Genomic DNA, 144,179 nt, shown 5'->3' with positions numbered 1-144,179 from the left:
CAGGCAGCCCTTCGGTCGGCCGGATTCCAAAGTCTGGGTCTGGCCTCAGCTGATGTCGCACTTTCCCCGACGTCAGAGCATCTGGGGTATAAAAGAATCAGCCGACGCCATTTTCCTCAGTGTTTCTTGCCCCAGATGCCAGGTGCCCTCTAGGAAGGCCAAATTTGGAGGAATGCAATAAATTTCAAACATTTTCCAAAATATATACATATATATACAAACAAATACACCATAATAGATCCCCCAGCTAGCTAATGGAGGGGTAAGCACCCTAGGAATACCACAGAGGTGAAGGAGGGAGGGTAAACCTGACTGCAGATGCATACCTATCGGACATCTACATTTATGGTAGGTACAAAACTGTACTATGTCCTTCAAGGATGCATCTGCAGTCATAACATATGGGTAGAATACCATAGCCAATCTGGGGGAGGAGGTACTAAGAAAAGGATGGTGTAGTTAAGATCCCCTGCAGGACTGCAGTAGCAAAGCCTGCTCTGGATCTGTAGTATAAAGATAGATTGTAATGCTTGGCAAATGTATGCACGGAGCTCCAAGTAGCAGCTTCTAAAATGTCCTTGGTAGCCACCCCTCGTAGGAAGGCTGTAGTGGTGGCCGTGGCCCTTGTGGAATGAGGCCTGATGTTTTCAGGAACTGTCTTTCCATGAAAGGAGTAACAAAATCGAATGCAATTTCCTATCCATTTTGAAATTGTCTGTTTGGAAATTGCTTTTCCTTGCACCCCAGTAGCATATGCTACAAACAGTTGGTCAGTTTTTCTGCTAGTTTTAGTTCTGTCCAAGTAGTAGCGTAGTTGTCTGTGTATATCCAGGGTGTGCAGCAGTTTTTCCCCTCTATTCTGTGGATTTGGGAAGAATGTAGGCAAGTAAATAGCTTGGTTCAAGGATACCCTAGATACCACCTTTGGCATAAAAGTAGGATTGGTTCTTAGTGAAACTCTGTCCTGATGGAAAATAAGAAATGGCTGTACTGCCATTAATGCTTGTAACTCAGATACTCTTCTTGCTGAAGTTAATGCCAGAAGGAATGCAGTTTTCCAAGACAGAAACTGTAGATCCGCTGATGCTGCTGGTTCAAAAGGAGGAAGTGTCAGTTTCTCCAGCACAAAGTTGAGATCCCAAGCAGGTAGAGGGGTCTTCTTGGAGGTTTAATATTTTTGATCCCTCTCAGAAATTGTCTGAGGAGAGGGTGTGAGAAGATAGGTGGATCCACATTGTATTCTGCTGAAATTGCTGAGGCATGAATCTTAATGGAGGAATAAGACAGGCCATTGTGGAACAATTCTGCTAAGTATTCCAGGATATGTGTCATGCTTGCCACTGTCACATCTGAGCCTTTTGATGTGTTCCAAATGAGAAATCTTTTCCATTTAGCTGAGTATGTCTTCCTTGTGGAAGGGCGGCGAGCTTCCAAGATAATGTCCTTCACTCTCTGTGATAAAGCAGTTTGATTGGGATTTAAGGAATTTTCCAGGCAGTTAGCTGCAATGTTTTCAAGTTGGGATGCATGATCTTGAAATTGTTCTGCGTCAGAAGAAGAGGCCATAGGGGGAGAGGCCATGGTTTTGCCTGAGACATGCTTCTCAATAATAAATACCAGTGTTGCCTTGGCCAGCCTGGAGCTATCAGTATCACTCTTGGCTGTTCCTCCCGGATCTTCAGTAGAACCTTGTACATTAATGGAAGAGGTGGGAAGGCATATACTTTTAGAGCTTTCCAGCTGAAAGAGAGAGTCCACCCTCCAAGCTTGTGGGTGGTATGTCCTTGAGCAGAATGTCCTCAGTTGATGGTTGAGTGGGGAGGCGAACAGATCTATCTCCGGCATTCCCCATGCCTTTGCTAGGAGATGGAAGATGTCTGGGTGCAGCATCCATTCGTGTGCATCCATGGTAGTTCTGCTTAAGCTGTCTGCCAGTGTGTTCTCTTTTCCTGGCACGAACTGGGACTGTAGTTGAATATTGAGTTTCAGGCATAGTTCCCATAGATTCATAGCCAGCCGGCATAGAGGGTAAGAATGTGTGCCTCCCGGCTTGTTTATGTACCACATGACCGTGGTGTTGTCTGTCCTTATTAACAGGTGGCCTTGTCGGAGGAAGGGTTTGAAAGCCTCGGTTGCATGCATCACTGCCAGCATTTCCTTTTGGTTTATGTGCATGCTTAATTGTCCTTGAGGCCATAGGCCCTGGATACATTTGTCCTCCATGTGTGCTCCCCATCCTCGGTCTGAAGCGTCCGTGGTGATGGTCTGCCTTGTTTTTGGTTTGTTGAAAGGCAACCCTCTGTTGGACTGGCAGGCCTGAGCCCACCACAGAAATTCCTTTTGAAGGCATGGAATGATTGGTATCAAGGTTTCTAAACTGTGACTGTGTTGAGACCATACACTCCTTAGGTACCATTGTAATTTTCTCATATGCAGCCTGGCGTGTGGTATCAGAATTATGCAGGATGCCATGTAACCCAGGGCCTGCAGGATTTTCCTTGCAGTAAGCTGAGTTTGTCTTGTCAGAATCATGAAGTAATCTGGAAGCTGTTTTTGTTTTTCTTCTGTGAGAAAAGCCATTTGGGTGGTTGTGTCCAGTTCAGCACCCAAAAAGGTTATCCTTTGGGATGGCACTAGTCTTGACTTTTGAATGTTGACTGTGTATCCCAAGGCCTGTAGCAGGTGGATGGCATAGGCAGAGTCCTTTATCAAATTTCCCTTGTTGTCCGCTTGTATTAGGCAGTCGTCCAGGTATGGGTAGATTTGAATTCCCTGAAGTCTGCAATGTGCAATTACTGATGCCAGGCATTTCGTGAATACTCTGGGCGCAGTAGATAAGCCAAAGGGCAATGCTGAGAATTGATAATGCTCTGATCCTGCAAGAAATCTGGGGTGCCTTCTGCAACTTGGTCGAATAGGGACGTGCAGGTATGCCTCCTTGAGATCTAGAGACACCAGCCAAGACTCCTTGCCCAACATGGGAAGAAGTTGCTGTAGTGTCAGCATCTTGAATTTTGGCACAATGAGGTAAGTATTCAGTGCGGACAGGTCGAGAATAGGCCTCCATTGGTTTTCTTTTCTTGGTACAAGGAATAGTCTGGAATAAAATGCTTGGCCTTGTTCTGAGCGTGGTACCTTTTCTATAGCTTTCATCTGAAGCAAATTGTTGATCTGCCTTAAAACCTCTACCCTCTGATTTGGTGGAAGGTTTGGCATTCCGTTTCTTTTTGGCAAAGTGTGGAAGTGGAATCTGTATCCTTTGTCTATTATTTGCAGTGTCCATGTGTCCCTTGTAATATTATGCCAGTTTTTTGAGAATAAAGCCAGCTTTCCGCCCAAGGGTGCTTGCAGTTGATCCCTGGTAGGTGGAATCAGAGTAAAGTCATTGAGCCTGTCCTGGTGTAGTAGTAGTTGTTGTTGCTGTTGCACTACTCCTCTGGTTGGCAGGCTGCCACTGACGGCCTCTGTAAGAGCCCCTCGATTGGCCTCTGCCTCTAGGGCGCCTGTTCCTGCCCCTCTGGGCTCTGTCCGAGTCTGGAAAGGACCAATTCTTAGTAGGCCAGTTTCTGCTGAATCTCGGTGGTTGTACTTGCAGGAAATCCTTAACTGTTTGCACAGATTTTGCCTTTTCTTCAACCTTTTTTAAGATCTCCTGAGCAGAGGAGCCAAATAAATTTTGTTTCTCCATTGGAGCATCCAGGAGTTTTGCTTTAACATGGTCTGGCAACGATTGTTCCTTCAGCCAGGCATGCCTACAAATAACTGCCCCAGTCATAGCTGACCTAAATGAAGCCTCCAATGCATCATAGCCACATTTTAAGAAATGATTACTAACCTGTTGTGAGTTGTGTACCAAATTCCTGAAGGGATTTACGGTCAAGGGGTTCAGGAGAAGAAAGTTTCTTATTCAGTTCATCTGACAAATACTCTTGGTACTGTATCATATGAAATTGACAATTTAATGCCCTGACAGAAAGAGTTGTAGAAGTATATACCTTCTTTCCCCATCTCTCTAAAGCTCTAGACTCTCTTTCAGAGGACAGAGGATTTTTGGCAGTGGCGGCCACAACCCCTTTAGGGCCCTGAGAAATAGTTTCTGGGTCTGCAGAATGGGCTTTATACAGATGGAAATGAGAATCCGGGACCCTGTAGTATCTATCAGGTTTGGCAGGGGCCGGAGGAAGAGTATCAGGGGCTGTACTGACATCATTGTACACATCATCAATTACATTCAGAACAGGAGGTATAGCCAAGGGCCTATGTTGAGGCAAATGCAAAAATGTCCTTAATCTTTTTCTAGAATCAGAGAAATCCTGACCTTGCCATTGAAAATGCTCTCATGGAGTGCAGAGTCTCACCAAAGGAAAACTCTTCAGGAGGGGAGGCCGAAGGGATAGATTCCTCAACATCTGAATCCTCATAAGGCGAATAAGCCTCCTCCTGGTGGTCTGACAACTCAGATCCATCCGAGGACTCATCTGAAGAGTGTGGGTCAGAGGGGTCAGTCCTGGGCCTTTTATCCGGTGGAGGGTGAGAGGCCCTGTCTGGGTGAGGTTGTGAACCTCTAATTAAGGAAATAAGGTCCTCTGCAAGGCTGAGTATCTGAGAACTGGAGGAAGGCCTCTGGGAGGTAGTCTTGGGAGGCAAAGCTTTAGAAAGTTTAGCAGCTTTAGCCCTAGAAAAGGCCTTAATGGACATGGAAGCAGGGGGCCTAGCTGCCCCACGTGCAGGAGTAGAAATGTCCAAAGGTATGGTGTCGGACATTTCCTGAACACTGGTTTCGGTAGGTAGTTCGGTAGCCGACTCAGCCGGGGCCTCCCAGGCCGTGGTGGTCGGTTGAATGGTTTCGGAAGTAGCAATCTCCGAGGACTCGGTTTCAGCCGAAACAGAGACACTCGCGGTAGGCCTTACCGTGGTTTCAGCCGAAACCGCGGGCCACGAGTGTCGGTCCTTTTCCTTATGTTTTTTCACCAAATGCGAAGTCGGAGTCTCCGACGGCATTTTATAAGCAAAACTGGCCCCAAAAAATTCCTCTGCAAACTCCGACCGACGTCTAAGAGTTCGTCGGTTGAAGGAAGCACAGGCTGAACAGGCCGATACGTCGTGGTCTGGGCCTAAGCAAGGAAGGCAGTAGGAATGGAAATCCTTATGAGGTATTTGTTTCCCACAAGTTAAACAATTATTTACTTTGTCTGACATCGGCTGAGGCAAGAAAGAGTCTACAACGGGGTACTTAGCTTTTTTCGAAGTCTTCGGTAGCTGAATTCACTGGATCTGACCGACCGGCACTTGCGAACAGCTTCTGCTTCGGGCACCGCGCTGCAAGAAAGACGGAGGAAAATGGCGTCGGCTGATGCTTTTATACCCCAGATGCTCTGACGTCGGGGAAAGTGCGACATCAGCCGAGGCCAGACCCAGACTTTGGAATCCAGCCGACCGAAGGGCTGCCTGAGGCAGGACAACCCATATGTTATGACTGCAGATGCATCCTTGAAGGACATCCACTTTTGCCTGGGCCAGAAGGGAGTCACCACAATGATCTCGGGGAATTGCTTCTGAATATTTAGATGTATTCTGGATATTACTATAAAGGGTGAAAAAGCACACAGGAACATTCCTGTCCAAAGAAAAGACATCAGTCTTCCAGGCCTTCCTGCAAAGAGTCTTGGAGCAGAATTTTGCCAGCTGATTGCTGAGAGGAGGCAAAGAGGTCTAATTCAAGGAACTCCCCACAGATAGAGGGGGCAGAGGGTGACACCCATGCCCTGGTCCAGCAATCAAGGAGCCTCAATCCTCACTACTAACACCAGTTAGAGGAATCTCATATAGGAGGAAAGGATAACAAATACACAAAGTAAAGTGTAATTTCCCTTAAGAGCATACAGAGATCACAGTCAGTCAGGGGTTGGTCGCTCCCTTGCTCCCCAGGTCCCCAATAAGACTCCCCACTGGCACAGCTATAGGGTCCAGATATCAGCCAGCTGGACAAGCTAAAATCTCCAGCACCCTCTCTGTCCAACCAGTGCTTCATGTCCCTGCCCAAGTAGCTGACACACACAACTTGAGACAAGAGTTTACACAACCACACAGACGTCTGGGGGAAGGCTGACACAGGTTCCCCAGCTGTGTCCTTTTTACCCAGACTATACGGTAGAAATCAATGCCACCACTCAGCTAATATTTATCAGCTACTCAAAGGCCCTTAAAAGGGTGTCCAATTATTACTGTCCAATATTATTATCTAATTGGTAATACAACTAAACGGTCAAGGCTTATTAAAGTGACTTGGTACAATTTTGCCAAAGGCATGCAAGTACTCTTAAGAGCTTAAATTACCTCTAAACAAAACAGCCACAGTTGAAAAATTTAAAAAATATTTAATAATAAAGAATAAAAACGCAATACAATACTTTTTACTACACAGTGCTAGTCAAGAGTTCAGAGATCACAAAGAAATACTTAAAATAATTCAGTAGTACAGTTCTGACATCACAGAAAAAGACAGTCTAATCTTTCTAGTTTCTAGCTATTTCTTGGAGAAAAGTCTAAGATTACTTACATATAGGACACAGGCATAGTGCTAAGTTGGATGGTAGACACAAAAATGCTTGATGCCCTCTGATTCTCTGTTTTTAAAATCGCATTCCTGGTTCCCATTACATCATTCTTCACACTTCCCTGGGTTCCCAGGCTAACAGAAACTACATTTACATTCTTAACATCAACTTTTGTTATTTTGCAGCTTGTCAGGAAGCACAGCAATAAACATATATTTGCATATTTAAATCTAGCAATTTAACTATTGGTTAAAGCAACAGAAAGAATGTCTTCATCTAGACAGGCTAGAGCCGACTTTAGATCAAAGGGTCACAATATGTTTTGGTTGGTCAGCAGAGAGCACTATTGTGACATTTTTTTGCAGTTCCACATCTAACAGCAGTTTTTCCATTTAAGACAACAAGCCTGTGATTCACATTAATATTTACAGATGACAGAATTATCCCCAAAATTCTATCGGGCTTGGCTGGCAGCCTTCACAGTTCTCCCACCCCCAGGAGAACTTAAGCTAGTTTTTCAAATGACCCTTGAGAAACGCTGATCGAGAGGGTTAGGTCTATCTGAAAATACCTTACTCCATTCCCTGTCTTGACAGCACATCAGCATTGGCATTGCTGATCCCACTGCACTGCTGCACGGACATATTATATGCTTGCAACCCTAGGCTCCAGCTTAGCAACTTGGCATTTTGCTAGCTGGCTCTGTGCAACCATGTTAGGGGGTTGTGATCTGTCATAACAGTGAACTTCCTTCCATACAGATAAGGCTGAACTTTCTGCAGTGCCCACACTAAGGCTAGACATTCCTTTTTTACAGCTGCATAGCATTCCTCCCTGGGTTGGAACCTACGACTGAGATAAACCACTGGGTGCTCTTCTCCCTCTGAAGAAATCTGGCTAAGTACAGCCCCCACCCAATGGTTCAAAGCATCCACCTGCACAACAAATTCTTTGCTGTAATCTGGACTGGCTAATACAGGGGCTCCTCCCAAAGCTTTTTTAAGCTTCTGGAATTCCTGCTCACATGCTGGGGCCCACACTATCTTATCTGGCCTGTTCTTCCTTGTCAGGTCTGTGAGGGGAGCAGCTATGGTACTACAACTGGGGACGAACTTTCGGTAGTACCTTGCAGTCCCTAAAATCCCCTCACCTGCTTTTTAGTAACAGGAGCAGGCCATGCCTGAATGGCTTCCACTTTGGCAGGCTCTGGCCTTATCTTACCACTCCCCACTCTATGTCCTAGGTAGGAGACCTCTGCCATACCCACCTGATATTTGCTCAGCTTAATGGTCATCCCTGCCCTCTGTAATCTGCCCAGCAAATCCCTGACATGCTGAAGGTGCTCTGGCCAGGAATGGCTGTAGATGGCAACATCATCTAGGTAAGCAAGGGCAAACCCTCCTGCTCCTGCTAGGATATGATCTACAAGCCTCTGGAAAGTTGCTGGGGCATTCTTCATCCCAAAGGGTGTCTTGGTGAACTCATACAAGCCAAAAGGAGTCACAAAGGCTGACTTCTCTCTAGCACTGGGAGTCCAGGGCACCTGCCAGTAACCCTTGGTAAGATCAATGGTTGTAAGATACTTAGCCCCACCCAGCTGCTCTAGGGCCTCATCCGTCCTAGGCATGGGGTAAGGATCTGACTCTGTGTGACTAATTTCCTGTAGTCCACACAGAAAGTACAGTTTTGTACCTACCATAAATGTAGATGTCCGAGAGGTATGCATCTGCAGTCCTAACATATGGGTTGTCCTGCCTCAGGCAGCCCTTCGGTCGGCCGGATTCCAAAGTCTGGGTCTGGCCTCGGCTGATGTCGTACTTCACCCGACATCATAGCTGCTGTCAATTGGGTATAAAGGCATCAGCCGACGCCATTTTCCTCAGTGTTTCTTGCCCCAGATGCCAGGTGCCCTCTAGGAAGGCTAAATTTGGATAAATGCAAATGATTCCAAACAGTAGAGAGTAAACAAAATAAACATGTATATACATATATACAAACAAATACACCATAATAGATTCCCCCAGCCAGCTACAAGATGGGCAAATACCCTAGGAGTACCACAGAGGGGAAGGAGGGTGGATAATCCTGACTGCAGATGCATACCTCTCGGACATCTACATTTATGGTAGGTACAAAACTGTACTATGTCCTTCAAGGATGCATCTGCAGTCCTAACATATGGGTAGAATACCATAGCCAAACTGGGGGAGGAGGCACTAAGAAGATTATGGTGTAGTTAAGATCCCTTGCAAAACAGCAGTGGCAAAACCTGCTTGGGATCTGGAGTATAAAGGTAGATTATAATGCTTGGCAAATGTATGCACGGAGCTCCAAATAGCAGCCTCTAAAATGTCTTTGGTAGCCACTCCTCATAAGAAAGCTGTAGTAGTGGCTGTAGCCCTTGTGGAGTGAGGTCTGATGTTCTCTGGAGTTGTCTTTCCATGAAAAGAGTAACAAAATCTAATGCAATTTCCTATCCATTTTGAGATTGTCTGTTTTGAAATTGCTTTTCCTTCCATTCCAGTTGCATATGCTACCAGAAGCTGGTCAGTTTTTCTATTGTTTCTGGTTCTGTCCAGGTAGTAGCGCAATTGCCTGTGCACATCCAAGGTATGCAGTAGTCTTTCCCCCCTGTTCTGTGGGTTGGGGAAGAATGTTGGTAGGTGGATTGCTTGGTTCAATGATATCCTGGAGACCACCTTTGGCATAAAAGTAGGGTTAGTTCTCAAGGACACTCTATCCTGATGGAAGATAAGGAAGGGCTGTACTGCCATTAATGCCTGTAATTCAGATACCCTTCTCGCTGAAGTGATTGCAAGAAGGAAAGCAGTTTTCCAAGATAAGAACTGTAATTCTGCTGTTGCTGCTGGTTCAAAAGGGGGAAGTGTTAACTTTTCTAGCACAAAGTTCAGGTCCCATGTAGGCAAAGGTGGCTTCCTTGGAGGCTTTACATTTTTAATAACTCTTAGAAACTGCCTGAGTAGAGGTTGAGAGAAGACTGGAGGATCCATGTTGTATTCTGCTGAAATTGCTGATGCATGAATCTTAATGGAGGAGTAAGACAGGCCATTGTGGAAGAGTTCTGCTAAATATTCCAGGATGTTAGCTATGTTTGCCAATGATACATTTTCTCCTTTTGCTGCACTCCAAATGAGGTATCTTTTCCATTTTGCTGAATAAGTTTTCCTTGTGGAGGGTCTGCGAGCCTCCAGGATAATGTCTTTAACCCTCTGAGATAAATCTGGGTTATTTTGTTTTATGTAAGATTCCAAGCCGCTAGCTGCAGTGTTTTCAAGTTTGGATGCAGGATCTTGAAGTTGTTCTGTGTTAGCAGTAAAGGAACTAGAGGTAGAGGCCATGCGTGTGCTCGAGACATACTCCTCAGTAGCGGGTACCAATGTTGCCTCGGCCAGTCTGGAGCTATCAGGATGATTTTTGGGTGATCTTCTTTGATCTTCAGTAGCACTTTGTGCATCAAAGGAAGAGGTGGGAATGCATATGCTGTTAGGTTTTCCCAACTGAAGGATAGGGAGTCCACCTTCCAAGCAAGTGGGTGGTATGTCCTTGTGCAGAATTTCCTCAATTGGTGGTTGTGTGGGGATGCGAACAGGTCTATTTCTGGTAGCCCCCATTTCTTTGTAATGGTTTTGAAGATGTCTGGATGCAGCATCCATTCGTGGGCATCCGTGGTAGTTCTGCTTAAGGTGTCTGCTAGTACATTTTCTTTTCCTGGCACAAATATAGCCTGGAGCTGAATGTTGAGGTTCAGTGCCACATTCCACAGGTCCATTGCCATCCGGCATAGAGGATATGAATGTGTGCCTCCCTGCTTGTTGATATACCACATAACTGTGGTGTTGTCCGTCCTTATCAGCAAATGACTTTGTTGAAGAAACGGTCTGAATGTCTGAATTGCCTGTTTCACTGCCAGCATCTCTTTTTGATTTATGTGTAGGTTCAGCTGGTCTTGTGTCCATAGGCCTTGTATACACTTGTCTACCATGTGTGCCCCCAACCGAGGTCTGAGGCGTCCGTGGTGATAGTCTGGCTTGGGTGAGGGCTGTGGAAAGGCAGTCCTTTGTTCAACTGACAGGCCTGAGCCCACCACAGGAATTCTTGTTTCAGGCATGGAATTATTGGAATTTTGGTTTCTAGGCTGTGCTTGTGCTGAGACCATAAATTCCTGAGGTACCATTGCAACTTCCTCATATGTAGTCTGGCATGTGGAATCAATATTATGCAGGATGCCATGTAACCCAGGGCTTGCAGGACTTTCCTTGCTGTAAGCCGATTCTGCGTTGTTAATGCCATGAAATAGAGTGGTAGTTGCTTTTGCTTTTCTGCTGTGAGAAATGCCATTTGATTTGATGCGTCCAGTTCTGCACCCAAGAATGTTATCCTTTGGGATGGTACCAGCCTTGACTTTTGTATGTTGACTGTGTATCCCAGGGCTTGCAATAGGTGAATAACCTTTTCCAAATCTTTTGTTAATTTGACCTTGTTGTCCGCTTGTATCAGGCAGTCGTCCAGGTATGGATAAATTTGTATTCCCTGAAGCCTGCAATGAGCAATTACTGATGCCAGGCATTTCGTGAATACTCTGGGCGCAGTAGATAAGCCAAAGGGCAATGCTGAGAATTGATAATGCTCTGATCCTGCAAGAAATCTGAGGTATCTTCTGCAATCTGGTCGTATAGGGATGTGCATGTATGCCTCCTTGAGATCTAGAGTCACCAGCCAAGACTCCTTGCCCAGCATGGGAAGAAGTTGCTGTAGGGTCAGCATTTTGAATTTTGGAACAATGAGATATGTGTTCAAAGTGGACAGGTCGAGAATAGGTCTCCATTGGTTTTCTTTTCTTGGCACCAGGAAAAGTCTGGAATAAAATCCTTGCCCTTGTTCCATAGACGGTACCTTTTCTATAGCTCTCATCCTTAGTAAGTGGTTGATTTGTTCTAGAGCGTTTGTTTTTTGGTTTGGTGGTAGGTTTGGCATTCCTCTCTTCCTTGGTAGAGTATGGAAGTGAAACCTGTAACCTTTGTCTATTGTCTGTAAAATCCATTTGTCTCCTGTAATGTAATGCCAGTTTACGGAAAATAAGGCTAGCTTTCCGCCCAAGGGTGCTTCCAGTTGTTCCCTGGTAGGCGGTATCAGAGCCAAGTCATTGTGTCTGTCCTGTGGAAGTGGTTGTAGCTGAATCTGTGGCAGTACTTCTCTGGTTGTTAGGCTGCCACTGACGTCCCCTGTAGGCACCTCTGGATTGACCTCTCCCTCTTGGGCCTATTTCTGCCTCTCTGTGCTCTGGAGGTGTCTGGAAAGGACCAATTCTTCGAAGGCCAATTTCTACTAAACCTCGGAGGCTGGACCTGTAAGAAATCCTTGACTGTTTGAACAGATTTTGCTTTTTCTTCCACCTTCTTTAACACTTGCTGTGCAGGTGAGCCAAACAAACTGTGTTTCTCCATGGGAGCATCTAGGAGCTTTGACTTTACATGGTCTGGTAAGGATTGCTCTTTTAACCATGCATGCCTTCTGATCACTGTACCAGTCATAGCTGATCTAAAGGAAGCCTCCAGTGCATCATAGCCGCATTTTAAAGAATGATTACTGACCTGCTGAGTGTTATGTACCAAATCCTGAAGGGACTTACGGTCTATAGGTTCAGGAGAGGATAGTTTTTTTATTTAGCTGGTCTAACAAAAATTCCTGGTATTGAATCATGTGGAATTGACAGTTTAAGGCCCTAGCCGAAAGAGTAGCAGAAGTATAAACTTTTTTACCCCATCTCTCTAATGCTCTAGATTCTCTTTCAGAGGGGAGGGGGTTTTTGGCAGTTGCTACAGCTTTGGGGCCCTGTGATATAGTTTCAGGATCTGAAATAGGAGCCTTATACAAGTGATAATGTGTGTCCGGGACCCTGTAGTATCTGTCGGGCTTAGCAGGGGCCGGGGGAAGAGAGTCAGGGGCAGTACAAGCATCATTAAATGCATCATCCACAACTGTAAGTACTGGAGGAATGGCTAAAGGCCTATGCTGTGGCAAGTGTAGGTCCTTAGCCTCTTCCTAGAATCTGAAAAATCCTGGCCCTGCCATTGAAATTGCTCTCTCATAGCATGCAAGGTTTCCCCAAAAGAAAATTCCTCAGGAGGAGAGGCAGAAGGAATGGAGTTTTCCGCGTCAGAGTCCTCATAAGGAGAATAAGGGCCTTCTGGAGGATTTGAGTTTTCTGAATCATCAGAGGAATAATCTGAAGAAACTGGCTCATGGGGCTCTGCTCTAGGCCTCTTCTCTGGAGGGGGATGAGAGGCCCTGTCAGGGTGTGGATGGGATCCCCTGATCAAAGAAATGAGATCCTCTGCCAGGCTGAGCATTTGGGAACTAGAGCTAGGCCTGTGTGAGGGGTTTTTAGCAGGCAAGGCCTTAGAAGATTTAGCTGCTTTAGCCCTAGAAAAAGCCTTGATAGACATGGATGCAGGGGGCCTAGCAGCTCCACGTGCAGGAGTAGATATGTCTAAAGGAATAGTATCCGATAAATCCTGGGAGCCTGCTACAGCAGGAGAAATTTCAGTAGCAGATTCAGACATGCTGTGTGAGGCCTCGGCTGTCGGAGGTATGCTTTCGGCCGAAGGATGAACCGTGGACTCTGTTTCAGCCGAAACAGAGACACTCGCGGTTGGCTTAACCGTGGTTTCGGCCGAAACCGCGGACCGCGAGTGTCGGTCCTTTTCCTTACGCTTTTTAGCTAATTGTGAAGTCGGAGTCTCCGACGGCATTTTGTAAGCAAAAGCGGGACCAAAACCTCCTCCGCAAACTCCGACCGACGTCTAAGTGACCGTCGGTTGAAGGAAGCACAGGCTAGACAAGCTGCTACATCGTGGTCTGGGCCTAAGCAAGGAAGGCAGTAAGAGTGGAAATCCTTATGAGGTATTTGTTTCCCACAAGTTAAACAATTATTTACTTTTTCTGACATCGGCTGAGGCAAGAAAGAGTCCCCAACGGGTACTTAGCTTTAAGAAGTCTTGGTAGTAGAAATCTCTGGATCTGACCGACCGGCACTTGCGAACAGCTTCTGCCGGGCACCGCGGCAAGAAAGACTGAGGAAAATGGCGTCGGCTGATGCCTTTATACCCAATTGACAGCAGCTATGACGTCGGGTGAAGTGCGACATCAGCCGAGGCCAGACCCAGACTTTGGAATCCGGCCGACCGAAGGGCTGCCTGAGGCAGGACAACCCATATGTTAGGACTGCAGATGCATCCTTGAAGGACATCCTGGTGCTGCCATCCTTCTTCGGCACCAGCACCACTGGGGAGGCCCAGGGACTGTTGGACTCTTGAATCACCCTTAGTTTCAACATCTCCTGTACCTCCTCCCTCAGAGTCGACTCTCTCAGGCACTCTATAACAGGCCTTCCTAATATGCTTTTGAGGTCCTGTATCCACCTGGTGCCGCCACAGGTGGATGCACCCTGGTTTTCCAGTGAAGATGTCCCCAAAATCTTGCAACACTGCTCGGATTTCTCAAACCTGGGTAAGAGATAGCTGCTGGGACATTGCTACCACTTCCACTGAAGTGTCAGCTCGAGCCTCACTGAGTAGATCAGTCCCCAGATCTCCCTCAGACTCCTCCTGCAAACCATTGCAAATCCTCAGCACAAGGGCCTCCCTATCATGGTAAGGTCTCATCATGTTAACATGATACAATTTGTGCCCCTGCCTTCTGCCTAGCAGTTCCACCATGTAGTTAATATCACTTACCTTTCTTACCACCTTGTAGGGTCCCTCCCAAGCTGCTTGCAGCTTGTTGTGTCTGACAGGAATGAGAAACTTTACCTGCTGCCCCACAACATACTCTCTAGTTCGAGCATTCCTGTCATACCACACCTTTTTCTGTTGTTGGTCTTCTGCCAGATTCTCCTGGGCTAAGCCCATGAGGTCTTGAGCCTTGTCCTGAGGTTTAGGACGTATGCCACAACAGACTCCTCGTGTGAGTCGCACTCACCTTCCCACTCATCTCGAATTAAATCTAGATTTCCCCTCACCCTATGCCCGTACAGCAACTCAAAGGGTGAAAAACCACTGGATTCCTGGGGAACTTCTCTGTAAGCAAACAGATGGGGCAAATATTTGTTCCACTCCCTCTTAAACTGATATGCAAATGCCCGTAGCATGGACTTGATTGTAGAGTTTAACCTCTCAACAAGACCATTAGTCTGGGGATGGTAGGGGATGGTCTTCATGTGCTTCACCCCACAGGACTTCCACAGACAAGCCAGCAGGTCTGACATGATACTGGCACCTCTGTCAGTCAGTATTTCTTTTGGGAAACCTACCCTGCTGAAAATCTCTAACAAAGCATTTGCCACATTCTCTGCCTCAGTGGAGGACAAAACCACTGCCTCAGGGTATCGTGTAGCATAATCCACTACCACTATGATGTACTTTTTCCCAGTGGAACTTGGGGTACTCAGAAGACCCACAATATCCATAGCTATCCCCTGAAATGGCTACTCAATCACAGACAAAGGTATCAAAGGAGCTCTCACCTTGTCTCCTGCCTTGCCTACCTTTTGTCCATGCTCACAGGTCCTGCAGTACCCTGTTACATCTCTGGAAATTCCAGGCCAATAGAAGTTCTGCAAAATACGTCTCTTTGTACGTTTTATGCCCATATGACCTGCAAAGGGAATATCATGGCCTATAGCTAGAAGCGCCAGATGGTAGGTTCTAAGCATTACCAAATGCTGTACTCTCTCACCTTCTAGCCCTCCCCTCAGGGGGTCCACTCTCTGTATAGTAACCCTCTGTCCCAGTATACAGATTCCCCCTTTCTTTGAGGATCAGGTGCATCCCTATCTACCTGCCTCAGGCCTTGCAATGTAGGATCAGATAGCTGAACCTGTCTCAACTCTCTCCTGGTAAACCCTTCCCAGCTCCTCTTCCACAGGAAGTCTGGCATCCTCTGACAGTGGTGCCTCACTGTCACACCTGGGTACTACTACTCACCTCTACCTTTGCAGTTGCTCTGTCCAAGGGACCATCAGTACCCCCAAGCAGCTGTGGCTCGCCTTCTGTCTCACTGCTACTGGGTAGCTCCCTCCCCGAAGTAACCACCTCACCAGCCCTGGCTGCAAGCATGCAGTCTCTCTGGATATCCCCCAGGCTACCAGACTTACCTGCTGGTCTCCAAGCCTGACTGCGTGTAACTGCACAAGCACAGGGTACTGCACTATCCAAATCCTTCCCTATCAGGACACCTGCAGGATGGTAGTTCTGTACCCCTGTTGTCTCAAGACAACCTAGTATTGGCATTGTCTTTCCCACTAACTGGCTCCCTCACCTTTTGTTCCCCACCTTGCATCCGTGGACACCTTTATGCAACATGGCCCCACTGGTTGCATTCAAAAATTTCTCCTGGACGTGTACCTGGACTAGTGGCTTCCCCTGCTACTGGCAGATTCTGTTGGGGCAGTCTGTGCTGCCCACCATGGGTTCCTTTACACCCATGAGCAGCACTGGGGGGGTCCTTTCCAGTGCAGGGCTGCCCTGCTTGCCAGGTATTGGTCTCCCTTCTTTCCAAACTCATCTGAAGTAGCACATTGTCTATCAGCTAACCAGATCTTCATGTCCTCAGGCAAAGTGCTAAGGGGCTTGTTCCCTCACCAAAAGGTCTGCCAGCCCTTCAAAAGTGGTGACCTGACATCCACTCACCCACCTACGGAAATAAGTGCTCAGTTCAACAACATATTCACACACACTCATCTGCCTTGCATCGATGCTCACAAAACTTTTTCCTATACGTTTCAGGTTTTAGCTTAAACAATTCTAATAAATGCTTTTTAACAGCAGTATAAATCAAAACATGCAACGTCAGACATTTTTGACAAAACAGTAACAGCTTTACCATGGAGTAAGGGGGTCAGGAACTGTACCCAGAGCCTTTGGTCAACACCATATTGTTTGCATACCCTCTCAGACATTTGAATGTTACTATCAAAATTATCCCCCTTTAAACTGCGGAAGAAATTTACTGACCTGTTGGGCTTCTGGGGTCCAGTTACTCCCTTCCCCAATGCCTCCATGACTCTGGCGAAGAGTCAGCATCTCCTTCTCCTGCTGCCTCTGCCTCTCCTTTTCCTTAGCTTCCAGGCGTAGCAGTTTCTCGTTCTCCTCAGCCTGCAAACGTCGCAGTCTCTCAGTTGCTTCTATTTCCACACGCCTGGCCTCCAACTCAAGTCTCTTTAGCTCCAGATGGATTTTTAAGTCCTCTGCAGAAAGGTTGAGCTGTCCATTCTCCGAGGGTATTATATCTCCACTGCCAGTCTGATTATCCTCCTGGTTGCTGTTTTCTGATGCAGCTGTAACCAGTCTGCCTTAGTCAGGTTTCCATGCACCAGTCCCCTAGCCTAACACATCTCCGCCAGCTGGCTCCTTGTCAGCTTTCCATACTCCTCTGCTGACATGCTGCTTACTCATCCTGACTAACTAAGCTAACAAAAGAAATAAAACAATTGTGATGTGAACTCTGAGTATTCACTGCATGGCTGATTTAGAGTACAAAACACCTTCAAAGCTCACTGTACCCAAGCTACAGGAATTCAATCTACCCACACCACTACAAGCCAATTAGTACTTGCCAACTAATTAATATGTGACGTGGCTATCCCACCACTGCCAAACAATTAATATGGGATGCCTGTGCCCTGGTCCAGCAATCAAGGAGCCTCAATCCTCACTACTAACACCAGTGAGGGGAGTCTCATATAGGAGGAAAGATAACAAATACACACAGTAAAGTGCAATTTCCCTTAAGAGCATACAGAGATCACAGTCAGTCCGGGGCTGGTCGCTCCCTTGCTCTCCAGGTCCCCACTGGAACAGCTATATGGTCCAGATCTCAGCCAGCTGGGCAAGCTAAAATCTCCAGCACCCTCTCTGTCCAACCAGTGCTTCGTGTCCCTGCCCAAGTAGCTCACACACACACACACACACACACACACACACACACACACACACACACACACACACACACTTTGAGATAATAATTTATTCAACTACACAGACACTTCTGGGGAAGGCTGGCACAGGTTCTCCAGCTGTGCCCCTTTTACCCAGACTATATGGTAGAAATCACTGCCACCACCCAGCTAATATTTATCAGCTACTTAAAGGCCTTTAAAAGAGTGCCCAATTATTACTGTCCAATATTATTATCCAATTGGTAGTATAACTAAACAGTCAGGGCTGCTTAGAGTGACTTGGTACAATTTTACCAAAGGCATGCAAGTACTCTGAAGAGCTTAAATCATCTCTACACAAAACAGTCACAGTTGAAACGTCTTAAAAATATTTAATAATAAAGAATAAAAACACAAGAAAATACCTTCTTACTACACAGTGCTAGTCAAGAGTTCAGAGATCACAGAAATACTTAAAATACAGTAGCACATTCTGACATCACAGAAAGTGTCTAAACTTTCTACTTTCTAGCTATTTCTAGGAGAAAACACAAGTCTAAGATACTTACACACAGAACACAGGCAGAGTGTTGATGAATTGCATGGTCAAGACAAAAATGCTTAATGTCCTCTGATTCTCTTTGTTTTTAAAATCACATTCCTGGTTCCCATTACATCATTCTCACACTTCCCTGGGTTCCCAGGCTAACAGAAACTACATTTATATTCTTAACATCTCCTTTTGTTATCTTGCAGCTAGTCAGGAAGCAGAGCAATAAAAATGCATTTGCACATTTAAATACAGCAATTTAATTCTTGGTTAAAACAATAGAAAGAATGTCTTCATCTAGACAGGCTAGAGCTGACTTTAGATCAAAGGGTCACAACATGTTTTACTTGGTCAGCAGAGAGCACTGTTGTGACAGTTTTTTCAGTTTTACATCTAACAGCAGTTTTTCCATTTAAGACAACAAGCCTGTGGTTCATCACATTAATATTTACAGATGACAGAATTATCTCCAAAATTCTATCTGGCTAGGCTGGCAGCCTTTAGAGAGAGGTCTATTCGAGGAACTCCCACCAGATAGATCAATTCTTGGAAGACTTCCTGATCTAGTTTACATTTGTGAGGATTTGCCCTTTTCCTGCTCAGATGGTCTGCCACACAATTATGCTGTGATGGAATGTAGGATACCTGTGCAGTGAGATTTGTGCAGTGAAGCTATATCTCAAACCAACATGGCTTACCTGCAAAGGCAGTACGACCTGGTCCCTCCTTGCTTGTTGATGCACTACAGGACTGTGGTAGTCTGTAACAACTTGAAAAGGTCCTAGTGACCAGAGATGATTCAGAGAGCCAAGTGCCTTGATCAAGGCAAGCATCTCTTTTATATTTATATGTGCTTGTGTGTGTCCCTGGTTTTCCACATATCTTGCACATTTATCCCTCCTGAAACTGCTCCCCAGCAAAGTCCATGGAATATGTAGTGACTGACTGCTATGGAACAAGGAAGGAGAAGTGGAGACCTGGATTTAGGGATACCTGTTTTCTCAATCAAGTGATTTCTCTTCTGGCAAACCCAAGCACTGGCATTTGAAAAAGACAAAGTGTTGGTGCCAAGACCAGACATACTTCAGATACCACTGTACCTTAGTCATGTGAAGCCTTGCCAGGGTTATCATGAGAATCATAGAAACCATGAGACTCAAAATCTTGAAGTATTCCCTCGCAGTGACCAAAGTCTAATTGAACAACCCTGAAAATAGATAGATATAGATCTATTTTTTTCCTGTGGAAGAAAAAGTTCTTTGAATTGTGGTGAAATTCAGTGTTCAATTAGGTGACATTCCAAAAACACAATCCTATGGGAAGCGGTCAAAAAAGACTTTTGAATGTTCTCTTGGAATCCCAGCTTGTGCGAGAGATCTCTTTTCCGAGAGACAAACAGATTCCTAACACTTTGAAAGAGACTCTGCAAAGATAAGCAAGTATAAATATGGAAGAATGTGGATACCCTGTAGCCCGCAATGAGCTATACACTTTCCATTGCAGAGAGTGTTTAGATTGTCCAAAGAGTAAGGCACAGAACTGATAATGAGATCCACACACACAAAACTTTAAGAACCACCTGAAAAATGGATGAAGAGGGAGGTAATAAGCATCTTTTACATCTAATGTTACCAGGAAACTTGAATGAGGAAACAGAGGTAACAGGTTGTGAAGTGCCAACTTTTTGAAACTGGACACTATCACAGACAGGTTTAGGAAAGCAAGATCCAGAAATGGTCTCCAAGCATTTTATTTCTTTGGCAGTAAAAACAACCCTTAATAAAACCCCTTTATTACCTTGGAACTAGTTCTATTACTCCCTGGGAAAGCATGCAATGAAGGAAATGTTTCTGGAGGATGAGGAACTGCATCCTGGAAAGGAGGAATTTCCTCCCATTGCCATCTGTAACCTTGATAAATGATCTTCAGAAACCATTTTTCTGAAGCTATCTGTTGATAAAGAGAAAAGTAGAGATTCAGACGTTTTGGAAGAGAAAAGGGGGTGCCAGGGGGATGGAGTAATTTAAATACTCAGTTCGGACTTTGTGGATTGTCCTTGGTTTTGGGAGTTTCTAGAACGTTTCATGGAATCTCCTTGCCTTTTTTTAAAAGTCTGTTTACCTGCACTGTGTTCAGACTGTTTATTTTGTTTCTTACCAAAATTGGATGAGGACTTGGAAAAACCCTTTGGAAAACTGACAAAAGGATGGCTGAAGAATCATAACAGATTCCTTACATAATCTTGTCTCTTTCATCACACCTTCTGATCACCTCAGAAGCAGAGGGGCCACAACTAAATATCTATCCCAGAAGTCTGTAACCTGCGGCTCTTCCACTCCTCTGCAGTGGCTCCCTGTAGCTTTGAAAAATAATGGCCACTCTGCCACATCTCACACACACACACACACACAGTGATCAAGTGACAGATTTTAAATAATGCTCTTAAAAACTTAGAAACTTGCTAAAGTGTCATGTTACCATGCATTACACACACACACACACACACACACACACACACACACACACACAGTGATTGAGCAATCCCCTGAAAGATTTCTACACCTCTCCACCATACCTCTGAAACTCTTACCACAAGAAATCTGGACAGAGCCACAAATAAAGGGGGAGCAAAGGAACAAAAATAGTGACAGATTTCAAATATTGCTGTTATAAACTTAGAAAATTGGCTCGAATAACAATTTCTGTTAACATGCATTTTCCACACACAATTACCTTGCAACTGTACAGATTTTTGCAGAATGTCCTGATTTTTGCCTAATATGTTGGTCTGTTTCGCATAAAATTTAGGTTTGCTGGAAAATTACTGAGGGCTAAAGTTAGAAAATATAGATAGACATTTGAGTTTCCGACTTCAGAAAATTCATGCTAATGCAAAACCTGTTATTTTATTAACTTTCCAAGTTTGTAAGAGCAATTTTTACAAAACAAGTGTCCCTATTTTTGGGCCTTTGTCCTCTCATTATTTATGGCTTTGTCCAGATTTCTTGCAAGAGGTTGAGAGGTACGAGTCACACACACACACACACACACTAACAGCGACTAAGTGATCAGAATATAAATCCCAAGAAAGGAACAAAAACAGGGATGGATTTTAAATATTGTTGTTATAAACATGGCTCTTTTATATATAGTACAATAACTATATATACAATTTTATATGTTGTGTTATCTTCATTTTAGGGGTGAAATAGGTTTTGTGGCTCCAGATGAATTTTATTTGGTGGGAGAGGGGCCAAAATGGCTCTTTTGATAGTGACGTTTGCAGACCCCTGATCTATCCAAAGGAGAATTTAAAATCTCATTTTAACATTATCCGCGAGTTTCTGAGAATATAGCCGTGCAAACCTCCTCAAAACATTACCAGAGGCCATATAGAACAGTGCAGACTAGAGAAGTTGCGACTGCAGCTGAGCTACAAAATATAAGTATCATCTTGATTTTTTTTTTATTATTTTTACAGATTACTGTTTTTACAATTTAATATATATAAAGCACTTTGTCTATTCAGTATCTTCACAAATCCTTATCTGTTTAAAAACTTTAATTTGTCTCTGTAGTGCTTGCTGTCTTGTAGGCTATTTTGTCCCACCCTCCCTCCTTGTTGGTGTGTTGCTGTTATACTTGGTGGCTTTGCAGTTGCCCGCCCCTACTGTGACACACCTCCCAGTCTAGTGTCATTAGCTCATTCTGCTTAATACAGAGAGAACATTTGATAAGGCCTTCTGTTCCTCCTTTTTCCCTTTCAAAAAGTAAAACAAAACTTTTTTTTTTCTCTTTCGCCTGAACCTTCTTGTGCTCTGACTGTCCTTCTCAAACATTTTGGAAATATACAGTATATTTCAGAGCATTTGTTATAACTGTATTTGCTATAACTGATTTAAGTATTTTTTTCTGTTTTTTTTGATTATTTACTGCTTAGCGACTGCATTTTAGCCTGTTTATACAGCTCTGCATTCTATTTAAACTGTTTTTGTGTTGATTAACTGTTTTGCACTTTTAAAAAGTTAGTTGTTGCTTAATTTTACCTGTAGGCTAACACACTCAAGTGTGCTAGCCGCTTAAAAGCATTTATAGCATTTACTGTCTGTTTTTCCTCTGGAAAAAAAAAAAAAAAAAAAAAAAATCTTGTTTTCCCGCCTTACTGAACTAGAATAGTCCAGTCTTCAGAGTTTGCTGACCTCTGGGCTTTGTCTTGGTTCCTGTGCTATTCCATATCCTTATTTGGATAAAAGGAAGCGTCTTTGTTCACCAGTGGGAGTGGGGATCACTGAGCGGCCTGTTTGTCCCTAGAGGAGTGGTTCCAGCCAGAAACTTGTAGTCTATTGGCCATTTTGCGTCAATTCCTAGCTCTTTTCAGCCCCTGTAATAAAGCCCGCTTTTTATTGTATTCAACTCAGCACAGCTCCTCGTGGTGTCCTGCAGAGTTCTACAAGCAGCAGAGAAAAGAGTGACTTTTTCCGATTTAAGTATTTTTCTGGCTTTTGATTATTTACTGCTTAGCGACTGCATTTTCCTGTTTATACAGCTCTGCATTCTATTTAAACTGTTTTTGTGTTGATTAACTGTTTTGCACTTTTAAAAGTTATTTGTTGCTTAATTTTACCTGTAGGCTAACACACTCAAGTGTGCTAGCCACTTTAAAGCATTTATAGCATTTACTGTCTGTTTTTCCTCTGTTTTCTGTAAAAAAAAAAAAAAAAACTTGTTTTCCCACCTTACTGAACTAGAATAGTCCAGTCTTCAGAGTTTGCTGATCTCTGGGCTTTGGCTTGGTTCCTGTGCTATTCCATATCCTTATTTGGATAAAGGGAAGCTTCTTTGTTCACCAGTGGGAGTGGGGAGCACTGAGCAGCCTATTTGTCCCTAGAGCAGTGGTTCCAGCCAGAAACTTGTAGTCTATTGGCCATTTTGGGTCAATTCCTAGGTCTTTTTAACCCCCTGCTATAAAGCCCGCTTTAGCGCGGAGTTGCCCACATCGGGCAGCGCCGGTTAAACTATTTCTGGCTTCGTAAAGTCTGCTCTTCAATTTTTCCCTTAGAACTTTTCTACTTGCAATCTAAACAGTCTATTCTCTATCTCAATAGCTCAGCACTTGCTCCTAAAGCATTTTTATATAGGTAAAGTACTTGTATACTAAACAAAGTACTACATTAGCCTAGAATCCCCTTGAGTACCCATTTCCCTATAGGTCCCTTCTGACTCAGTTACACAGCAAACTTTTTCACTTTTTCTAGCATGTCGAAGGGTCAGTTGCTAGCGTCCTCTCCTGTTCAGCTGGTGAATCTGGGCATCTTGAGGCAATGTTACAATTGCCTCATGTACACAGACAACCCACTCCTTCTCCCACAAAACACAAATACATGTGAGAGATGCAACTATATAGCCAAACTGGAGGCTGAGCTCTCTCAACTCAGGACTGGCAAGACCAGACAGGAGGAGAAGGAAACCACGCACACCACAAACCCAGTTTCACATAGAACTATCACAACTGCAAAACAAACACAAACACACAAAGACATACTCGGAGGCACTGATCAAAAAACTACCAAAACTACAGAGGCCTCCAAAGCAGACACCCAAGCAACTGCCACCTCAAGACACAAGACATGCAACACATACTTCTCAAAGTCAGTGTGCTAAACAGTCACAGCCCTTAAGGCCAAACACAATGCCAGACACACTTGTTATAGGTGACTCCATAGTCAGACACACTGACGTCCCACTCACCAGACTGAACAAGGAAAAGATCACAGTTAGCTGCCTGTCAGGCGCTAGAATCCGCCACATAGCACAAGCACTCAGGTCACTCCACAGCAAGTACAAGTATGACTCAGTCATTGTCCATGCCGGTGTGAACGACCTGAGACGTACCTACCTGGACTACATGAAGAGAGACAGAGGAGCTCTCAGATTATGTAGCCCAGGCCGGTATGACCCTGCCCTGAGCAGTATCCTACCCTCACCAAGAATTATGCCACAATACAGAGACAAAATGATCAGCTTTAATAATTGGCTTAATTACTGGTGTCATTCTAAGGGGATCCAATGTCTGTCTGCCTGGGATGACATGCTTGACAAGCCACGCTGCAAGGGACGGCTTGCACCTGTCACCCTGGGCTTCCGGATATTGGCAAAGGCTCTTGCCACCCCATAGTGCCTTTTTAGGCAAGGCTCAAATGATAAACCTACCGCCCTAGAAAACAAAAATGGAGAAAAACTAAGGGCAATACTGCTCAATGCCAGAAGTCTAAACCTCAAGATGCACCCTCAAGCCCTCCTCAGTATGGAGAACATCGATGTTTGTGCTGTGACTGAAACCTGGTTCAAGGCTCCTGAGAGCACCCCAGCACTATCAGGTTATACCTCATATCATGCGTTCCGGCCCCAAAATCCGGACCGAACTACAAAAGGAGGGGGAGTATCCATATTCATAAAGGATACCCAACACCTCCAGGTTAGTGGCAACGCACGAAGCATCGGAGACCATCCAGGTGCAATTAACCATAGGTAAAACTGCCCTACAGTTTGTAACATGCTACAGACCACCTTCTCAAACTCAGGAAACCCACACAGCCTTCCTGAAGACACTGGAGAGTATAAATGTCTCTCCAAACACCATCATATTGGGTGACTTCAACTACCCAAACAGACTGGGAACATTACTCAAGCCCAAACACCCTAGTCCAAAGGTTCCTTGAGTTCATAAACTCAAATGCTATGGAACAACTAGTCACCATTCCCACAAGAGGTGAAAATATACTAGACCTGATCATCACAAACATGGGGACAAAATGCTCCACACTGGAAGAATATCCCTCATTGGTGAGATCAGACCATAAATTAATCTCACTGGAGATCCACATCCCGCCCCCACCCCAGCAAAAGACCACAGTGAAGAACTTCTCAAAAGCAAACTTCACACTTCTTAAGACTGGAGTGGTATCCTTCAAGGCCCCGAGCCAGTGGAAACCACAACCCACGCTGCTGAAACCCTTACAAATGCCTTCTACGAGCACCTCCAGGAATGTATGGATCAAGCAATCCCTAATAAAATCAAGACCTTTTCCACCAAAGGCAGGCGCCTGGTCTGGTGGACTCCAGCCATAAACAAACTCTACAACAAGAGGAGAAAGCTACTACACGACAGAGCAAAATCCCTAAATGGGAAGGCATCTCTGATCAATACTAGCAAAAAACTACGATCACTCATAAAATCATCCAAGGCCAACTTTGAGAGAAAAATCGCTAATGACACAAAAGACAATCATAAAGCCTTCTTTAGCTATGTTAGAAACCTGGGTGGAAACTCCCAGATATGCTCAGAATTAGTCCAAAATGATAAAAAAATCACTGAACCCACAGACATTGCCAACATACTGGCAGACAGGTTCAGTGCAAATTTCTCCCCTCCCTCCCCAAAAGGAGAAATATCTATCCCACCAGAGTCTAGCCTCCCAAACATCTCAGATGCCCAGGTGAGAGCTGCTCTCTCTAAAGCAAAAACACAGCATCAATGGGACCGGACGGTGTCCCCGGCTGTGTGCTACAAACTCAATGAGGAACTAAACCCACACATAAGGCTGCTGTTTAATCTTAGCCTTACTACAGGATATGTACCCAAAGAATGGCGTGCGGCAACTGTGGTCCCACTCCACAAAGGCGGTGCTTCTCGGACCCTGGAAATTACCGCCCATAAGCTTGACGAGCCTTGTCTGCAAACCTATGGAGAGGATCATAATGGAACTCATAAATAAAGACATTGGGGACCTACAGACACTGGATCCTACCCAATTTGGCTTTGTCAAGGGCAGATCCTGCCTCTTGAACTTGGTCGACTTTTCAAACAGTCACTAAGGCCATTGATGAGGGTAAGGCAGTTCATACAGCCTACCTTGACCTAGCAAAGCATTCGACACAATACCCCACTCGGGCATCATAGAAAAGCTCACCAGCTTAGATGTAAACCCATATGTCACAAGATGGGTTGCAAACTGGCTCAAGGACAGAACACACAGGGTTAGAGTTGCTGGTGCCATGTCAGACTCTAAGCCGGTCACGAGCGGTGTCCCACAGGGCTCAGTCCTGGGCCCCTCTTGTTCGGCATTTATTTTTCTGAAGTGCAGGCAAACATAGGGGATTGTGGCTGACAAAATTTGCAGATGACTGCAAACTGGGCACCATAATTGACACTCCATCAGACACAGACATCCTCCAGAAAGGTCTCATAGAAATGGATAACTGGTGCCAGAGCCATGGCCTTAAGCTAAATGCCAAAAATGTATAGTCATACCCTTTGGGAAAAACAAGGTAACCCCTAATTACCACATAGGTGGTAATCCATTAAACACGGAAGAAGTTATCAGGGACCTGGGGACCCAAGTTGACAGTAACCTCTCTTTGACACTCACATTGCCAAAGTGGTTAGGAAGACCTTCTACATTGCCCACCGGATCATGAAGGGATTCACATCCAGATCAGGAGAGGTCATTGTACCCCTGTACTCTTCACTTATCAGACCAATGATTGAGTACAACGCCCCATTCGGAATGTACCTTACCAGACACCTGCAGCAGTTGGAAAGACCCCAAAAGTTCCTCACCAAAAGGATAAAGGGGCTCAAACATATGTCATACGATGCCCGACTGAAGAAACTCCAGCTCTATTCAGTGCATACCGTCTGCTCAGAGGTGATCTGTGCCTGACATACAAGGCCATGTCCAACCCGGAATTAATGGAAATGCTCCACCTCAAAAGCTCCAAATCCACCAGAGCCACGAGAGCAAGAGACTTAAACCTCAACACGGATATAAATAGGACGTGCTGGAGGGACAGATTCATCACCCAGAGACTCCCTACACTATGGAACAGAATCCCAGTCCATGTGAGGCAGAGCCCCTCACTGACTCTGTTCAAGAGAAATCTTGACGAGTGGATGGGAGATCGTAGGTTTACCCCGGGAATCATCTCTGTATCACTGCTGGACAGAGGCACAGCAAACTAATGCGTATAGTATTCTCATCCTAAGGGGTGGTGAAAGCCACACACACTCTGGCTAGGCTTATAAATGCCCTAGGGCAGATAGCCTAGTATGAACCTATGAACCTAATGATACACCCACTGCACACGAGTAGACTTGAACATTAGAAAAAATAAAATTATGTAAATCAGTTTTCCTCACAAGAAGAGACTGCAAACAAAACATTTCTCACACTTTCACACAGTTAGGACAAACCTCAACATACGAGCTTGACAATTCAAAATTCTGAAAATCAAATCTGTATTTTTCCCTATACTTATCAGTAATCTTCCCATCCCTATCAGAAATAGTAGGATTGGAATAAACCAAGTGTTTAGTAGCAGAAGGATTAGGTTTGGGAGGAGTACTTAAAGACTGAGGAACTTTCATGCCTTTTTAGGAGCAGCTGGCTGACTGTCAGGAAAATTTCAGGCAGAAACACACAAATCCAAGGCAGACAAAAATGGAGGAAATGGATGTAGGTGCTGGAGATTCCTTCTGTAACAGCTTGCAGTATATTCTGAGGGACTGACAAACCCGAGTATTCTCCTACTCAAAACAATGGCAGATTCTAGAAATAGTCTCAGAGAAAGAGACCCCACCCAAAGGGAGAATCAGAAACCTCAGATTTCCTCACAGGTCTAAATCATAAATCTGTGGAGGCCTCCTATCCAGACTTAGAATCTTGAATCGCTTCAGGAAAATAAGAATTCAGCTTTCTTTTTACCAGAAACTACCTTATGAGGAGGATCTGTAGCCTGAATTAGCCAGTAAACTACTCTTGTCAAAGGAAATTTGACATGGAGTAGATATAGGTGTAGTTTTTTGCTTCTTTTTGGCAGGAAAAATGGGGCCCAGAAGTGTTATCAGAGGCATTAGCAGCCTCCCTAGGGATGGGCACAACATTCTGACAAAACAGCCTTCCCTGCTCTCTCTCCCAGGATCAAACGACAGTAGCTCTCCCTTGCCCACTGAGAAGAACCCAACATCCAAGGAGTACATGGCTAACCCACTGGTTCATAGGGGCTATAAGACAGATTTGGGGTAAACAATGAGTGGTCTGATATACAAAAAAATTACCAAAGTAGAGTCAACCATCTGTAGCGGAGGCGAATTTCTAGCCTGCCATGCTAGCACAGGCTGTTTGCTTTGTGGCTGGAAGAAGGAACTGCAGTTTGCTCCATGGTCAAGCTGAAAATGGTGCCTCTTTCCCCAGAGAAAATAAGTAGCAAATACTGTTAAAAATAAAATTTCTACACTCCCCCCAGACAAACACAGTAAATAACACTTTAAAACACTATGCCAGCCCCACAAAGTAAAACAACTTCCTTTTTTGTGCAGAAATTGTTTATGTCTTACCATAACGTTCCATCTGTGTTGTTGATCTTCTTTCATTCATCACTGATGGGTTCAGTTCTGAGCCCTCGGAACAGAGTCGGCCTATTACCAAGCTCGCGCCAGCCAAAAACTCTCTAGCTAAGCTTCTACCCACCATGCCCTTCTTCCTGTTACCTCAGATCGAGTTTGCCCATGATAAACCAGAAAAGCAGAGGCATATTCTGCGCAAATGCCCTACGACTCCACTTGGACCCAAAGTATTCCACAGGAGACGCTGGAGGGGGAAGGAGGGTGGGAAATGATGAATGAAAGAAGATGAACAACACAGATGGAAATTATGGTAAGACATCACTTCTTTATCTGATGTTGTTAATCTTCTTTCCATTCATCACTGATGGGACAGAATCCCAAGCTACATTGAGACATATGGGCAGCCCCCTTATGGAAGACCGTTCTTGTCTCCTTCTGGAGGTCACATCCAATTTGTAATGATTGATGAAAGAATCCCATGCTACCTTGAGACACATGGGCAGTCCTTATGGAACAACGTTCCCGGAGTACCACTGAGCCAAAGGCAGCTCTCTTTCTCTGAAGACGACATCCAATTTGTAATGACTGATGAAAGTGTGGGGTTTAGCCTAAGTGGCTGCTGCGCAAATCTCATCCATAGAAGCCATGGAGCAGAAAGCTACAGATGCTGCCATAGATCTAGTGGAATGGGCCTTTAACCTGTGGCATAGACTTTTCTGTGGAAGAGTAAGAGAAGTGTATGCAGTCCCTCTGACATTCCTATAAAGTAACCTTGGATACAGAATTTCCCATTCTAGGCCCAGAAAATGAAATGAAAAGTTGGTCAGACTTGCGCATAATTTTGGTTCTGTCTAATTAGAATCTCAGTTGTCTGTGTACATCCAAGGAACGCAGGCAGTACTCTCTTTTATTAGAAAAATTCGGAAAGAACACTGGTAGGTCAATGGACTGACTGATGGAGAAGTCAGAAACAACCTTGGGGAGAAAAGATGGATTCGTCCGTAGTGATTCTCTGTCCTTGTGAAGGTCTTCTGATGCACAATGCCTGAAGCTCTGAAACCCACTTGGCTGACGTAATAGCTACCAAGAAAGAGTTGTGTACTCTTACCATAAATGTAGATGTTCGAGTGTGTTCACTGTTGCAGTCATGACTGTAGGGTTCTTCCTGTCAGCAGCAGCCCTCGATCGGCCAGAATCCCAAAGTCTGAATTGGGCAACAGCTGAGGTCGCTTTTATCCTGACGTCAATGCACCAGGAAGTATAAAGATCTCAGCCGACGCCATTACCCCAGTTTTTCTTGCCCCAAATGTCAGGTGCCCAAAACCTCAGCAGCCAAAATACCTCATAACAGACAATACTCAAACAAAAAACAAAAGGGGGTAGGAGGGAGGGCAACTCAGACTGCAACAGTGAACACACTCGAACATCTACATTTATGGTAAGAGTACACAACTGTACTACGTCCTTCGTGGTTCACTGTTGCAGTCATGACTGTAGGGTTGAGTCCCAAAGCTAAGAAACGGTGGCTGGAGGAGAAACAGAAGGAGCGGCCACAAAACTTTGCAAAACCGCAGAAGCAAAACCGGCCCTAGATTTAGAATAGAGAGGGAGGTTGTAATGCTTAGAAAAAGTATGCACAAAACCCACAATTAGCAACATCGTGGTCAGGCCCCAGGCAGGGAATACAATAAGAGTGAAAATCCCTATGAGGTATTTGTTTCTCACAAGAAATACAATTAACTTTTTCTGACATCTGACTGGAGCAAGAAAAAGACCTCCCCAACGGGGTACTTATCTTAAAAAATGAAAAATCCTGGAAGTAAATCCAAAAACAGACAGGAGTAGGCCGACTGGCATCAGCGAACTGCTCAGGGCACCGCTCGGCAAGAAAGACTGGGGTAATGACGTCGGCTGAGGTCTTTATACTTCCTGGCGCATTGACGTCAGGATAAAAGTGACCTCAGCTGACGCCCAATCCAGACTCTGGGATTCTGGCTGATCAAGGGCTGCTGCTGGCAGGAAGAACCCTACAGTCATGACTGCAACAGTGAACCACGAAGGACATCAAGGATTTCCAAGACAAGGATTTAAGGTCACATTTCGCTGGGGGTTCAAAGGGGGGTTGAGTCAAAGACTGTAGAACTAATGTGAGGTTCCACGGCTCTGTGGGCTGTCTGACTGGGGGCCTGATGTGTGAGACTCCTTTGAGAAAGGTTTTACATAAATGTAGTGAGATGAAAGGTGTACCACCCAGCCCATTATGGTAAATTGAAATTGCAGCCAGATGTACTCGTATGGTGGAGGCTGCGGCACCCTCTTCAAAAAAAATTAGATGACAAGTACTGCAAAACCGCTGTGACCAGAGCCGAATAGGGATCTAGCATGTTATCCTTTGACCAGAGACAGAACCTTTTCCATTTGTCCTGATACAGTCTTCTGTTGGATGGTTTATGAGAGGCCAGGATAACAACCTGAATGGGAGAGGTGAAATCAGCCTGCCTGGCAATTAACGGAAGTGGAGAAACCAAGCTGTCAGCTTGAGACTGAACAGATTTGGATGGCTCAACCCTTGGGGGTGAGCAATCAGGTCTGGAAGAGGGTCCAGAATCCACAGTGGGTATACCAGAGGAGGCCGAAGGAAAGGGAACCAAACTTGTCGAGGCCAAAAAGGGGCTATGAGGATCACTTTGCATTTCAACAGATGAGCTTTAAGAACTGTGGAAATCAGAGGAATGGAGGGATAAGTATAAAGAGGTCCCGTGAATCAGAGCGTCCCTCGGGGACTCCCCCTTTGGGGGGGAATAGGATAAAATAGCTGCTGCACTTGTTGTTCGATGGAGAGGTGAACAACTGAGCATGGCTGGACCCAGTGGCTGAAAATTTCTCCCACCACCTCGGGATTGAGGGACCACTCGTGGGGCAAGAGAATACATCTGCTCAACTTGTCTGCAGTCACGTTGGAGCTCCCCGGAATATGCGCTGCTATCAGAAAGCAGTTGGAAGCTATCGCCCACTGTCAAATCCTCATGGTCTCTCGACACAAGGGATAGGACTTATTTCCTCCTTGCTTGTTGATATGCCAGATTACTGACATATTGCCTGAATGAATTGCAATTGTCCAGGAAGGAAAAAAACAGATGGAATGCCTACAACGCTAACAGCACTGCTCTCAGTTCTAGAATGTCGATATGTAGGTTGGCTTCCAATGTGGACCATGTGCCTTGGACCGTCTTTCCCTGGAAATGCCACCCCCCCACCCGCTCAGGGAAGCATCTGTGGTCACAGTGGCCTTGGGCTAAGGGGACTGCAGTGGGCTGCTCCAAAGTTCTGTGTCTGGTCTCATCCACCAAAGAAGGTCCGGCTTGCAGGAGTTGGTTATCTGGATCTGGAAATATAGAGGGTGATGATTCGAGTACCACTGAGACAGAAGAAGCCACTGGAGAATTCGCATGTGCAGCTTGGCAAGAGGCACCATCGGGACTGAAGCTGCCATGGATCCTAGGGCCTGAAGAACCTCTCTCTCTCTCTCAGAGACTTTGTTTTGACACATTATCACCCCAGAGCTGAAACCTCAATCTCTGAAGTCTGTGAGCTGGGACACCAAACAAGATCGGGTGTTGAAGACCGCTCCGATTAATTCTATTTGCTGGGTAGGTGACCATGTTTGACTTCACCGAGTGCACAGGTATCCCCACAATTTCTGCCAGAGAAATTGTGTACAGTATGGCTGTTACCAGAAGATGCTTGCTGGGGGCGGTGAGGAACCAGTCGTCCAAATATGAAAACACCCAGAATCCTTGCAGTCTCAAGTGAGCTGCAAACCCTGCCATGCACTTTGTGAACACTCTAGGGGCTGTACAGAGACCAAGCGGCAGGACACGAAACTGGCAATGATTGGCTGCTAGTCAGAAGCGAAGCAGACTCCAGGAGCGGTTGTCCATTTTGATGTGGTAATATGCATCCCAGAGATCTATCGAGCACATCCAATCACTCTCCCTCAGAAAGGGGAGAATAGACTGAACCCTGACCATCCAGAATTTGGTCTGGGTGACAGACTTCTTCAAGCTGCTGAGATCCAGAATGGTATACAATTTCTTGTCTTTTTTAGCACCAAAAAGAATCTTGAGTAAAATCCGGATCTGCATTGGTCTGGTGGGACTGGGTGAATGACACTTTTTGGCATAGCTTTTTTATTTCTGAAGCTGCCTCTTCCCTCTGACTGGGTGAAAAGTCAGGAAGTTTTGTTGGAAGTTTCAGATAAGAAATAAGGGGAATAGTCTAATCTCTGGTAATTATACTCTGCACCCAACAATCAGTGGTAACAGAGTGCCAGGTAGCTTGGTGCAGAGAGAAACGACCCCCGACTGCTTCCAGAGGCAAGCAATCTGGCAGTTCTTCAGGAGCGCTGGTAAGACTGTCCAGAGAAAAAGAGTCTCTGGAGCCTTGGTTATGTGGACCCCCAATGCCTCTATGGGGGCATCTTCCAGAGTTGTTACCCCCTCTGCCTCTAGGGGTATCATCACCACGTGTGGCACAGAAAGGACCCTGAGATTTTTTTGTGCCACATCTTTTCACTCCTCTGGTTCCTGAAAAAGGAACGTTGAGGGCTGGAAAAACGAAGGCCTATGGAAGGCAGGGTCTTGCCATCCTGTTCGCACCTGGCAGGCGTGTCCTTCACTTTGGAACCAAAAAGGGAAGATGCCTCAATGGGAGCATTCAGAAAGGAAGACTTGAAGGGATCTGCTATTGACGAAGAGTATCGGATCCGTGGTGTGTGATCTGCCAGCATAGAAGTCTAGAGTTTAGAGACAGAAGTAGTGGGGTCAAATCCAGGGTTGCTGTAATAGATCCTGGTGCTGAAGGGCACTTGGAGCAGAAACGGGAGGTTCAATCATCACTGCAGAGATAGGCATTGAAGGCGTGCACTTTGCCGAAATGGCCACAGCTGCCAAAGTCGTAGTAGGCTAAATGAGGTCTATAGTCTGTGCCAGAGGCAGTATTGGAGCAGACGACGAAGCTGGCACCGATACAGCAATAGTTGAACCACTTGGAGTAGACAAGGACAGTGCAGAGGAGGCAGACTTATGCTCCGGGGATAACTTTGAATTTTTGGTTTCACAGACTTACCCTGGTCACCAGAGGGTGAAGAGGGAACCGAATGGGGCCTTTTCTTAACTTTTGTAGGAGGGGTTGAGACCTCCATTGCAGAAGGGGCCTCTGAGAAGGGAGATCTGAGCAGTCCTTTCAGAATTAGTTTACTCTTGTGCTCATTGAGAGTGAGTTGACTGAAACTTTGGCAAATCCCACAGGGAGGTTGCACCGAAAGGTGGGGTACCCCCAAGCAATAAACACAATCATTGTGAGAGTCACTATTAGGTAGTTTATATCATTACACAAGGTACAGTGTTTGAAACCCAATGTACCCTTTTTACCTGACATCTTGAGAAGTAAACACAATTCAAAAACTTCTAAAAAATGGTAAACTGTAATTTCCCCAAGTCAGAAAAAAGATTTAAACACACAAAGAATATATCAACAAACCCAATATCAAACACACCAATTGGCCAAATGGAGTAGAAAGGATAGGGAAGGAATACCACAAGGGTAAAAAGAAAGGGCCGTACCAAGAATGGTACTTAAAAAGGCTACCAATGGGTAGAAAAAGAGAAAAATATCTAGAACTACTGTAATTAGACAGGAAAAGGACTATAACTCACAAATTTTAAGAAACTAACAAGTTTTTTCACACAAAATATCAAAAAAGTTTCCACTTAGCTGAGAACTTGGTTGAAACGCAGCTTTATGGCTACATGGCAAATGAGATCTGAGGTAACAGGGAGAAGGGCATTGTGGGTAGTAGCTTAGCTCATAAGTGTGTACTACGCTAATGGCCTTGGAGCCTTTACAAGCCTAGCCCATAGGATTACCCTGGCATCATGCCACCCAACGTTAGTCCCTAGTGCCTCTGTCAAGCAGAGCCACTGGTGTGATCCCCGGGGTGAATTTTCTATTTCCCATCCACTCATCAAGATTTCTCTTGAAGAGGGCCAGTGAAGTGCACTGCTTGACATGTATGGGAAGTCTTTTCCATAGCATGGGCAGTCTCTGGGTTATGAACCTGTCCCTCCAGCATTTTCTGTTGATTGTGGTAATGAGGTTGAGGTCTCTGGAGCGTGTGGCGCGGAGGGATTGGGATTTCATTAGATGTAGCATTTCTAACAGAGCTGGGTCAGACATGGCTTTGTAAGTCAAGCAGAGATCACCTCGAGAGTTTTTGACTGCCGCGAGGTTGGTAATAGGCCGACACGGTTCCGAGGGCTCGGAACCGAACCCATCAGTGATGAATGGAAAGAAGATTAACAACATCAGATAAATGGTTTTCAATTACTTCAAACAAATTTTAAACTGACAGGAAAAAAAAAAAGACCACTTCTGATTAAAAGTGCAGTACAGTTTTGTGACAGGCTGTTAAAACTCAAACTCCTAGCTTTAAAATAATTTTCTTGAACAGGAAAGTATAAATAAGCAACATTATTAAATGGAAGTTTTTTTTTCCTCAAAGGAAACTGATCTGCCCTGAAACTCTGGAAGCAGGACAGCCGTTATATCTTTGACAGGATATAACTCGTACAGCTAAAGCTACTGCAGCAGTGATCAATACAGTGAACATCTGTATGTTGTACGATGGATAGCTAACTAGTGGTCTGACAGAGAACTCGTGTGGTTACAGCTATAGGTGCCACTAGTGATAAGAAAAATTTTACTAGTAGTGTACAACAGGGCTCAGTGCTGGGCCCATTCCTATTTGGAATTACTTTTCTGACCTTAAAGCCAACAAACCTAGCCGATGTTCATCAAAGTCTGTAAAAAAGAACAAAATGTGTGCTGTTCATACCTCCGCTGATTCACAATTACTCCAACATGGGTTAAATTATATTAGCAATTAGTGCAAAGACAATGGTCTCAAACTGAATGTAAAAATATAAACATCAAATCTAGTTCTCTTTGATAAACACAACATTTCCACATCACATCATGTAGGCACAAACACTCCCCTCCAGTCACAATGCTGTAAGGGATCTAGTCACTCTTGTTTTTAACTCCCGATCTTTAGAGCACTGCGTTTTCACAATAGTTCAGAAAACTTTCTGTCTGGATTACCTTACTTCAAAATAAGTTTTAATTCCCCTTTAGCCTTCTCTTATCAGACCTATTACTGAATATAATGCCTCTTTTGGCATGTAACTTGTCTCAACATAACACATCATGAGAGCCCTCAGAAATTCCTAACTAAAAGGATCAAATGTCTCAAGAAAGTACAGTTGTGTACACTTACCATAAATGTAGATGTTCAAGTGTATTCACTGTTGCAGTCATCACACTTGGGTTATCTGCCTGCAGGTAGCCCTCAGTCGGCCCGAATACCAGAGTCTTGGGATTTCTGCGTCGGATGCTGTCGCATCTTCCATGACGTCAGGTCGTCAGGGGTATAAAACATACATCCGGTGCCATTACATCAGTTTTCCTTGCCCCCCCAGATGTCAACAGCCCCCAAAATAGAAGCAATTACATGGTGTGGAACACTCCCAGTAAAATGTAAATACCACTGTTATAAGATATGCCCCAAAAAAGGATAGGCAGACAGTATACAGAAGTCAGGGGGCTGGAGGGAGGGTAACCAGGACTGCAACAGTGAATACACTAACATCTACATTCATGGTAAGTGTACATAACTGTACTATGTTAGTGTTTCACTGCTGCAGTCATCACACTTGGGTTGATTCCTAAAGCTGAGGAAGGGTGAAGGCAGTCAAGAAGCATTAGGGCTGGCTAGCAGGCATTGAAAGACTGCTGTGGGAAATCCAGCTCTGTATTTAGAAAAGATAGGTAAGTGGTAATGCTTGGTGAAGGTGTGTACATAACTCCAGGTTGCAGCTTCCAGGATGTCCGTGGTAGGGACTCCCCTGAGAAATGCTGTAGAGGTTGAGGTAGCCCTAGTGGAATGAGTTCTGATCCCCTGTGGGGTAGGTTTTCCATGGCGTTTGTAGCAGAAATGGATGCAGTGTGCTATCCAATTAGAAATGGTTTGCTTTAAAATGGCCTTGCCCTCTGTCCCTGTAGCACAGCTGATTAGCAGCTGGTCAGATTTTCTGAAAGGTTTAGTCCTGTCCAGGTAGAACCTACGCTGCGCTGCCTGTGCACGTCCAGGGAGTGCAGGATCCTTTCCCCTTTATTCTGAGGATTAGGGAAAAAGGTTGGCAAATGAATGGATTGGTTTAAAGCCACACTAGATACCACCTTGGGCATAAATGATGGGTTAGTCCTGAGGGAAACCCTGTCCACATGGAAGATAACAAAGGGTTCTATGGCCATAAGGGCCTGCAATTCAGGCACTCTTCTTGCTAAAGTGATGGCTAGAAGTAAGGCTGTTTTCCAAGAGAAAAATTTTAACTCTGCTGTAGCTGCAGGTTTGAAGGGAGGAAGCGTGAGCTTCTCCAGTACAAAGTTAAGGTCCCAGGCTGGAGTGGGAGCTCTCCCGGGGGGATTTAAATTTTTGGCTCCTCTCACGAACTGTTTGACTAGAGGGCGAGAGGAGAGGGGTGGCTCAGTATTGTAATGAGCTGAGATGGCAGAGGCATGAATCTTAATTGAAGAGAAGGATAGGCCTTTGTGGAGCAGTTCTGTTAGGTAATTTATTATTTGAGGTACGTTGGGCATGGTTGTGTCCATTCCCTGAGACTGGCTCCAAGAAGAGCATCTTTTCCACTTTTCTGAATAGATTTCCTAGTACTAGGCCTCCTTGCCTCAAGGATGACATCCAGCACCTGTTTACTCAGGGTTGCTGGTGATGTGTTCAGGGGATGAGCCAGGCTGCTAGGTTCAGGGTTTGTAGCTGAGGATACAAAATGTGGCCCTCCTGCTGGGACAGCAGGGAAGGGGTCTGAGGCAAGTGCCATGGTGGCACTACTGTCAGACTGCAAAAGTGGGTATCAGTGCTGGCGTGGCCAGTCTGGTGCAATCAGGATTGTCCTTGGCTTGTCCCATCTGATCTTTAGTAAAACCTTCGAGAGGAGGGGCAGAGGGGGAAAGGCATAGATTGCGAGGTGACGCAGTAAGAATTTCCCATGTAAAGGACAGGGTATCCACTTTCCATGCTTGGCTGTGGGGAGTTCTGGTGCAATATTTGCTCAATTTATAGTTCTGCGGCGAGGTCTGGCCATCCGCTTGGGGTTGGAGTGAGCAGAAGTAGAATCTGTATCCTTGGGATACAATGTTCAAGACCCGTCCTGGGTAATGTACTCCCAGTTTTTTTGCGTGCAGGGCTAGTTTTCCTCCTACGGGTGCAAGTACTTGGGCAAGACTTGGAAGGATGAAGGACAAGTCATTGTGAACTTTTTCCATAGGATGGTGGCTTACTACTCCCTGCTTTTGAGGTGGAAGCACTCCATTGATTAGATCTGTGCATACCCTGAGACTGTAGTCTTGGTGGTCTGCTGCCCCTTGGTTTGGACTGAGAAGGTCTGGAAGGGACTGGAAAATACCAGTTTTTAGAAGACCAATGCCTACTGAATCTAGGTGGGTGTACCTGTAGGAAATCTTTAACAGTTTGCATAAATTTAGCTTTTTCCTCCATCTTTTTGAGGACGACTTCTGCTTTAGTGCCAAACAGACATTCATGGCATAATGGAGCATCTAGTCATTTTGCTTTGACATTGTCTGGCAAGATTTGTTCCTTAAGCCAAGCATGCCTTCTAAGAACAGACCCAGTGACAGCAGCCCTGCAAGATGCTTCTAAGGCACATTGCAAAGTATGTTTTCCAACTTGGTTAGCAGAATACGTTAACTCTTGTAAATCTTTACGTTCTGCACAATCAGGAATCAACATAATTTTCTGTTTAATTAGCTCCATGATATGTTGCTGATACTGTGAAACTGGCAATTTAAAGCCCTGATGGCAAGAGTAGCTGTGGTATATACCTTCTTACCCCATCTGTCTAGAGCCCTAGAATCCTTGTCCGAAGGGGTAGGGTTTTTGGCTGTAGTAACCTTAACGCCTTTAGGTCCCTGAGAAATGGTCTCTGGATCCGCAGGAGGATTCTTAATTAGGAATTTGAGAGAGTCAGGTACTCTGTAGTACCTGTCAGGTTTTCTGGGAGCTGGTGGCAAAGTATAACGGGTAAGACTGGATTCCATGAAGACATCATCTACAATCTCCAGAACAGGAGGTATAGCTAGAGGCCTGTGCTGAGGCAAGTTTAAAAATTCCCCGAGTCTCTTTTTGGACTGTGGTTAGTCCTGGCACTCCCAGCGGAAATGCTCTCAGAGTATGCAGGACTTCTCTGAAAGAAAAACCCTCTGGTGGGGAAGCAGAGGGAATGGAATCCTCTGCATCAGAATCCTCACAGGTAGACAAAGGTATGTCCTGGTAGTCAGAAGGATCCGATTCATCGGACTCATGATCTGAAGAATCAGAAGGAAAATCAGTTCTTGGTCTTTTGGAGGGGAAGGCTGGCTTCCCCTACTTAAAGTAATACAGTCTTCAGCCATTCTAAGAATTTGTTTCTCTGGCATGGGGGCCTGAGAATGTGCTTTGGTCGGTTTCCTAGGTGTAGTGCGAACTCTGGGCCTGAGAAATTCAGTATTTTTGGTTTGAAACAAAGTAGTCGGTTTAATATGAACATTGGAAGGCCTTAATACACCCTCAGAAGCCGGTGCCTGCACAGCGGCTCTGGACCCATCCAAGGTTGAGATATCCACAGGTTCCATAGTCGAAGAAGCATCTCGCGGCATATCGGCCTCCGAATGGGTCTCAGTAGAGGCCTGCGAATCTGTAGAAGCGGGTATCAGGGGCTGCGAAAGCTCCTCACTGAGAACTGGCGGACTGGCAACTAGCTTAGCGGAAGCGTCGTTGGCAGTTTTGGACCTATGCGGTCTGTCTCTGTCTTTATCCATACACTTTTTCGGAAGATCGGTAGTCAGATGGCTTATTGAAGTCATTTCGGAATACGGAGAACAAGAGCAAAAGGATTTAACGACAAAAATAGCCAGATGATGAATAGTTCGGGCTTTGAACAGGGCACAAAACCGACAGCGAGGAATGTCGTGGGCTGGGCCTAAACAGGTGATGCAGTAAGAATGAAAATCTCTGTGAGGTATTTGCTTTTCACAGGCAAGACAATTGTTAGTTTCTTCTGACATCAGTTAGAGCAAGAAAAAAGGATACCTAATGAGGTACTTACCTTTTAGAAGACTTCAGGTCTGAAACTCAAAAAACGAAAATTTCAGGAGGCGGCCGGCATGCACTTGCAAACTGCTTCTACTTCGGGCTCCGCTCGGCAAGAAAAGCTGAAGTAATGGTGTTGGCTGCATGTTTTATGCCCCTGACAACCTGACGTCATGGAAGAAGCGACAGCATCAGACACAGAAATCCCAAGACTCTGGTATTCGGGCCGACTGAGGGCTACCTGCAGGCAGATAACCCAAGTATGATGACTCCAATAGTGAAACACAAAGAACATCTTAAGTTGCAGAGGCAGACTAGAATTTCCCTTGTATTTGGTCACTTACAGATTCCTCTGTAATATATACATGGTCTAGCTTTTGAAAAGAAACACCCAACCCTCCCAGACCTACTATTCCTTTGCAGAACAAATGGTTCTTCCCAGTGTATCTTGTGTTGCACTCGTTGGGGCTTGGAGAAACTTCCGATATGGTCTTTGACTAGGCTTGTAATGGTCTGGAGACAGAATGTCTAGTACTAACCTATGACACTATGAATTCAGCACATGACAAAGTTCAGTGTCATAAACCAGCTAGGATTCAGTGGACAATTAAAGGTAAACTAAATACACATGAACCTACACAATGGAAATGCAATGCATTTCTCAAGGAAGGGCTCACATTTCTTTAACACCAGGTTTACGCATCAGTGACAGTAACTTAAAAGTCAACTGAGAAGTCAAGGTAAACAAAAGTAACATCTGAACAAGAAGAGCTGACATCCCAATCCAATCAAGCATAAACAAACAGCAGGAAGCCATAGTGGAAGATAGGGAATCCACCTGCACCCAAGGCCTTAACAAACCACCATGATGACAGGATTGAACCAATGATGACAGGAGAGAGAAAAGGAAGAACAAAAGAGTGTCAAAACATATAAGAAATGCAAGGCAAGCAACTGCCAGCACACTCAGATGTCCTATCTGTACTGTAGAGTGATATAATTTGGTACTACGCAAGGGCAGGATGCCAACAAAACAAAATAAACAGCATACAATTCACAGCTCAGACAGGGAGCTATTACTGGTTGGTGACTTTAATGTGTCACAGTTCCCACGCATATCCAAAATTTTATTCTGGAAGAGAGGCTACTGAGACCACGTGAGCTGCTTCTTGCCAATGTACTGCTGCTCCTCACTTCATCTTTCACATTCAACAGCCTCTCTTAAAACCTTTAAGCTTCACTACAAGGCATTTCATTGTACTGCCACTTTTTCTATGAAGCAGTGCTTATATCAGTCTTTCCTAAATCATCCATCCCTTTGAGTAGTGCAAGGTAGTAGACGTGGAGCAGGGATCTTTCAGGGAAAATGCACTGCTGATCCACCTGGAAGCAACTGTCTGGGTCCAGGCAGATTTATCATCTCTGGGAAAAGATGGCCCAGAATAGAAGGACATCTCCTACCTAGGGACAACAAAGGTCACAGTCCAAGAAATCAGATCAACCTGAACACAGTGGCCTCCTAAGGGTGTGAGGACACAAGTTATACCTCTCCACAATTCTTGGCAGAGAATAGCTGCTTTCTAAGTGCACTAATAAAATGCATTCAGAAGGGTAGCACTGCACCTCCAATTTATTTTGTGGTACATAGATCGCAATAATTTATTATACCGTCTTACCGAAAGGAAACCATTTGAAACTACAAAGACCAGAACAGTAAACATGGACCACATTCACTCTGAAAATGCTGTAAGCAGCTGTCTTTGCCCCTTGCCCAGAGTTGCAGTAACATATAATGCAGCTGATCCACAGCTGTAGGCTGTTGAAGGAAAGCACAGCCGCTGAAGAAGAAGAAAAAAAAAAAAAAATAGCATGTCCATAATTATGGTATCATGTTCCCCAATATTTAGAAGAAAGTATAAAACAGTACCTGTATACAGTTCAGTCTTAAGCTCTGTTCATGCCACTTCTACTCATTCTCAAGATCTATTCATAACACTTCTGGAGTTATGAAAAATAAAACCTCTTTCTGCTCAATTTCATAAGATGCAACAATAGGCATACAAGATCTGTTTCCATTTTTGTTTGGTGGTTCTTCATTTTTTTTGTCCCCCTCCATTTGAATAGCTTCATGTCTACTAACATGAAAAAATATTTCTACAAACATGGTTTTGATAAAATATGAGCAGAAACACTTATGTGATGGGGCAGATGCCCTCCTGCACCCCTACAACCACTTTACTTAGTAGCTTTTTGACTGTATAGCCAATTGGACAGGCGAACATCTCAAAATTTGAAGCTGTCTCCATACCACGTCATCACTATCAACAGCAAACTTGATCATCATCTGTCATACAAATCCTATACAATGTTATACATACGCAATCACCTTATTTACTTTTTGTTACACCTTTGGGCCTTAGAAATAAACTACCTGCTGAAGATAAATCCAATCAAGCAACATTTTATCATGATGCAGTTAAAAATCGATGACATAAGGAGATGAACTAAACCATACACACACACCCTTTTCTCTCGTGGCCGGAACAATGCTCAAGCATGGAGAATCATGGTCTTATACATTTGATATTTGTATATTATTAAATTAAAATATACTCATCCTTTCCTCTCCCTCCAAGATGTAAAAGAAATCAAAATTAGTTTGTTTTTTTATTTCCAGAGCAGAAGGGCAGTTTCAATATTTTTTGGTTGATGTGTGTACATTGAAGTGACTCTGGTACTGTAAGCAAAAGTCTTTTGTGTATGGCAAACAAATAAGCCTGGAATGTTTCTTTAATGATAATTTAAGACAACGGTACTTTGTGTGTATGGTAAGCAAAAGAGGCAACTTCAGGTTTAACCTAAAACAGTTTCTCCTGTTGTAAAAAGAAGACCACTGAGCTCCAAGCTGGAGAGATGTTTATAATTACCTAAATAAGTCACAAGCTGAGTTATGACCAGGTCATATCAATCTCACATTTTAATTTACAGAAATACAGACTTCTACTTACAGCTTTAATTTACATTTGCATTACAATATCTTTGATTTAGTATGTGTATATGTCCATTCTGTCTTCTCAGCCTAATTCTACAAATTTAAAATGGAGATATCAGAACTGACCTACAGACAAGAGAAAGCATTTTAACTATATATATATTTTTTATGAGCCATCTACTGCAGGTATCTAACTAGAATAAGTTTCTATTTTGCACTCGCATACTCTTACTTTTTTCTGCCCTTAACCCATCTGGCATTTAGAAAGAAGGACAAATCTGCTCAGAATGTTGTCCCCAAGTACTTAAATTGTATGCTTTATTTTTCAGCTGTTCTCTCTATTATATATACTGTTTTACAAGCTATGCATTTGTGCGAGATACTTAATTCAGACAGTTGATAAATCCATTATGACCTGAAAAGGTTACACCCTTGATCTGCTTTATCAATATTAGTTTTATTTTCATGTATACACTTTTACATATGATTTGGATAAAATCACATCAATGTCTAGATACATGATATTATAGTTGTTTAAAAAGTTTTATTTAAATATTGTAATATTAAACCGATCTTATATGTATATTTGCTGCCTTAATAATGTCATTATATTATGTTTAAATACCAGCAGCATTGATGCAAAGCATGTGGCAACATTTATTTAGTAGAAAACGTATACAGTCTGGTTTATAAGTTTTGTAAAATCACAGCAATGTAGCATTTACTTTGTGGAGAACTACTATACAGTCTGGTTTATACAAGTTTTGTAAAATCACAGCAATGAGATTTCTACAATACATTTTGTATATACTTTTACACAGTTAGATGTGCATTCTTATTTTGCTATTATAAAGCCTGCCTGAAAGTCAAAAGGAGAATGTCCTTCATCACCAAGAAAAATTGCAAAGTCATCATGACAGTTATCATGAACAAGAACACTCAAGATTTCTTAATAGGTTAGTCTAGAAATGTATAAAACTGACTTTGTGTAGATTAATTATCAATCTCAATTTCAAGCAAGCAATTATTTTCATTAGTCTGTTACAATAAGAAGTTATGTTCTTACCATAACGTTCCATGTTAGTTGTCTTCTTCTCGCATTCTTTCTTGCTGGATGGGTTCGGAGCCGACCCTTGGCTCCGACTCTGCCTATACTATAGCTCGAGAGCTATTTTTACCGGCTCGAGGCAGCCCTATATCCCACAACACCATGCGCTAACTCCCCAGATCTCATTGGCAGCTAACACATAGTATAAAATTATTATTATAATTATAACCAAAAACGGTCTCCCTGCTGGTAACCCTAATGATACGGGGTAACCGTGAAGGACTGTATAACATGAAATAGAAGGACTCAGAAACCTTCAAGTCTGTCCAGGCTAGGAGGCAGGAGGGAGAGACGCAAGAAAGAAGGCGAGAAGAAAACTAACATGGAACGTTATGGTAAGAACATAACTTCTTAATGTTAAGTTGTCATTCTCGCCTTCATTCTTGCTGGATGGGACCGCGTCCCTAGCACCTTGGTCCTGGGTGGCTCAACGGAACAGACTCCTGAGTATGGTGGAACCAAAGTCAGCTCTATTTCTGGAGGCTATATCGAGCTTGTAATGGGTAATAAAGGTGTGTTGAGAAGCCTATGTAGCTGCTGCACATATGGCATCTAATGGTAACCTTGCTTGAAAGGCTGTTGATGTTGATAGTGCCCTGGTTGAATGAGCCTTAGGCCTAGACGGGAGTTGTTTGTGTCTCAACTCGTAGACAAAGGTAATGATGGATGTCAACCATCTGGAAAGAGTTACCTTTGATACTGGAAGTCCTTTCTCTCCTTCAGCATAAGAGAGAAAGAGCTGTTCTGATTTTCTGAATTGTTAGGTCTTGTCTAAATAATACCGCAGCTGGCGGTGAACATTCAAGGAATGTAATTTCTGTTCAGCCCTGTTTGAATAATCTGGGAAGAAAACAGGCAAGTCAGTAGTGTGGTTAAGATTTGATTCAGAAGAAACTTTCGGTAGAAAGGAAGGATTCGTTCTGAGAGTTACCCTGTCTTTATGAAAAATCAAATAAGGGGGACGGACAGACAAGGCTTGGAGTTCCGATACACTTCTGGCAGATGTTATAGCCACCAAAAACAGAGTTTTCCAAGAGAGAAGTTTGAAGGAGCAAGAAGCTGCAGGCTCAAAGGGAGGGAGAATCAATGACGTTAATACTAAATTTAAATCCCATTGTGGAGGAGGATCCTTAATGGGAGGTCTGAGCAAGAAGATGCCCTTGAGGAAAGCTTTACAGAGTTTGTGGGACATATTATTTGCTTCCGAGAGCCCCGCATGAAAATTTGCAATGGCCGCTAGTTGTACTGTGATAGTGGCCGACGATGATCCTGAATGAAAAAGCTCCGCCAGAAAATCTAGAACTTTATGAATTGGTGCATTAAAAGGATCTAAGGACCTAGCTTCTGCCCAGAATGAAAAACGCTTCCATTTGCTCGCATAAGTCTTTCTAGTATTGGACTTATGGGAAGCAAGAATGATATCACGGACAGGAAGAGAAATAAAGGGAAGCCTGGCTATGGTTGGAAGTGGAGCAACCAAGCTGTGAGGTTGAGGGAACGAAGAGACTGGTGCAGCTTGCCCGTTAGATGGGTCAAAAGGTCTGGAAGGGGTTCCAGATGCCAGGGCTGTTCCAGTAGATAATGGTGCAGGAATGGAAACCATATTGTCGAGGCCAATACGGAGCAATGTGGATCATTTTGGATCTCAATGCGGTTGCTTTTTGAATTAATTGCGGAATCAACGGAAAGGGGGGAAATGCATATAGAAGACCCCGAGGCCAATCGTGGATGAGAGCGTCTCTGGGGGGATGGCCTGGTATAGGGAAGAGAGTGAAGAGGTAGAGACACTTGCTGTTTTGAGGGGTTGCGAAAATGTCGCAGTAAGGGTGGCCCCAATTCTGAAAAATTCTCTCTGCTACCGCTTGATTTAGAGACAACTCGTGAGGCATGAGAATTGTTCTGCTCAGTCTGTCCGCTATGACGTTGGACCTCCCAGGGATGTGCATTGCTATCAGAAACTGTTGAGAGGAGATCGCCCACTGCCAAAGTCCGAGTGCTTCTCGACATAGAGGGTAGGACTTTGTTCCGCCCTGCTTGTTTATGTACCACACTACAGACATATTTGTCTGTTTGAACTACTCGGTGGGAAGAGAATCCTGAAGGGCTTGCAACGATAAAAGCACTGCTCTCATCTCCAGGACATTTATGTGCAGGTGGCATTCTAATTGTTGCCATGTGCCCTGGACAGTCCTGCCCTGATAGTGCCCCCCACCCGATCAGGGAGGCATCCGTTGTCACTGTGGCAACTGGAGGGGCGGAGAACAAAGGGTCTGCCCTGAAGAAGTTGAGGGGAGACCATCCACCAGGAGAGATGTCTCTTGCAAGATGGGGTTATCAAGATGTTGTGAGTCATTGGGAGCTGTTGAAAGGACCAGAGAAAAAAGCATCCACTGGAGAATTCTCATGTGGAAGCTGGCTAAGGGGAGGAGAAGGATCGCCGCTGCCATGAGGCCTAACATTTTCAGTACTAACTTGACTTGAATTCTGTTGGACTGCAACAGAAACCGAACATTCCGCTGTATGTCTGTCACTCTCTGAGGTGGCAATGTTGCAGACATTTCTCTGGTGTCTAGTACGGCGCCTATGAAGTTTATAGATTGACAAGGCGACAAGGAGGATTTTGCAAAGTTTATGGAAATACCTAATTTGTTGCAAATGTGAATGGTGTAATCCCTGGCTATTATAAGATGCTGCTTGGTGGTAGCGGTAATGAGCTAGTCGTCTAAATATGGAAACACCTGGAATCCTTTTTGTCTCAGGTGTGCCGTGACCACTGCCAAACATTTGGTGAACACCCGAGGGGCTGTGGTGAGACCAAAGGGCAGGGCTCTGAATTGGAAATGACTGGCTCCCAGCCGGAAGCGGAGAAACCTCCTGGAGCGCCTGTGTATCTTTATATGGTACGCGTCCTGAAGGTCTAACGAGCACATACAGTTGTCTCTGCCCAAAAAGGGTAGAATGCACTGCAGTGTTACCATCCGAAATTTTGTCTTCTGCACAGACTTGTTCAGTTTGCTGAGGTCCAAAATGGGTCTCCAGTCTCCTGTCTTTTTCGGTACCAAAAAGAACCTGGAGTAGATTCTGGATCCTAGCTGGTCTGCTGGGACTGCCTGGATGACTCTTTTATTCTAACAGCTTTTTTATTTCTAGCTGTGCCTGACCTCTTTGTGCGGGTGGTATGTCTGGGAGGTGTCTTGGCGATTGGATCGGCGGGGAAATGAAGGAGATTTTGTAACCCTTGGATATAATCAACTGTACCCATTTCTCTTGGGAGAGGGATTGCCAGGCTTCCGGGTACAGAGATAATCTTCCCCCGATTGCCTCCGAAGGTGGACAGTCGGGCAGCTTCTCAGGGATGTTGACAGGGTTGGTCAGAGAAGCATTCCCTGGAACCCTGGTTCTGTGGACCCCTCTGCCCTGGGGCGGCGTCTATTATTGTTCCCCCCCTGCCTCTGGGGGGATGTTCACCATGTGCGGCAGGCGCGACTCCCTGTGGTTTGCGGAACCACATCTTTCCACCCTTCTGGCCTTTAGGGTAAGGTCTAGATAGTGTGGAAAAGTGGACTCCCACGGCAGAGAGAGTCTTACCATCTTGCTCGCACCTGGTGAGGGTATTCTTCACCTGAGGTCCAAACAACTCTGAACCATCAAAGGGGGTGCTGGTGAAGGACACCTTGAAGGGATCAGCAAAATTACATAGGTCGCATCCAGGCGTGATGTCGTAACGCAACACCTGTGCCTGCGGCCCTACTCGCTCCATCGGCTGCATAGGAGAAGCCGCATGGAGGAGTTGGCAATGGAATTCAGGGTAACCAGCTGGGAGTTAATCTTGTCCTGATACCCCACAGCAGAAGGATCCTGCATGGTTTCATCCAGTTCTTTGAGCAAATCTCTCTGAAGGCGGGTGAAATGACAAATAGTTCAGCGACCGCATGGCAAAGGTCGCTGGAGCAAATGTCCGCTTACCATACCTGTCCATGGTCCTGGACTCTTTGTTAGGAGGATGAACAGGTACCGAAGGATCAGCTAATTCCTTCTTCGTGGCGGCTGCTACCACCATAGCATCTACCGAGACACCTTCGGTCAGAATTGGTTTGTCATCCGGAGCAGAAATAAATTTAGAAGGCCTCCTAGGGGTAGGTTCCATTGAGTCAGGAGCTGTCCACGCCTTTCTGGCCACTACTTCCATCAGTGGGTCAAAGGGAGGAGACACCCAGGAGGTGGAAGGGCGAGACCCAAAAGCGTCAAGGTAAACAGACTCGTCCTGGACCAATTCCCCCTCTGTTTCAGGATACCTAGGATGTCTGAAAAGGAGACATCCTCAGAGGGGGATCTCGGGGAACCCTCCGACTCATCCAAGTCAGTGTCCGAAGTGAGAGACTCGGAGTCTATGTGCTTCCTCTTGCACTGTTTTTTCCTAGGGGGTTCCCCCTGAAGCTTCAGGGGAGGCCTCGGAGGAGGAAGAGACACCCAAAGTGGGTACCCTACGCTTTGGATCTCTACTATCAGTTGCAAGAGGATGGCCAGAGACCGTAACAGGCACTGTAGAGGGAGGAGCTGAAGAACCCAACCTTGGAGCGGACACTGGATCCAGCACGCTCGTCACCTCGAAAGCCCCCCTATCAGGCACCGAAGGCAGTCCCGGCTCCGAAGATACCCGAACCGCCTCCGGCACCGACAGAGAAGGCTCAGAGAATGATGTCGGGGCCGAACTAACCAGAGCAGATGGTCCAAGAGGGAGAGTGGGGTCGGACAAGGGTCCGATGCCACTCGCCCCCTCGGAGCCAACAATGGAGTCTCGGTGCCTGGACCTCTCCATGGACGGTACCAATGAAGAAGTCGGAGCCAACGACACCGGAGCCGAAGTTGGAAGTATCGGCTCCGACGTGGGCAAGGTTACGGTTCTGACAAACTCCGGCTCCGAACTCGACTGGAGAGTCGGAGGAGGAATCGAAGGCGGTACCGAGGGAGCCACAGTCTGGTGAGACGGGCTTTGGAGCATTTGGGCCAGTGCCTGAGATTTTATGAGTCTACTGACTACCCTCTCAATATCGTGGTCGGAGAGCCTCGACGACCTGGAGGAATGGGTCCTATGACTCCGCTCCGATAGGAGGGATGATCTTGGAGCCGATCGGATGGATTCTAGTGAAGGAGACCTAGAGCGCCTCCGATATGGGTTTTGGAGCGGAAACAATCTTGCTCGCATCTGCTCAGACTGGAGCCGATGTCGGAGCAATCTCAATTTCACCAGCCCTTGACTCAGAAACTGGAGCCGAGGGTTTGGCGGGCTTAGATGACTTCCCCGAGCCAGACTTGGACGGGGAATCATCGAGCTTAAATAAGCCCCTCAAAATAAGTTTGTTACGATGCTCCTGCAGGACTCAAACTAAATCCGTGACAGACGGAACAAGAGTCCTGCAGGTGCAAAGGCCCCAAGCAGTAGAGGAAGTGTGACCGTCTGTCATTTTGTGACAGCACGAGTCACACTTCCTGAATCCCGGGACCTTAACGTCTTTGAGTTACTGTCTTTAGGGCAATGTCCAAACAGCACACACACTCACTCAGTTACACACAAGGGGGAGATGAGGGGGCTGACTAGAACAACAACACACACACACACTAAGGGGGTGAGTAAACAGAAAAACTAAAGCCTGTAGGCCTGATTATAAAAGTTAACTAAAGGAGTGGGTAGGGCTTACGAAACAAACACGAATAAGTAACTATATCGATAGTGAACTAAAGAGGGAAAATAACCTAAGAAACTACCTCAAAAAATAGAAATTTTGTTGAAAATTCCTTTTACTGACCTGAGCCGGTAAAAAAAGGCAACCTCACAGCGAAGCGGCAAACGAGATCTGGGGAGTTAGCGCATGGTATTATGGGATAGAGGGCTGCCACGAGCCGGTAAAAATAGCTCTCGAGCTATAGTATAGGCCGAGTCGGAGCAGAGGGTCGGCTCCGAACCCATCCAGGAAGAATGAAGACGAGAATGACAACTTAACATTGGGTATTAAATTAACACATTTTGTTTGACCCTGTGGTACTCACTTGTTTTATATTTATATTTCTACTAAAATGAATGTCTTAGTTTTTTCTATGGGGTAGTTTCTCTCCCTTTATCCATCTCTATTTTGTCTTTTTTGCTTCCACCAAAATGAATGGATTCGAGTCAATAAATAAAGAACACAAACAAGGTCTACTAACACTGATGAAATTGAAACATAAAAGAGAAGCAATTATTTTTTTTTTTTTTTGGGGGGGGCAGCCTTCATGTATCCTGAAATTATACTAACTCCCTCATCACACAGTTACACAGAAGGGGCAAACACACCATGGTGTCAATAACATACCATTCAGCCTCAAAGTGCAAGAAATATGGACAAACATAATGAAGGGACAAAGGCTCCAAATCAAGAAAAAATACCACAAGTTGCTGGAATAATAGACTTTGCTTTACTATGCATTCTCTTAAGTATACAAAGTCTGAAACACAGTGTACATTTTAGTTACTTCACTTCAAGGATGTGCATAATTAATTAATTAAAACAAAATTTACAAGGAACAGTCCGAAATACAAATCTGGGCATTCTGCATAAATCTGTACAGCTGAGAGGTACGTCAATACACTTCCATACCTTGTTCAGTAGTATTTCACCACTAACAGTAAAGCTGAATTGAGGATGCATTTCAAATCAGTGATACAAAATGGCAACTAGCAACATCAAATACCACCTAAAAGAAAAATGGAAATCGCCCACATGCAAAACACAGAGAGAGAGAGAGAGAGAGAGAGAGAGAGAGAGAGAGAGAGAGAGAGAGAGAGAGAGAGAGACACACAGAGAGAGACAGAGAGAGAGACAGAGACAGAGAGAGAGAGAGGCAGAGAGAGAGAGAGAGAGGCAGAGAGAGAGAGAGAGGCAGAGAGAGAGAGAGAGAGGCAGAGAGAGAGGCAGAGAGAGAGGCAGAGAGAGAGGCAGAGAGAGACAGAGAGAGACAGAGAGAGAGAGAGAGACAGAGAGAGACAGAGACAGAGAGAGACAGAGAGAGAGAGAGAGACAGAGAGAGACAGAGAGACAGAGAGAGAGAGAGAGAGAGAGAGAGACAGAGACAGAGAGAGACAGAGACAGAGAGAGAGACAGAGACAGAGAGAGAGACAGAGACAGAGAGAGAGAGAGAGACAGAGAGAGAGACAGAGAGAGAGACAGAGAGAGAGAGAGACAGAGAGAGAGAGAGAGAGAGAGACAGAGAGAGAGAGAGACAGAGAGAGAGAGAGAGAGAGAGAGAGAGACAGAGAGAGAGAGAGAGACAGAGAGAGAGAGACAGAGAGAGACAGAGGGAGAGACAGAGAGAGAGAGAGAGAGACAGAGAGACGACAGAGGAGACGACAGAGGAGACGACAGAGGAGACGACAGAGGAGACGACAGAGGAGACGACAGAGGAGACGACAGAGGAGACGACAGAGGAATGGATCCTGAAAACAGAATGCTACGAACAAAAAAAATAAATAAAAATAAAATGTCCACACCCTAACATAAAAACACACCAAAACATGAGTGATGGAGGAAGGGGGTGGTTGCTGCAGCAGTGATCATTTGAACATCTACTGTTATAATCAAGTTAAATTTACACAACTGTACTATGCTCATCATACTGATTACTGCAACAACAGCCTTACTTATATGGCTAGATTACTTTAGCCAACTACATTTCGGAGGAGAAAGTAGAAGACTCCAGCAACCTCTGGAGAATCATTCCTTCTCTAGGTCCAGAACAAGCTTTGCTAGGACCAATTTTGTACTGCTTTGTAAAGATATGTACAGGAGGACCACATAGCAATTTCTAGAAAACTTCCAAAATCCCATCCTTTCCAAAAAGCCATAGATGAAGCCAAGGCACTGACCCTGCCTGGAAAAATTTTGTTAAGAGGAGTAAGGTAATAGCAATAGACAACCATTTGGAAATAGCCTGTTTTGACACGGGTTGTCCATTCTTCATACCTTCACAGGAAATAAACAACTGATCCGAACAGCTGCAAGATTTTGTACGCTCTTGACAGAACTAGTACCAGAGTCGTCTGTGGACATCCAAGGTATGAAGTATCCTTTCTCTCTCATTTTTAGTATCAGGAAAAATAGAGAGATGGATAATTTGGTTTAAAGTAACTCAGATACCACTTAAGGCATAAAAGAAGAATTATTTTTCAAAGAAATCCTGTCCTTATGGAAAATGAGACGTGGCTGACTCACCATGACAGCTTGTGACTCAGATAACCTTCTTGCAGAGGTTAGAGCAATCAGTAAAACTGTTTACAATGTTATGAACCTCAAGTCAGCCAAATTATCTGGTTCAAATGGACCAAGCGTTAGTTTCTCTAATACAAAATTAAGATCCCAAGGTAGAGCCAGTAGTTTTCTTGAAGACCTCTTATGCAATACCCCCTTTCAAGAACATTTTGACATGATACAGCATTGAAAGAGGAGAATCCATGACAGGCATGTTGAAAATGCCAATAAATGAACCTTGAAAGAGGAATAAGAAAGGCCATGAGGTGCTAACTCACATAAATATTGTACAATCAGAGAACTGACCCTGAATGGATGCTGGTTATGTTGCTAGCACCGACTAGAAAACCTTTTCCGTTTGCTAATATATATGATTTTCTAGTAGCAGGCTTTCTTGCTTCCATTAGTACCGGTACACATTCTCAGTAATCAGGTGCCTAAAAGGAATTAAGACCCTATCATCCAAGCAACCAACTGAAGTAGATTCATACTGGGGTGTATCAAACACCCCTGTTCATGTGCAAGTCAATCTAGTCTGTGAGGAAGCTTGTGGTAATCGCATCTGGCCAGTTCCAAAAGAAGGGAGAGCCACGGATGCCTGGGCCAGAATGGAGTCACCACATGTTCTTGGAGGAGTCCTTCTGAATCTTCAGACGTACCCTGGATATTACTGGAAAGGGTGGAAAAGCATGCAGGAACATTTCTGTCGAAGGAAAAGAAAAGGCATCTGTCTTCCAGACCTTACTGCATGGTGTTGTGGAACACAATTTTGCCTGTTGACTGGATCACATCTTGAAAGACCCCATGATCTAGTTTCCATTTGTGAGGGTCTGCCCTGGTTCTGCTCAGCTTGTCTGCTACACAATTATGCTCTGATAGAATGCAGGATGTCTGTAGAGAAAGACTGTGCTGTGAAGCTATATTCCAACTAACATGGCTAGTCTGCCCCCCAACCCCCTTGCTTGCTTATGCACCACAACCGATATTGTCTGTAACTACTTGAAAAGGTCCAGAGGACCAGGCATGGTTCAGAGAGTAGAGTGCCTTGATTACAGCAAGCATTTCTTTGATATTTATGTGCTTGTATCTGTCCTTGTTGCCCCACAACCCCTGAACATTTATCTCTCCTGAAACTGCTTCCCATGTAAAGTCCAAAGTATCTGTGGTGACTGACTGCTTTGGAGTAGGGAGAAGAGGAGAACTGGATTTAAGGATATATGTTGCCTCCACCAAAAGATTTCTCTTCTGACCAACCCTAGCACTAGGATTTGATGAGATAAAGGGTTGTCACGGAAAATGTATTGTCTCAATTATTCATCATAAAATGTGCATTAACTTTCAGCTTTCTTCACAAATGAGTCAAATAAAATGTTTATAATATGTTTATGTTAAGAATCAAATGCAAGGCAGAATTACAGTTCACCTAAGTTGTAGTTTTATATTTCAAGTGTTTGTTTCACAACTGCATTCTCTCTAACATCATATAATAGTACACCAACAGAGAAAGTAAGTGCTGAAGGAGTTAAAGGATGTTTACTATGTTTTGAATCTCATTCAAGTGTTTTCTTGCCTCCACAGGCTAGGAGACGAGTTGTTGCAAGGTTGTCTGTATAGATAATGTATGTTGGTACTACATGGTACAAGGTCATAGGGCAGATTCCTAAATCCAGATGGTCTATGTTTTTGTGTAGCCTAATTGTCAAGTGTTCACGTGAAGCTCTAAGTGAGAATCACAAGTGAAGCTCTAAGTGAGAATCACAAGGGCATATAATATTTTTAAATTCATTGATTTGTTAACCAATATGTAAGGTCAGAATTCTACATGCATGTAACGGACAAGAAATAGTATATAAACTGTATACTTCCTCTCAGGAGACTGATTTGGAAATGTTTGTGAAGGTAGTCGCCCAGTGCTGTGGGTTGTTTGGTTAAAATAAACAAAAATACTTTGTACATCCTACTTGCCTGAACCAATCTGTTGCCAAAGAGAAAAATGGTGGTTCGGACTTTCTGAAAGATAAAAGGGGAAGAATGGGACAGGGATCAGAAGATCTCTTGAACAGGCAATCAAGACTTGGACTGTCCTTGGTTTTGGAAGGTTTCAGACTTCTTTTAGGACCCCTCCCCCTTGCCATTTTGTCTTAAAAATATGTTTACCTATACATTGTTGAGACTGTTTACTCTGTTCTTTTTTTGCCACAACTGTATGAGGAGATAGAAAACCCTTTGGAAAAGGAGGGCCGAAACATCTTAAAGATTCCCTAGATTAGCCTGCTCCTTTCATCACACTTTTTCTTCACCTCCACAGAACAGGGGCCAAACACTAAGTTTAAAGCAGCTTTTTCCTTATAAGAAGAGACTACAGATAAAATAATTTCTCATACTTTCAAAAATTGTCAGAACAAACCAGCACAGGAGCCTCACAATTCAGAATTCTTTAAAATCAAAGCGCAGAAGCATACAATTTTCCCATACTTATCAATAAATGTTCTCATCCTTATGTGAAAGGGTGGAATTGGAATTAACGAAGTGCTTAGCAGGAGTGGGATCAACTAAAGCTAAAGCCAAAGGTCAGGTTTGGGACAAGCTTAGAGAATATGCAAGACTGAGGAACTTTACATAGCCTATCTGCCTTTTTAGCGGCAGCAGGATGGGTATTAGGAAAACTGCAGGTAGTAGCAGACATCTACAGCAGGCAGAACAGCAGGAATGAGTGTAAGTTTTGCAAAATGCTTGTTTAACAGTTCACGGTATTTTTTGAGGGACTGAGAACCTCAGTGCTCTCACACTGAAAACACTGGCATATTCAAGCAAGTGTCTCAGAGAAAGAGAACCCCTCCCAGAAAGAATCAGAAACTGAGCTTTTCTCAGAGTCTGAATCAGAGATCTGAGGAAACCACTTTATCTGTCCATGCATTTTCCTGTTCAGATTCAAAATAATGCATCACTTCAGAAAAAGAGGAATCCCTCTTTATTTTACTACAACAAGAAGCATCAGTAGTCTATATTAAAACCTGAGGCAGACCCAATAATCATCTCCTATTTGGAAAAAATTGAAGAGAAACAGATACACGTTTTTTTTTTTTTTTGACAAGAAAAAAAAAAATCGGGCCAGACATGTTACTAATGGCAACAGCATTTTCCCCAAATAAGGGCACAAAGTTCTGACACAGGAAAACTCCCCTATTCACTCTCCAAGAACCAACAAGAGTGGCTCTGCCTTGCCCACTGAGGAGATCCCAACCGAAGCAGAGGACATGGCTAACCCCCAGTCCATAGTGGCTGTAGGTGCTACAGAGGGATCAGGGGTAAAGGAGGAGTGGTCTGAGGTTCAACAAATGGCCACAGCACAGTCACCCACCTGCGACTGATGCAAACTGCTAGCCTGCAGTGGTGCAAAGACTGTTTGTTTATTTTTTTTCTTTTTGTGGCTGGACAGTGAGACCAGTAGTCTGTTCTATGTTCAAGCCAAAAACTGTCACTCTTTCCCATGAAACACAAGCAGAAATTGCCAGTAAATACTACCCATCCACAAAAATTAACTTTTTTAAACAGAAAAACACAGTAAAAAGCACTTAAAAACACTATGTCAGCCCCACAAAAGTAAATTAAACACAATTTCTCCAAGGAATAAATGTTTTCAGTTGCATTACACCACTTTAAAAACCTAACAGAAAAACGTGCTCTCCACTTTAAAAGTACATTACAGTCTCAAGACAGCCTGTTAAAACACAACACTCCTAACTTTAAAATAACTTTCCTGAAGAAGAGTAATAAAACAACAAAAATAACAATAAGTTTTCCCCCAAAAGTGAGCTTATGTGCCCAGCAAAGGAAAGCACAAGTGGAGTGTTGATCCTCGAAAGCGTCAGAGGAGGGTACTCTTTGGCTGCAGTAAAGCTCTGGAATGGCTTTGCACCCAAACTTGTCTTTTCATTAACTCAGCTTGAGCTACTTCTCAGTTTGGGTGAATGGAAGGTACTCTGCAGCTTTGGAAGCTGGCCAGCTATTATATCCTTGGCAATATATAAAACATATAGCTAAGGCTACTGCAGCAGTCATCAACATGATGAACAGAGTGTGACTGCTGTAGTCTTCAAAAAAGAAAGATTTTTTAAAGATAATAGCAGCGTGACGTACTCAATTTAACAGTAAATTCACCAAGTATAAAAAAGTTACTCTTTCCTAGCCTTAGCAAAATCTCAAATATTTCCTGGACAAGCTGGGAATGTTAGACAAAATAATAAGTGTACAGTCCTTCAAGTTTCATATGCCTCTACCACTAGCCATTCAGAAGAATGATTTGGTATGTTGAAACAATATACACAACTACTAGAAACTAGTAGGCAGGTGAATAGCAGGAGGCCAGCACTGACCCTGTATCCAAGTTTGTTGTCTATTTTATAACACAAGTAGGTAGCCTAGACTCCATGAAATATTAGTGTGTACCTGGTCTGAACAAGTTCCAGCAAATTCTATTAGAGTGGAAGCCAAGCTTCCAGCTCATTACTATTGCTAAAGACTCTTTACGCAGTTAACCCTGAATTAATTTAGTGGTAAACAATGCAGGAGAGTGACAAGATGTTGAAAATAAATTTTAATGGTACTGGTAAGATAATGACTGGGAAAAATCTAGGACATGTGATGGACAGTACTATAAAAGTGTCTGTGTGTGTGACCAGTGAGAGAGAAGTCACAGATGTAGCCATCAGCATGCAAATTCACTAACGCTTCAGCCATCCAGAAGAGAAAGGGCACAGCAAGAGGAGAAATTCACTCAGTTCAATGAGAAAGACAGATGTGAAAATTCAATTAAATCAAATTCTGAAGAACAGAGGAGAGATCATTACAAAAGGTGGACAGAGAAAAACAGATCATGTACAAGGACATGCAGCACATGGATAACAAGAAAGAAAATACTGGCAATAAACAAAAGTACCAAATATAGGATGAAAAAGTTGCGGTGGTGGAGCGGTTAGCGTCGTCGCCTCACAGCAAGAGGTTCTCTGGTTCGATTCTCGGCTGGAGTGCCTTCTGTGCGGAGTCTGCATGTCTTCCCTGCAGTCGAGTGAATGTTAAAGATATGCAGGTAGGTGTAAGTGTGTGTGCCTTCTGTGAAAGGTTGGATGCTGGGCTGGCAACTAGACACCGTAAAAATCCACTGCCAGTCAATAGCAGACCGGTGATCTGCTGTGACGACCCTTAACCGGGAAAAGCCAAAAGATGTACTACCAAATACAGAACAAAATTCTAAACATCCAGGGAAGAAGGCATTTATCTTCATGCATGCATGCTATTACTACAGTAACTATACAGTTGCACAAAGCAGGGAGGCAGGAGGTGCAAAAAGAGCAAGACTATCACCACAGACAACCAACACAAACAGTGATCTGTAGGAAGGAGGGCAGAAGCGATTTTCTTCATGACCAATGCTGAATGCAGCACTAGAAACTGAGATGGAATGCACAGGGTCAAAGAACTGGTAACTCTGAGCTACACGCTCTAGGGACCTAAACCTTGTAAACAGAACATGCTGGAGGGATAGATTCCTATCTCAACAGACTTCCCATACTCTGGAACAAGCTACCTATCTATATCAAACAAAGCTCCTCATTAGCACTCTTCAAGAAAAATCTTGATAGGAAATTCACCCCGGGGATCACTTCTGTGGCTCTGCTTGACAGGGGCACAGGAAAGTAATTTTCTTGGGTGGCAAAAGCCAGAGTACCGTTTGGCTAGGCTTATATAGGCCCTAGGGCCAATAGCCTAGTACCTACCTATGAACTAAGCAGGAAGAGAATGGTTAAAGTAGGTTAGAGTTAGCGATTATGAGCAAATTTCTACAGTCGTCTTTGTGTCTCAGAGGCATGGAGCCCCAACTGCAACCCGGACTACCTAGGTTCAACTACTGAACCCAGTACCCGAAATGTCAACTGACAGGGATAGGAAAGAAAGCAATATTTGACTGGCTCTTCTACAATGAGGGCAGGGGCCTTAAGCATAGCATAACAGCCCTTGTGGTAATACTGGATATTCATCTAAAGTTTACAAAAAGTGCATCTTGCACAGACAGATGTTCTTAGCCTTACTTGCCTTATACTACTGCAAGTTTGGAGTGGGAGGCAGGGACTGTGAAAGGCACAAAGCTGTGAGGATGATGCTACACTGGGATCCTTCCATCACATCTCAGATAATGGAAAAAATGAACCGGATTAGGTCTGGTGGTTCAGAAGTGGTTCTTGTCATCCAGGATAAAGTACATGCAACTATGGCAGCCAATGGTCTGCTGCATAAGGATCAAAAACTTCATATGCATAAGGATCAAAAACTTCATATATTATTTAAAAAAAGAAAGAGAGAGAGTGATCAAATTTGCACGGAAGCTTCAACAGGTTGACCAGCTGCTGGACAGTATCAGTTTATGGCCTTGCAAACTATCATTATAGTCCAAAATACAGTAAGAGAAAGACCAGTCGGTTGAAACTCGCATACAGCTATGCTTACCGCATTCTTCACTTGCGATTTGCAGCAGTGCCAACAAAAGTAGGTTATACCCTGTGCTGAAAAAGTTTTCTGGAAAGTCACAGCCAGCAAAATTATTTTTAAGACATCAAAACATTCCTTGCATTTCAATATGTTGGTTAAACACGCAACCATGTATTTATCAGTTTTAAACAAACCAAATGGTCATACTAGAAGGACTTGTGCTTAGTTGTGAACAACTCCTGTAAGTTACTTTTTTTTTTTTTTTAATTCACAGCATAATGGATATCAAGGAAATAGTGGCCAGAACAAAAGGAACTGCATTTTTTCCTAGCTCCTTTTATACCCCTGCACAGACACACACACAGACACACACACAGACACACACACACAGACACACACACAGACACACACACAGACACAGACACACACACAGACACACACACAGACACACACACAGACACACAAAATCTTGCTGCAGTACTGTGTGCTTCTTGTCAAGCTTAAGCCAAATTCTCAGCCCCTTTGTGCTGTTTCTTGCACAACTCCAAGAAATGGAAGACACGGATTGGGCTGAACCACCTCACTTCACATGGGGTGGGGGGGGGGGGTGACCTTGACCACCCCACTCCCTTTTGCAGTAAGTGAACTTAATATTCAGACACATGTCAGTGGGTCTGCAGTCAGCATTCCATCCCTCTGCATCAGGGAGATAACCAATAACCAACCAGCCACGTCAGAAATCAAATGTAGCTAGCCAGCTCTGTTGATGCTGAGGCTATGGCCCCAACTACGAGTCAGATGACCTAGGTTTAAACAGCGGCCCTAGTTCCGGAGTGGGTCTAGTTCACGTTGTCGTAAGCAGACAATAGCGAATACGATATTGTCGTCACGACAATGTCGAAAGGCTAGAACAACGCGCAGGTAAATGGAAATCTCCGTAATGGGGAGATTTCCATTTATCTCTATGCAGTGCGGTCTCGGAGTTGGTATATTTAAGTAGGGGGAGTGTGGGGGTGCAGGGGGACTTGCCCCCTGCCTACACTAGTTTTTTTTATTGATTTATTTTTTTTTACGTTATTCGAAATTTTACTACTCCGATCAATGAAGTTCGACCTTTATTGATTCAATGTAGTAAAATTTCGATAATGTGATACAGACGTTATGATGAGCAGCTGGCCAGTAGGAGAAGGATGCTCTATTATATAGTGGATGGCTTCAGCACTAACCAACTGTTAAAGCATGCCTTCACAATTTTCAAAATCAGTGTTGATTAAGGACCATGACAGCCATAGGTTAAAACCAATGAGATTCATTCCACCAACAGTTAGCTATGCACTCTTAGATGGGGTCTTTAATAAAAAGGCCACACTCCGTTCCACTCTCTGGACATGCTATCTTAAATAAAAAATTGAGGTTGTTAGACAAGGACTCCACAGGAGGCAGAGTGAGAAATATAGCTCTGAGCACGGAATTTTATGGGGTTGCTCCCCCTAGTCATGGGATTATTAACACCATGCCCAGAGATATCCTTCAGTATAAAAAGAGGATAATGAAATACCAGGTTTGACAATGCAGCCTAGAACAAACATGTTAGCATTGTTCACATAGCCAGCATTTCCATTGTTGAACTTGTTTGATTATTACTATGCCTCGAATGTGTAGTGTATGCAGACTCTGGCAACACCAACACCTACATACCCTTATTGCAATTCTAAAATGTACTGTCTTCATGCAGGTTCAGCCAAACACTTTGCATACCTGGTATTAACTAGTCTCCACAACAGGGTACCCTTGCGAGGACAACACCCTCCCCCAAACATTGAACAACTGGCCATCAATTCTTCATATACTTAAAAGGAATATTTAAACCACTTGATATTCAAAGACTCATTAGTGCATGTCCCAGAATGGAGACTGAATGACTGGAAATGCAGACCTAGACTGCAGTTTCTTGAAATATTAATTTTCCCAGAGGTCAGACAATCTTGGAGTTGGCATATATAAAAGTCTGTGGGGTGTTGCGGATTGTCCTACTACACTGGAGGGGTACAAGGTGGAAGCTTGCCCCCAGCAAAAAAAAAAAAAAAAACTTTAAAGGCGATTAGCAACATGGACTTTTATAATTCTGTGACTCCTACTTATGAAGCTTAGAATTACAATCAGGAGCCAAAAGAATATATGTACAGTTTTCAAACTTCCATATGCTTCTACCACTAGCTAGTCAAGAGAATGACCAGCTATGCTGTAATATTAGACAACCACTGGAAACGAGCATGTGACCAGCACTAGGATACCACTCCCCCTTTCCTTAAGTTATTTTATCCTTTTTACAATATAGTAAAGACATGCTGGTGCGTGTGTGAATGGGTGTGCCTTCTTTGAAGGTTGGACGTTGGGCTGGCAACTCGGCACCATAAAAAATCCACTGCCAATCATTAGCGGACCGGAATTCCACTGTGGCGATTCCTAACTGGGAAAAAACTTCTGCTATTACTGTAGAAGCTAGGTTTTCAGCTCATTATTTTTGCAGGAATGGCTCTGTGCGTTCATATGATTAGCCCTGTACTGAGCTAGTGCCTGACAATGGTAAACAATACAGGAGAGTGGCAGAATGTTGAGGGTTCATTTTAATGTAACCTGGGATGATAAAGACTAGGGTAATACCAGGTCATGTGATAGGTCTTACATCAACTACTTTGTGGGCAGTAACATAACAACTGACATTTACTTACAGGTTACATGGGATTAGAGACTGGTCAGCAATAAATAAGAATGGGAAATCACTAGTGTATCAAGCCATCCAAAAGACCCGGGTAGGACAAAGAGGAGGTAAACACTCGCATCAGTAAAGGGAATGGTGTAGACAGGCAAATGAAAACAGAAAACAGCAGCAATGAAAAACAATACATGTGAAAATGGCACAAAATTAAATACAGAGAGAAATGGAATACATACAAAGAGACAGAGTAAAAAGATGGTAAAGTATATAATGACAAGATAACAGCAGAAGGGTATCAGATACGGTGATAAATTCTGGATACATCCAGGGCAAAAGCCAGTTATAATTAAAGGCACACACTTCATCACAATAAGTGGACAGTTATCCAACCGATGATGGAAAGAGGTGAAAAAAAAAATCTAAAAGTGAAGCAGAAAAAGGTCTGACATACAGAGAAGCGTGTAGAAGATAGGAAGGGAGATCCTTTGTCCCCCTCCATGGCTGAAGCAGAATAGAACACTGAAGGAGGAAAGTAAGGAAACAGAGGACCATTTATTAACACAATACAAGGAAGTGAGGGAGGAAAGCCAAAGATCAGAATTCAGGTCAAGGTCCTACAGAAACCTTCAACCTGTTGACTAGTTACTTACTGGAAGGAATGAGTTTGTAAGCAAACACAGAATTCTTATAATGTGGATTTCTGTAATTTTTAATACAGTTAGGAAAGACTACCTTACTGTCAGACTCACAATGTCTACCCAGTTTTAGCTCATCAGCAAACTAAATTAGCATCAAGCATAAAATGTAGGATAAACCATCCATATGCAGGTAAAACAGCAGTGCAGCAAGTCATAGACAGCAAAATTAAAATGTTTTTAGAACAGCAAAACATTATCTGTACTTATTATCCATGTCCACAGCCATGCATTCATTTTCATGCTTCAACTGTCTTAAATGGACTAAATGCATATTACTAGTTGGACCTCAGCTGGGTTATGAGCAATTCATGTAAGATGTTGCTTTTCTTTCGGCTTTTCCCGGTTAGGGGTTGCCACAGCGTTAACTCCGGTCCACTAATGACTGGCAGTAGATTTTTTAATGGGTGACGAGGTGCCAGCTCGACGCCCAACCTTCAACGAAGGCATGCCCATTCTACGCACGTCTTTCGAATGCCACTCAACCGTGGGGAGGACATGCAGACTCCACACAGAAGGCGCTCCAGCCGAGAATCGAACAGGAACCTCTTGCTGTGAGGCAACAACGCTACTGCTGCCCCACCTCGGCTTAAGATGCTTTCCTAAATTTACAGCCATATGGATGACTGAGGACAAACTGCTCTTAAAAATTAAAACTTTACAGGTATTTTTGCCCCCAAAGAGTGAGTAAGCCCAAATATTTAAAAAGTGTCCCTTCATTTGTGTCCATGTCTCAGATTACTTTTTGGCTTCTTCCACGATTTCATGAGATAATTTGAGATACAAACCGCCTTAAGAGCATAGACACTGCATTGCCACACTTTTTTAAAACTGCAAATACATTGGGGCAGCTAAAACTTCCCACAAATTACAAACAATTATGATTAGGTCTCTAATCAAAACCTTTCAGATGAATTTATTGAATACCTCTCTGAAATCCCTTGCAACTTGCTTAGGATCAGAAAACCTACCATATCCCTGTATATTGGGGCTCTGTGACTAGTACTGAATAGTGACTTACTCCATAGTAGCATCAAACTTTAATGTTACAAGGAAACAATTCAACACTGGTCTACAACAAAATAAAATATCTTACAAATACAAATGTAAACACTAGACTATTAAAGCTGTAGCCAGAGATATTTGTTCTCTAAGAGGCTCCAAATATTTTTATTAGATGTAGATAGAGAAAAAAAAAAAAGAAAATGTATGTTCGAAGCAGTAGCATCAAGCTCCGTCAACACTAATCCTGTGCTTACCCACCCGCCCCTCTTGATTGAAAGAGCATGAGAGAATAAGGTTACAGAACCAAACATTGTTTAGCTGAAAAACATGTAACTTATAAAAAACACAGTCTAACCATTTTGTAAATCTAAAACATATATACAATACTAGAACTCCTCCTAGATTAGTCATCCCTTACCCTTCTTACATAAAATCCATTCTTCGCCTAGTTAAGATACGGCCACAATAGTATTTTATGCTCATACAATATTATTATTAGCTCCTGTGATGGTAGTATTCCATATGTGGCAATTCCAGACTCAGTTATGTTACCTAGGAATATGCTAGTTCCAATAGGTAATCGTATTTCAGGCAAAGCCTGATAAAGAACATTAAACAATGCTTCTGGATGTAATTGGGGGGGGGATTCATAGTCTTGACATGAGCGTCATATTATAGGACCACTATTTAACAATATGTAGGGCTATGTATAAAATTAAATTAGAAGCAGCTGTATCACAGCCAATAAAGAAATTAGATGGTGGCATAAGCTATTGCATCACCAAAGTATCGAATATTTTAGCAGCTTAAACAGTTTGTTCTTACAATCGAAACATATACCATGTCTCAACTATCTAAACACACTCTAAAAACAATACATTTTGAGATTTCTATTTTTTCTGTTTTAGTTATTTCATACAGGAGTATGACAGTTCTCCATATATCAATTTCTGTATGATAAAATTATTGATGGCGCAATTCCATTCCTTTCAGCAAGGATGCCACTAGTTAGTTAGTGTACAAGTGCCAGTACATATATGACATGACTTTCCTGTATTAATTACAGTCCTATGTCACAGCCTGCAGATTTTCTTTTACACAGGTAATGTAGGTAGCAGTTTACAAACTCTACGTTATTACCAAATGACCCTAAAGTTATAAGCTCTCAAATTTTAAAATCAGTTTAGTAATTCACAGAAGGTGTAGGGCTCATTTATAACATCAGAGAGTCCCGGACCATATCATGAGTAACTTCTATTTTATAAATCATATCTCCTATGTTTTTGTTTAATCATACAAGGCTGAAAATTAAGTTTAAAAAACTAAAGGATTAACCTTTCTGAGTGTCTTTTGTCTTGGCAAGAGTTTCACCAAAAGTCTCAGTTAACCAAAATATTCCGACTTTCTGAATCATGTGAGACATATAGCATAGGATTCTATTACCTTCAATGTTGAATTGACTGTCATATTTGTTTCCGATAATTTGTATACTTTGCTGCAGTATCCTTAGTGCATCTGGCTGCAGTATCCTTAGTGCATCTGGCTCTTAGGAGGGAAGTTTTTATTGTTGGAACCAGAAACTGTCTCTCAAACTCTATGGTACTCCCCAATAAGTGTGGACATATTCGTTCCTTAGATACCCATTTCCTGTCTCAAAGTGGCCTTCCGGCTATATTGGGACTTACATTACCAAACAGTTTTCAGCGTATGAGAAAGACAACAGAAGATAACATCATTGATTCTGTTCCCGGAGGAGTTTACGGCTCTGGTGCTTTACCAAAGCATTTAATAAGGACAACTCTCGCTTTATTGGGTGAGTCCACTGCAAACTTAGTATCGTTGTTAATGAATACTAGTGTGTTGGAATATCGCATTTGAAATTTAATTTTATGTTTTATGAGCTCAGCACAGTATGGAGGGAGTTCTTGGCGGCTTTCTTTAATAGCCATCGGGAGGGTCTTATGACTGATGATTTTATGTCCTTTACACAGAATCTGGTTTTGTTTTTTGACTGCCATCAGCACTCTTTGGACATCTTGAAAGTTTAATAATTTAACATAGCTCTGCATGGGGGTATCGGTGTTCTGTCTTCTGTGAGCTCTTTTAATGATTATTCCGCTAGCGTTCCCTTCAGTTTAGTGTATGAACTCAAACAGTTGCAAGGTTATTTTGGTTAACTGGCTGTGGTCATTAGATTCTGGTATACCTCTTATTAAAATATTATTGCACCGACTTCTCACCTCTAAATCAGTAAGCTTCTGTTGGATGTCCAATATGGTAGAGTTTTTGGCACTCATTTCACCTTTTAGCAGGGCTATCTTGTGATAGTTAGTTTTGGATTTCTCTTCTATAATATCCATGCGTTCCACAATTTGGTTTTATTTTGTTGCCGAAACTGGATAATTGTTCGGAGAAACTTTGCACCGTCATCTGGAGTGGTAAAAGAGCTTCTTTTAGTTCATCCATGTGAATGCTCGAGTCAGGTTTCTGTTTTGTGTTAGATTTGGTTAATTCCTGCTGTTTATTTAATTTCTGTCTCTTGGTAATAATCACTTTTTCTGGGGAAACCATTATTGCAGACAGTTTAGCTTTGCTTTGTCTCTCCATATTTTCATTTTCTTTCGACATTCCCCTTCAGTGGTAAGAGTACAATTCTGACTTGAGCCTGTATTATTGACTGTTAAAGGCCTGGAGCTTACATGTGGTGAGTGGTCTCTTGATTATCTGGAGGCTTTACTTAGTAAAAAATTATCCAGATATAAAGATGAAGCACCTCTTTTAGTTCAGCTATACTTAAAGGCATCTGAAAACAGACAATCCTGATAATAAACGCAGCCTTCAAGTGGCTAGTTGCCCGATTTTATTAATTTTGGATAGAAGCTTCATGGAGGAGGTGTTCATAGGACGTCCACCATCTTGGAATCAAATATCACAAATCAAAAATAGAAACATTTACTTCACAGGTTAAATCTTGGGAATGTGGATTATAGATTCATGGAATGTGAGGGGGTTGCAAGATAAAAATAAGAAAAAATTGTTGATGCACCTGATTTTTAAATCTGAGACATATACGTTTTATACAAGAAGCACATATGCTTAGAGATGAATGGAAAGGAGCCTTAAATAGGAAATGGATTAAAGCAATAATTGCAGCTGGGGATAACACTAAATCAAGGGGTGTAACTATTATAATTAAAAAATCATTCAAGCAACCAATCTCAGACTATAACTCGGATGAAAAGGTTAAAGTGTGCTATTTCATAACCTCAAACTCATCCAAAAGAAAACAAACCTCATTTCTCAATGTCTATGGTCCATGTCAGAAACAACAAGATTTCATACTAGAAATATACAATATCTTATGCAAGTTCCCGGACCATGACTACATACTAGGGCAGGGGTCTGCAACCTGCGGCTCTTCCACCCTTTGCAGTGGCTCCCTGTAGCTTTGTAAAATAATGGCCACTCTGCCGCACAACACACACCTCTTAACTGTTAAGGTTTTTGCAGAATGTCCTGATTTTTGCCTCATTTTGGTCTGTTTCTCATAAAATTATGTTTTTCTGGCAAATCATTGAGGGCTGAAGTTAGAAAATAGAGAGAGACATTTGAGTTTCAGACTTCAGAAAATTCATGCTAATGCAAAACCTGTTATTTTATCAGCTTTCTAAGTTTGTAAGAGCAATATTTAATAAGTGTCCCTATTTTGGGGCCTTTGTCCTCCCATTATTTATGGCTTTGTCCAGATTTTTTTCGAGAGGTACGAATCTCACACAAACAGCGACTGAGCAATCCCAATATAAATCCCAACAAAGGAACAAAAATAGGGATGGATTTTAAATATTGCTCTTATAAATATAGTTCTTTTATATATAGTATAATAACTATATATAAAACTTTGTATGTTAGGTTTTGTGGCTCCAAATGAATTTTATTTGGTGGGAGAAGGGCCAGAATGGCTATTTTGAGACTGAAGGTTGCAGACCCCTGTACTAGGGTGAGACTGGAACGCAGTTAATGACCCAAGTTTAGACCGTACTAATAACCCCCTCTCACAAAACTTACAAGCATCAATCGTTCTGGGGGAACTTATGGTTGACTCGTGCTTAATAGATCCTATTTTATTTGGTGAAGGTCAGAAGAGGGAAAATCTGTAGACATACTATTCTAAATGCCATAATTCCAGGTCAAGGACAGATTTTTTCCTCATTTCATATACTTTGGCAGAGGGTGATATTAAATACTCCGCTGAACCAAGGCATTTATCAGATCACTCAAAAATTACCTTGAAAATAACTACCCCTGATAAACTAGTGAAAAGAATAAGAAACTATAATTGGTCTTTAAATTAACAATCTATTATAAAAATCAGAGGTGGTTCGAAAGATATCAGACATTTCACTAGAGGTGGAAAAGAATACGGAAAGCGCCAATATCCCATAGGATGTCCAATGGGCAGCACGCAAAGCACAACTGAGGGGGGTACTAATTCAGAAAGCCACATATTTTAAAAGGTTGGTAAAAGAAAAAGAAAAACTAGTGGCGGAATTGAAAGAACTGGAAAAAATACCTTTAACTCAAACCAAACTCTGATATTGAAGAATCAATAAACAGCACACAAAGACAATTATTTGAACTACACCAACATAAATACTCAGGATGGGCGCAATTCCAGTCTAGTACTGGCTAAAATAATTGCAAACAGACAAGAAAAAGCTAGGATCTCACTACTTCAACATCAAGATAAAGTATAAAGTCTATAAAACAGACACCCAAATAATAGAAATACTTCATCAAATTTATTCAGAATTATATGGTTTGGATACCCAACAACCTTCAGCTGAAGAAATTGCAAAATTCTTTAAAAGTATTGCACTCTCTAAATTAAAAGAAAACCACAGAGATTCGAAATGCCTCTCTCAATCAACAAGAAATAATTGATGTCAGAGAGAGACTAAAACTAGGTAAGGCACCAGGCCCAGATACACATACTTCAAAATTCTATAAAAAAACTTTTAACCAAAATCTGTCGATTCTTCTGAAAGTATAGAACTGAATGGTACATCTGATTACTACCTTAACAACTCAAAAACAATCTTTATACCTAAAAACAATATGGATAGATCTAGCCCACAAAGCTACAGGCCAATATCTTTAATTAATGTGGCTATTAAAATGCTGTCCTTGATTTTAGCGAAGAAACTGAAAAAAAAAAAGTTATGCCCTATATAATTTCCCATGAGCAAGCTGGATTCATGCCAAATAGGCAGACCTGGGATAACACTAACTTCAGACGCTATGATACACCTCACCAAAAATGAAAATAAGCCCAGATATGGATTAATACTTTATGCTTGTAAAGCATTCGACAGAGTAAGCTGGAATGCATTTGCGGCAATCGCTGAATTCAACATCCCTAAAGAGTTAATTAACCCAATTAAAACCTTATAAGTCTTATACTTACCTTTACATTAACAATTTTTTTTCAAAACCTATCAGAATATTAAAGGGAACTAGACAGGGCTGTCCTCTTTCCCCTAACCTCTTCAATCTGTATATTGAGCCTCTTTTGCTATACATATCCCAAGCCACATTTCACAATATCCCTAAAATCATGAATAAGAAAATAAGCCTATCTGCATATGCAGATGATTTAAATATATATTTTGAATGTCCAGATATAAAGAAAATAATACAATTGACAAATTTTCGAAAATCTAAAATTAACCAAGAAGTCATTTATTTTTCCTATTAATCTTCTACATCATAAAGAATTTCTACTTTCGGAATCTCCATGTATCAAAACAACCTTATAAAAGTGTGGGCAAACACTATGCAAGATCTCCACAGATGGCAGCAGTTGAATAGAGCCTTGCTATCTAAAAGCAGCAATTATCAGGATGAATGTATTACCTAAATGCTTACACCAGCTTAATGCCTCAAATTTGGCCATCTCAAATAATTTCTTTAAAAAAAATATCAATAAAGAACTGGCCAAATTCATGTGGCTTCCTAAATCAGTTAGGTTAAGCTATCAAAAATGAATATACTCTAAAGAAAAAGGAGGTTGTGCAAGCAAAATTATCTTAATTTCAAATTTCAACCCAAAGAAAGACACGTGATAATTTCGACCCAAAGGCCCTCCCTTTCTTATCTTCAATAAATTTAAGAAACTCTTCCATAAACAGTATTTTGAAACAAAGAATCAAGATATTTCAGGATCTAATAAAATACACTGAACTGGATAAGACCCTTCTTCAACCAATCCAGATGAATCCCAACATTAGACTCAACAACAAGATGAGTAACCTCTCAAATTATTCTTTAATCAAAGAATATACTGTCTGGGATAAACATAGACATAAGGAGAAATCGCTACAAGAATTGAGAACTGTACTAAAACTGGGTCATAAATACACTATCAATTTATGTCAGACCAGGGAACTCATAGCAACATTAATTGTAGATGAGCCAAACATTGTAAAAGATACAGTTAGTCTAGTTGGTATCATGGAAAGCCAAACCAGGAAAAAAAGTATGTTATCAAATACTTATAAAATATTTGCAGCCTCTAAATATCAAAATATATTATTATTTTCTAGCTATTGGGACCAACACTGGGCAATAGAATCCACTATTAAGCTATCTTCATTTAAAAAACTGGTACACACACAATTAATGATCAATAACAACACCTACTTTACTCCTTCCATACTAAATAAAGTCAACTCTAATGTCTCCCCATCATGTTCATGTTGCTCCTTTCCACAAGCTGATCTCCTACACATTTTATGGTTCTGCAAACACACTCATAAACGTGGGTGCTCTCTCAAAGTGCGATTAGAAAAAATGGGTTATCAGAAATCAATCCTATCTTGGGAACTAGTGGTCTTAAATATTACAGATCTTAAAATATCTAAACTGAAATACCACGTCCTCATTACCCTTTGTTTATTAATCAAGTTCTATATAACCAAAATCTGGCTGGACCGCACCTAATTTATCCTGGGATGGATTCAGGAACCTAGCAAAGAAATGCATATCCTCAAAAAAACTCTTTGTAAATAACCCTAATAAACAAACATATTACCAGAAATATTGGAAACTTATCCTTGACCTCATCGTAGATTTGCTCTTAACAGAATTACTATATTTATCAGCTTAGGCATTGCCTTTACTAACTTCTTTTTGTCTATAAATATGCCCCCCCCCCGAATCAATTATCAAGGCTTCTGCTATAACCAACTTGATTCCTTTTTCAAGATTGCAGTAGCACCACCTGTATGTACTTGTATATACGTATATAGTTATGATTTGGAGATTTGTATATTATTAAGAAAGACTTTCAAAGTATTCTTGTACTGTTCCTGAACTTCTTGCATATCTATTCACACACCGCTTGATACTTCATATGTAAAATAATAAAATACTATTGGAAAGAAAAAATAAAGCTGCAGCCAGAGCATTACTTTGTTTTTATGCTAAAATTGGTGCCAAGCTCAATGAGAAATATGGCAGCACCTGCAGTCTCCTCCATTTCTGTCTTAATTACATTCAAGCAGAGACACAAAGGAGATGTTTTCAACACAAAATCCGCAGGCTGGTACACAGGACACCCCCCCCCCCTACCCAGTGCAGAGGGCTGCCCGGGTGATCTTCATTTTACAGCTGGATCTAGTAGAATAACGTATACATTATCACCTGCTCTTAAATTCATAGCTTGTAGTATGGCCAAGAAGGGTGATGACCTCTCCTTTCCAAAAGACTTAATTCAATAGAAATATGCCCTAAATTGGTCCAAACCAATTTAGACTGCAGCCTCCTAAAATATGCTTCTGTAGTTCTTGATCACTTCCAGGCTCTTCTTGTTCTGCTGCAAGACGGGCTTTGCTGTAAAATCAGAAAGTACAAGGATGGTTCTGCAAATCACTCTAGGTTATTACTCCAAAGAAGGGACCATTTCTTCAGTTACTTCTCCCAGTAACAGACTGGCTCTATGCTCAAGTTATAGCAGACAACTCCCTCAACCCTGACATCAATGCATATCCCCTTGCAATGAGTTTAAGTAGGAAGGTAGGTATTGAAAGGATGTACTCTTCAAGTTCCAGCAGGACATCAGTATGGACAACTCCAAAGGCTTCTTGCAAAAGATTACTAATCTAATGATCAAGGGTACACACTGAGTAGCTCTCCAAGCTATTAACACCTTAAACTCTGATTCTGAACAACAAGCAAGCATGTTTCCAGTATTCTACCAATGCTCCTACCTTGTTGTCCAAGCTGTAATTCCTATAAGATGCTTTCTTAAATTTACAGTCCTTCAGAACAAAATGTGACTTGCCCATCTCCCCATTCCATTAAAAAGAGGATTTATCAGATCAAATTAAGAACTTTTTGCAAATCTCACATAACCGTTGTTCTTACAGATTAATTAAAAATGATATTTCATTGCATCTTCTGTCATATTTATGTTCTTAAACAGTGTTTTTCCCCCATACAAAAAATTTAGAAGTTATGTACATACCATAACGTTCCATGTTAGTTGTCTTCTCTCGCCTTCTTTCTTGCTGGATGGGTTCGGAGCCGATCCTCGGCTCCGACTCGGCACTTGCTAAGCTCGTGAACTCATTTTACCAGCTCGAGGCAACCCTATATCCCACGATGCAAGGCGTGACTACCTCGGATCTCGTTTGGTAGCTAGAAGAAAACCCTGCTAAAAAATACTTCTTGCCAAGGAAGAAGATACTAAATGTAGGAGAAACTAGGCCAATGGCCACTAACAGTAATGACTCTTCCTATTGTGAACTCTTGGAAAGAGTGACAACACCCCCAACAGAAGGAAGGTACAACCTCAAGATCAGTCCAGGCCAGGGGGAAGGAGGGAGGGACGCAAGAAAGAAGGCGAGAGAAGACAACTAACATGGAACGTTATGGTAAGTACATAACTTCTAAATGTTAAGTTGTCAAACTCGCCTTCATTCTTGCTGGATGGGACCGCGTCCCTAGCACCTCTATCCTGGGTGGCTCAATGGAACAGACTCTTGAGAACTGTGGAACCAAACCTAGCCCTGTCCCTGGAGGCCAAGTCCAATTTGTAATGAGAGACAAAGGTATGAGGAGTGGCCCAAGTGGCTGCTGCACAAATGGTGTCAATAGGTAGCCTATCCTGAAAAGCTGTGGATGTGGATAGGCTCCTGGTAGAATGTGCTTTTGGTTTTGAGGACAGTTGCTTGCCTCTAAGATGATAAACATAAGAAACGATAGAAGACAGCCATCTGGATAAGGTCACTTTAGAGACTGGGAGGCCTCTTCTATTCTCTGCATAAGAAAGGAATAGTTGATCAGATTTTCTGAACTGTTTAGTTCTGTCCAAATAATATCCGAGTTGACGATGGACATCTAAGCAATGAAGTTTTTGTTCAGCTTTGTCTGAATAATTAGGGAAAAAAACTGGCAAATGAATAGATTGGTTAAGATTCGTCTGGGAAGCAACTTTGGGTAAAAAAGATGGATTAGGTCTTAAATACCCTATCTTTGTGAAAAACCAAGTAAGGGGAACGGACACAAAGGGCCTGAAGTTCAGAAACCCTTCTAGCTGAAGTAACAGCCACCAAGAAAATTGTTTTCCAGGAAAGAAACTTTAAAGGAGCATGTAGCAGCCGGTTCGAAGGGGGGGGTAGAATCAAGGATGCTAGCATTAAGTTCAAATCCCACTGCGGAGGGGGATCTCTGCTTGGAGGCTTTAGAAGAAATATACCCCTGAGAAAGGCTTTGCAAAGTTTGTGGGACATTATGTTTTGATCTGCTAAACCAACATGAAAATTAGAGATTGCTGCCAATTGGACTTTAACGGTAGAAGCAAAAGACCCTGATTGAAAAATCTCTGCTAAGAAATCCAGAACTGAATGCACTGGAGCAGTAAAGGGATCTAATTGTTTAGACTTTGCCCAGAAAGAAAAGCGTTTCCACTTATTAGCATAAATCTTTCTGGTGGAGGATTTAAGAGAAGCTACTATGATATCCCTAACGGGGTTAGAGATCATAGGAAGCCTGGCTAAGGAAGGAAGTGGAGCAACCAAGCAGTGAGGTTGAGAGAACGAATGGCCCGGTGCGGTTGACCCGACTGGTGGGTCAGAAGGTCTGGAACTGGGTCCAGATGCCAAGGCTGCGCCAGGAGATGACAATGCAGGGACGGAAACCAAATTTGTCGAGGCCAGTAAGGGGCAATGAGGATCAACTTGGCTCTCAATACGGTAGCTTTCTGAATAACTTGTGGTATCAGTGGAAAAGGCATACAGAAGTCCCCGGGGCCAATCCTGGGTTAGAGAGTCTCTCGGGGAATGGCCTGGTAGAGGAAAAAGGGTGAAGAAGTCCGGGCATTTGCTGTTTTGGGGTGTAGCAAAAAGGTCGCAGGAAGGGAAGCCCCACTTCTGAAAAATCTCGTCCACTACCGATTGCTTGAGAGACCACTCGTGTGGCATGAGAATAGCTCTGCTCAGTCTGTCCGCTAAGAGGTTGGATCTCCCGGGGATATGCATTGCTATCAGAAACCGATGAGAGGAGATAGCCCATTGCCAAAGTCTGAGAGCTTCTCAACACAGAAGTCCGGGCATTTGCTGTTTTGGGGTGTAGCAAAAAGGTCGCAGGAAGGGAAGCCCCACTTCTGAAAAATCTCGTCCACTACCGATTGCTTGAGAGACCACTCGTGTGGCATGAGAATAGCTCTGCTCAGTCTGTCCGCTAAGAGGTTGGATCTCCCGGGGATATGCATTGCTATCAGAAACCGATGAGAGGAGATCGCCCATTACCAAAGTCTGAGAGCTTCTCAACACAGTGGGTAGGACCTGGTGCCGCCCTGCTTGTTGATATACCAGACTACAGACATGTTGTCCGTCTGAACTGCAATAGTCCCTAAGGGAAGAAAGTCGTTGAGGGCTTGCAACGTTAAAAGCACTGCTCTCATCTCTAGGACATTTATGTGCAGATGGTATTCTATGGGTTGCCAAGTCCCATGGACCATCCTGCCCTGATAATGCCCCCCCCCACCCGATCAGAGAGGCATCCGTAGTGACTGTGGCAACCGGAACTGGGGGAAGAAACAGTCGGCCCTGATGGAGCAGAGAAGACATCCACCAGGTTAGAGGACTCTTGCAGGACTGCGTGACAAAAATCTCGTGACTCATGGGGAGTTGCTGGAATGACCATTGAGCGAACATCCACTGCAGAAGACGCATGTGGAAGCGGGCTAATGGCAGAAGAACAATGGCCGCAGCCATAAGACCCAGAACCTTCAGGACAAATTTGGCTCTGATCTTCTTGCTGAGTAATATGATCCGAACATACTTCTGAATGTCCAGAATTCTTCATTCTGTGAGTCTGGCTGACATGCTGACAGTGTCTAATTCTGCGCCTATAAAGGTAATAGATTGGCAAGGCGACAACAGAGAAGATTTTTCGAAATTTATTGAAATCCCCAATTGCTTGCAGGTTTGCAGAGTGTGGTCTCTGACCTTGAAAAGTTGATGCCTGGTGGTGGCGGAGAGGAGCCAGTCGTCTAGATACGGAAACACCTGGAATCCTTGACATCTTAGATGAGCCGTAACCACTGCCATGCATTTGGTAAACACTCTGGGGGCTGTAGTGAGGCCAAAGGGCAGGGCTCTGAATTGAAAATGACCGGACCCCTGCCAAAAGCAGAGAAACCTTCTGGAGCGCCTGTGAATCTTTATACGATAGTACGCATCCTGAAGGTCTATTGAGCACATCCAGTTGTCCTTGCCCAAAAAGGGTAGAATGGACTGAAGCATGACCATCCAGAACCTTGCCTTCTTGACAAACTTGTTTAGTTTGCTGAGGTCTAAAATTGGTCTCCAATTTCCCGTCCTTTTGGGGACCAAAAAGAATCTTGAGTAGGTGCCGGATCCTACTTGGTCTGCTGGCACTATTTGGATGGCTCTTTTTGCTAGGAGTTTTGATACCTCCTGTTTTGCCAATTCCCTTAGACCGGGTGAGACGTCTGAAGGGAATGAGGAGGAACGGGATACCTCTCGAAAGGGATATTGTAGCCCTCTGATATGATCGACTGTACCCATTTGTCTTGAGAGAGGGAACGCCAGGCTATTGGGTACAGCGACAATCTTCCCCCGACTGCCTCCAAGGGTGGGCAGTCGGGCAACACCTCAGGGATGCTGGAAGGGTTTATCAGGGAGAGTCTCCCTGCTACCCCGATTCTGCGAACCCCCTCTGCCCCTAGGGCGGCACCTATTATTATTACCCCCCCTGCCTCTGGGGGTAAACTGACCACGTGTGTCTGGCGTGACTGCTTGAGATTTACGGAACCACATTTTCCCTCCCTTCTGACCCTTTGGATAGGGTCTTGAATGGGTGGAGAAATGGACTCGTACGGCAGAAAGGGTCTTGCCGTCTTGCTCACACCTGGTCAATGTATCCTTCACCTGAGGCCCGAACAAAGCCGAACCATCAAAGGAGGTATTGGTGAAGGACGCCTTAAAAGGGTCTGCAAAATTACAAAGCCGCATCCAGGCCTGACGCCTAAGTGCCACTCCTGTGCCTGCGGCCCTACTCACCCCATCGGCTGCATAAGAAATGAGCCGCATGGAGGAGTTAGTCAAAGAATTGAGGATTCCTAACTGTGAGGCAATCTTTTCCTGAGCCCCAGTGGCCGAAGGATCCTGAACCACTTCACCTAGTTCTTTGAGAATGTCTCTCTGAAGTCTGGTAAAGTGACAAAGGTAGTTCAGCGAATGCATAGCAAAGGTCGCTGAAGAAAACATCCGCTTGCCGTACCTGTCCATGGTCCTAGAATCCTTATTAGGAGGATGGACAGGCACAGAAGGATCAGCAAGTTCCTTCTTGGTGGCCGCCGCCACCACCATAGCATCAACAGGGACGCCCTTAGAAAGAAACTGTCTGCCGGGGATGTAATGAATTTGGAGGGCCTCCTAGGAACTGGTTCCACAGAATCCGGGGCTGCCCACACCTTCTGAGCCACTACTTGCATGAGTGGGTCGAAGGGCGGAGACACCCAGGAGGTGGAGGGTCGAGATCCGAAAGCCTCCAGGTATACCGACTCATCCTCGGAGGGGTTAATGGAAGGCCAGTTCCCCCTCTGCTTAAGGAGTTCCAGGATGTTTGAAAAGGAGACATCCTCAGAGGGGGACCGCAGGGAACCCTCTGACTCATCTAAGTCGGTATCTGATGTAGTAGACTCAGGGGAGTCTGTGTGCTTCCTCTTACACATCCTCTTACACGGGGGTTCTGCTGCAGGATAAGGAGAAACCTCGGAAGAGGAAGTTATTCCCAATGGGGAAACCTGGGGCGATGGATCTCTGGGTCCGGAAGCAAGAGGCTGGCAAGAGACATCAACAGGCACCGAAGATGGAGGAGCTAAAGGAATAGACCGTTGACCTAGCTCGGGGGCTAGGACACTCCTCATCACCTCGAAGGCTCCTTTCCCAGGGAGGCCAGAAGACCCCCGCTCCGAAGAAACAGGAATCCCCGGCCCCACCGAAAGAGAAGGCTCCGAAGCCGATGTCGGTGCCGAGCTCCCTAATGCCGAAGCTCCAAGAGGGAGAGCAGGGTCGGACAAGGGTCCGATGCCACTCGCCCCCTCGGAGCTGACAGGGGAGACTCGACGACCGGATCCCTCCAACGAAGGTCTCATGGAGGAGATCGGAGCCGAAGACGTCGGAGCCGAAAAGGGAAGTATTGGCTCCGGCGCACCCACGGTCACCGTTCCAAGAAGCTCCGGCTCCAAACTCTGAAGGAGAGTCGGAGGAGGAAGTTCGGGGGGAAGAGAAATAGCAGACGTCTGTTGAGACGGGCTATGGAGCATTTGGGCTAGTGCCTGTGACTTCAACAGTCTGCTTACCACCCTCTCTAAATCATGGTCTGATAGCCTGGAAGATCTTTAAGATCGGCTCCGATGGCTCTGCTCCGACAAAAGAGGAGATCCCGGTGCCGAACGAATCGACTCCAGGGAAGGAGACCGAGATCTCTTCCTGGATGGAGCCATCGGAGCCGATGACCTCTCGGGTCCAGATGGAGCCGAAGACTTGTCGGCTCCAATACTGGATAAAGACACGTCGGCTCCAGCTGGAGCAGACAAAGTAATAGGCAATTGTGTGTCGGAGCCGGTCGGAGCCGACACAACAATCTCCAAGGTAGAAAGATCGGCTCCAGCCGGAGCCGATCTCGACTCCGAAGGAGTCGGAGCCACAGCCGAAGGCTTAGGAACTACAGCCTGGGCTCTAGATGGCTTAGAGGGTTTAACCGACCCAGCCTTGGTCGGAGAACCCTCTGGCTTTAACAAGCCACGAAGAATTAATTTATTTCTTCGTTCCTGCAGGACTCTCTGGCTAAAGGAGTGACAAATGGCACAGGAGTCCTGCAGGTGTAAAGGCCCCAGGCAATAAACACAAGAAGTGTGACCGTCTGTCAGAGACATTTTCTGACAGCACGAGTCACACTTCTTGAAGCCTGAGACCTTTACCTCTTTAGACATAATAATGTCCAAAAACAGACAGACACACAACAATCACACAGTTAATCCCTAAAAACACACACACACACACACAACCTGACAGGAATTAACTGAGGGGGAGGCTTAGGGCCTGAAGGAAATAAATCCTAACCTAAAGGAAGGGAATATAGGGTAGGAGACAAGTATAAGTATAAAAAATATACCCAAAAAAGGACAAATAGAAATTAAGGGGAAATTGAAAACTTTACCTGAGCTGGTAAAAAGGAGACCACTTTGCGAAGCGGCAAACGAGATCTGAGGTAGTCACGCCTTGCATCATGGGATATAGGGTTGCCTCGAGCTGGTAAAATGAGTTCTCGAGCTTAGCAAGTGCCGAGTCGGAGCCGAGGATCGGCTCCGAACCCATCCAGCAAGAATGAAGGTGAGTTTAACAACTTAACATTCATAAATCGGGTAATTAAAGGTAGTTATAGTGTCAGTGGCTCAACATGTAGTACACTCACCTTTGTTGCTGGAAGATCAAAAGGCAGCGAGTTCTATTCCCACACCAGGTGCTTGGATTTTTTTCCAATACTGCAATGCAGTATAACAGGGTGATGCACTCCTGAGTGTGCCGTGCTTCAGACTAGACATTAAACCATGGTACCATCTGCCTGAGTTCGTGGTAGCTCACATGGATGTAAAGATCCCATGGCACTTGATGAAAAAAAGAGCAGAGAAAGTACTGCAGTGCCCTGATCAAATTTCCCCTAGTCAGTATGAATACCACCTTGGGTCCTTCCCGAAAAGAGAACAAGTAGGACTAACCCACTAAACAAAAAAAAGTTATTAGTAAAAAGGATAACCCTTCACACAACCTATTACACAGCTACCTCCATCAACCTAATACTAGTCAAAGTAATGAAAAGACCTGTACCCTTTAATCTAAGAGATTTCTTTCTTTTTCATCATCAAAACGAGGGATTCTGTTCTGGATACAGTGCTTTAAATGTCGTGCTCTCAACAAACATTTACTTGAGCAAGAACTTTTTATCTCATCATCTAGGCAACCACGACAGACTTAAAGGGCTTTTTAGTCAGTCACCTGCTTCCTTGTTCTTCGAAGCCAAGTCTGCTCACTACTGGACTAAACTCTTCAATTTAAGACAGGAAATAATGGGTTTCTAACCTTCCTAGCAATTTTCAAATACATAAAGCTTCTGCCACTGGGCTACTGATGTTTATCCTGTCAATTTACCGACTCTTGACTCCCCTTGCTTGCCATTTTTTTTATGGAATTCACCTTTAAACATCACAGATATTAATAAATATCTCACACCGGGCATTTCTGCCTTTTACACAAATGGTTCAGAAATCGACATCTCACTGACTGCCTCTCCAAGACCAAATCCATGTTATCTACCTTGGATGCATGGCTCTGGATGCAACCCTCAAGTTGGGCAGTAAAGAAGCCTTATGATGTCGCAAATGACAATACTGAGTATCTGGCTTAATCATGTCCGCTTTCTTTACTTAGCACAATAACAGTCTCCATCAACAAAAAAAGAGAATTCTGAGCAATATATTTTTAACCTGGGGGGGACAATCAGAGCTGTCCAGTCTTTTCAGCTGGAGTACAAGACTTACAAAATACATCTTTAAATGTTATACATCTGCACCCCCCCCCCCCCCCACACACACACACACACACACACACAGACACACACACACACACACACACACACACACACACACACACACCCCATGATACCCTCAGCCAGCTAGACAACTACCAATCAATGAAAGACCTCAGCTAGTTAAACTAGTCTATTCTATACTCTTGATTGCAGCCCAGTCACTACAACCCTTTCACAACTTTAGACAAATTGGTGCCTATGTTATGGCCTGCCCCCCTCACCAAATCTGTGGGATGGGGAAAAACCTGATTGTGTACTACATATGCAATCTGTAATTTTCTCCCTGCCAACTTGAGGGATTACATACCCAAAGGACTTTACAACCAAATTAAAGTAGCATCTTGCACTTAGATGAGTTTGGTATTAATACTTTCATTAACCCTTGTGTCTAGTCAATGTGTTACTGAAACACTTCAAATAGGAAACTTATTCAAATTAGACACCTGCTCTGTTACGCAGTATCCTCTATATAATATATGATCTGTGCCTGATAATGATTTAAACTACTGACTTTCATATTATCAGCCACTTAGACTGCCAATGGAAAGGATGAATGGTATTCTCCTTCTTAAAACTCAGCAAGTCTAAACCACCTTAAGTCCCCCCCCCGTCCTCACATAGGCTGTTCATTATCCACTGCCTTCTTTAAGAAGATTAAATAATTTCTGCCAGTTTTTTAACCCATCTACCTCCCATACAGAGGCATCTGATCCGGAAGGTACCTTTTGTAAGATAGCACCCAAATATGTACACCTTTTTTAATAAAATGAGTCATTCTCTGATTTTGAAAAACTGCACAGATGTATGAAAATGTGAGATAACACAGTAAAGAAATTATACTGCAGTGATGAAAAACTTAACAGGAAGAGAGGTGATAGCGCACTGGACCTTGTGCAATTCTGGGACTAGAAAAACAAGTTATATCTTACCATAATGTTCCATCTGTATTGCTGATCCTCGTTCAGTCATTCCGCATGGGTATCTGTTCCGACCTCAGAATCGAGCCGGCCATTTTCCAAGCACGCATCAGCTTCAAACTCTCGAGCTAAACTCTTACCCATAATCCTCCTCTCTCTGTTACCTCAGATTGAGTCTGCAAGTCAAAAGAAGGTAGAGGCTACCTCTAATCAAACAACCTAAGAGAACCGGATGGTGAGATCCGCTAGAAGTCACAGTAGGGGGAAGGAGGGAGGGTCGTAATGACTGAACGAGGATCAACAATGCAGATGGAACATTATGGTAAGACATAACTTCTTTATCTGATATTGTTAATTCTCGTTCATTCCATGGGACAGAGTCCCGTCCCCAGCTACCTCTATTCCTGGGAGGCAGTCATGGAAGGACATTCCTGAGCACCATAGAACCGAAAAATGCTCTTCCCCTGGAGGCCAAATCCAATTTGTAATGATTGATGAAGGTATGAGGCATAACCCAAGTTGCAGCTGCACAGAGGTCATGTAAAGAAGCTCTGGCATGGAAGGCAGCAGAAGTTGCCACCGACCTTGTTGAATGAGTTTTCATGGCAGTAGGCAACAAGATATTACGTTGTGTATAAATGAAGGTCACACAGTCCTTCAACCATCTAGCTAATGTGACCTTAGCAACAGTAGATCCTAATCTAGGTCCAGAAAGCGCCAAAAATAATTGGTCTGATTTACGAAATGGCCTTGTCGTAAAAACAAATTTGCCTGTGGATATCTAGGGTATGTAGGCAATACTCTCCTCTGTTTGAATGATTAGGAAAGAAAACTGGCAATTCAATGGCCTGGTTAATGGACATTTCAGAGATCACTTTAGGCAGAAAAGATGGATTAGTTCTCAGAGACACTCTCTCTATGAAAAATCAAGTAAGGACTCTTGATACATAGAGCTTGAAGCTCAGAAATACATCTGGCAGAAGTAATGGTGACCAAAAACAAGGTTTTCCATGTCAAATACTTGAAGTCGCAAGAAGAGGCAGGTTCAAAAGGTGGCATTGTCAGAGCTTGCAGAACCAACGATAAATCCCATGGTTGAATAGGTTCTCTAAAAGGTGGCTTCAGATGATTCACACCTTTTATGAAGGTCTTGCACAACTTGTGGGACATAAAAGAGGGATCTTGTACACCTTCATGAAAATTAGAAATTGCAGCCAAATGAACTCTAATGGTAGAGGCCGATAGACCAGATTGAAAAAGGTCGGACAGATAGTCTAGTACTATCGACACTGGTGTTGAGAAGGGATCTACTTGTTTATCTTTTAACCAACAGGTAAATCTTTTCCACTTGCTCAGATAAGTAATTCTATTGGAAGACTTATGAGATGCAATGAGAATATCACGTACTTGTAAAGACAGATCATTCTGCCTGGCAATCAAGGGAATTGGGAGTAGCCAAGCCGTGAGCTTCAGGCTGTTCAAGTTGGGATGAATCAGGTTCTGTGGATGCGAGATCAACTCTGGGGTTGGATGGAGAATCCATGGATGATCCAGTAGGTGAGGCCAAAGGAAGGGGAACCAAATCTGTCGAGGCCAATATGGTGCTATGAGGATTACCTTGCTCTTCAACAGACAGGCTTTCTTCAGAAACTGGGGAATGAGGGGAAAAGGGTGGAAATGCATAAAGAAGACCTGAGGGCCAATCGTGGACTACAGTGTCCCTGGGTGACTGTCCTGGAGGGGGAAATCAGGGTGAAGTTGCAGCAAGGACGGCCCCAGCGGTGGAAGATCTCCGCCGCTATGAAGGGATTCAGGGACCACTCATAAGGTTGAAGAATGCACCTGCTGAGTCTGTCTGCTATCACGTTGGAACTCTCAGGAATGTGCGTTGCTAGAAGAAAACAGTTTGTAGCCATCCCCCATTGCTATATTCTCATGGCCTCTCAACAAAGGGGGTAAGATTTGGTTCCACCTTGCTTGTTGATGTACCAGACCACCGCCATGTTGTCTGATTGAATCGCAATTGTCTCAGACGGCAGCAAGGCATGGAATGCTTGCAACGCCAGAAGCACCGACCTCAGCTCTAGAACGTTTATATGCAGATGGGCCTCCAGTTCGGACCAAGTGCCTTGGACTGTCTGTCCCTAACATAGCCGCCCCACCCCATCAGGGAGGCGTCCGTGGTCACTGTGGCCTTGGGTTGCTGGAGGGAGAAGGGGCGAGACCATTGTAACAGGTTGTGTGTCATCCACCAATTTAAATCCTGTTTGCACCTGTGGATTACTCGAATCATGGCTGAAAGAGGATGCTGAAAAATATACCATTGGGTAAGCAATAGCCATTGTAGAAGCCTCATGTGAAACCTGGCCAGGAGAACAATGGTGATGGAGGCTGCCATGGAACCCAACAGCTGAAGAACCGAGTGAGCCATGGATTTTTCCCTTGAAAGGATTGGAATCAGTTGTTGCTTTATACTTAGAATTCTGTGCTCTGGGATAGCAGCTCTGCAGTTTTTTTGTGTCCAAGATAACCCCTATGAATTCTGTCTACTGAGATGGGGTGAGATTGAATTTTTGCCAGTTTATGGTTATGCCTAGCTTTTGAGCAGCAAGGAGATAGAACTGGTAAGTGACTGGCTCCCAACGTAAGCGCAGAAATCTTCTTGATGGCCTGTCCACTTTTATGTGGTAGTACGCATCTTGAAGCTCTATCGAGCACAACCAGTCGTCTTTTTTCCAAAAGTGGGAGGATAGACTGCATTGTGACCATCTGGAATTTTTGGGCTCTCACAAACTTGTTCAATACACCGAGATCCAAAATTGGTCTCCAGTCCCCGGTTTTCTTTGGCACCAAAAATAGTCTTGAGTAGAATCCGGATCCTATCTGGTCTGGAGAGACTATTTGGATGACTCTCTTTCTTAGCAGCTTTTTAGCAGCTTTTCTATCTCTAGTGCTGCTTCATCCCTTTGACTGGGTGGAACGTCGGGAAGGTTTTTTGATGGGGCAGGACAAAGATCGAAGGGGGTATGATAACCTCTGGTTAGAATCCTTTGTACCCAAGTCGGTGGTGATGGTTAGCCAGGCAGAAGGGTACAAGGAGAAACATCCCCCAACCACCTCCAGAGGAAAGGCTTTAGGCCGCTCTTCAGGAGCGCTGGTAGGATTGACCAGGGAAGGAATCCCTGGAACCCTGGTTATGCAGACCCCCTCTGCCCCAAAAGGAGTGTCTTCCCTGCGAGTTTCCCCCTCTGCCTCTAGGGGAAAATTCAGCCTGTGCATCACGGAAAGGACCCTGAGATTTCTTGAACCATATCTTCTCGCTCTTTTGGTTTCGGGAGAAGAATAATTGACACCTACAGCAGAAAGGATCTTACTGTCCGGTTCATATCTGGAAAGTGTGCTTTAAACTTTGTGCCCAAACAACGAAGAGGCCTCAATGGGAGCATTAAGAAAGGAAGCCTTAAAGGGTTCCGCGAAATTGCACAAGCGCATCCAGGCGTGTCGTCTCAAGACCGCAGCTGAACCTGCTGCTCTAGCTGCTCCTTCTGATGCGTGAGATATCAGTCGCATAGAGGAGTTAGATATTGATTCAATGGTGGCCAGCTGAGAGGCCACTTTGTCACGGACCTCATCAGACACGGCACCAGCCAAGGTTTCAGAGAGCTCAGAAATCAGATCCCTTTGAAGCCTGGTAAAGTGTGCCATATAATTCAGGGACCTGATAGTAAAGGTGCGCTTCCCTATCCTGTCCAGGGCCAAGGACTCTTTGTTAGGCGGATAGACAATCTGGCATTCTTCTTCTGCCAGATCCTTTTTTTGTTGCGGCCGCCATCACCAAAGCATCCACAGGAAGACCTTTGGACCAATGGGAATCCGAAGCAGGAGGGGACAAAATCTTATCTGGCCTCCGGGGGAATAGCTTCGGCAGTATCAGGAGCCTTCCAAGCACGCTGCATGAGCAGCCAGACAAGTTCATCGGCAGGTGGAGTAACCCAGGAGGTAGGGGGACGGGCACGAAAGGCCTGCAGGAACACAGATTCCTCACAGGTCGGATTAGAGAACTCCCAATCACCTCTCCATTTCACGATTTCGAGGATATCACCAAAGGATACCTCAGAGGGTGACCGGGGGGATCCTTCCCCCTCATCGAAATCCATGTCTTCAGTGAGGGACTCCTCTGTTGAGTCCATGTGCTTCCTCTTACACAAACTTTTCCGGTGGACCTCCTCAGTGGGAGAAGCTGGAGAAGACAGAGGAAAAGGGGATTCCTGTGGGAATATGTCCTGAGGCCCTTGCACCCGGTGTCCGCTAGGTGTGACTTGTAAAATCAGTGTACCAGAGGAGGGCAGAGGTATAGACAGTCCAGTATTGCCAGCAGCGGCAAAAGCCTTCTCCATCAGTTGGAAGGCTGGTCCACCTGAAGAGGAGTGCATGTCTAGGACAGGGGTCACCCTTCCCCTAAGTGGCTCAGCCTGCCGACCCAGAGTCCCTGGATGGCTGTGGAGCAGCAAACTATGCGTGTCACAACTGACATCCTGGGTCATAGCAAAGCTTTCCTGCCATGAAGGCAACTGCAGTTCTTTAGTGAGATCCATAAAGGGGACCGCAGAAGGGGAAGACTGTGCTATATCCATGGACTTCAAAGGCAATGAAGGAGGAGAATAAGAAGGGGTCTTTGGAGATGGGTGATCACCTCCCAAGGAAGGATAGTTCCTGAGGGGTGGGATACCTCTGGCTAAGAGCAGTTGATCCACAAGACGCAACACATCATGTTCGGAAATACTTCTAGTAGACCTCACTGAGACTGAGGGAGAAACAGGCCTGTCCATAGACGAGGCAAACTCGGTGCCCATCTCACCCGTCCGCACCGAGGAGAGCGGTGCCGAGAGAGACTGGACTACGAGTGTCTGCACCGAAGAAGTCATCGGTGCCAAGGTCATGGTCTGCACTGATACAGGGATCGGTGCCGAAGTGATTGTCTGTACCGAAGCTGGAACCAACAAAACTGGAGTCAACAATAAAGGCATCGGTTCAGAGGAAGATCTCAGAGCGGACGAGGTGAAGGTCTGCGTCAATACAGTGGTAACGGTCTGAACAGAGGAGCCCCTCGGTGTTGATACAGTGAGGGCTGCAGGAGAAGACGGAGCCAAGATCACTAATGGAGCCGAAGGCCTCTGTGCCGAAGGTGTAGGCACGGAAAGCACTGGGGATAACTGAGTGAGCTCCGGAGCCGAAACTTTAGCCATTTTAGGTTTTGGTTGACGAGAGTCCCTAGCTGGGGATGAAAGCAAAGATATACAGGATATGTGCCCATAGAATGGTGCACAGCAATGGTGGTCCCGCTACACAAGGGTGGGGCCACAACTGACCCTGGGAACTACCGACCAATAAGCATGACCAGTCTGATCTGTAAGGCTATGGAGCGAATCATTATGGAACTCATAAATGGAGAGACTGGGAACCTCCAGTTGCTGGACCCTACACAGTTCAGCTTCGTCAAGGGCAGATCATGCCTCCTGAACCTGGTGGATTTCTTTGAGACAGTTACTCAGGCTATAGATAACATTTGACACCATTCCCCATTCAGGTATTATTGATAAGCTCACCAGCCTGGGCATAAACCCTTATGTCACAAGATGGATCGCAAACTGGCTCTCAGACAGATCCCATAATGTAAGAGTAGCAGGATCTATGCCCGAATCCAGACCAGTAACGAGTGGTGTGCCTCAGGGCTCTATCCTGGGGCCCCTCCTGTTTGGCATATACTTCTCAGAAGTACAGGCAAGCACGGAAGGGCTGTGGCTGACTAAGTTTGCGGACGACTGCAAACTGGGTGCTATAATAGAGTCTCCGGCCGACATGGAGATCCTCCAGAAGGGCCTAAATGAGACTGATGCATGGTGTCAAAGCCATGGTCTCAAGCTAAATGCAAAAAAATGCATAGTAATCCCCTTTAGAAAAAACAGAGTACCCGCAAACTACAACATAGGAGGTAATCCCCTGAAATATGAAGAAGAAATAAAGGATCTAGGGACCCAAGTAGATAGTCCGCTTTCCTTTGAGAACCATGTTGCCAAAGTGGTTAGAAAATCCTTCTATGTGACCCATTAGATCATGAAATGGTTCACATCAAGATCTAAGGATGTAATGGTGCCCCTCTACTCTTCCCTTCCCTCATCAGACCCATAACTGAGTACAATGCACCAATTGGAATGTACCTGGCTAGACATCTCCAGCAGCTGGAGAGACCACAAAGGTACCTAACCAAGAGGATTACTGGCCTCAAACAGTTGCCCTATACAGCACGATTGAAAAAGCTAAGACTGTTGTCTGTTGCATACCGCTTTCTCAGAGGCGATCTCTGTCTAACGTACAGAGCCATGCCCAACCCAGAATTGTTGAACATGCTCCATCTTAGCAAAACCAAATCTAATCGAGCTACACGCTCTAGGGATATAAACCTCAACACAACAATGAATAGAACATGCTGGAGGGATAGATTCCCTTCGCAGAGACTTCCCTTACTATGGAACAGGGTCCCAATCTACATAAGACAGAGCCCCTCACTATCACTCTTCAAGAGGAACCTTGATGAGTGGATGGGTAACAGAAAGTTCACATCGGGGATCACACCAACAGCACTACTAGATAGGGGTCAAGGGTACTAGCTGCTAGTACAAGGGTCTAGGGAACTACTAAAAGGCGGTGAATACCGCACAATGTGGCTGGGCTAATATATGCCTTCAGGCAGATAGCCCAGTACCAACCTATGAACCTATATAGCCTTAGTAGGAACATCCAAGATTTTCTTATGGGTTCTAGGAGGGGTTGAGGCCTCCGACCCAAAAATAGACTCTGAAAAGGGAGATTTAAGAAGTCCCTTCAGTAACAGCTTGGTTTTTCCTTTCCAGCAAGGTTCTATTCGAAAAGACCTCACAAATAGTACAGGGAGGGTCAACAGACAAATGGGACGCCCCCAAACAATAAACACACAAAGAGTGTGCATCAGAAGTAGGTAGTTTTGTGTCCACAATCAGAACACCGCTTAAACCCCAGACTACCTTTCTTATCTGCCATGACAGCAAATTAATTAATAGAAAAAGGTACCAGCAATTGTACAAGAGAATACCCGAAGGTATGACAAAAGGGAAAGGATTACCAATGATGGAAGAGAGAATACCTTGCGGTACAAATGGTAAAGAAAAGAGCAGAAAAACCTGAAGAAGTTATGTACGTTAGATGCGATAGGGTAAGAGACAATGAAAAATAAACTTTTCTGACAGAAAAGTTATCTGAAAGACTATTAAACAACAAATAACTATACTTGGCTCAAGAGAAGTAGCTTGACATGAATGAATGGCAATGCGGCAAACGAAATCTGAGGTAACAGGGAGAGGGGGATTATGGGTAAGAGTTTAGCTCGAGAGTTTGAAGCTGACGCGAGCTTGGAAAATGGCCGGCTCGGTTCCGAGGTTGGAACAGATACCCATGCGTAAGGAATGAACGAGGATTAAAAATATCAGATTATAGGTTACACATGAAACCTCTCTGTTCTCTAGTAATACTAAGAGGATGCAACAGTTTAAAATCCATTTGAGTGTTGGTGTTTTAATAAATGGCAGCTGTTAGAAAAAGATTTTTTTATAGCAAGACAGACTGTGTGTGCATATATATTAGAAACGGACACACAAACAAAGGGGCCAATTCAAAAGGGGTACTTGCTAGGTGTAAGCCTGATGTACAACTCATTGTAACCCTATTCAATATAGACACATCTACTACCGTATCGTACCACAAAGTGGTGCAGCAATGCAGTGGGCTGTGTCTGTGGTCTACTGCACATGATAATGGGGCATTTTAGGAGAGCAGCCTTTGTTAATTAGCCATGTGCTCTTTTCCTGGAAATTTCTTCAGTAAGGTATTAATGCAGCAATTCAGAGAATCACTTGGCTGTATAAGTAACCTCAGCCAGCAGTGTTAATCAACATAGCCAAAAGCTCATAATCACTCATTGCTTCCAATGAGGGAGATCATGTTAGAGACAAGCAGGGTCACAGTAGAAAGCAAATTCCATTGTGTTCTCATGAGCTCTTAGTGCTACACCCCCTCCCAAACATCTAGCACTTAAAACTGGATCTCTGAAAATGCTGCCTCCCAAGCACTTAATAAATGCAACACAATAAAGTAACATTTTTAGCCGTTCCCTAAAACTATTAATGGTATTTCTTTTAGATTAGCAATATTGCACCTGTGGTGGAAGGCATGTATTTAGACAGCTGTAGATATAGTATGACTGAAAAAAAAAAGCCATATTGATGTGATGCTTAGAAAAAATGTACTCAGAGTACAAACAGTAGGCCTGGCTACACTCTTAGAGAAAAGTTCCAAGGATTTAGCAAACAGATAGTGGTGGTGATGGATGTGTAACTGTATGTGTGAGGGTATGCACAGGAATAAGTGACCTCATCTACGTGCAAAAGTGTGTGCTTGTGAAAATGGGTGAATGTTTCTGTGATTGCAAACAGGTGGGGTGTGTGTGTAAATGGGTGAATGTTTCTGTGTGCAATCAGGTGGGTTGTGTACACACACACATATATATATATATATATATATATATATATATATATATATACACACACACACACACACACACACATATGTGTGTATATGTATGTATGCATGCATGCACGTGTGTGAGGGAGGCTGTCACACCTCCAACACTGTTAGTGGGAAGAAATACTAAAAATATAAGCACCAAAATGGATTTTCTCTACTAGAATTATTTCGGACATTATTTCTAAACAAGCTAAGCCACAGAATATAATTGGGTTCTGTACAAATTCAGTTCTGAGCAAGTTAGGTCAGAAAACATATTTGTGTTCTGTGAAACACTGTGCTACACCTGCAAGTTGCTAGTAAGTTGCTAGTTTGGATCAGGAAACTTATCTGTCTTGTTACAAATATTATGAACACTGCTTGCCCAAGAAAAGCAGTTGGAAACAGGGACAGTCTGCCATTGTATTTTATCCTTGCTTTTATTAAAAGTTCTTGTGATGAAGATAAACTTAATAGAGCGAAAATATGAGATAATGGGAAATAAACTGAGTTTGAAAACATTTTGAAATATAACAATCCAAGCCATCACTAGATGATTACTGCATGTTGTTGCTGCATCTTAAGAATATGAATTAAAGAACACTCCAGAAGGTACCACCTAAGCTGGTTGTTTCTCATGTACTTAAGTTAGTCTTTCTAGTCTGCCTTCTTAAAATTGCCTTTGTATAATCTCAGTAGCTGACAATACTCCTCTGAAAAAATACAGCTTCTTGCCATGAAATGATTTTTATAACTCAGTGGATTTTCTGACAAAAAAAAAAAAAAATTCGATAAAATTTTCCCCAGAGTAATGAACAAGTCCTCCAATACAGAGGGTGAGAAATACTAGACACCAGGGATACGGTTTATATCATGTATCATACCTAAAGGCACTTACTAGTACAATGTTTTGTAGCAAGAAAGATATGGGGCAAGATAAAAGACACCAAGAATACGTTATATGGCATGTCGTAAAGGCACTTGATTCAAACCCACTCAGACAACTCTAACTACGTGTTACTTCTCCGTGCCACCACTAAACACCAGGGATATTTCTAACATATTACATTAAGTCTTTGTAAACTAAAATAAACACAAGTTAATTAAAAAAAATTAAGAGTAGGAAGGAGTTTCAACCTCCACACTCCTGAAAAATCAGGGACAGTTGAGAGGGATGGTGGTTGTCCTTTTAAGGGAAGGCTTTGTGACAAAGCCAGGAGGAGCAGTAGACAACACCAGGGAGAACTTTTAAACTATTACTTGGACTTTAATGCAGCAACAGGTCTAGTGTTATGATGCACTTTATCAGTAAGAAGCATAAAACTTTAATGTCTGGCATTATTAACAGATAGTAAGAATCAGTAATTTAAAAGGGTAGGTACAAAAATAAGATGAGGCATCAGGGATGTTCTGTCAACTGAGGGACAGGTAAGAAGTATTTCAGAGACTGTGTTTATGTGTGCGTTTGAATGCATGCATGTCTGTGGGAAAGTGAATGGTGGTTGTCTCTTACTACAACGGATGGGCCGCCAGTATTGACTGGGGCAGGGAAAGTGCTGCTTTGCACTTGTGGTGGTTACAGGCAATTCACAGACACGTAAATTGGCTGATTATGACAGCTTTCCTCATTGTGGCTAATGTCTCTGAACTGCATTTTTCTGCATACAAACAGTCCCTTTTGATAGAAAAAGAAGTTATGTCTTACCATAATGATCCATCTGTATTGTAGATCTTTGTTCATTCATTACAAATAGGACCTTGGTTCCGTCCTCTGAACTGATACTGCAGTTTCCAAGCTCGCACCAGCCAAAAAAAACTCTCAGCTAAGACCTACCCATAATGCCCTCTCCTAGTTACCCCAGATCGAGTTTGCCCGCCCTTATATAATAGATGTAGTAATAGAAAAAAAGAAATAGCAGGAGACGGTCTGAGAAAATACCCTAACCAGGAGTTCCTAAAGTCCACCAGCAGTCTAGGCAGGGGGAAGGAGGGCGGGAAGTAATGAATGAACAAAGATCTACAACACAGATGGAACGTTATGGTAAGACATAACTTCTTTATCTGATGTTGTAAATCTTTGTTCATTCATTACAAATAGGACCGAGTCCCCAGCTACTTGAGTCCTGGGTGGCCCTAAGGAAGGATATTCCTGAGCACCATAGAACCAAAAGATGCTTGTCCCCTGGAGGCCAAATCCAATTTGCAATGAGATATAAAAGTATGAGGTCTTGCCCAAGTGGCTGCTGCGCAGATATCATCCATAGAGGCTCCTGAATTAAATGCTATAGAAGTAGCCATAGATCTGGTAGAATGAGCCTTTATTCTGGAAGGTAAGAAAGCTTATGGAACTCTCTCCCAAATAACATCACGCTTGCAACTTCTCTAAGTCAATTCAAAAATAGTCTAAAACTCCACTTCAAGTCACACTGGCTATGTCCTTGCTCAAACCCAGACTAGCTCTGTGCCATTAACTAAAACAAAAACAACTAGCTAAGATGATAAGTACTTTGTATACTGTGATAAAGAAATATGTATCCGGTCTAACTCTATGTCATTATACTGCCTACCGTCCTTGCTAATATGTTATTAATGTTACATTTGTAGTAATCTCAGAAATAGTAATGGCAGTCTTGTACTTGTATGTAAATAGCCTATGTTTTTGTTAAGTTCTTTCAGCTCATTTACTGTAACTAATTATCAATGTAACTCTGTTGGAGCTTTTCTCCCCGGGCCTCCGCTGAAAAAGGACATGTATCCAGTCAGACCATCCCGGTTAACAAATGTAAAATAAATAAATAAATAAATTATTCTGTTGGTAGTAAAGTTAATGACGTTTCTAAGCCAGGAGGATAAAGTCACTTTGGAAACAGGTTTACCAAACATGGGTCCTGCAAAGGCCACAAACAATTGATCCGTTTTCCTAAAAGATTTAGTCCTGTTCAAACAACAAAGCTGCTGATGCACATCAAGGGTGTGCAAAAGGTACTCCCCTCTGTTAAAATGTTGAGGGAAGAAAACTGGCAGGTCAATAGATTGGTTAATGGAAAAAAACAGAAATCACCTTGGGCAAGAAAGAAGGGTGAGTACGAAGGGACACCCTATCCGTGTAAAAGATCAAGTAAGGACTCTTGACACTCAAAGCCTGCAGCTCAGATACTCTTCCCACTGAGCTAAGTCCTACTAGAAGTAAGGTTTGAATCAAAAGGCTTGAAAGGAGAACCTGTAAGAGACTGAAGTACCAAAGTCAAGTCCCAGGGTTCTAAGGGAGGCTTGACCAGAGGTTGAACATATAATACTCCTTTCAAAATGGCCTTGCATAGGCGGTGTGACATAACTGAAGAATTATCAAGACCATTATGAAAAATGGCGATAGCTGCTAAATGTACAGTGATCGAAGCCGAGGCTCCTGCATGCAAAAAGAGTAGGTCAGGTATTGTAGGATCTTTTGAATAGGCATAAAGAAAGGGTCTAAGTTCTGATCTTTGGCCCAAATAGAGAACCTAGTCCATTTACTAGAATAAACTTTCCTAGTGGAAGGTTTGTGTGAAGCCAAAAGAATTTTACGAGCAGAAGATGGGATGTCAGGCAGCCTGGCAATCACTGGAAGTGAAAGAACCAAGCTGTGAGCTTGACACTGTATAGGTTTGGATGAATCCGTCCCTGAGGATGAGATAACAGTTTTTGGGAATGATCCATGATCCATGGACTGTGAATCAGATGAGGCCATAGAAACATGAACCAGACTTGACAGGGCCAGTAGGGGGCAATAAGGATCACTTTGCTTCTCAACCTCTGAGCTTTCTGGAGAAATTTTGGAATGAGGGGAAATGGGGGAAAAGGCATACATCAGACCCCGGTGGCCAATCATGCGTTGGAGCGTCCCTTGGTGGTTCCCCCTGAGGGGGGATCAGGGCAAAGTAGCTCACTGCATTTATAGTTTGGGGGGGGGGGGACAAACAGGTCGCAGCACTTGCCCCAGCGTTGGAAGATCTGATCCACTGTTACAGGGTTGAGGGACCACTAGTGAGGCATCAGGATGTTCCTGCTCAGATTGTCCGCAATAAGGATGGAACTCCCGGGAATGTGTGTTGCTATAAGAAAGCTGTTGGAAGCTATCACCCAGTGCCAAATCCTCATGACTTCCCGAAACAGGAGAGTAAGACCTGGTTCCGCCTTGCTTGTTGATATACCAGATAATGTTGTCTGACTGAATTGCAATGGTCCCAGAGGGTAGGGATGCATGGAATGCTTGCAATGCTAAGAGAACTGCCCTCAGTTCCAGGACATTTATGTGCAAATTGGCCTCCACAGGGGACCAGAAGACTTGGACAGTCTTTCCCTGGAAATGCCCCCACCACCCTAACAGGGAAACGTCTGTGGTCACCATGGCCATGGGTGGGGAAGACACGGTCGACACCAAAGATTCGTTTGTGGGTTCATCCACCATAACGTTTCTTCCTTGCAACAGTTTGAAAGACGTATCATGTGGTCGAGTGGGTAAATTAGCAACGATCACTGTGCGGAAGGGAGCCACTGTAGGATTCTCAAGTGCAGTTTCGCCAGTGGTACCAACGTAATGGCAGCTGCCATGGAGCCTAAGAGTTGCAGTACAAGACGTGCTGGTACATACGATTAAGGAAGAAGGTCTTGGATTTGGTGCGTTATTTTCAAAAGTCTGTGAGGGGGGGGGAGCGAAGCTTGACAGGATGATGTGTCAAAGACCACTCCAATAAATTCCAGTGTCTTCATTGGAGACATTGAGATTTGTCCTTGTTGATTGTAATCCCCAAGCGGAGAGCGAGACGTTGAGTGTAAGAAGAGTCCTGGTCGGAGAGGTAAGGAGTCAATCGTCTAGATAGGGAAACGTCTGAAATCCTTGTAGTCGAAGATGAGCTACCACAACTGACATACATTTGGTGAACAGTCGAGGGGCTGTCAAGAGACCGAATGGCAGTACCCTGAACTGGTAGTGATTGGCTCCCAGCCAGAAACAGAGAAACCTCCGGGAGCGGTGATTAATCTTTATGTGGTAGGAGCGGTGATTAATCTTTATGTGGTAGTACGCATCCTGGAGGTCTCTAGAGCACATCCAGTTAACCCTCCCTAGGAAGGGAAGAATGGACTGTATAGTGACCATCCGGAATTTTTGAGGTTTGATAAATTTGTTCAATAGGCTGAGATCCAGGACTGGTCTCCAGTCCCGTCTTTTTTGGCACTAAAAAGAACCTCGAGTAAAACCTGGATCCTGTCTGGTCTGGATGACTCTTTTCCTTAGCAGCTTTCTCTATTTCGAAGGCTGCGAATTCCCTCTGATTGGGTGGTACATCAGGGATTCGTTTGACAGGTCTGGGAGTTAAATCGAATGGTATTTGGTACCCTTTGGATATTATTCTCTGCACCCAAACATCAGTAGTAATAAGATGCCAGGCTAGTAGATGCAGAGAAAAACGACCCCCGACTGCTTCCAGAGGAAAGCAAATCGGGCCGCTGCTCAGGAGCACTGGTAGGGTCTGCCAGATAAAGAATCTCTAGTGCCCTGGTTACGCGGACCCCCTCTACCCCAAAAGGGACTTCTTCCATATGAGTTGCCCCCTCTGCCCTAGGGGGATTGTTCACCACGAGTGTCATGAAAAAGGTCCTTGGGATTTCTTGAACCACATTTTTCCTCCCTTCTAGTTCCTGGAGTAGGACCTCTGGGGGTTGGAAAGGCATATGCCCACAGCAGACAAGGTCTTTCCGTCTTTCTCAGTACGTGTAAGGGTGTCTCGCACTTTGGGTCCAAAAAGTGCAGATTCGTCAACAGGTGCATTGACGAAGGAAGATTTAAAGGGGTCTGTGAAGTCACACACCCGCATCCAAGCATTAAGTCTCATGACAATGCCTGATGCGGCAGCTCGAGCTGCCCAGTCGGTGGAGTGAGATAATAAATGCATTGGAGAGTTCGAGATGGATTCAAGGGTAGCTAGCTGCGAGGCGACATATCATGCACCTCATCAGGCAGTACCCCACCAAAGAGGAAGACATTTCGGAAATTAGGTCTCTTTGGAGGCGAGTAAAGTGTGCCAGATAGTTCAGCGACCGAATGGCAAATGTCGCTGAAGCATAGGTCTGTTTCCCTAGTCTGTCCATGGTCCAAGACTCTCTGATTGGAGGATGGACGGTGGAACTATCTTCTGCCAGTTCCCTTTTGGTGGCCACCGCCACAACCATACAATCAACTGTCAACTACTAGGACCAGTGGGGCTGGTCTTCAGGTGTAGATAAAATTTTTGTCTGGCCTCCAAGGAACGGTTCTACATTGTCCAGGGCCTTCCAGGCACGCTGCACAATGTGTTTAACAAGGTCATCTGCCGGTGGAGTCACCCAAGAAGTAAATGGCCGGGCACGGAAGGCCTACAGGAATACAAATTCCTCAGGAGACGGATTATAGGACTTCCAGTCTACCCTTTGCTTGGGGATTTTGAGAATGTCTCCAAATGAAATGTCGTCTGAGGTAGACCGAGGGGACCCTTCTACCTCATCACAATCAGTGTCTTCGGTGACAGATTCCTCCAGTGAATCAAGGTGCTTCCTCTTGCACCGTTTCTTCCAGGGTGGCTCCCCTGTGGGATATTCTGAGGGGAACTCCGGAGAAGGGATTCCCTTCAAAAAGGGTTCTTGTGACTCCCATGCCCCGGGTCCCGAAATAGAGGGTTGGGCAAAAAGGGTTATTGTGATGCCCGTGCCCGGGATCCCGAAATAGAGGGTTGGGAGAGAAGCATGCTAGGGGAGAGTTCTGATACCGACGTCATTGGTGCTGACTGCGAGTCCACTACCTGTACAGCAGGCCCACCTGAGGAGAGATGCGAGTCCGGAACCGGGAGGGACAATCTCGGAACCGGAGTCGCACTTTGTCATGAGGAGCCCAGCTCCAGGTGAGGAGCACTGAGAACTGGAAGCAGTCAGAGCCATGGACAGAATGCGCCAGGGAGAAAATAGGCACCAGGCTAGGTACCAAGGTCCGGACGGTCTAAGCACTACTTCAGGTGAGCATCGGTTCCAAAGGAGCCGATGCAGCAAAGGTGGACGGTGCCAACAGGAAAAACACTGCTGTCGGAACAGAGACAATATGTACCAGAGTGGAAGTATCTTGTCCTTTGCAGGTATTCAAGTTTTGGAGCCGATGAAACTGTCGGCACCATAGCTGGGGATGGTGCCAAAGCAGGTACAGTCATCGGAGCCGATGACTGACCCAAGTATAGCACCGAAGTCAGTGGTGCTGAAGTCAGAACCGAAATAGGTGAATAACATGGATGGCACTGAGGGAGAAGACACAGAGCCTGGTGCCGAAGAGGTGTACGCTGAGGGTACCGACTCTGTTCTGGAGATGCAGGAACCGAGTGACTCCGTTTGTCCTTATGTTTTTGGGTGTTTGGAGGGGGCGAGACCTCCGACCCAGATGGAGCCTCTGAATATTTTCTGGTCTTTGGAGGGAGTGAGACCTCTGACCCAGATAGAACCTCTGAAAAAGGTGTCTTGAGTAATCTGTTTTTCCTTATGTTTTCTGGTCTTTAGAGGGGATGAGACCTCAGACCCAGATAGAGCCTCCGAAAACGGTGTCTAGATAACTCCGTTTTTCCTTATGTTTTTTGGTCTTTGGAGGGGGTGAGACGTCCAACCCAGATAGAGACAAGTTTATTTTTACGTTCTGCTAGTGTACATATGTCACAGTCAGCTCTAATATGATCCACGCCCAAACAGTAGACACAACGAGCATGTATATCCCAAGTTAGGCATCTTCCGTCCACACTTGTCACACGGAACTTAGCTTTGTCTGACATAAGGCAAGAAGGCTATCCTATAGAAAAAAACAAAATAAGGGAGAGAATACCAGAGATAGCATTTAAAAAATACCACAATACAACTAGGTTATTAGGCGACAGTGAGAAAATGCTAACTTGACTAAAAAGTAAAGAATTTTGAAGAAAAACTGTCTTAAAAAAGCAATTTTCTACTTAGCTTTGAGAGAGATGGCTAGCACGTCTGACTAAGAATGCGCAAACGAGATCTGGAGTAACTAGGAGAGGGGCATTATGAGTAAGGTCTTAGCTGACAGTTTTTGGCTGGTGCGAGCCTGGAAATGGCCGTATTGGTTCCAAGGATGGAGCCAAGGTCCTATTTGTAATGAATGAACAAAGATTAACAACATCAGATGCTCCTTTTGACAGAAGTTCTTACTGCCAGGTGTTCTTTCTGAATCCCTGTGACTGGATAAAAAAAGTAACACAGAAAAGCCAAAAAGCTAACAAACAGAAAGACTCCTGATAAACCAAAGTCTTCAATGTGTATCTATGGGATACATGCAAATGACCCCTTAGGGCTATTCAAGTGCTTTGTTCTAAGGTTTCTGAATGCCCACTGACTTTTTATAATTTTTCCCCTTTCAAAATCTTCAATGATGCATTCAGTTCTTTAAAGCCAAATCCCACTAGTTATAGACATGTCTCACTCCTTTTATGTATGTGTGTGTGTGTGTGTGTGTGTGTGTGTGTGTGTGTGTGTGTGTGTGTGTGTGTGTATTTCCTCACAGCAGTTGATGCAAGTTGGCAGACGCTACTGTTGCTTGATAACCACACTTAGTGCAGTCAACTAGTGTGACTCAAAGGAAAATACTGGTACTTGCGTATTATTGCAACCACGCTTTCTCAGTGGCATGTTATTACCACTACCATGGGTGTGGCCTATTATTATCGCTACCACACACTTTGTAAGTAACCTGTTTGCAACCTCTCATTTTTGGCAGCGTGTCCTTTACAGAAAGGTACTAAATACATTTTTGTAAATCATATTCTGACTACTACACTACTTATTTATTCAGTCCTGAAAGCAGAATGGGGCAGGGAAAGGCAAAATACAAAATCCAGTGTCACACTGCACACCCAGTCTTGCCCTACCCCCTTCCCCCGCAGACAGAGGCTCACAGTAAATTTCTTAGTCAAAATATACACAATGAGCTTCAGAAAGCTACTCACTGCATCCCTCAAAGCTGCAAGCTACATAACTTGAGCCAGAATTGCTGTGGTCAAAGATCAGGCATGCAGGAGTTGAAATGAAGCCACTTTTGGATGCACTAGTAATTTATGTATATTCCATGTCCGCTTCACTTTAATAATTGGTTAAACTGGCAGCTACACCAGTGTACAGCAGCAAAGCCTCCCTCAAGAGCACCTGTTTGCTTCACATTAGAGTTAAACACTTTTTATTTTTGATTTTTCTTTTGATATGTAGTTATTTATGACAGCTTCCACACATTTGCCACTTGTTACTCTGCTGAATTTCCTGTGGCTTGATTAATGATCTTATATAAGTGGTACAGTTTGCATTATGTTCTGCTTAATCTGTGAGCTTTGGCCAGCTAAGACCTGCATGCAATCAACTGAACGTATAAGTGAAGTTAAGTAAATCTTTATCTGCACTTTTTTCAAATAAAACACGATTTAAATTAATTTGTTTGCGTTGCATTGAGCAATAAGTAAATCTTTATCTGCACTTTTTCAAATAAAACACTATTTAAATTAATTTGTTTGTGTTGCATTGAGCAATATCTAGCTGGAAGTTGCGACTCTGTTTTTTCAGTAGGTCTCCACCCACCCTCCCTGTTTTTGTTTTTTCAGTAGGTCTCCACCCACCCTCCCTGTTTTTGTTTTGGTGTTAATCTTGGTAGCTTAACTGCCCGCCCCTCTTGTAAATTTGCACTTGAATACTCCTCCTAGGCCCATCTCATTTGCTCACTCAAAAAAAAAAAAAACGTGTTCTTTTATCTGCTTTTACTGTATTTGAGTTTCTTCCTACTTTATTTTGCTTTTGTGTCATCTTAAAAGTACTCAATTGTATTTATTACTGCTTGATGTAACTCATTCTAAGCCTTTTTGTTTAAGCACTTGGGCTTCAGACCAGTTGTTTTACATTAAGAAGGTTTGTGGTCTGCACTGTAGTGGCAAAACAGGTGGTTGGGAGCTGCTGATTGAGGGCTCAGAGTCTGTTATTCTAAAAGTGTATTAGTTCTGGTTTAAGCACTTGGGCTTCAGGCCAGTTATTTTATATTAAGAGGGTTCGTGGTCTGCACTCTTGTGGGAGGGGAGGCTGGACTCTGCCCTTCTGAGCTGGGAATTTCTGGTTAAAAGTTTATAGTGCCTGCATATCTGAACTTCTTCTTACTGAAATTGGTACACCTTGTTTGCTGTGGCATAGACTAGATCCAGGCCTGCTGAATCTAGCTTTGTTTGTATAACTTGAGCACTAATGCAGGCATTCTTTAAAGTATTCAACTGTATTTATTACTGATTGGTAATAACTTGATTAAAGTGTAGCTATCATTCTAAGTCTTTTGGATTAAGCACTTGGGCTTCAGACCAGTTGTTTTACATTAGGAATGTTTGTGGCCTGCACTGTGGTGGCAGGACAGGTAGGTTACATCCTTCTAAGTTGGGGACTTCTGATTGAGGGCTCAGTGTCTGTTATTCTAAAAGTGTATTAGTTCTGGTTTAAGCACTTGGGCTTCAGGCCAGTTATTTTACATTAAGAAGGTTCATGGTCTGCACTCTTGTGGGAGGAGAGGCTGGACTCTGCCCTTCTGAGCTGGGAATGTCTGGTTAAAGGCTTATAGTGCCTGCATATTTGAACTGTTTCTTACTGAAACTGGTACATCTTTTTATCTAGCTTTGTTTGTATGCTTGTCATTTCCCTGAAACACTAATTCCACCTAAAACAAGGCTTTTCAGCGCTTCTGTGGACCCCTAGTGATATCTGCATTGCTTACTGTACTTATTTCCTTGTTTCACTTGAAAAAAGTTACTGTTTGTCATTTTTGCATTTAAGTTACCTGTAACAGTCACAGGCTACACATGCAAGTGCGCTAACCTCCTCTGTGTATTTAAAGTAAAAGCTCTGCATTTCTGTTTCTAAAAACACCAAAAAATTCCTTGTTTTCCCACCTTTCTGAACTAGTCTAGATCAGTTTTCAGGTTTTGCTGAATCCAGGACTGTGGTAAAGGTTCTTGTGTTGCCCATATCATACTTATTTTTTTTTTTATTTAACATTTGTTGACTGGGAAAGTCCGACTAGGTTCCACAGATCCTGTTTTCAGCGGAGGCCCGGGGAGAAATGCTCCAGAAGCATGTCTTTAGAATGTGGGAGGAAACCCACGCGAATGCAGGGAGAACATGCAAACTCCACACAGAAGGCACCCCAGCCGAGAATCGAACTGGAAAACCTCTTGCTGGGAGGCAACAGCATTAACCGCTGCACCACTGCATAGCCACAACTACTTGGATAGTTAGGTGGCTTTCTTGTTCACTGTGAGAGAGGGAACTCTGAGCAGCCTATCTGTCCCTGTAGGAGTGGTCCCAGCCCAGCAACTTGTAGCTCATTGGCCATTTTGGGCTAATTTCTATCCTTCTTGATCTCCCTGGTATAAAAACCGCTTAGTGCAGTTTTGCGCTTGTATACAGCTCAGCAAGCTCCTCGTGGTGCCCTGCAGAGTCCTATAAGCGGCCAAGAGACAAAAGAGACACTTTGGACTTGATTAAGTATTGTTTTTGCTTGTTGTTTCCCTGAAACGCTAATTCCGCTTAAAACACAGCTTTTCAGCGCTTCTGTGGATCCCTAGTGATATCTGCATTGCTTACTGTACTTATTTCTTTGTTGCACTTGAGAAAAAGTTGATGTTTGTCATTTTTGCATTTAAGTTACCTGTAACACAGTCGCAGGCTAGACACTCAAGTGCGCTAGCCTCCTCTGTGTATTTAAAGTAATTTAAGCTCTGCATTTCTGTTGTTTCTGAAAAAAAAAATTCCTTGTTTTCCCGCCTTTCTGAACTAGTCTAGTCCAGTTTTCAGGCTTTGCTGAATCCAGGACTGTGGTAAAGGTTCCTGCGTTGCCCATATCATACTTGGATAATTAGGTGGCTTCCTTGTTCACTGTGAGAGAGGGAACTCTGAGCAGCCTATCTGTCCCTGTAGGAGTGGTCCCAGCCCAGCAACTTGTAGCTCATTGGCCATTTTGGGCTAATTTCTATCCTTTTTGATCTCCCTGGTATAAAAACCGTTTAGCGCAGTTTTGTGCGGGTTTGCGCACCGTGCAGTGCTGTTTAGCTGCAGTTAAACTATTCCAGGCTCCACGAAGTCTGCACTTCAGTTTTTTCCTTGAAACACTTGAAACACTTCAACCCAGCACTAGAAATAAGGCAATTTAAGACCGGCACTTACTAAAACTCACTAAAACTAGCACTAGCTTACAGCTTGCACTTCAGCCCTATACTCAGGAAGTATAAGGCTCTTTATTCAGGCATGTTCAAGGGACAGCTTCAGGTGTGCTCTCCGGTCCAGCTGGTGAATCTGGGCATCCTGAGGCAATGTTACAATTGCCTCATGCACACAGTCAACACCCTCCTCCTCCCAACCAACACAAACATATGTGAGAGATGTAGCTACACAGCCAAACTGGAGGCTAAGCTCTCTCAACCCACAACTGGATCGACCAGTCACAAGGAGAAGGGCAACACTAGCACCACATTACCAGACTCACATAGACCAGCCATAGCTGCACCAGAAAACAACTCTCAGAAACACGTAAAAACATACTCGGAGGCTTTAAATAAGAACCTGCCTAAACAGAGACCTCCTAAGCATACACCCAAGTAACCCCCACCCCACAACAGAAACCAGGTAACACATACGTCACAACGTCAGTGTGCCAAACAAAAACAGAACCCAAGGCTAAATAGAATCACCGATTACTAGTATGTTAGGTATGTTATCAGGCACACAGACGTCCCACTCACTAGACTGAACAAGAAGAAGGTTACCGTAAGCTACCTGTCAGGTGCCAGAATCCACCACATAACACATGCACTCAGGTCACTCCACAACAAGTACAAATATGACTCTGTCATTGTACATGTTGGCGTAAATGACCTGAGACGTACCTCCCTGGACTACATAAAAAGAGACATGGAGGAACTCTCTGACCATGTAGCCCAGGCTGGTATGACTCTGACTGAGTAGCATCCTGCCCTCACCCAAAACGATGCCAGCATACGAAGAAAAAAATGATCAGTTTCAACAATTGGTTAAACTACTGGTGTCATTCAAAGGGGATCCAGTACTTGTCAGCCTGGGACGACATGCTTGACAAGCCACGTTGCTTCACCAGAGACGGCTTGCACCTGTCGCCCCTGGGCTTTCGAATACTGGCCAAGACTCTTGCCGCTCCAATACTGCCTTTTTTAGGCAAGGCTCAAAAGACAAACCCATCTCCATAAACAACAATAATAAACAAAAACTGAGGGTAATGCAGCTCAACGCCAGAAGTCTAAACCTCAAAATGCATGCAATCAAGGCTCTCCTTAGTATGGAAGAAATTGACGTATGTGCAGTGACAGAAACCTGGTTCAAGGCTCCAGAGAGCACCCCAGTACTACCAGGCTATAACTCCTACCATACCTTTAGGTCCCAAAACCAGGACCGGAACACAAAAGGAGGGGGTGTGTCCATATTCATCAAGAGCACCCACACCTCCAGGTTAGTAGCACAGCACGCGGAATCTGAGACCACCCAAGTGCAATTGACAGCGGGTAAATTGACTGTTCAATTTATAGCTTGCTACAGATCTCCCACCTTGTCTCGGGACCCTCACACAGCATTCCTGAGAACATTAGAAACTATGAAGATTCTACCCAATACCATGCTACTGGGTGACTTCAACTATCCAAACATTTACTGGGAAAACTACTCAAGCTTAAACGCCCTAGCCCAATGCTTCCTTGAGTTTATAAACTCAAACGCCCTTGAACAGCTGGTCACCACTCCCACAAGAGGTGACAACATACTGGACCTGGTCATCACCAACATGGGGAACCTATGTTCCACACCTGAGGTAAACTCGTCATTGGTAAGATCAGATCACAAACTAATCACACTGGACATCCACATCCCGACACCCCCCCCCCCCTAAGTCAAGGAAATCAAGGTAAAAAACTTCTCTAAAGCCAACTTCACACTCCTCAAGACCGACGTGGGAAGTTTCAAAGTTTCTAATCAAATGAAAAATGATGACCCATCGGCAGAATCCTTTACAAGTGCATTCTATGAACACCTTCAAGAATGCATGGAACGAGCCATCCCAAGTAAAACCAAGACCAACTCCTCAAAGAGGAAGCCAGTCTGGTGGACCCTGGCCATAAATAAACTTTACAACAGAAGGAGGAAACTCCTGCAAGATAGAACAAAATCCCAAAATAAGAGGGCATCTCTGATTAACATCAGTAAAAAACTGCGCTCCCTCATTAAATCATCCAAGGCCAACTTTGAAAGAAAAATAACCAATGACTTTAAGGACAACCACAAGGCCTTCGTTAACTATGTCAAGAGTCTAGGGACAAACTCTCAGATATGCTCCGAGCTAGTGTATAATGGCCATAAATACACTGAACCAACCGACACTGCTAACATCCTGGCTGACAAGTTCAGTGCAAACTTCACCCCCCTCCTCCACCAAGGGGTTAGCACCCATCCCTTAAAATGTGGCGCTCCAGATATCTCAGACACACAAGTAAAGACAGCCCTTGCAAAGGCCAAAAACACAGCATCAATGGGACCAGATGCTCTCCCAGGTTGTTTCTTACATGAGCTTCAAAATGAACTAACCCCCCATCTCAAATCACTATTCAAACTCAGCCTCTCTACAGGCTATGTACCCAAAAAATGGCGTACAGCAACAGTCATACTACTCCACAAAGGTGGTGCCACAACTGACCCTGGGAACTATCGTCCTATAAGCTTGACTAGCTTGGTCTGCAAAGCCATGGAACGCATTATCATGGAGCTCATTAACAGGGACATTGGGAACCTCCAGACACTGGACCCCACCCAATTCGGCTTTGTTAAAGGCAGATCTTGCCTCCTGAACTTGGTCGACTTCTTCGAAACAGTCACCAAGGCCACAGATGAAGGGAAGGTGGTCCACACAGCATATCTGGACCTCACTAAGGCGTTCAACACCATCCCACACTCAGCCATCCCACACTCAGGAATCATAGACAAACTCACCAGCTTAAATATCAACCCCCATGTCACGAGATGGGTTGCCAATTGGCTCTCAGACAGAACCCACACGGTAAGAGTGGCAAGTGCCATGTCTGACTCTAAACCAGTCACAAGCGGAGTCCCACAGGGCTCAGTCCTGGGACCCCTCCTGTTCGGTATAGATTTCTCTGAAGTACAGGCAAAAGTGGAGGGACTGTGGCTAACCAAGTTCGCAGATGACTTGTAAATTGGGTGCAATAATTGACTCTCCAGCTGACACAGACATCCGGCAAAAGGGTCTCACAGAGACAAACACCTGGTGTCAAAGTCACGGCCTCAAGCTATATGCCAAAAAATGCATAGTAATCTCATTTGGGAAAAACAAAGTACCTACAAACTACCACATAGATGGGAAACCACTAAGTACAGAAGAAGTAATTAGGGACCTGGTTACCCAGCATGCTCGCCTTTGATAGCCACACAGCCAAAACGGTCAGGAAATCCTTCTATGTGGCACACCTGATCACATAGGGTTTCTCATCCAGATCCAAGAAGGTGATTGTGCCCCTTTACTCCTCACTCATTAGGCCCATAATAGAGTACAATGCCCCATTTGGGAGGTACCTCACTAGACACCTGCAACAACTAGAAAGACTACAGAAGTATCTCACTAAGAGGATTAAGGGCCTTAAACAATTACCCTATGAAGCACGACTAAAAAAGCTCCAGCTCTTCTCAGTCGCTTACCGTCTGCTCAGAGGTGACTTATGCCTGACCTATAGGGCCATGTCAAACCCTGAGCTAATAGACATGCTTCACCTCAAAAAAATGAGATCCCTCAGAACCACTCGTTCTAGCGACTTGAACCTATGTACAACAATAAACAGGATATGCTGGAGGGATAGATTCCTGTCCCAGCGACTCCCCTCACTCTGGAATAGAATCCCAATCCATATTTGACAGAGCTCCTCTCTGACCCTCTTCAAGAGAAATCTTGATGAGTGGATGGGTAATCGTAAGTTCTACCCTGGGATTACTTGAGGAGCCCTGTTGACAGAGGCCCATGTTACTAATCTAATGAGGAGGTGAAAGCCATCACTATGTGGTTAGGCTTATAAATGCCCATGGGCAGACAGCCTAGTACTTACCTACAAATGTTTCTACAAGATTTTACAATGTTATGGTGGCATCATTCAAACTATGCTACCACCTTCAACATTCTGAGACCCAAGGAAAAACAATGATTTGGTCCAGTGCTCTGCATTACCACCAAAACCTATAAAGTAAATCTGGAATAGAGTAATAGAAAAAAAATGATAGTTTTATACTTAACCATACCAGACGAACAGACTGTGGAATAATGCGTTCCAAGTAGGTTCTGCAGCCAAGCAACATCACTAAGTGAAAAGTCAAACATCTACACATTATGCTGAAACAGTTTAACAGCTGATTGGAAGAAGAAAATGGAGCACAGAAAAAGAATAAATAATAATTTGTGGTGCCTTGTTCTTTATATCAAGCTGGTACACAACTTCAATTGCAATTTATAAATTGGCCACTTAAGAAGACTACATGATAGGAAAAGACTTTGCTGTCTTAACCTAGATAGTATTAAGCAGCTGTTTTTGGTCTAAATTCTTTAGAAGTCACTCCTGCTATTAAGGTGTGTCATACTATTAAATGTGAACTTTTACAAGGAATGCTTGCAAACAACCTAAAAAGGTAGATTCTGAAGCAAACTTCAATAAAGCCCTGATCTTTTCTGAACAACTTTCTTCAACTGTTAAAACTGCATATCTTCATTCTCATAACATTTACAAAGATAATCTAATTTTACAACAAAATGCATCTACCTTTGCCCACATCACATGCAAGGTACCATCAGATTTCACAGGTTCATAAGATGTTACTATGCTACTGACCAGAGGAGAGGGTCTTTAGAAGCCTAGCCGTTAAATCCCAATATAATACAAGATAACAGACATCATCTATGCCCAAGGTTTTTCTAGCAGGACTAGAGTAGGATAGAAGCCAAGGCAATCCCCGGCAAAAATTTACAGTTTCCCATCCAGTCGTCCAGGTTGCGCTTAAACAGGTTCATTGAGATGCTTGACATGGATTCCAGAGGCGTAGCAACCTCCGAGAGATGTAGCTGTCTCTCCAGCAGGTCCTGTTTATGTTGCAGGCTAGATTGAAGTTCCTGGAACAGGGTGACTAGTCCCATTTGACCTACGGATGTACAGCATTTCCATTGGATATGGGTCAGAGATAGCCCTGTAAAACAGAAATTTGCCTCTAAATAGTCTATATGCTACTGAGTACAGTGACAGCAACTTCAGTCTGTCCATATAAGCTGGAGACCGTGAATTTTCTTAGAAATCTCTGAGGTCTCTCAAGTTGCTGCAGGTGTCTGGTACGGTACATTCCAAAGGGAGCATTATATTCAATAATAGGCCTGATGAAGGACAAGTACAGGGGAGTTATAACCTCTTTTGCTCTTGAGGCAATGCCTTTGCTAATCAGGTGAGCAATATAAAATGCCTTCCTTACCACAGTAGACACATGGTGGTCAAAACTGAGGTCACAGTCAACCTGTGTTCCCAATACTGTAATGTAGTTCACTTTGGGTTCCAGCTCCTTAGTAACCTAAAATGGATGAAGGGGTAATGAAAATAAGATTCAATGTATCCTGAGCCAACATGATAGTTAGAATGCTGCAGTTAATGTCCATAATGGAGCATCTATGTGTTCTAGTCCTGTGCTACACAAACAGCACTGCTGTACCAATACTTAAGCTTATGTTGTAACAAGCTCTGCTAGCTGCCTGAAAACTGCTCCAGCTTACAAGCTAGTCACCTACCTTCACTCCCCCTCAAAGAAGGACTTGAACCAGCTAGGCAACAATGACCCAACATTTGTGGTCCCTGTGCTTGGGCATTCTCAAATATACTGAGGCATGCATTTCCAGCATACTTTTCAACCTCCTGGAGCAAGAAATCTGGACAAAAGCCCAAAAATAGGGACAATTTTTACATATTGCTCTTATAAACTTAAAAAGTCGACAGAATAACAGGTTTTGCATTAACATTAATTTTCTGAAGGGTATGAAGTCTGAAACTTAAGTGTATGTCATTATTTTCTAGCTTCAGTCTTTAATGATTTGCCACTAATTTGCCAGAAAAACAAAATTTTATGAAAAATGGTCTGATGAATGCCACTGTATTCGGCATTCATCAGACCAATCATGGAACAGTACAATGCCCCCTTTTGATATGCACCCAACCAGGCATATCCAACAAATTCTCACTAAAAGAATACAGGGCGCAAGTAAAAATGTCCTTTGCAGACCAGCCCTATCCCTATCTCCTACAGGCTTTTGAGGAGAGCTCTATGCCTGGCATACAGGGCATTGTCAGACCCCACTCTGATGGGCCTCCTGCATATCCACAAAACAAACAGCACCAGAATTATTTGTTCTAAACAAAGACTTAAACCTTGCCTGTGATATAAATAGGACCTGCTGGAGAGACGGGTATGTATCCCAGAAACTATCCCGGAACAGGCTCCCCATCCATGTGAAGTACAGATCCTCCCTAGCCCAATTCAAGTGCAACTTGGACAACTGGATGGGGAATCAAAAAGTCATCCCTGCTTTGGCACCTACGTCTCTAATGGACACAGGCAGCATGTAAATCGCTCATCTCACAGGGCCCTGCTTACACTTATCAAGGGTATCAGAACTTGTCAGAGATTTGGGATGCAGCATGGCTAGGCTTAAAAAGGCCCTCGTGGTCGTTAGTAAACACCTACGAACTTATAAAAATATGAGGCGAAAATCTGTACAGTTGAGAGTTATGATTTCCAGCTCGCGCATACCTCTCAACCTCAAGAAATCTGGACAAAGCCATAACAAGAGGGACAAAGACCCCAAAACTGGGACAATTTTTAAATACTGCTCTTACAAACTTAAGTTGACAGAACAGGTTATTTTCGAAAGGGTATGAAATCTATAACTCAAATGACTGTCATTATTTTCTACTCAAATGACTGTCATTATTTTCTAACTTCAGTCTTTAATGATTTGTCAATAATTTGCCAGAAAAACACAATTTTATGAAATACAGACAAAAATTATGAGGCACAAATCTGTACCTGCTGCGAACATCTGTACAGTTGAGAGGTGTGTGCTAAGTAAATTAAGTCTTACCATAGCTTTTGGCTGTTTTGCAGCAGAGTCAATATATAGTGCGGCAGTCTAAATTTCATAACCTTACTGATTACAAATACTATTAATTACTGTAAACAGATTTTGTTAATTTAATTACCACAAATGTAATGACTAAACTGAACCTGTTACTGCTCCCCTCCACAACGAGATTACCATTCTTACATTTTTAAATACCAAAACACAGAAGTGGTAATTTCCCTAATCACTACTGAACATAGTTACTTTGTACCTGTCAAAAGTGGCTGACAACATGGATGAAGGTAGAAATGACAGGACTGTGTTAGGCGCCGAGCTCCCGTGAAGTCCCTAAATACCCACTTACTATTGAATTGAGTAGATACCGAGATTAACAAAGTTTATGCACGCCATTACAAGATGAGAAACTGACACTCCTTATAAGGATCAAACTGTTACCAAAATTAACTTATACATCATGGCTTTACTAATGCATGTCTGGTTCCCACCCATAGGCCACACATCATCTAACGAGATTACATAGAGGACAGTGTTGTATGAATCATATATGTTACATGAAATAATGACACTCATCTCGTATGTTAAGAAATGTCACATTTTTAAACACCGACCTTTTGCCAGCATACCCCCCCATCTCCTAAATGATGAACACTACTAGCCCTCATGGGCAAAAGGTGGAACACATGCTAATGACTTACTAACAACTTCAATTAGGAAGACCATGGTAAGGTTAAAATATACTGGCCGATCTTTTAATTAATTAATAGTATATCTATTTACCATGGATTTCACTTTAAAAAAATCCTAACACTACATATGTGACAGACTCTTTCAATATGGAACTTTGAGGAACATTAACTTTTTAAGTCCCCAAATGAGGTACGTTCCTCGTAATGAGGTACACTTGAGAGATACATTTGCCAGTGCAATTTCTTCACAATTCCAGCAACAACTTGCCTAACATAAAAACTTTGCCGATTCTGAAGGATCCGAAGACCTCCCACTTGCTGTCATTCAGAGAAAGCAGTACTATGCTACACTCATCAACCCGTTCATTACGTACACAGTTTTGGAAACTGTTACTACTACGTAACACACTAAAAAGCGCAGCACCTTTCAAGTACAACGAACTTAATTTTCACTTACCGTTACCTGCATCAGATACCCACGAAACACTGGACAACATTAACAATGCCCCGAAGACAACAAACTCAGTGGAACCAACCAACATAGCGAAAAGCTTCTAGCAAGTATATAAACTTCCTAAAAGTAGAAGCCTCTTCAGAGACTTAAAAATCAAGCAAAATACACAAACAGCTCGTTTTCCTTAGCTGCAAACGCGGACCGCTCTGATATTCAACTAGTTGTGTTTTGAACCGCGGTTGACATTACAAAATCACGTGGGTACCATTCTAGCTTACAAAATACAAAAATAGAAGCGCGGTGCCTTTCCTTGTCTGATGACTGCGGTATAATTGATTGGTGAGAAAAAATGTAAACGACCGATTAAAAGATGTGATTGAACACGTCTCGAGGAAAACCGGAAGTGGGGAAATAGTTGGTACAGTTTTTTTTTTGGAGGGGTGTGTGAAGAGATTGGGAACTGAATGTTTTCAGCTGTCCAAATTGCACTTTGAAATAAGTTTCAGTGGTAGTTTGTGCATCGAGGTTATTGTGTGTATTCATTAAACTGTACTCCAGTTCGTAATCGTTGGCTTTTTCACACACGGTTTCATTTTTAGCAGCTATAAATTACGCATAACGTTTTGTTTTCATTTAGACTCACTTGTCTTAACGTTATGTCTTTTTTCAGATACACCCATAGCTCTGAACCAATCAAGACAAAGCTCCGCGGATTCAAGGAGAACTCTAGAAATAATCGGGGACGCATTTTAAAATTGTTATACTATTGACAGGAGACATAGAATAAGAACGCGAGTTAATAATCATTTTTGGAAGTAAAAGAAGTTTACAATTCTAATTGTTGTCATTATCAGTTGTAATTCATCACCGTTTCTCCAAACATTATCAGTTTTCTGAGGGATTGAGAGAGAGAGAGCGCTAAACTTTGAGTCAAGATCCGGGAAGTCCCTGGAAAAAAAAAACACAGGGAATGTTTTAAAATATAGAAATGTCATTGCCCCCTTTGGTGTGCATCTGTCCAGACCCTTGGAACAACTAGAACGTTTATAAAAATAAGAAGTTATGTACTCACCATAACGTTCCATCTGAGTAGGCATCTTCATTTGTCTGCAACCTTTGGGATGGGATACAGATCCGATCTCGGATCCGAGCCGGCAACTTCTACCACAGCATAGATCCAGCTCCTAGCTCCTCCCTTTACCCATAATCCCCTGCCAACCCTGACTGACCTCAGATCAAGTTTGCCCGATATAACCATCGATCTGAAGTAGGAGATTCATTTGTCTGCAACCTGTGGGTTATGGATCCGATATCGGATCCGAACCAGCATGGTTTACCAGCTATGGATCCAAGCTCTCAGCTCCTCCCCTCACCCATAATGCCCTGCTCTACCCTCATGACCCCAGATCTCGTTTGCCGCGCATGGTGACCAGATTGTGCTTTTCCAGCTCTCCAGCTAAGTGATCTATTCTAGTCTCTAAAGTGCTTAAATTTAAAAATTTTTTTTGTTAAAGTTGTGTGAAAGTGTAGGTTTCCCTCTTATATTATTAATTTTTTAGTGTTTAAAACTTATTTTTAATATCCCTCCCCTCGCTGGTAGCGTAGTGTGTGTTTGGGCCTGTGAGTGGTTTTTTGTTACTGTACTTTTATTAGTTCTAGTAACCTTGTTTGTTTGCTTTTGGGATGTCTGAGCAGCCCAAAGCTGTATTTTCTAAGTGCTCCGAGTGTGGCCATAAGCTTTCCCCAGCTGATGGCCACACTGGTGTGTTAGATGCCTGGGGGTTGAACACCTCACATCTGGATGTTCCATTTGTGCAGGGTTCAACCCCAGGGCATTGAAGGAGCGGAGGTCCAAGCTTGTCCTGGCGGGTCTCTTGCCGCCGGACTCGGCTCCGGCCTCCGCTCCGGGGTAACCGTTACCACGGTTGTCCCTCTCGGCTCCCCTCCTCCTCCTGGGACTCAATCTCCCTTTAGTGGTTCGGAGGAGAGGGAAGCTAGGAAGAAGGACCGGAGGGAGAAGCACCATAAGCGGCGGGCCGAGACCTCTGTTTCGTCCCCGCCAGCCAAGCGGGCTTCTCCCCCGGCCTCTTTGTCTGCTGGCTCTCCCCCTCCTCGGCTCCGGTCTCCAGCGTGTTTTTCACTGGGACCTGAGGAGGAGGAGACCCGATCTCCGTCGAGGCTATCGAGGAGGCACTCAAGGCCTACCTCGGTAGCCTCGTCGAGATCAACTTATAGCCTGTCGGACGCTGATCTGGACCGGATGATGAGAAGGTTCATCTAGGCCCAGATGCAGATGGGAGTGCTCTTACCTCCCCCCCCCCCTCTGGGGGGGAGCTTGAACCCCTTTTTCAAGCCAATTGCTCCTTCTCCGACCCGCTACCGGGTTCAAGCAGTTGGAGCCGAGCAGCCGAGCCGGGGTGGTTCTGCGCCGATAGTACTTGGTACTTCGGATCCGACCCTGCCCTCGAGTGCATCGGATCCGACCTCTCGGAGCCTGGATCCGAGCTTCGGATCCAGGGGGATCAGTGCTCCTTCGGCGCCGTCTGTGTCGGAGCGCACTGTCCTTTCGGATCCGAGCGCGGCGCCGGCTCCGATCCACTCTCGGATCCGAGGGGAGCCGATTGTCGGATCCTTTGGTCGAGGTCGGCTCCCCTTCGGCTTTTGATGTAGTGGAGAGGGACCTGTTGAGGGTCTCCGGACCCCCAGCACTTGTTTCGGCTCCGTCCCGTGCTCCCTCTGCACTGGGTCAGGCTTCCACCATCCGGCCCTTGGGACAGCCCGCTCCTGTGCCCCAAGCTGTTCCCCTGGAACAGGTTACTGTTTGCGAGGAGTCCTCTGACAGCCCCCCAGAGGATGTTCCTCGCAGGCATACGTGCAAAAGGAGGCACATTGACTCCCCGAGTCTCTCACGGAAGACACGGATTTGGAGGAAGGGGAAGGCTCCCCACGGTCACCCCCCGAGGATGTCTCATTTGGAGACATCATGGAAATGCTCCGCATAAGGGGGGGTGGTCTGCCCCCAAGTCTTCCTCGGACGAGTCCGTGTTCTTGGAGGCATTTGAAGCGGGCCCGTCTACCTTTTGGGTGTCCCCTCCTGCCGACCCCCTGGTGGACCTCATTACCACCAGGGCGTGGAAGGAACCGGACACCATGGAGCCAATCCCTAAAAGGCCCGACCGGATCCTCAGTCGTCCGGCTGACCGTGCCCATTGCAGTAAGGGGCCTCCGGTAGATGCCATGTTGATGGCGGCGGCCACCAAGAGGGAACTTGCTCAGGAGAGTCCCTCAGTCCATCCCCCGAGCAAGGAGTCTCGGATGATGGACCGCTTGGGGAAGCGGATGTTTAGTTCAGCGACCTTCTCGGTAAGGGCGCTGAACTACCTGGCACATGTGATTAGGATGCAGCGCGATCTTATTAAAGAATACGCTGCATCTCCCCCAGAGTCCATGTCGGAGGAGGACAAAGTGCTGCACTCCACCCGCATGGCCACTCTCAGGTCCGTTACCAATACCTCTATGCGGCTACTCTCCCATGCTACGGAAGGCGCTAGAGCCGCAGGGGCAGGTCTAGTTACTAGATGTCAGGCCTGGCTCCGTCATTGCGATTTCTCAGAGCCCTTCAAAGCGTCATTTGCGAACGCCCTTGATGGTTCTGCCCTCTTTGGCAAAACTGTTCGCGACACTTTGACCCAGAGCGAGAAGGACGGAAGACGCTGTCTGCCATCGAATCTGCTTCTCTGCACCCCAGAGGCCCTATTCTAGGAACCAAAAGGGTCAGAAGAAGATGTGGTTCCGGAAGTCGCAGCAATCCCAGCCTGCTCTGGACAACCAGTCCTTCCGTGGCAGAGGAGGACAGGGAGGACGCCGCCCTAGAGGCAGTCGGGGGATGTTTTTCGGAGCACCTAGCGGCATGGGAGTCCATAACATCAGACCGCTGGGTTCTCCAGATCATATCCAGAGGATACCGTATCCCCTTTCGTCACTTGCCAAAATTGAAGTCCCTCCCCGACGTTCCACCCGGTCAACGGGAGGCCGCTTTGGCAGAAATTGGCCATCTGCTAAAGAAAAGAGACATCCAGCCTGTCCCCCCAGACCAGATCGGATCAGGGTTCTACTCCAGGTTCTTTTTAGTGCCAAAAAAGACGGGGGATCTAAGATCAATTTTAGACCTTTCTCTCTTGAACCTGGCAGTTCCCAAGGAGAAGTTCCGAATGGTCACTCTGCAATCTATTCTCCCCCTTCTGGGAGAAAATCACTGTATGTGCTCCATAGACCTCAAGGATGCGTACTACCATATACTAATGGACAGGCGCTCCAGGAGGTTTCTCCGCTTCCGGCTGGGAGCCAGTCACTACCAGTTCCGGGTCCTTCCCTTTGGTCTCACCACAGCCCCCAGGGTGTTCACCAAAGTATTAGCAGTGGTAGCAGCCCACCTGAGGCTTCAGGGGGTGCAGGTCTTTCCCTACCTGGACGACTGGCTCCTTACCCCCAACAAGGCATCTACTACTATTGGCGAGACTCCTTTCTCCATCTTGCTCCCAGTCTGGGCATCACTATAAACACAAAAAAATCCAACCTAGCACCCACGCAGTTCATAGATTTTATAGGTGCCAGGTTAGACACAAGGAGTTTAAAAGCCTTCCTCACTGCGGACAGAGTTCAAAATCTGCAGCTCCAGGTGCGGGCCATTCTCCACTCAAGCTCAGTTCCGTCGGAGTTGGTCCTGAGGGCTCTAGGGTCCATGGCGTCTGCTATAGCACTTCTTCCTCTCGCCAGGTTCAATATGCGCATCCTCCAGTGGACACTCCTAGTACAGTGGTCGTACCTTGCTCTTCCTATGCATCATCCCATTGCGATCAGCAAGGCTTGCAAGCGGTCCCTCCTGTGGTGGCTTCACTCTCCAGATCTCCACGGAGGCCGCCCATTTTGTGCTTCTCCCCCTCTCGCCACGGTGACCACGGACGCCTCCCGCCTCGGGTGGGGGGGGGCATTTTGCAGGCCGGACCGTCCAAGGCACGTGGAACGATTCAGAGACCTTACTGCATATCAACGTTCTAGAGATGAGAGCAGTGCTCTTAGCGTTGCTAGCACTTCAGTCCTTTCTTCCCTTGGGAACAATTGCGATTCAATCGGACAACATGTCGGTTGTCTGGTATATCAACAAGCAAGGAGGAACCAGGTCTTACCCTCTTTGTCGAGAAGCCATGAGAGTTTGGGAATGGGCAATCTCCACCAACCGCATTCTCATAGCAACGCACATTCCGGGTCGGTCCAACATCCTGGCGGACAAGCTGAGTCACACCATTCTCACCCCTTACGAGTGGTCTCTCAATACTCAAGTAGCGGAATGCATATTCGCACGGTGGGGAACTCCTTCTTGCGATCTTTTTGCCTCTCCCTCAAACACCAAGTGCGACAGTTTTTTCGCTCTGATACATCCTCCAGGAGGTTCCCCAAGAGACGCTCTGGTGCATGCTTGGCCACCCGGTCTTCTTTATGCTTATCCCCCCTTGCCTCTGATGCTCCAAGTTCTTCAGAAAGCCTCTCGGTTGGGGTGCAGAATGATTCTCATTGCTCCGTTTTGGCCTCGACAGATCTGGTTCCCCTTCCTAAGGTCTCACTCTGTGAATCCTCCTTGGATTCTAGATCCCATTCCGGATCTGATATCTCATCCATCCCGCTTATCTCCTCTGAACCTGGACAACCTGAAGCTGACCGCTTGGCTGCTCCAGTTCCACTCTTGATCAGGACTCCCGGTATTTCGTCCCCTGTTAAGGCGATCCTGGTGGCAGCTCATAAACCATCCACTAGGAAAGTCTACCGTAGCAAGTGGAAACGGTTTTCTTTGTGGGCAGAGCGGCAAGGCCTAAACCCTTTCACAGTTCCTCTCCCTTTAGTGCTTGATTTCTTAACCACTCTTTTTAACGATGGTGCCAGCAGTTCCACGGTTAAAGTACAACTTGCGGCAATTTCACATTATCACATTGGTCATGACTCCAATCCACTCATGTCGGCCAAGTTGTGTAAAATTTTCCTTAAAGGTACTTTCCTTCTCAGGCCCCCTGTAAAACAAGCGGTTCCTCCCTGGGACCTTTCCTTAGTTCTCCAGGCCTTGACCGCCTCGAACCGGCTCACGGTAGATCTGAAATTCTTGTCGCTCAAGACTGCCTTCTTAGTAGCCATTACTTGCCAAGAGAGTTTCAGAGCTCCAAGCATCATCAGCTAAACCTCCTTACTTGGTCTTTCATCCGGACCGTGTTTACCTCAGGACCAACCCGTCCTTTCTTCCTAAAGTAGCTTCTGAAGCAAACATTAATCAATCCATTAACCTCCCTGTTTTCTTTCCTAAATATGAAAACAAAGGTGAATACAAGCTTCACTCCTTAGATGTTCACAGGCAACTTAGATTTTATCTAAACAGGACGGCTGGTCATAGGCAATCCAACCAGTTGTTCATTTCCTTTGCTAAATTTAATTTGGGCAAGCCAATTTCTAAAGTCTCACTGTCTCACTGGATTTCACAGTGTATCTTATTGGCTTATCAAGCTTCAGGAAGGCCCGCACCGGAGGGTGTACACGCCCATTCAACCCGGTCAGTCTCTACCTCGGCAGCCTTTAAGGCTAGGATTCCTCTAGATGATATTTGTGCAGCAGCCACGTGGGCTTCATCTCATACTTTTATTTCCCACTACAAGTTGGATCTTGCATCTAGGGTAGAGCATCCTTTGGCTCGCGGTGCTCGAATATCCTTCCATGATGGCGCCCAAGATTCAGGTAGCTGGGGACTCTGTCCCACAGGTTGCAGACAAATGAATCTCCTACTTCAGATTTAGAAGTTATGTACTCACCATAACGTTCCATCTGAGTAGGTGTATTCATTTGTCTGCAACCATCCCGCCCTCCTATCCCCCTGGCCTTTCAGTTTCCTGCATATGTTCTGTTACCCTTTTTAGGGTGTTCTTGCTTTTGGCAAACTCGATCTGAGGTCATGAGGGTAGAGCAGGGCATTATGGGTGAGGGGAGGAGCTGAGAGCTTGGATCCATAGCTGGTAAACCATGCCGGTTCGGATCCGATATCGGATCCATAACCCACAGGTTGCAGACAAATGAATACACCTACTCAGATGGAACGTTATGGTGAGTACATAACTTCTAATTACTGTGCCCCAGAAGGGGCTTATCTAAGACAGATCCTATAGGTCAGGGGGAAGGAGGTGGGGGGGATGGTTGCAGACAAATGAAGATACCTACTCAGATGGAACATTATGGTGAGTACATAACTTCTTAATCTGAAGTAGGAACTTCATTTGTCAGCAACCTTTGGGACAGAGTCCCCAGCTACCTGAATCCTGGGTGGCCTTTATGGAAGAATATTCCGGAGCACTGCAGAGCCAAAGGACGTCCTACCTCTGGAGACAACATCCAGTTTGTAATGGCTGATAAAGGTATGAGATGAGGCCCAAGTGGCTGCGGAACAAATATCATCTAAGGGAACCCTAGATTTAAAAGCCACCGAAGTAGCGACGGCCCTAGTAGAATGAGCTCGGACTCCCTGAGGTGCAGGCTTTCCCGAACTCTGATACGCCAAGAGGATACAACTAGCTATCCACCGTGACAGTGTAACTTTAGAGATTGACTTACCTAAACTTGTTTTGGCAAAGCAGACAAACAACTGGTCAGATTGTCTATGACCAGCAGTTCGATGAATATAAAAGCGTAATTGTCTGTGCACATCCAAGGAATGCAGCTTGTACTCTCCTTTGTTCTGGTAATTGGGAAAGAACACAGGAAGATTAATAGATTGATTAATATTAGCTTCCGAAGATACCTTAGGCAGAAAGGACGGATTGATCCTGAGGTAAACTCTATCCTGATGGAAGGCTAAGTACGGCGGTTTAACACATAGATCCTGAAGCTCAGAGACCCTTTTAGCTGAAGTAATGGCCACCAAGAAGGCCGTCTTCCAAGAGAGGTATTTAAGATCAACCGTAGCCGCTGGCTCGAAAGGGGGGCTTGTCAAGGCCTGAAGAACCAAAGATAAATCCCAATGGGGTACTACCTCCCTGACTGGGGGTCAGAGGAGGAAGGTACCCTTGAGGAAAGCTTTACAAAGCTTGGAAGTAATTAGAGGGCCCGATTCATGCCCTACATGATAATGCGAAATCGCTGCTAGTTGTACCTTGACTGTAGAGCAGCTAGCCCCTTGATGAAAAAGGGTAGTTAGAAAATCCAAAACCGACGTAAAAGGCGCCGTGAAAGGATCTAAGTGATGGTGCTCCGCCCAAATGGAGAAACGTTTCCACTTACTTCGATAGACCCTTCTGGTGGAAGGTTTGTGTGCTGCTACTAGGATGGCTTTGACTGTTGATGAGATTCCAGGAGTCCTTATCAGGAGTGGAACTGGAGCAACCAAGCAGTCAGCTTGAGGTTGACCAGGTTGGGGGTCGGAAGACCCAGAGGGTGAGTAATGAGATCCGGAAGGGGATCCAGAATCCAGTGTGGATGAATCAGATGAGACCACAGGTATGAGAACCACGTTTGACGATGCCAGAATGGGGCAATGAGGATCATTTTGCTCCCCAGCAGATTGGCTTTCTGTAAGAGTTTTAGCATCATGGGCAATGGAGGGTAAGCGTAAAGGAGACCGGGAGGCCAAGCATGTACTAGAGAATCTCTCGGGGACCCCCCCTGAGGGGGGATTAGTGCGAAGTAACTGTTGCATTTGGTATTTGAGGGAGAGGCAAAAAGATTGCAACAGGGTTGCCCCCATTGGGCAAATATTTGTTTCGCTACTAGAGGATTGAGAGACCATTCGTATGGGGTCAGAATCGAACGACTGAGCCTGTCTGCTAGGATGTTGGACCGTCCTGGAATGTGCGTTGCAATGAGAAAGCGGTTGGTGGATATCGCCCATTCCCACACTCTCATGGCCTCTCGACAAAGAGGATAAGACCTGGTTCCCCCCTGTTTGTTGATGTACCAGACAACTGACATGTCCATTTGTACTGCAATCGTCCCAATTGGAAGAAGACTGTGAAGTGCCTGCAATGTCAAAAGCACCGCCCTCATCTCTAGGACATTGATATGCAAGGAGGTCTCTGTGTCGTTCCACGTGCCTTGGACCGTTCTGCCAGAATAGTGCCCCCCCCACCCCAGGCGAGAAGCGTCCGTGGTCACTGTGGCGACGGGGGAAGGCATCGAGAATGGTCGTCCCTTGTGGAGACTCGGGGACTGGAGCCACCACATGAGCGACCCTCTGCAAGCCTTGCTTAGGGGAATAGGATGGGACAGGGGGTTGCGAGACAGAGACCATTGTACCTGGAGGGTCCACTGCAGGACCCTCATATTTAGACGGGCTAGGGGCAGCAGAGGAATTGCTGCCACCATGGACCCTAGAGCCCTCAGGATCAATTCCGCCGGTGGAGCAGGAAGTCGGAGAATGGCCTGAACATGCAACCTCAGGTTCTGAAATCTTTCGGGAGTCATGAAGGCAAGCATTAGTCTGGAATCCAATCTCGCCCCTATGAAATCTATTACCTGTGTAGAGACCAGAGAGGATTTGGCCATGTTGACAGTCAACCCTAGGCGTGGAGCAAGATTGAGGAAATAATCCCTGCCTGAACAGAGCAGATGCCTTGTTGGGGCGATGAGGAGCCAGTCATCCAGATACAGAAAGACCTGAATTCCCTGAAGCCTCAGGTGGGCCGTTATAACCGCCAAGACTTTGGTGAACACCCTGGGGGCTGAGGTGAGGCCGAAGGGGAGGGCCCTGAACTGAAAGTGAATGGCTCCCAGCCGGAAGCGGAGGAACCTCCTGGAGCGTCTGTCCCACCAGATTGTAGTAGTACGCATCCTTGAGATCTATCGAGCACATCCAGTCGTTCTCCCGTAATAGGGGGAGAATAGATTGTAGTGTGACCATTCGGAACTTTTCTTTGGGTACTGCCAGGTTCAGGAGAGAGAGGTCGAGGATGGACCTCAAGTCCCCCGTCTTTTTTGGCACCAGAAAGAACCTGGAGTAAAACCCCGATCTGAACTGATCTGGGGGGATGGGTTGGATGGCTCTTTTTTGTAAAAGCTGCTGAATTTCTGTAGCAGCCGCCTCCCTCTGATTGGGTGGTACATCGGGGAGGCTTCTGGTTTTGGGGGTTGCAATAAAGGGAATTCGGTAGCCTCTGGCTATGATGCGAAGCACCCAGCGATCTGTTGTTATGGACTCCCACATTGCTAGGTACTTCGAAAGATGCCCCCGAATGCCTCCAGAGTGGAGCAGTCGGGCAACCCCTCAGGGGTTCTGCGTGGGCCTCTCAGAGAAAGGTTCTCTGGACCCAAAATTTCTGGGACCCCCCTGCCTCTTGGGCGGCGTCCTCCCTGTCCTCCTCTGCCACGAGAGGACTGGTTGTCCGGAGCAGACTGGGACTGATGCGATTTACGGAACCACATCTTCTTCTGACCCTTTTGGTTCTTGGAAAAGGACCTCTGGGAAGCAGAGAAGCGACTCCGACGGCAGACAACGTCTTCCCGTCTTTCTCGCTCTGGACTAAAGTGCCACGAACGGTTTTGCCAAACAGTGCAGAACCATCAAAGGGGGCATTCGCGAATGACGCCTTAAAGGGTTCCGAGAAGTCACAATGTCGGAGCCAGGCTTGGAGCCACATTACCAGGCCGGCTCCGCCAGCTCTAGCGGCTCCTTCAGTGGCGTGAGACAAGAGCAGCATAGAGGTGTTGGAAAGTGAACATAGAGTGGACATTTGGGAGGAGTACAGCTGCTTGTCCCCTTCCGACATGGACTCTGGGGGGGATGCAGCGTATTCTTTTATTAGATCTTGCTGCATCCGGATGACGTGTGCCATATAGTTCAGCACCCTCATGGAGAAGGTTGCTGAACTAAAGACCCGCTTCCCAAGGCGGTCCATCGCTCGAGACTCCTTACTCGGCGGGTGGACCGCAGAGCTCTCCTGAGCCAACTCTCTCTTAGTGGCCGCCGCCACCAACATGGCATCCACGGGGGGACCTCTGCTCCAGTGGGTTCTTTCAGCAGGGGGACTCAGGATTCTATCCGGGCGCTTGGGGACTGGCTCTACAGTGTCCGGCTCCTTTCAAGCCCTGGTGGAAATAAGGTCCACCAGGGGGTCGGGGAGGGGACACCCAAGAAGTAGATGGCCCTACTTCGAATGCCTCTAGGAATACGGACTCATCGGAGGAAGCCTTGGGGGCCGACCACCCCCCTAATCCTGAGCATTTCCATGATGTCTCCAAAGGAGACATTCTCGGGGGGGGGTGACCTTGGGGAGCCTTCCCCTTCATCTAAGTCCGTATCTTCCATAAGGGACTCGGGGAAGTCCACGTACCTCCTCTTACACTTAGCTTTGTGAGGGACCTCCTCAGGTGGGATGTCCGAGGAAGACTCACCAGCAATGTCACGTTCCAAAGGAACACCCAGAGACGCTGAAGCAGGCTGCCCCAAGGCCGGGTGATGGGAGCCTGGACCAGCTGAGAGAGAGTGCAGGGGGGAGCCGAAGCCAGGACCGGAGGTCCGGATGCACTCAACAGTGCCCTCTCCACCAGCGCGAAAGCCGAGGGGGAGCCACTCAATAAGATCCGAGAGTCGACTCCCACTCGGATCCGAAGCGTGGACCGGATCCGGGGCCGAGACCCTCGGATCCGAAGGACCCATGTGCTCCGACCGGGACGGAGCTGAAGTCACACACAATCCCTCAGATCCGAAGCTCAACCCACGGCTCCGAGAGGTCAGATCCGACAAGCTCGAGGGACCAGTTGGAGCCGAAGTAACCAGTACTATCGGCTCCGACCCACCCCTGGATCCAACGTGGCTTGGCTCCAAATGCTCCGAACCCGGAAAGTGGGTCGGAGAAGGAGTGATTGGAGCAAAAAATGGGGTTGAGCCCCCCCCGGAGGGGGGGAGGCAAGAGCACTCCCATCTGCAGCTGGGCCTGGATGAACCTCCTCATCATCCGGTCCATGTCTGCATCTGACATACTAAAGGTGGACCTCGACGAGGCCACCGAGGCAGACCTAGAGTGTCGCCTCGATGACCTCGACGGGGACCGAGTCCCCTCCTCCCCGGGTCCCAGTGAGAAACAAGGGGACCGGAGCCGAGGAGGAGGTGATCCAGAAGCTCTGGATGGAGAAGCCCGTTTGGCGGGCGGGGCCGAGGAGGAGGAGTCAGCCCGCCGCTTATGGTGCTTCTCCTTCCGTTTGGCTTTCCCGGCCTCCCTCTCCTCCAGAGCCGAAGCGGGAGGTTGAGTCCCAACCGGAGGGAGGGAGACAGGGGTGGCTACCACCGAGGGCTGGGTAGCAGCCACAGAAGTACCGGAGGCAAATCCGGGGGCAAAAGGCCCGCCAGCATCAGCTTCGACCTCCGGTCCTTAAGTGCCCTGGGGTTGAACGCTGCGCAAATCGTGCATCCCAAGGAGAGGTGTTCAACCCCAAGGCACCTAACGCACCGGGTGTGGCCATCCACCAGTGAAAGCTTATGGCCACACTCGGTGCATTTTGAAAAGATGGCTTTAGGGGCCTCCGACATGGTATACAGAAAACACACTCACTAGGCCCCTACACACACCACAAACACACACTACGAAACAGCGAGGGCAGGGAGGAAAAAATAAACACAAAAAGAGGCAAATATAGGATACCTAAACACTCGTACACACTCACACAAGAAAAAGGAAGAAAAAATGCAAAGTTTTTCTCACAAAAGTTATTCAACTATCAGGAGCTCAAAATCCAGCTTGTAGCTTGAAGTGTGGCAAACTAGATCTGAGGTCAGTCAGGGTTGGCAGGGGATTATGGGTAAAGGGAGGAGCTCGGATCTATGCTGTGGTAGAAGTTGCCGGCTCGGGGCCGAGATCGGATCCGTATCCCAAAGGTTGCTGACAAATGAAGTTCCTACTTCAGATAAGAAGTTATACTCACCATAACATTCCATCTGAGTAGGTAACTTCATTTGTCAGCAACCTGTGGGTATCGGATCTGACCCGGATCCCAGCTGGCAGCTTTCCAAGCTCCTCCCTCTTATCCATAATACCCTGCTACCTCCCTTCAGTCCTCAGATTGAGTTTTCCCAAATAGCAGACAGCACCAAAATAAACAAAACCTGAACATCCTAACCTGATACATACAAGGAGTGAAAAATTTGATCATTCAGGTAACGAACTCCAGGTTAGGGGGACGGAGGGGGGGGGGGTCGGTTGCTGTCAAATGAAGTTACTTACTCAGATGTAACGTTATGGTGAGTACATAACTTCTTTATCTGAAGTAGTTAACTTCATTTGATCTGCAACCTGTGGGACAGAGTTCCCAGCTACCAAAATGTTGGGAGGCCCTCAAGGAAGAATATTCCGGAGCACTGCTGAGCCAAAGGCTGCCCTCCCTCTGGATATCGGATCTAATTTATAATGCAAAATAAAGGTATGAGAGGAAGCCCAAGTAGCCGCAGAACAAATGTCATCCAAGGGGACCCTTGACCAAAAAGCAGCAGAGGTAGCCATAGAACGGGTAGAATGAGCACGAACCCCCACGGGCTCAGGCCGACCGGAAATTTTGTACGTGAACAAAATGCAGTGAGATATCCACCTAGCTAGAGTCACCTTCGTTACTGGCTTACCCAAAGATGACTTAGCAAAGGAAACAAAAAGTTACTCTGACTTGAGAGAGACAGCTGTTCTGTCCAAATAAAAGCGCAACTGTCTATGCACATCTAATGAATGGAGTCTGTACTCCCCTTTGTTCTGGTAGTTAGGGAAGAAAACAGGCAGATTAATAGATTGGTTGATGTTAGCCTCAGAAGCCACTTTAGGTAAAAAGGAGGGATTAGTCCTGAGGGATACTCTGTCCTTATGAAAGACAAGATACGGAGGTTTAGTACACAGGGCCTGTAGCTCTGATACCCTTCTAGCTGAGGTAATATCAATCAAGAAGGCAGTTTTCCAAGGCAAGAACTTTGTCAACCGAAGCTGCAGGCTCAAAGGGGGGGCCAGTTAGAGCCTGGAGGACTAAGGTTAGGTCCCACGGAGGAACTGCATTCTTGACAGGAGGTCTTAAAAGAAAGGTGCCCTTCAAGAAGGTCTTACAGATCTTAGAGGAAGCTAAGGGACCAAGATTGTCTCCGATGTGGAAGTGGGAAATGGCCACCATTTGAACCTTCACAGTTGAAGAACTGGCCCCTTGATGAAAAATGTGAGATAGGAACTCAAGTACTGCTGGAATGGGAGCCGTAAAGGGGTCCAAATTCCTATACCCGGCCCAGATAGAAAAACGTTTCCATTTACTGTTGTAGACTTTCCTGGTAGAAGGCTTATGTGCCACCACCTAGATGGATTTAACTGCGGACGAAATGCTGGGAATCCTATCTACTAACGGAACTGGATCAATCAAGCCGAAAGCTTGAAGTCGTCCAGGTTCGGAATTTTCAATCCCGAAGGATGAGAAATCAGATCTGGAATGGGATCTAAGATCCAAGGAGGAGCTATGAGATGAGACCGCAGGTACGGGAACCAGGTTTGACGAGGCCAGAATGGGGCTATGAGGATAACCTTGCTCCCCAACCGACGAGTTTTCTGCAAGAATTTTGTCATTTTGGGAGAGGAGGATTAGCATAAAGCAGACCGGATGGCCAAGCATGAACTAGAGCATCTCTGGGGCTCTCCCCAGGTGGAAGGATTAGAGCGAAAAACTCGCTGCACTTTGCGTTCGAAGGTGATGCAAACAGATCGCAGCAAGGTTTAGCCCATTTGAGGAAGATCTGTTTCACTACTAAGAGCTTCGGAGACCACTCGTAAGGTGAGAGGATAGTCCAACTCAGCTTGTCCGCTAAAATGTTGGGCCGACCCGGAATGTGCGTTGCTAGCAGAAAACGGTTGGTGGATATCGCCCACTCCCAAACTCTCATGGCCTCTCGGCAAAGAGGGTAAGACGTGGTCCCCCCTGTTTGTTGATGTACCAGACCACAGACATTTTGTCTGTCTGAATTGCAGTAGTGCCTAGAGGAAGAAGGGCATGGAGAGATTGCAGCGCTAGAAGCACTGCCCTTATCTCCAGAACATTGATATGCAGGACGGTCTCCGTTGGAGTCCACATGCCTTGGACGATTCTGCCCATGCAATGCCCCCCCTCCCTAGGTGAGAAGCGTAAGTGGTCACCGTGGCTTGGGGTAGAGGCATCAAAATGGGCCGCCCTTCCTGAAGCTCTCTGGAATGGAGCCACCAAAGCAGAGATCCCCTACAAACCCTGATGAGGGGAATCGGGGAGTACAACGTATGTCGAAGAATGGACCACTGGACCTGCAAGGTCCATTGAAGAACCCTCATTTTCAAGTGGGCTAGGGATGAAAGGTTGATAGCTGCCGCCATAGACCCTAGTGCCCTCAGGACTAATTCCCCTGCTGGGGCCGGAGACTGTAGAAGTGCTAAGACGTGGAGAGTTAGGTTGCAGAGTCTGTCCAACGTCAAGAAGGCCTTGGACTGAAGCATGTCTATTCTGGCCCCTATGAAGTCCAGGACCTGAACAGGCTGAAGGGACAATTTTTTGTAATTTATAGTAATCCCCAATTGGTGGGCCAAAAGCAGGAAATAATCCCTGGATGAGCATAGTAGATGCCTGGTGGGAGCGGCGAGGAGCCAGTCGTTCAAGTAAGGAAAGACCTGTATTCCCTGAAGCCACAGGTGGGCCGCTACAACCGTGACCTTGGTGAACACCCTGGGGGCTGTGGTGAGGCCAAAAGGGAGGACACTGAACTGATAATGACTGACCCCCAACCGAAAGCGGAGAAACTTCCTGGATCGCCTGTCCATTAGAATGTGATAGTACGCATCCTTGAGGTCTGTGGAGCACATCCAGTCGTTCTCCTGCAGAAGGGGGAGAATAGATTGAATGGTGACCATCCAGAATTTCTCCTTGGCAATGAACAGGTTCAATGAAGACAAGCCAAGAATTGGCATTAAGTCCCTCATCTTTTTTGGCACCAAAAAGTACCTGGAGTAATTTCCCAATCCGGACTAGCCTGGGGGGATGTGTTGGATGGCTCTTTTTCTTAGCAGCTCGTTTATCTCTAAAGCCGCAGCCTCCCTCTGACTGGGTGGGGCATCAGGGAGGCACCCGAACTGAGGGGGAGGATTTACAAAGGGAATAGAGTAACCTCTGGATATTATTCGGAGCACCCAGCGATCTGTTGTGATGACTCCCAGTTTGTTAGGTGTTCCGAGAAACGGCCCCCCGACTGCCTCCAGAGAGGAGCAGTCGGGCAACCCCTCAGGGTTGTTGCGCGGGTTGGTCGGAAAAGGGTTCCCTCGACCCGAAATTCTTCGCCCCCCCCTCTGCCTCTGGGCCAGAGTCCGCCTTGTCCTCCCCTGCCTCTGAAGGACGAAAGGTCTGGAGCGTAACGGGATTGTTGAGATTTCCAGAACCACATCTTCTTTTGTCCTCTCTGGTTCCTGGAAAAGGACCTTTGAGGAGCCGAGAAGTGGATTCCGATGCCAGACAGCATCTTCCCATCTTTCTCGCTCTGGAGTAGCGTATCGCGGACAGTCTTGCCAAACAGCGTAGAACCATCAAAGGACACGTTCGCGAAGGACGCCTTGAAGGGTTCTGCAAAATCGCAAAGACGGAGCCAGGCGTGACGTTTTAAGGCGATGCCTGCTCCACTGGCTCTATCCGCCCCTTCTGTGGCATGGGAGAGAAGCCGCATAGATGTACTGGATATCGATTTTAGAGTGGCCATTTGTGCCGAGAAGGTTTGTTTGTCCGCTGCCGACATGGACTCCGGGGGTGACCCAGCGTACATTTTGACTAGATCCCGCTGAAGCCTAATCATGTGTGCCAAGTAGTTCAGCACCCTTACGGAAAAGGTGGCTGAAGCAAACATCCGCTTTCCAATGCGATTCATCGTCCGAGACTCCTTGTCGGGAGGATGGACAGAGGAACTATCCTGTGCCAGTTTCTTCTTGGTGGCAGCCGCCACCACCATGGCATCTACTGGGGAACCTTTACTCCACACTGTCCTGTCTGTCGGTGGACTAAGGATCTTATCTGGTCTCCTGGGGATCGGCTCTACAGTGTCTGGCTCCTTCCACGCCCTGGTAGTTATAAGATCTACCAGGAGGTTGGCCGGAGGGGACACCCAAGAGGTAGACGGGCCTGCGTCAAATTCCGCCAGAAACACAGACTCATCAGAGGAAGGTTTTTGGGCTGACCACCCCCTCTAATGCGCAGCATCTCCATAATGTCTCCAAAGGAGACGTCCTTGGGGGGGTGACCTGGGAGAACCTTCCCCTTCCTCCAAGTCAGTGTCTTCTGTGAGGGACCCGGGGGAGTCCAAGTGCCTCCTTTTACACTTTCGTTTGTGAGGAACCTCCTCGGGGGGGCTGTCCGAGGAGGGCTCACCAACCAGGTCCTGTTCCTCTAGAGGAACCATCTGCAAAGCAGACGCAGGCTGTCCCTGGGACCGGATGATGGAAGACAGGCCCATCTGCGAGAGAATGGCGGGTGGATCAGTAGCATAAGCCTGGGGCCTCGAATCCCTCAAGAGGACCCTCTCCACGACGTCGAAGGTGAACCGCTCTCCCTGGGATCTGAGAGCAGCCCCCTCGGATCCGACGTGTGGATCGGTGCCGGAGCCAAAGCGATCGGACCCAAAAGAGAAGTGTGCTCCGACCGCATTGGAGTTGAAAACACACTCACCCCTCTGGATCAGAGGCTCGGCTTACGGCCCTGAGAGCTCGGATCTGAAAAAGGACTTGATAAACTCGAGGGTAAGGCTGGCGTCGAAGTAGCGATTACTATCGGTGCCGACTCCCCGGCTCCGAGGCTACCCATATCCAATGGCTCCGAAACCCGATAATGGATCAGAGAAGGAGCAATGAGGGCAAAGAAGAGGACCGAGCTCCCCCCCGAGGGGGGGAGGCAAGAGCACTCCCATCTGCATCTGGGCCTGAAGAAAGCGACACATCATCCGGTCCATGTCCACGTCAGAAAGGCTTCTTGTTGATCTAGAAGAAGCCGCCGAGGCTGGCCGGGAAGGCCGCCTCGACGACCTCAAAGGTGGCTGGGTCTCCTCCTCTGGCTCCGGAGAGAAACGTGGAGAATGGAGCCGAGAGGGGGAAGACCCGGAGACCTTCAAGGGAGAGCCGAGCTGCTTAGCCGTCGTGGCCGAGGGGGCAGAATTGGCCCGCCGCTTGTGGCTGTTATGCCTCTCCCTGTCCTTGTCTCCCTCTTTCTCTATATCCCTCCTCTTTCTTTCTGGGGTCCCTCTCTCCCTGGGACACAGTGGGAGTTTGAGTCCCGGCCAGGGGAGCAGGAGCCATTGGCTGAACAGCCGTAGCCACGGCTGGTGCCACTGATGGAGAGGAGGAAGAAGAATCCGCGGGCAAAAGGCCCACTAGGATTAACTTGGTCCTCCTGTCCCTCAAAGCCGGGGGGTTAAAGGTGGCACAAATCTGGCAGCCTGAAGATAAGTGCTCCACCCCCAGGCAAAGAACGCACTGAGTATGGCCATTGGCTGGGGACAGCTTATGGCCACACTCAGAGCACTTAGAAAACATGGCCTTAGGACCTTCGGCCATAACTCACTCACACACACACGCACACACCCTCACACACAGATAAGGGGAAGGGAAAAAAGCTAAGACTAACAGACTACTTAACCAATATTAAGCTAAATAGACTAAGGGTCAACTAATATACACACACACACACACACACACACACACACACAATTTCACCTGAAAATAAAGCAAAAAAACCTTATTCAACAACTCACAAAATTGCTAGGAGCTCGTCACTCGTGCTTCTAGAAACCGCGGCAAACGAGATCTGAGGACTGAAGGGAGGTAGCAGGGTATTATGGGTAAGGAGGAGGAGCTTGGAGCTCGGATCTCTAGCTTGGAAAGCTGCCGGCTCGGATCCGATACCCACAGGTTGCTGATCAAATGAAGTTAACTACTTCAGATGATGCGTTACTAAAAGGATACATCGTGACCTAAACAACGTGTTCTACATAGCCCAAATCAACCCTGGGGTTTGGGTTTGGCATAATAGTTGTTTAACGTACAGACACAAAATGCAAAGTTTGATTCTCAGATGGATAATTGACCCACAAAGGTAATTAGCTTAGTACTCGCCTATGAACTATAGTCCGTATCCTACAGACTGCTAAGAGGTCACCTGTGTCTGCCATACAACACATCCTTTAACCCGATATTGATGGATCTGTTGCACATCAGCAAGTCAAATGGCATCAGAAATGCTCTGTCTGGGGATCTAAACCTCTTTTTCAACATCAGCAGAATGGTTTGGTTTTGAGGGACAGGTATTTCTCACAGATGATACCACTGCTCTGGAACAGACTCCATCCACATAAAACAAAGTTCATCTCTGTCTGTATTCAAGTGCATCTTGGACCTATGGATGAGAAACAGAAAATTTACCCAGAGACTTCCGCTTGTACTACTAATGTACAGAGGCAGCTCCTAAATGCTTTATCCCATGCTTGGGTCCCCTCAAATTATCTATGGTGTGATCCCAGCTATTCTTTTTAGGAGTAATATGTAGTTATCGACCATGGGATGGATTAGGCTGATCTCCAACCAAATGGGATAGTTTAATTCAAACATAAAAAGGGAAGCTGGATAGATTTAGGTGATATTGTAGTTGAGGGCCTCATGCAGAAGTGGGCGTGTTGCAAATTGAGTGACAACCCGGTCTGCATATTACTTGGGGTTTTCGACAACTGGCAATAAATTCTATATTTTTTAACATTTTTAGGTCAATTAAACTTGCCATTATACACAATATGTGCATATCAAAGTTCAGTCATGCTGCAACACCCTGTAATACTTAAGACTTAAAGACTAATCCCACAACTGAGTAAAAGAAAAAAACAGTTACACTTCCATACAATTACGTGCTGTACTGACAGCACATAACCATTCAAAATGTCAATATGAGATTTTGGTGACTGTTTGACTATTAAAAGCACTGTGATAACGGAAACACTTTAGTTTAAATAAGAAGCTATTATGTTGTATCAAATCCATAATTTAGCAGTTGGCAGTCCTCTAAGAAACTGAAATACCCCAAGGTCGAGAAAGTGTTTTTGTTTAAATGTCGCTCACGCGTACCGGTAATTTACTTTCATTTACTGTTATATTTACTGCCCTATTACAATGTCAAGTGCACTTTTTCTTCGGTTGTACATTCAGAGGGAATGCATATTCATGAATGACATATCACGGGGTGGGTTTTGTGCGTGGCTTGCTACTGAGCATCTGGTGAGGCCCTCAACTACAATATCGCCTAGATTTAAAATGGCCCACAAGGCCAGCTAGGTTGGTGCTTACCTATGAACTTATAAAATCGGGGACAGTTGAGAGGTATGAATGCTTCCATAACTTAGCAAGGCTTGCACTCATCACTCTGGTATATTGGGTCTGGTATTGCAAGGTTTTCTGTTAAGACATCTTAGAAAAGCTTGTCTTTTTGACCTTGTGGTGTATTTTTTTTAAATGTCAGTGCTGTTTTGTTTTCTAACTGTAAAGCACAAGGAGTAGAGTATCTGGCTAGTAGAATCATGTTTTTTACCTTGTACTTTATGAATGTGTGCTTTACAGTCAGTGGCCTTGTGGTTTGACTGTAGGCGAAAATAAAATGAGTTGTGGCAACCACAGTGGGGGTGAGAGGAAAGGTAGCTCAGAAAATAGTTGAAGCAGATAGGGGAAGATAAATTAAACCATGTACCTGGGAGATTAGACAAGGCTAAAATACATGCATGGGCAGTGTCGAAGAAGAAACTCCACAACTTTCGTAAAAGCAGAAGGAAGTCTGGCACAGGGAAACCTATGGTTGTGCTAGCACTCAAGGGTATTCACATTAGGGTTGTAAAGGAATTTCCTGTTTTCCCAGAGGTCCATCCCCCTTCCCCAAGTTTTTGTCTTTAGTAGCAAGTGCAGCATGAACAGACCAGTGTGTTACAACCATGGAACTGGGCTAAAGGACAACCTCGGAAGACTTAATGTGGAGCTGAGTCTGGTGTGAGGGAAGTGGGATTAGTCTCCTTCAGTCAGGCAGTTTGCATCCATTCCTGGTGGCTTGGGGTTGCACAAATAGATGTGGACCTTTACAAGCTTTGTGGTGATTTATGATGTGATCTCTCTGCAAATTAATTTGAATTTTGTGATTTACCAGGGCTGCATTTTGTGTTAAGGAGATGAATGGTTCTCATAGAAGATCTGTCCTTTTTGCCTATCTTGTGATTCCTTATTGGTCATACTTTAGCCTATTTGGCAGTTAATTCTGACTGGCTTGATAAATGCATAGCTGCAACCATTTCACTACAGCTTTAATGCTAAATATAGTAGCTGCAATTCTCTGTTTTGCTACAAAATTATATTTCTTTTTTTGTGAGAGACCAATCAATTTTTTTAAGGCAGAATCTTAAATCTGGGACATCTGTGCAAACTGGGACTTTAGAAACCTAATGATTTATCAAGTGCAAGTTTATTGAATCTGGTATTATTAAACAGATATTTCTGTCTCCGTGGTGTTTTGCCCTTTTCCTTGAAGGTGTACGATGTAGAATATTGTTATGTAAGTTACCTTGCACACAAAACGCTAACTTTTATTTTTAAAGATGATTTTGCAGACAATAATTCAGTAGGAAGCTCCTTTGAACAGTCTAGGTAGAACATATACTGTTTGCAAGAATATGAAAGTATTTAAAATTTACTTCTCAGACTCTGTTTTTCCTGCAGTCTCCTGTATTATGTGTGATCAAGAACTATTTTCCTAAACATCTGTCATTAAACCTAACTGCACTGAAGACTGTACCATTCTTGGACCCTAAAAATGATTAATGATTGGTAATAGTGCCTGGACTTTTACGATTCATAAGAGGTTACTAGGCTAATGGCCCTGGGTCCCTTACAAGCTTAGCCAAGAGTTTATCCCCCAAAAAAGAAACCTCATTCAGCACCTGTTACCCCTGTCAATGAGGGACAAAGGTGGAACCCCTTGGACAAATTTGTGGTTTCCCATCCACTCTTCAGGTTGCACTTGAAGAGGGTCAATGAAGTACTCTGTTTGACATGTATGGAAAGTCCATTCCAGAGACAGGGCAGCCTCTGGGAGACAAATCTATCTCTCCAGCAGGTTTTGTTGATGTCGCATATTAGATTTAGGCCTATTGAATGGGTAATGCATGAGTAGTTAGGCTTACAGATATGGAGCATCTCTAGTAGGGCAGGGTCCGATATTGCCTTGCAGGCGAGACAGATCACGTCTTAGCAATCAGTATGATACAGAGTAAAGTGATAGTGATTTGAGCCTGTCCACATAGGACAGGTGTTGGAGGTCATGGATTCTCTTTGTGAGGTATTTCTGTGGCCTTTCCAGTTGGTGCAGGTGTTTGGAGAGATACATACCAAATGGGGCGTTTTACTCAATTATAGGTTTAATGAAGGAGGAGTACAGAAAGGTAATATCCTCCTTTTTTCTGGATGCAGTCCCTTTACTTATGAGATGAACCAAGTAAAAGGTTTGTCTGACCACTGCCGCCACATGATGGTCGAATGTGAGATTGTTGTCAACCTGAGTACCCAGGTCTCTCACCACGGGTGGTGTGCTTAGGGGGGTTGCCGTTGATGTGGTAATCAGTAGGGGCCGTGTTTTTGCCGAATGGTATGATAATACATTTTTTTTGCGTTTAACTTAAGGCCATGACTTTGGCACCAGATATCTGTAGCTGTGAGACCCTTTTGCAGTATGTTAACATCATTTGGGGAGTCAAGTGACAGCACCCAACTTACAGTCATCCACAGGCCCTTTGTCTTTGGCTGGACCTCTGAGAAGTAGATGCCAAACAGTAGGGGTCCCAGGACAGATCCCTGGGGACCACCACTAGTGACAGGTCTGCTGTCTGAGGTGGTGGCACCTGTTTTGACCTCGTGGGTCCTATCTGTGAGCCAGTTGGCCACCCATCTGACGAGATAGGGACTAACACCAAGTTGTTAGCTTTTTGATGATGCACGAGTAGGGGATTGTGTCAAAGGCCTTCGCCAGGTCAAGGTAAGCTGTATGTACTGACATTCCCTCATTCAGGGCCTTGATGACAGTCTCAAACAATTAACTAGGTTCAATAGGCAAGATCTGCCCCTAACGAATCCAAACTGGGTGGGGTCGAGTGTTTGGAGATTGCCTATGTCCTTGGTTATGAGATACATAATAATACACTCCATGGCTTTACAGATCAGACTTGTCAAGCTAATGGGGCAATAGTTTCCCAGGTCAGTAGTGGCACCACCTTTGTGCAAGGGGATGACAATGGCAGTTTTTCACTCTGCTGGAATGAAGCCAGTAATTAGGCTGTGGCTGAATAGGGTGCTCAATGGCGAAGCTAGTTCTTGCTGAAGATGATGCAGAATACAGCCTGGGATATTATTGGGTCAATTGGAAGCTGTGTTCTTTGCCTTTTATAGGGCCTTTAACACTTGATCTATGGAGATGTGAGGTGTGGGAAAAATATCGGGTATGTTATTCATGTATATGTGTTGTGTGTAGACAGTTCATACTGGTGTCTAATTATTTTTATATAATTGTGCTGTTACTGCTGGATAGAATCACATTAGAGACCCAGGACAGAGTGCTGCTCGCTATATTTTTATCTGTGACTGCTTAACTGTCAGCTGAGGTCCCTTCTCCTTGATGTTTTTCCAGTTGGCCCAGTATCTGCATATACTAGTAGTTGGTTCAAGACATATTTTCCTGTATGCAGTAGCTATTTGCTCAGTTTGTTTTTTGTAATCTTTATAATATATCTTTACCATCTCAAAAGTGCTTACTCCTCTCTGTACTCTTCTTTTCTAGACCTAACACCACTCTTAAGTATTCGACTGCGGTACCACTTTTATCATTCTTTTAAGAAAAGCGCAGTCCAGGTCTGAACTGTCTGCAAACAGCTAAAGTTAACTTTGAGTATGTGTCTACCTGTTTGAGCCAATATTCATTATCCCCTGGAGAGCACTCTGCTTTGGCTTGTAAGCAGCACCCCCCCACACACACACACACACACTCATCTTCCATTTTCTCTCTTATTCCCTTCTGTTAGCAAATAGTATCCATAACTGATAAATACTGTGTGTTTGTTAATTTAAACTGAGACCACAGTAGCCTACTGATGCAAGGTTATCCTGTTTTTCCACCTGAGAAATGGTTAAGACCTTGGTCAATTCTGATTGTTTCTTAGACACAAACTTGTCTTTGCTTTGGCTCATTAGCAGCAGTACAAAAGAACTGCCTGCTCACACCCTTGTTCTCCCCCTCCCCCTTCCCTATTTATTACCTTAAACCAATCCCAAAGTTAATAAATATTACCTGTGGCAGGCACCATTTTTAAAACTACAACCACCCTTTGAGCACTTCATGCTCGGCTCTGCCATAGAACTTATTAAAACTGCCTGAACTGCGGCACAGCTAACTGACAGTTTGTGGAAATACAGGGTACCTACCTGAGTCTCCGCATTCACTCTCATATGTTCATTTATCAGTTTACTCTGTTACCTGATTGTTTCCAGCCCCCTCATAAGAGCAACTAACAGGGTCTCTACCCGCTTTACTCCCCACACTGCCCTCTATTCCCTCCTGCCCCCAGTGGTCCTACCTTTATTACACTCACAAACCCCTCCCATCTTTCCAGTAGCCAATCATAGCACTAAATCCAACACTACCTCCTCCATCTTCCCACTACTATCACTCCTCCTCAGGTAACATGTACAAGCATACCTTACCTATGCTCACTGCATGCACTCTCCTTGCATATCTTACATCCTATCAAAACTCCATCATTCCCCCACTCAACCACTAACACTGTACTACTACTCACACCACCACTCATGTCTCACCCTCACTCTCAGCTCCCCTCCCACCAACTCAAGAACCATCCCTATGCACCCACCACATATTCTAGCAACTATATTACTCAAACATAAAGCATCCCTACAACTTAACATAGTAACCCTCCCACCATACCTATTGCCCACAGAGCACAATCATAAAGTTTCCCCAATAAACACATTCAAAAACTGAGAAAACTAATAACCTGATGCATATCAAAACTAGCCCTAAGTGTTGACATCCACCCCAACCCTGGCCCTACCATCTCCAACCCCAATACTCATAATCAGACTAGAAACCACAACTTCTCCCATATCACAGCCAATAGAAAGCCAAGTGACTTCCTTCTACTAAGCCTAAATATTAGAAGTATATCCAACAAAGTCCATGAACTCCGTGCCACCATAGACTTGTACTCCCCAGATATAGTCATTCTGACAGAAACCTGGCTAAAACCTCACATTACCAGTGAGCAAATCCTCCCTACTGGTTACAGCATACTAAGAGTAGACCGGCTAAACAAGAAAGGAGGCGGTGTAGCTATAATATTTAAACAGCATCTAAACATCCAAATCTTAAAATCATCAGCTCCACAAATAGGCAATGAAGAAATAATATATACCATCCTCAAAATAAACCAAAACAAAACCATCAACATAATTGGATGCTACTTCCCACCTGGCCAAAACATCCCTCCACTAGAAAACCTCTTCAGCTGGTCTACCCACCATCTCCCCCAAGAAACTATAATTTTAAGTGATTTCAATATCAACTGGCAATCCTGTTCTGGCAACCATCCAACCCTTCATGTAAACCTTCATGGCTTCACCCAACTAGTCCAGTCACCAACAAGGATAAATAAAAACTCCAGCAAGCACACTACCCTGGATTGGATACTAGTCAGTAAGAGCCCCCAGTCATATATAACAGGCTGCTTATCAGATAGCCTCAGTGATCACTCCCCAACATTCCTACTCAAAAAATACCTATACCAAGCTAAACCTGTCATCTACTGTCAAATACGTAAAAAACTAAACTTTAACCCACTCACATTCATCTCATCCCTCAAAGAATGTAACTGGCATGCTCTAAAGTACCTCAATCTTGATGACGCAGTTGAATTTTTTAATACTACCTTCCTGAACATCCTTTATTACCATGCCCCCATAAGACTTTCCAAAACCAAAGCACAATGCTCCCCATGGCTACAGAAATCCACTAAGTCAGAAATGAAAATCAGGGATAAATCCTGGGAGCACTGGCGCAAAACCAAAAAACCCTCAACTAGACAGAAATTCCTAGAACTACGCAATAGTCAAAAAGCTAATAAAACAGGACACATTCCAATACTACCAGTCTGCCCTAGACACCTCCCAACACAGCCCCAAACAATTCTGGTCCTCCATAAACTCCATCCTCCACCCAGGTAAAGTCAGTTCCCCTCCTCCTAACATCCCTCACTCCTCCGAAAATATTGCTACCTCATTCAACACACACTTCACACAAACCATACTATCACTAGCTAATCAACACAACCCCCCTCCTCTCCAACCCACACCTTCAACTAGTAATCTCCCCACTGCCTTCTTTTTCTGCTGTACCTATCTTCAACGTAAAAAAACTCTTAACTTAACTTAAGCCCACCAAATTAGCAGCGGACAACCTCCAAAGTGAATACCTACAAATCGCAGCTGATGATCTGGCCTACCCAGTATCCATCTTGATTAACCGATCTCTGTCAGAAAGTTATGTTCCCACACTATAGAAAGTATCACATATAATTCCCCTCCACAGAACTAACCAATTACCGCCACATAGCTATTCTGTCTCCAATCTTCAAAATACTAAAGAGATGCATTCACTCTCAGGTCTCAGACTACCTCCTTACTAACAACCTCCTTTCCAATACTCAGCATGGTTTCCGACCAAACCATAGCACCACCACTGCCTTACTCTTCTTTACTAACACTATCCTTCAGCATAAAAACAATGGCTATCTCTCCTCTGCTACATTCCTAGACCTATCTAAAGCATTTGACATGGTCCCACACAAACAACTCATCTCTGTCCTCAATAACATATCCTTCTCTCAATCAGTCACCAACTGGTTTCAGAGTTACCTGTCTGACCACCAACAATCTGTTGTGTGGAAGAATGACATATCTCCCCAACTACCTGTCTCTATAGGGGTTCCCCAAGGATCCATCCTTGGACCCCTTCTCTTCTCTATTTTCACCAATAATCTAGCCTCTGCCACCAAACATGGCACACTCCTACAATACGCAGATGACTCAACCATCATCTGCTTAGCCCAGTCCCTACCCAAACTCCAAAAAGTCACACAGGAAGCCTTTTCCTCTGTTGAAACTTGGTTATCCGAAGCCCAGTTAATATTCATCCCAAACAAAACTAAACTACTCATCTTCCAACCCACCAAACATACTCAAAACAACTCTCACTTTAACATCACAGCAAAAGACAACACCACTATACACCCAACAGAACAGACCAAATTGCTAGGAGTGGAAATAGACAATAAACTAAAATTTGACATTCACATATCCATGACCATAAAACAAGTCCACAAAAAACTAGGAGCGTTATACAGAAATAAGCAACTTCTCACCAAAGCAGCAAAGATTTCAGTAGCAAATTCCCACCTTATTTCCACCCTACTTTATGCCTCTCCAATATATACCAATCTAAGGCAATGCGATCTAAAGAAGCTAGAGACCTGCTACAACAAAATCACCAAATTCGCCACAGGGGCATCCTACCGTAGTCACCACTGTCTCTCACTTGCTGAACTGGGCTGGCTTGAACTCCCTTACCTCCTTCAATGATATCAACTCACACTCGCCCACAAACTAGTAAACCATCCACTAAATGTTCCATCCCTTCAGAATCTACTCCAACCCTATTGCACCACCAGACCACTAAGATCCAGCAACAAAAATCACTTGCAGATCACTAAAGCCAATAACTCTGCTGGTGAAGCACTATTCTATTGCGCCATAGCCAAATTATGGAACTCCCTCCCACCCACAATTACCTCCATACCATCATGTACCCACTTCAAAACTTTATTAAAAGTGCACCTAAAAACATGCTGGCTATGCCCTTGCAACTCCCACTCTAATATCACCCACCCCATCCACCCACTACCTTTCTTTCCACCCCACTAACTACCTTGATTATAGCAAGCTTGGATGCTCATAAGCCTACTACTTACTAAACAGCAGGAACTTCTTATTGTAACAATTGTTAATGTCTGTTATGTACTTCTCAGATAAAGATTCTAGTTGTCTACTGATGTACTATGTTCTTCATCTGTAACTATGTTTGTAATTAATTGCTATGTTAATCAAATTGTTAATCACTATGTAAATCCAATGTAACTACTGTCTGTATATTTTAACTGTAGAGCTTTTTTCCCCGGGCCTCCGCTGAAAATGGACCTACGTCCAGTCGGACACTCCTGGTCAACAAATGTAAATAAACAGAATAAATAAAGTATGTCAACTGGGCCTTTGGGGGGTGGTAAGGGGATACCATTAAGTACTAATTCGGAACAAACTTAGGCATTGCCATGAAGGTTCCTAACATAACCGAAGAAGGGCTTGTAGTTTCCCTTTGTTTTGGAGGCTAGTTTCAATTCATAATTGGCTTTGGAGTTTTTCACTAGTGATCTAATTTGCTTGCTGAGGCAGAGGAGGGAGACTTTCCAATTTGGAATTTGTTCCTTTTTACCCTTGGACAACAGTTTCTTCCTTTTGTTGTAAAGCCTGTTGATAGAGGATGTCCACCAGACAGGTTTGTGTTTTCTTGAGGAACAGGTTTTTAGTTCTGTTGGGTATGGCTGAGTCCATGCAGTTGTACAGGTGCTTGTATACTGCCCTGGCGTACTGTTCAGCATAGTTGTCTGCATCCTCTAAAGGGGGAGTGGTGAAGCTGCTGATGCCCTCCCTTAGCAGGGTATAGTCAGCTTATGAGAAGTGTTTTAGCCTGGTTAGGGCTGGGGAGGGGTTGGGTGAGAGAGAAAATTCGAATGAGACAGACTGATGATCTGATCTCACCAGGGAAGAACATGCTGTGGGAGTGGTGCAGCAGTCACCCATGTTGGTGAGAACCAAGTCCAGTATGTTATCTCCCCTTGTATGGGATGAGACCAGCTGGTCTAGTGCGTTAGAGTTGATGAAGTCAAAGAATCGTTGGGTGAGTGCATTAGTGCAAGAATAGTTCACCTATTCTATGGTGGGGTAGTTGAAGTCACCAAGGATCAAGGTGTTGGGGAGTGCCTTGATGGAGTCAAGTAGGTCCAGGTAGGAGGAGTGGGTGTTCTGAAACATGGAGGGGGGGTCTATATCTGTCTATAACTTGGATGGGTGTCTTTCCTACTGTCAGTTGCACCTGGAGTAATTCCAGTGCGTCATGCTGGTAATCCCATCTGGAGGTGTGCCTGTCTTTAATGAAGAGAGAGACTCCATCACCCTTAGTCTTTCCGACCTCATTTTGGGGTCAGAAAGAGTGGAATGAGGTGTAGCCTGGTAAAGCAGGGGTGCTCTCCCCAGCCCTAAACCAAGTTTCCATGACTGCACAGATATCGGCATCTTCCAGTTTGAGGAGAGCCTCCAGTGAGTGCATTTTCAGATTAAGGTTCTTAGCATTGAGCAACATGACCTTCAATTTGCATTTTGACAGATCTTTCATGTTGGAAGATTTGTCTTTGGGACATAGCCTAAAAAAGGCACAATGGGGGAGGCAAGAGCCTTGGTCAAGATCCGGAACTCCAGGGGTGACAGATGGAGGCCATCTCTGGCAAAGTATCGAGGCCTGTCAGCCATGTCATTCTAAGGCAGACAGATACTGGATGCCCTTGGAAAGACACCAGAAACTAAGCCAGTTATTGAAGTCAATCGTTTTTTGTTGGTATTGTGGCATTATTATTGGTGAAGGTAGGATGCTGCTCAGGGCTAGGGTCACAACTGCCTGGATCACATACCCTGAGAGCTCAATCATTTCTCTCTTCATAGGAGGTATGTCTGAAGTCATTCACACCAACATGGACAATGACAGAGTCATACTTATACCTGTTGTGGAGAGACTTAAGTGCGTGCACGATGTGGCAGATTCTAGTGCCTGACAAACAGCTGACCATGATCTTCTCCTTGTTGAGCTTGGTGAAGGGGACATCGGTGTGTCTCACTATTGAGTCGTCAATGACTAGTATGTTTGGTTTACTGTTGTGCCTTATGGGCTGCGTTGGTTTATTGTTATGCCTAATGGGCTGTGTTTATGAGACACTGGTGTGTTGACTACTGTGTGCGATGTGATTGGCATTGTGTGTGGAATGTTTGTGAGTGTATTTTGGGGGTATCTGTTGTTTAGGTAAGTTTTTGTTGAGGACCCCTGCATAGGTGGGTCTGTGACTCTGTGATGTGGGCGATGTGGTGTTTGTGCTGGCAACCTCCTCTTTGTCAGGAGTACTGAATGTGGTGTGAGAGAGCATGGATTCCAGCTTACTGATGTAGATGCATCTCTCGCAAGTAGAATAATTATGTGCTAGGAGAAGGGGATTGTCCGTGAACATGAGGCAGTTGCTACACTGTTTCAGTATGCCCAAGTCGACCAGACTGGAAGTGGAAACTGATGGCAATTGTCCAGATATAGTGCTCTGAATACTTGGGGACTTGGGGAGAGCAGGGTTTGCCCACAAAAACCCTAAATGTAAAATAACTGGCCTGAAGAACAAGTGCTAAAACCAAAACTAAGATGCTTAGACTAGCATATACATGTAACCGCGCTACTAATAAGCAGTAATAAGTGCAGAATAAGAGCACTTTAGCACTTAAGAGCACACAGAGCCGCGAACTAAGGTAATAAAGAAGGTAGAAGACAGTTACACTAAGAGCAGCTGAATTAAGTATAAATATATATATATTTTTTTAGTGGGTAGGGATTGAATAGATCAAGATTAAGAGACTACAGATGTTGTCCATCCCAAATACTCTCTCTGTACACAGTGGATAGAGCTGAAGAGATGGGAGTGGTAGGAGTGTCTGAAATCAAAACATGATCACACTGTACTCTGTTGAGTGAGCAAAATGCCTAGGAGGAGTGTCCAAACACAAATTTACAGGAGCGGTGGGCAATTCCAAAGCCACCAAGATTAATACCACAACAAGAACAGGGAGGTAGAGTGTGAAAATAACTGCAGAGAGACCACAATATTCAATTAATATTCAATTAAACAAATAAAATAAAATGCAGTACTATCTGTAAAACAATGCAAGTGCAGAACAAAGTATACTTAAATCAGCTTGTACTTCATTTGATTGCAGGTAGATAGTAGCCAGCCAAACAGCTCAGATACTGAGCAGAAATAAATACACAGATATGTGACACTTATAAGGCAAAGAGAAACTCTCTAGGCTAAGAGTTAAACACAGAATATCAAAGAAGTGAGACAACAACAACTCCTCACTGAAACCAGGTAGCTACACTTCTATCAAGAAAACTGCAGAGATGCCACAATATTTAAATAATTTTTAAAGTAAGAACATTTATACACTCACAATTGCTGCTTATTATTTGGCTCACTTGGTGTTTATTTAGTTTATTATCTTATATAAAACTGTCTACTTTGGACAGCTATACATAGGTCACCATTAGTCATTGATTCAGCAGCACTATACACACACACATGACCATGGATAATTTAATTTAATATTATGCTTATGTATGTAAGTTGTACAATTGGAGTTATTACATAGTTTTTATAATTTTGATATCATTCCTATCTATTTGTGTCACCCGAATTGTGTACAGAGTTTTTACTTTTACAATCTGGAGTTGGTGTAATACAGTTTATCAGAAAAACCGACTACCATGTTAAGCCCCAGCGTTAAGAACTAGGCAGGAAGTACTTACAAAATGTATTGCAGAAAATTCATTTTTCATATATTGTTGACCTAGGATTTGCTTACATCATAAAGCATAGTCTAACATTCCTAAATATAAACACAAAAGCTCTAAATGGCGAATACATCTACATTGACACATAAAGGTCAATGTACAAAAAGAGCGAAATACATAATCGGCGAAAATGAAAACGCCGAACGTATTTTGTCAACCAACAGCGCCATGCAGGTAAGCTCAAACTATCTAAATAAAATTAAATTAACACACTTTTGCAGGGGGGAAGCCACCTTGCACCCCCCACTTAAATATACCAACTCCGAGACTGCACTACAGTGGCGAAAAAGGATGCATTTCCTCATCCCCACAATCGCCCTGCTGGCCAAGCAAATACGTTATTTCAAAATTTTTCCCACCTTTAATGTAACCTGTACAATTCAATTGAAAAACAAACAAATCTGTTCGGGGAAAAATATAAAAAATAAAAAAAGTACAATAAGCTGGTTGCATAAGTGTGTACACCCTTGAACTAATACTTTGTTGGAGCACTTTTTGATTTAATTAATTACAGCATGACCTGCCTTTGACAAAACCAAACTGTGTCGGATCAAGGATTTGGAGATTGTCTATATCCTTATTTATAAGACCCATGATTATTCCTTCCATAGCCTTATAGCTAAGGCTGGTTAAACTTATGGGTCTGTAGTTCCCAGGGTCTGTTGCTGTACCCCCTTTATGAAGAGGGATGACTATTGCTGTTTTTCATTCAGCAGGGACAAAAACAGTACTCAGGTTGTGATTGAAGGGAGTACCTAATGGAGTTGCTAACTCATGTTTTAGAACATTTAAAATACAACCTGGGATGCCGTCTGGTCCCATAGAGGTTATGTTTTTGGCCTTGGAGAAAGCATTAATGGCTTGCTGTTTGGAGATGCAAGATGGGGGAGACGAAGAGGGAATGCTTTGTGTAATTTTTGGAGGGGACAGAGGATGAAATTTTCGCCAAACCTGTTAGCTGATAGGTTAGCTATTTTCACAGTATCAGTGTGTGTGATGCCATCCACAACTAGTTCAACACACATCTGGGTCCTACCTTTTTGGTTACGGATATAGCTGAAGAATGACTTATGGTTATCCTTAGCTATGGTTGCTAAATTGTTTTCGAAATTGCCTTTAGAGGATTTTACAAGTTGTCTTATTTGTTTGGTCAAGCAGAGGAGGGTGTTCTTCCAGTGCTGGGACCTCTCTTTATTCTTAGACAGCAACTTCTTCCTCTTGTTATTCAACTTATTAATGCTAGATGTCCACCAGAGAGGCTTGTTTTTTTCCTGAGTATCTTGTTTTGATCCTATCGGGTATAGCAGTATCAATACATTTGTATAAGTGATTATACAGGGCATTTGTGTATACTTTAGTATAGTTGTCAATGCCATCTGTGGGAAGAGGAGCTGGGAAATTATTTATGCCATTCCTTAGCAGGGTATAATTAGCTTTGGTGAAATTTTTTAGCCTGAATTTTACGTAAAAGGGGTTCAGGTGTTATAGCTACTTCTAATGTGACTGATGTGTGATTAGATTTAATCAGTGAGGGTCCTATATTTGTGGTGGTGCAGTTGTCACCCGTGTTGGTGAAGACCAGATCAAGAATATTTGAGCCCCTTGTGGGGTTGCATGCTTTTTGTTCCAGGGCATTAGTGTTAACAAAGTCCAGGAACCTTTGTACGAGTATGTTCAAACTCGTATAAGTTTCCCAGTTGAAGGAGGGATATTTAAATCCCCCATGACTAGAGTGCTTGGTTGTAATTTGATTAACTCAAGTACAGTTTCTGATTTAAACTCCTAGCATTTAGCAGCATAACCTTTAATTTATTTGTGAATGATATTTTCATGTCAGAAATTTTGCTCTTGTGACCTTGCCTAAAAAAGGCACTGTAGAGGAGGCAAGTGCCATACCCAATAACCAAAAACCTAGAGGTGACAGGTGAAAACCTAGAGCTGACAGGTGAAGACCATCTCTGGCAAATCATCCCGGGCTGACAGGAACTAGATCCCCTTAGAATGATATCAGAAACTAAGCCAATTGTTGAAGTCAGTCATTTTTTGTTTATATAGTGGTATCATCGTAGGTAAGGGTAGAATGCTGCTCAAGGCATGGGACATACCTGCCTAGGACACATATTCAGAGAGCTCAATCATGTCTTTCTTCATATAGTCCAGTGAGGTATGTCTCAAGCCATTCACACCAACATGAACTATGACGGAGGGAGTCATAACGGTACTTGTTATGAAATGCACGTGTGATCTGATTGATCCTGGCACCCAATAGACAGCTGACTGTAACCTTCTCCTTGCCAGCCTGGTGAGTGGGACATCTATGTGTCTCACAATGGAATCACCTATGACTAACAAATTTGGTTTGGATGTGCTTTGCCTTAGGGGCTTATTTGGTGAGACAGTGATGTTTGTGTTTCTATGTGTATTGAGTGCTGTAGGTGCTGTATTAGGTGTAGCATGTTTGTGTTTGGAAGGTCTTTGGTGAGTACCACCGCGTATTATGGTTTATGTGTTGAGTGCATGGTTTGCGAAGGAGGTGTAGTATGTGAGCTGACAATCTGTTCAGTGTTACTGTTCTGTGCACGAGAGAGCAAGGATTCCAGATTCATAGTGTATATGCATCTCTCACAAATTGTACTTGGGTGATTTAGGAGTAGAGGGTTGTCGGTGTACATGAGGGAGTTGCTACACTGCCTTAGGGTACCCATGTTATTCACACTGGTAGAAGAAATGGAGGGAACTGCCCATCCATAATGCTAGGTTAAATCCTGTTTTCAAAGTGGGGAGAGAAAATAAAAGGATGTGGTATAACTGGGTGCACTAAGTGGGGGTCTGTACTAATGGGGTGCTTTATAAAGGGTCTATACTAGCGGGGGTTCTCTCAGTGGTTTGAGACAATTGTAGATTTGGTGGTTTTGGGATTGCTTTAGGGGCAAAACCGCAGCTGAGGTGCTCTCTGAGCACCTAAGTGCAATTTAAGGACTTCTTGACTGGATCACGGGCAGCTAATATAGGAAAATTTATCTACTGAAGTTTTTGCATCTATAACTGCCAACAGTTACCCCCACTGTGCAGTAGTGCAAGATGGTGCACAGTGGTGTGCTATGGGTAAACGGATGAATACAGCAGAGTAGTGCCTGGTCACCTAACTGTGGAGCTGTGTTAAAACAAGCGCAAACGCACACAAACGTGGGGCTTGTGTAACAACAGTGAGCACACTGTG

The sequence above is a fragment of the Protopterus annectens genome, chromosome 5.part0, assembly GCF_019279795.1.
Source record: "Protopterus annectens isolate FY-2018-M chromosome 5.part0, PAN1.0, whole genome shotgun sequence".
NCBI lineage: Eukaryota > Metazoa > Chordata > Ceratodontiformes > Protopteridae > Protopterus > Protopterus annectens.
Note: the sequence above shows the minus strand (reverse complement) of the source record.